The 117,500-nt window shown below is 42.5% G+C and overlaps 3 protein-coding genes across 4 annotated transcripts in view; 1 reads left to right on the top strand and 2 right to left on the bottom strand.

Moving 5' to 3' along the window:
- sigirr (single immunoglobulin and toll-interleukin 1 receptor (TIR) domain) overlaps window positions 1-7,927 on the top strand; it is a 36,405-nt gene extending 28,478 nt beyond the window's left edge. Inside the window, exons 4-9 of the mRNA XM_046343642.1 lie at window positions 100-240; window positions 1,108-1,251; window positions 2,608-2,710; window positions 3,028-3,184; window positions 5,494-5,671; window positions 7,475-7,927. Of these exons, the coding sequence (XP_046199598.1) occupies window positions 100-240; window positions 1,108-1,251; window positions 2,608-2,710; window positions 3,028-3,184; window positions 5,494-5,671; window positions 7,475-7,656 (905 nt within the window). The 3' untranslated portion in view covers window positions 7,657-7,927. The remainder of the gene's footprint in view (window positions 1-99; window positions 241-1,107; window positions 1,252-2,607; window positions 2,711-3,027; window positions 3,185-5,493; window positions 5,672-7,474) is intronic.
- A 4,316-nt stretch (window positions 7,928-12,243) lies between these two features.
- Window positions 12,244-83,897, bottom strand: LOC124031670 (plakophilin-3-like). Of its 2 annotated transcripts, XM_046343213.1 has the most exons (18): window positions 83,758-83,897; window positions 81,661-81,844; window positions 58,815-58,906; window positions 56,613-56,810; window positions 56,130-56,273; window positions 55,169-55,402; window positions 54,593-54,781; window positions 47,426-47,586; window positions 43,886-44,009; window positions 41,356-41,560; window positions 38,983-39,157; window positions 34,553-34,670; window positions 34,178-34,342; window positions 33,381-33,563; window positions 32,693-32,846; window positions 32,126-32,321; window positions 27,650-27,737; window positions 12,244-16,686 (listed from the first exon to the last, which is right to left on the bottom strand). In XM_046343213.1, the coding sequence occupies exons 1-18, from the start codon at window positions 83,764-83,766 to the stop codon at window positions 16,645-16,647; spliced, it is 2,661 nt and encodes an 886-aa protein (XP_046199169.1). In that variant the 5' UTR covers window positions 83,767-83,897; the 3' UTR covers window positions 12,244-16,644. The 2 variants fall into 2 exon arrangements, with proteins under 2 accessions (XP_046199169.1, XP_046199159.1); XM_046343203.1 differs by lacking the exon at window positions 83,758-83,897 and having other exon boundaries at window positions 81,661-82,114.
- Window positions 83,898-99,313: 15,416 nt separating this feature from the next.
- Window positions 99,314-117,500, bottom strand: part of LOC124031984 (CD81 antigen-like) — a 33,484-nt gene continuing 15,297 nt past the window's right edge. Inside the window, exons 3-8 of the mRNA XM_046343888.1 lie at window positions 106,838-106,935; window positions 105,010-105,084; window positions 104,748-104,861; window positions 102,728-102,829; window positions 100,005-100,088; window positions 99,314-99,803 (exon numbers count right to left, since the gene is read on the bottom strand). Coding sequence (XP_046199844.1) covers window positions 99,738-99,803; window positions 100,005-100,088; window positions 102,728-102,829; window positions 104,748-104,861; window positions 105,010-105,084; window positions 106,838-106,935 — 539 coding nt within the window. The 3' untranslated portion in view covers window positions 99,314-99,737. The remainder of the gene's footprint in view (window positions 99,804-100,004; window positions 100,089-102,727; window positions 102,830-104,747; window positions 104,862-105,009; window positions 105,085-106,837; window positions 106,936-117,500) is intronic.

The following is a 117,500-nucleotide window of genomic DNA, read 5'->3' as shown; positions in this document are numbered from 1 at the left end:
GCTAATGGACAACACTTTGGCTTCCACTTCCAATTTATACATACTATATGCTGATTATTAATGACTCATGATTGTTGGTTTCTGTTTGTGGGATCCCAGCCCAGCCCAGCCACACAGCATCAGTGATAGCAGCCATCAGTCTCTTCCTGATCCTGACTACAGCTGCTGTTGTCTACTCCAGGTGTCGTCTCAATATCAAACTCTGGTACAGGAACTCCTATGGAGACTATGAGATCAATGGTGAGGAGTGAGGATTTTTTATTTTTTTATTTTTTAAATCTTTATTTAACTAAGCAAGTCAGTTAAGAACAAATTCTTGTTTACAATGATGGCCTACCCTGGCCAAACCCTAACGACGCTGGGCCAATTGTGCGCCGCCCTATCGGACTCCCAATCACGGCCAGTTGTGATAGAGCCTGGAATCAAACCAGGTTCTGTAGTGACGCCTCTAGTACTGAGACGTAGTGCCTTAAACCGCTGCGCCACTCGGGAGCCCCAGTTTTAACCCACTGCAGTGGTTAAAACGCATTGGATGGGAAGTGTGAGCCCACTTCGTGCTGTAGGTGGTTAGTTGTACAGATGTAGGATCTTAATTTGAGCCAGTTTGCTACAGCAGGAAAAAAAGTCTTGCAGCAACAGCAAATGTGAATTACTATGTGGATTATAATGAATGGACATTTGTTGTAGGAGTTGGAGACATTTTCCATTAGGGCAAATCAATTCTGATATTAAAAACTTTAGAGGCCTTCTTAAACCTCAATTACACTACACTTTTTTACATTTCCTGATTTTCAGGAAAATTCCGGCAACAACAGGAAGATCAAATTAAGATAAGGCGTCTGTAGGTACCTGTAAGCAGGTTGAAGTAGTATCGGGGGTTACTATGTATTGGACATATCAAAGATACTGTATATTGTTATGTACTTGCAATGATTGTCATATGTGGTTGTAAGAAGGGTTTACTCAGGATCGTGACACTGAATTGTGGTTGTTTTAACCTACCTGAATTGAATGCAGAAATGTTTAATCGCTCTGGGATAGTGTCTGCCAAATGACTCCAAGGTAAGTTAAGCTGTGTTATAATGTCTCCACTCTTTATGTCACCAGATGGGAAGCTGTATGATGCCTACTTCTCCTATGTCAACAACGAATACGACAGAAAGTTGGTCAACTTCATCCTCAAACCTCACCTGGTGAACAAATCTGGACATAAGCTACACCTCAGTGATAACAACATCCTACCTGGGGGTGGTAATGATGACACAACATAGCCCTCTGTAACTCCTACAGTCTGTTCGATTCTTACATGAAAAACAACAACTTTTTGGCCATTTGGCAGATGCGCTTAATCCAGAGAAATTTACAGGAGCAATTAGGGTTAAGTGCCTTGTTCAATCCCCAAGCTGCCTTTTCACATAGTCGGCTTGGGGATTCAAACCAGCGATCTTTAGGCTACTGGCCTAATGCTCTTAACCTAATAGGTTACCTGCTGCCCTGTCTTCCCTGAAAGTTATCAGGTTAACTGTATTTTCCTCCTTTTTCTTCTTCCTCTTCTTCTTCTTTCTTCTTCTTCTTCTTCTTCTTCTTCTTCTTCTTCTTCTTCTTCTTCTTCTTCTTCTTCTTCTTCTTCTTCTTCTTCCTCTTCTTCCTCTTCTTCCTCTTCTTCCTCTTCTTCCTCTTCTTCTTCTTCTCTCTTTTCCTCTTCTTCTTCTTCTTCTTCTTCCTCTTCTTCTTCCTCTTTTTCCTCTTCTTCTTTTCCTCTTCTTCTTCCTCTTCCTCTTCTTCTTCCTCTTCTTCTTACTCTCCCCCTTACTGTTCCTCTTCTTATTCCTCTTTTTCCTCTTCTTCTTCCTCTTTTTCCTCTTCTTCCTCTTCCTCTTCTTCTTCCTCTTCCTCATCTTCTTCTTCCTCTTACTCTTCTTCCTCTTCCTCTTCTTCTTCTTCTTCTTCCTCTTCTTCTTCCTCTTTTTCCTCTTCTTCTTCTTCCTCTTCTTCTTCTTCTTCTTCTTACTCTTCTTCCTCTTCCTCTTCTTCCTCTTCTTCTTCTTCCTCTTCTTCTTCTTCTTCTTCTTCCTTCTCTTCTTCTCTTCTTCTTCTTCTTCTTCTCTTCTTCTTCTTCCTCTTCTGTTCCTCTTCCTTCTTCTTCCTCTTCTTCTTCCTCTTCTTCTTACTCTCCCCCTTACTGTTCCTCTTCTTCTTCCTCTTTTTCCTCTTCTTCCTCTTCCTCTTCCTCTTCTTCTTCCTCTTCTTCTTCCTCTTCTTATTTTTCTTCCTCTTCTTCTTTTTCTTCCACTTCTTCTTCCTCTTCTTCTTCCTCTTCCTCTTCTTCTTCCTCTTCCTCTTCTTCTTTTTCTTCTTCTTCCTCTTTTTCCTCTTCTTCTTCCTCTTTTTCTTCTTCTTCCTCTTCTTCTTCCTCTTCTTCTTCTTCCTCTTCTTCTTCCTCTTCTTCTTCTTCCTCTTCTTCTTCTTCTTCTTCTTCTTCTTCTTCTTCTTCTTCTTCTTCTTCTTCTTCTTTCTTCTTCTTCTTCTTCTTCTTCTCTTCTTCTTCTTCCTCTTCTTCTTCCTCTCCCTCTTCTTCTTCCTCTTCCTCTTTTTCTCCTCTGTCAGAGCCGTCTGCTGAGTTCCTGATGAACGTTAGTCACTGTCGGCGCCTCATTGTAGTGATGTCACACGCCTACCTAGAACAGGACTGGTGCTGTAACAACTTTAGGTAGGTATGCAAATAGCTCACCATTACGCCTAAGTAAAAAAATAATATTTGATCTATCTCTTACCTTAGCATGCTAAATGCTAACGCTAGTTGTGTCGCTGTGTGTTCCTCTTTTAGCTCAGCATGCTAACTGCTAATGCTGGTTGTGTCTCTGTGGTCCTCTCTTAGCTTAGCAGGCTAAGCCACTAATGCCACTAATGCTACAATGTCACTATGTGCTTACCCATTTCTGTAAAAAACAGGGACAACTGCAAGTCTGTACAAAACCCTCAGCATAGCATGATCTAGCTGACTGCTAATGTTGTCCACCCTCTCAGACAGGGCCTTCTGCACCTGCTGGAGCTGTCCCAGAGGCCCATCATCATCATCACATTGGAGGGTCAGGTCAAACTCATGAGACCAGATGTGGTCCAGCAAATCAGAGAACACCAACACAAACTCACCTTGCTCACCTGGTCGGGATCACACTCCATGGTGACTCAACCTAGCCTTGAACCTAACCCTTTATTTTCATTTTATTTCACCTTTATTTAACCAGGTTTGCTAGTTGAGAACAAGTTCTCATTTATAACTGAGACCTGGCCAAGATAAAGCAAAGCAGTTCGACACATACAACAACACAGACTTGCATATGGAATAAACAAACATAAAGTCAATAATACAGTAGAAAAAATATATAGTTACAGTGTGTGCAAATGAGGTAAGATGAGGGAGGTAAGGCAATAAAATAGGCCATAGTGGTGAGGTAATTACGATATAGCAATTAAACACTGGAGTGATAGATGTGCAGAAGATGAATGTGCAAGTAGAGATACTGGGGTGCAAAGGAGCTAAATAAATAAATACAGTATGGCGATGAGGTAGTTGGATGGGCTATTTACAGATTGGCTATGTACAGATCACAGTGGTGGGTAGTATATGGGGCTTTGGTGACAAAACGGATGGCACTGTGATAGACTGCATCCAATTTGTTGAGTAGAGTGTTGGAGACTATTTTGTAAATGACATCGCCGAAGTCGAGGATCGGTAGGATGGTCAGTTTTACGAAGGTATGTTTGGCAGCATGAGTTGGAAATGCTTAATGTGAGTCTGGAAGGAGAGTTTACAGTCTAACCAGACACCTAGGTATTTGTTGTTGTCCACATATTCTAGGTCAGAACCGTTCAGAGTAGTGATGCTGGATGGACGGTCAGGTGCGGGCAGCGATCAGTTGAAGAGCATGCATTTAGTTTTACTTGCATTTAAGAGCAGTTGGAGGACACGGAAGGAGAGTTGTATGGCATTGAAGCTCGTCTGGAGGTTAGTTAACACAGTGTCCAAAGAAGTGCCAGATGTGTACAGAATGGTGTCGTCTGCGTAGAGGTGAATCAGAGAATCAGCAGCAGCATCATTGATGTATACAGAGAAGAGAGTCGGCCTGAGAATTGAACCCTGTGGCACCCCCATAGAGACTACCAGAGGTCTGGACAACATCCCCTCCGATTTGACACACTGAACTCTGTCTGAGAAGTAGTTGGTGAACCAGGCGAGGCAGTAATTTGAGAAACCAAGGCTGTTGAGTCTGCCGATAAGAATGTGGTGATTGACACAGTCGAAAGCCTTGGCCAGGTCGATGAATACGGCTGCACAGTATTGTCTCTTATCGATGGCAGTTATGATATCATTTATGACCTTGAGCGTAGCTGAGGTGCACCCATGACCAGCTCGGAAACCAGATTGCATAGTGGAGAAGGTACGACTCTCTCCCTCCAGTCAGGCTACCAGCTCCTCCCCCTCCCTCCAGTCAGGTAGCTCTAGTCCAATGTTAGGTAGCTCTAGTCCAACGTTAGGTAGCTCTGGTCCAACGTTAGGTAGCTCTGGTCCAACGTTAGGTAGCTCTGGTCCAACGTTAGGTAGCTCTGGTCCAACGTTAGGTAGCTCTGGTCCAACGTTAGGTAGCTCTGGTCCAACGTTAGTTAGCTCTGGTCCAACTTTAGGTAGCTCTGGTCCAACGTTAGGTAGCTCTGGTCCAACGTTAGGTAGCTCTGGTCCAACGTTAGGTAGCTCTGGTCCAACGTTAGGTAGCTCTGGTCCAACGTTAGGTAGCTCTGGTCCAACGTTAGGTAGCTCTGGTCCAACGTTAGGTAGCTCTGGTCCAATGTTAGGTAGCTCTGGTCCAACGTTAGGTAGCTCTGGTCCAACGTTAGGTAGCTCTGGTCCAACGTTAGGTAGCTCTGGTCCAACGTTAGGTAGCTCTGGTCCAACGTTAGGTAGCTCTGGTCCAACGTTAGGTAGCTCTGGTCCAATGTTAGGTAGCTCTGGTCCAACGTTAGGTATCTCTAAGCCAACCCTTAAGAAGTTCAAACACATTCAAAGTTCCTCCATAGAACCCGCTCCTCCATAGGTATGATTCTGTGGGTCTAATTCAGATAATGCACGTCATAACAACGAGATGCCCAGCTCTCCTTAACAGCAAAATTTCAGCCGCATGTTGCACCCTACTCTACACTTGTCTGTCCAATGCATGTACATATCTTTCCCGTTCCATAGCAAGCTGTTTTATTCATCGGTGAAGTCATTTAATGTCGAGCTGAACCTCGACATCAGAGGTTTAAAAATTAACAGAAAGGAGGGATATAAACCGTTACTTTTTTGGGGGGTTTGGGGGGTTTGAACCGGTTCAGAACTTTATTTTGCTGGTCAGAACAGTGGAACGGAACAAAATAATGGTTCTGTTCAGAACGAACAGATTGGAAAATAATTCTGGTTAACTAGACTGTGTATACTGTGCCATGTCTCCCCAGCTGCCTTCGTCAGTGTTCTGGAAGGAGTTGGCCCTGGCCATGCCTCATAGGGTTGTGTTCCACAGCGACACGGCAGGGGACCCCCAGACCCTCTTCCAAGACGATAAGGACCCCATGCTCACCCTCAACCCAGACTACCTGGACTGTCGCCCTGACCCTGACCCTGTTGGAGACCTGGGTAAAACCAAGTGAATGGCTGGCAACAGGGTTGGGTACAATTGATGCTGGATTACAATGCAAATTACATTTCAGATTGGGTCAATTTCAATTCAGTCAATTAAAATAGAATTGGCCTTGTAATCCCCAGGACCAATACCGTTTTGGGTTATGTAATGTAATCATATCCACGCACGGCTCATAATAATGTCTGGAACGGAGCGAATGGAATGACATCAAACATATGGAATCCATGTATTCGATACATCAAACATATGGAATCCATGTATTCGATACATCAAACATATGGAATCCATGTATTCGATACATCAAACATATGGAATCCATGTATTCGATACATCAAACATATGGAATCCATGTATTCGATACATCAAACATATGGAATCCATGTATTCGATACATCAAACATATTCGATACATCAAACATATGGAATCCATGTATTCGATACATCAAACATATGGAATTCGATACATCAAACATGTATTCGATACATCAAACATATGGAATCCATGTATTCGATACATCAAACATATGGAATCCATGTATTCGATACATCAAACATATGGAATCCATGTATTCGATACATCAAACATATGGAATCCATGTATTCGATACATCAAACATATGGAATCCATGTATTCGATACATCAAACATATGGAATCAAACATATGGAATCCATGTATTCGATACATCAAACATATGGAATCCATGTATTCGATACATCAAACATATGGAATCCATGTATTCGATACATCAAACATATGGAATCCATGTATTTGAAACCATTCCACTGATTCCGCTCCAGCCATGAGCTCGTCCTCCCCAATTAAGGTGTCACCTGTGCCATGGCCGATGCATTATCTTAATTATTGCTGTTACAGTTATTATTATATATATATATTTTGTTGATGAGGCAAGTCCGTTAAGAATAAATTCTTATTTACAATGACAGCCTACCAGGGAACAGTGGGTTAACTGCCTTGTTCTGGGGGCAGAACTACAGATGTTTACCTTGTCAGCTTGGGGATTCAATGTAGGAACCTTTCGGTTACTGGCCCAACACTTTAACCACTAGGCTACCTGCCGCCCCTCCACTCTAACCACTAGGCTACCTGCCGCCCCTCCACTCTAACCACTAGGCTACCTGCCGCCCCATCCACTCTAACCACTAGGCTACCTGCCGCCCCTCCACTCTAACGACTAGGCTACCTGCCGCCCCTCCACTCTAACCACTAGGCTACCTGCCGCCCCTCCACTCTAACCACTAGGCTACCTGCCGCCCCATCCACTCTAACCACTAGGCTACCTGCCGCCCCTCCACTCTAACGACTAGGCTACCTGCCGCCCCTCCGCTCTAACCACTAGGATACCTGCCGCCCCTCCACTCTAACCACTAGGCAACCTGCCACCCCTCCACTCTAACCACTAGGCTGCCGTGCCGCCCCTCCACTCTAACCATTAGGCAACCTGCCACCCCTCCACTCTAACCACTAGGCAACCTGCCGCCCCTCCACTCTAACCACTAGGCTGCCCTGCCACCCCTCCACTCTAACCACTAGGCAACCTGCCACCCCTCCACTCTAACCACTAGGCTACCTGCCGCCCCTCCACTCTAACCACTAGGCAACCTGCCACCCCGATGCTTTCTCCAAGGTTGAAAATAATGTCAATCAAGAATAATAATCACTCTAAAGCCCCGTAGAACTAAGATTGTTGACCGACAGCATCGATCCACACATGTCTTCAACCAAATGACTGAATCTCCTCATTCACCTTCTGGTTTCTTCCCTCCTTCTCTCCAGGCCTTCCTCTCCCAATCTACAAGGCACTGGCATCCAGAGCCCCTGTGCTGCCTATGTTCCCCTCGGTCCCTGCATCCCTGACTGAGCCCAAAATCTCAGATATAGATGTATCGGACCTGGGATCGCGCAACTACGGAGCTCGCAATGACTTCTACTGCCTGGTTACAGAGGACAACATCTAAGACTGTATAGCTTCTGAAGAAAAAACAGAGAACAAGATCTCCGACTTCTACTCTTCACTCTTCACTTCAATCTGAATGTAAAACAGGTTCTCTCACCAACACTATCTACAACTTCCTGGTGTATGTTTCCATATTCAAGCAAGTGTTACATTTATTTTAAATTTTTTTTTTAAGTGAATAATTTTGATCTTTTGGAATGAGTTTGATTTGATCAGTTTATTGAGTTTATTATTGATTATTTATTATTTTATTTGACACCTTTCACATATACATAGACTGACCAGGTGAATCCAGGTGAAAGCTATGATCCCTTATTGATGTCACTTGTTCAATCCACTTCCAGCAGTGTAGATGAAGGGGAGGAGACATGTAGATGAAGGGGAGGAGACATGTAGATGAAGGGGAGGAGACATGCAGATGAAGGGGAGGAGACGGGTTAAATAAGGATTTTTAAGCCTTGAGAAAATTGATACATGGATTGTGTCTGTGTGTCATTCAGAGGGTGAATGGGTAAGATAAAATATTGATGTGCCTTTGAACAGGAGTTTGGTAGTAGATGCCAGGTGCACTGGTTTGTGTCAAGAACTGTAACGCTGCTGGGTTTTTCACACACAACAATTTCCAGTGTGTATCAAGAATGGCCCATCATCCAAAAGACATCCAGCCAATTTGACACAACTGTGGCAAGCATTGGGATCGACATGGGCCAGCATCCCTGTGGACCACTTTCGACACCTTGTAGAGTCCATGCCCCTACGAAATGAGACTGTTCTAAGGGGGGGGGGAGTGGGGAAGGGGTGCAACTCAATATCAAGGAGATGTTTTGTACACTCAGTGTATAAAATTTGATTCCAATGATCATTTCACTGAAATGTTTTGAATGACCTTGGTAATTACACTACATGTTATTATATGCAATTTGTATAAGATACCTGTTATGTGAAAAATAGAAGAAGTGGTTTGAGTGGTCTACTGCAGTAGTCTGGGATTTTGTTTTTACGTTAAAGTGGAAATGCATTCATTCTAATTTCGTAATGTTTGTTTAGAATTATGTTCAATAGAAATATTTATCGATCAAAGCTACCCTTTCTGTAGTTTAGGGCAGTTTACTAGTCCAGCCCTTCTTCATAGGTAACTCATCTTGGACGAGCCTTGGCTTGTACGAACCAATCTCATGTTTCTTTTTGTGTAGGGGTTGATACAATTTTCCTTAGAGGAAATAAAGTCAGACATTTTAAAGTGGAAATTCCAAACACTACAAGTTTGCATTTTCTTCTTGGTGTACAAGTATATACCTCCTGGACTGGACGCTATTCTATTGCCCAGTGTTACCCCGAATCTGTCTCATAAATGCTGAATGCCAAGCTGAGTCGCACGTGATCTTTGGTATGACTCGGCCGGAAGAATAAACTCCCAGTGTTCCAATCTCAGGGCGGACACCCGAACCACATGGCCACTGATTTGTTCTCTTTATATTGAACTATTTAGTGTTTTCTTCAGATATTACTTTCCCTCACCAGCAGAGGGCAGAGTTGAGTCGACTTGGGGGGGGGGGGACCTTTCTTATCATAACAATAATCTCAGTGGCCCATTCCCTAGGGGTTATTTGTTTATTGGGATCCCCATTAACTCTTCTTGGGGTCCACAAAAAACACAAAATATCACAAGTAACAAAGCACTGATACACTGATGGACAAGGACAGTCACACAAACTTAAAATACAATGATAAACAAACAATACAACTAAAGAATATTGTGCGTTAAAGTGAGTCTGTGTGTGTGTTCATGTGTGTCCCCCTCACAGTCCCCGCCATTACATAAGTTGTGGTCTGATCCACTGTTTACTTCAGTAATTGGAGATGGTAGGGTAGTTCCATAGAATCATGGACTCTGGATAATACTGTGTGTTGCCGTGAATTTGTTTTGTGACTGTGAAGAGACCCCTGGTGGCATGTCTTGTGGGGTATGTACGGGTGTCTGAAGAGACCCCTGGTGGCATGTCTTGTGGGGTATGTACGGGTGTCTGAAGAGACCCCTGGTGGCATGTCTTGTGGGGTATGTACGGGTGTCTGAAGAGACCCCTGGTGGCATGTCTTGTGGGGTATGTACGGGTGTCTGAAGAGACCCCTTGTGGCATGTCTTGTGGGGTATGTACGGGTGTCTGAAGAGACCCCTGGTGGCATGTCTTGTGGGGTATGTACGGGTGTCTGAAGAGTCCCCTGGTGGCATGTCTTGTGGGGTATGTACGGGTGTCTGAAGAGACCCCTGGTGGCATGTCTTGTGGGGTATGTACGGGTGTCTGAAGAGACCCCTGGTGGCATGTCTTGTGGGGTATGTACGGGTGTCTGAAGAGACCCCTGGTGGCATGTCTTGTGGGGTATGTACGGGTGTCTGAAGAGACCCCTGGTGGCATGTCTTGTGGGGTATGTACGGGTGTCTGAAGAGACCCCTGGTGGCATGTCTTGTGGGGTATGTACGGGTGTCTGAAGAGACCCCTGGTGGCATGTCTTGTGGGGTATGTACGGGTGTCTGAAGAGACCCCTGGTGGCATGTCTTGTGGGGTATGTACGGGTGTCTGAAGAGACCCCTGGTGGCATGTCTTGTGGGGTATGTACGGGTGTCTGAAGAGACCCCTGGTGGCATGTCTTGTGGGGTATGTACGGGTGTCTGAAGAGACCCCTGGTGGCATGTCTTGTGGGGTATGTACGGGTGTCTGAAGAGACCCCTGGTGGCATGTCTTGTGGGGTATGTACGGGTGTCTGAGCTGAATGTTATTACAGGCGCTGAGTCACTGGCTTACTAGGGCTCTTTCATACCGTCCCTTGGAGGGGTGCGTCACTTGAGTGGGTTGAGTCACTGATGTGATCTTCCTGTCTGGGTTGGCGCCCCCCCCCTTGGGTTGTTCCGTGGCGGAGTTCTTTGTGGGCTATACTCGGCCTTGTCTCAGGATGGTAAGTTGGTGGTTGAAGATATCCCTCTAGTGGTGTGGGGGCTGTGCTTTGGCAAAGTGGGTGGGGTTATATCCTTCCTGTTTGGCCCTGTCCGGGGGTGTCATCGGATGGGGCCACAGTGTTTCCTGACCCCTCCTGTCTCAGCCTCCAGTATTTATGCTGCAGTAGTTTATGTGTCGGGAGGCTAGGGTCAGTTTGTTATGTCTGGAGTACTTCTCCTGTCCTATCCGGTGTCCTGTGTGAATTTAAGTATGCTCTCTCTAATTTGCTCTTTCTCTCTCTCGGAGGACCTGAGCCCTAGGACCATGCCTCAGGACTACCTGACATGATGACTCCTTGTTGTCCCCAGTCCACCTGGCCGTGCTGCTGCTTCAGTTTCAACTGTTCTGCCTGTGATTATTATTATTTGACCATGCTGGTCATTTATGAACATTTGAACACCGTGGCCATGTTCTGTTATAATCTCCACCCGGCAGCCAGAAGAGGACTGGCCACCCCACATAGCCTGGTTCCTCTTTAGGCTTCTTCCTAGGTTTTGGCCTTTCTAGGGAGTTTTTCCTAGCCACCGTGCTTCTACACCTGCATTGCTTGCTGTTTGGGGTTTTAGGCTGGGTTTCTGTACAGCACTTTGAGATATCAACTGATGTACGAAGGGCTATATAAATAAATTTGATTTGAAATTTGATTTGAATGTTATTTGATTATGCAGACAATATGGAATTTTCATCACAGTAATATTTCTCATGAAAACTAGGCGAAGCAGTTCATCTCTCATCAACCCTCAACCAGACATTCATGTTTTTGATGTTAGTTTTGTATGTGTAATTAAGGGCAACCACACCCTCCTTCCACTCCCTCCCTCCCACTCCCTATCACTGGAAACAATCCACTTGAATGGCCCGACAACTGGTAATTACTAGTGGGATCTTGTCTATCATCCCCGGGCTCCAACTACTCCACCTACTCAGGAAATTACTTAAATAAATGCATTTTCGGGCAGTTAAATGCACCAAAGAAGGGAAGGGAAAGGGGGATACCTAGTCAGTTGCAAAACTGAATGCATTCAACTTAAATATGTCTCTCGTATTTAACCCAAACCCTATGAATCAAAACATTATTTATAAAAAGCTATTTATTAATATATATATATTTTTTAATACTGTAATTTACTTTCTGATAGCTGTACTTTTAGTTTATGGTTGACGCAGCTTGTTGGCAATTCTAACATTTTATTTCTCAACGAGTTCAAAGCACGTATTTATTTGTATATACAGTGGGGCAAAAAAGTAGTTAGTCAGCCACCAATTGTGCAAGTTCTCCCACTTAAAAAGATGAGAGAGGCCTGTAATTTTCATCATAGGTACACTTCAACTATGACAGACCAAATGAGAGAAAAAAAAATCCAGAAAGTCACATTGTAGGATTTTTAATGAATTTATTTGCAAATTATGGTGGAAAATAAGTATTTGGTCACCTACAAACAAGCAAGATTTCTGGCTCTCACAGACCTGTAACTTCTTCTTTAATAAGAGGATCCTCTGTCCTCTACTCGTTACCTGTATTAACGGCACCTGTTTGAACTTGTTATCAGTATAAAAGACACCTGTCCACAACCTCAAACAGTCACACTCCAAACTAACAATTACTTTTGTCTTTATTAGTTATAAAATATGATGTTTATTTGACACACATCCACAGTGAACAGTTAAAAAAGCACGACATAAAAATAAACAAATAGGTTTTCCATATGGTAGATAGAGTTAAGAGTAGTCTCATGGTCCAATTATAGACACAGCAGATCAGATGTCTGCATGAAATATATTTTATCAAAACATTCATGTTATTCTAATACCAATATTCATTAGAACATACTTTACGAAGAGAATAGAGTTAAAATATATAACTTTGCTTTATATTTACCCATTGAATATATATATATATATATATATATATATATATATATATATATATATATATATATATCAATACCAAAAATAGAGTTAAACAAGACCTTTCAGGAGGAAGGTCTTAGTTAAATACAGTGCGGTCCACAATTAGTGACACCCTTGTTAAAGATGAGCAAAAATGACTCTATAAAATCATTGTAAAATGTCAAATGCTGTATTGTATGATTGTCATTGAAACAGAAAGCCCATAAGGTTACCTTTCAGAATAGCTAAAAAGCTAATGAGCATGTCTCAGCTTAGAATGACAGGGGCCAATTCTAAGACTAACACTGTGCAATAGGAGACCCAAAGCCAAGTTCCCAAGTTGCATATGAATTATGTCTTTTATGCAGTTAGTTTTACTCATCTTTATCAAGGATGTCAATAATTTGGGACCCCATTGCACTTGTATGCTCTGTTTACAAAACATGTTATATTTACATTATGCGTAAGAGACAAATCCGATATTGCAGCATTCTCTTAAAGAGAATAACAACGAACGCATGCTCCCCCCCAAAAAAGCCTTAAAAACATAAATATTGGACTATGTTTGTTGACAGAATCCATAAAATACAGGACAACACCCCAGACATTAAAACAAACAGTATGTCATGGCAAGTGATCAACTTAAAACATTGCATTGACACATGAGTTTGATATGACAAATCCGCTTAACTTGTAAAACGAACGTTGTTGAAAACAAGGAAGGATCCATTCATAAATCTATATTCAACATGTAGGCTACTTCATGACGCTCCCGTAAAGCTGAATTATAATACCCAGGACATTCATGGCTACTTCATGACGCTCCTGTAAAGCTGAATTATAATACCCAGGACATTCATGGCTACTTCATGACGCTCCTGTAAAGCTGAATTATAATACCCAGGACATTCATGGCTACTTCATGACGCTCCTGTAAAGCTGAATTATAATACCCAGGACATTCATGGCTACTTCATGACGCTCCTGTAAAGCTGAATTATAATACCCAGGACATTCATGGCTACGTCATGACGCTCCTGTAAAGCTGAATTATAATACCCAGGACATTCATGCAGGTGTCAGAAGTTTTTCCCCCCACACATTCATAAAAACATTCATTCAAGTTCTAATTTATGTCTCATTGTAACTCTCAGTGATTACTCTGGTTTATAACTCATTATAACGCTGTGATATTCTGGTTTATAACTCATTATAATTATCAGTGATGAACTCTGGTTTTGTCTGAGAAATAAACCCCCTAGACAACACAAAAAAAAACAAATACAAAAACACAATGAACAACATCAATAATTAAACCACTTAGTACAAGCACCATCGATGGTGTATGAAAGAGAACAGTTTCATTCCACAGGGCAAGCCGTCCCTTACAGTAGCTGCTATCTGTAGTCAGTCATGGGTGGGGGCTGTAACAGCTGCTTTGGTACCAGGTCAGTGTTAAGCTACGAAATAGTAGCCTGGTCCCAGATCAGTTGTGTGCCGTCTTGTGACAATGACCATAGGAGTTGGCTGTACAGCACAAACAGATCTGGGACCAGGTTAACATAACGGAGCACAGAGGTCTTTGGGGATTGATGCCAAACCATTTCTGGGTGGGGCAGGAGAAACTCTAAGAGTCATGATTAGTTACAGCAGTATGATTTGTTGATTGATGCCAAACCATTTCTGGGTGGGGCAGGAGAAACTGTAAGAGTCATGAATAGTTACAGCAGTATGATTGGTTGCATTAAGAGAGAAAAAAAAGAGTCCCTGAATCCACCATAAAGTCCATACAGCGTTCCACATACAACATTCAGACATACAGCATTTAATACATACGGCGGTAAAACAAGGTGAGGATCCGTTGGCATCATAGAACAACATCAAGGTCGTCCCTATACAGGTTCCATCTTTATTGTCACTTTCTTTAGAGTCCATCTAACTCTGTAGTGTAGTCCATATAACTCTGTAGTGTAGTCCATCTATAACTCTATAGTGTAGTCCATCTAACTCTGTAGTGTAGTCCATCTAACTGTAGTGTAGTCCATCTAACTCTGTAGTGTAGTCCATCTAACTCTGTAGTGTAGTCCATCTAACTGTAGTGTAGTCCATCTAACTCTGTAGTGTAGTCCATATAACTCTGTAGTGTAGTCCATCTATAACTCTATAGTGTAGTCCATCTAACTCTGTAGTGTAGTCCATCTAACTCTGTAGTGTAGTCCATCTAACTCTGTAGTGTAGTCCATCTAACTCTGTAGTGTAGTCCATCTAACTCTGTAGTGTAGTCCATCTAACTCTGTAGTGTAGTCCATCTAACTCTGTAGTGTAGTCCATCTAACTCTGTAGTGTAGTCCATCTAACTCTGTAGTGTAGTCCATCTAACTCTGTAGTGTAGTCCATCTATAACTCTGTAGTGTAGTCCATATAACTCTGTAGTGTAGTCCATCTAACTCTGTAGTGTAGTCCATCTAACTCTGTAGTGTAGTCCATCTAACTCTGTAGTGTAGTCCATCTATAACTCTGTAGTGTAGTCCATCTAACTCTATAGTGTAGTCCATCTAACTCTGTAGTGTAGTCCATCTATAACTCTGTCGTGTAGTCCATCTATAACTCTATAGTGTAGTCCATCTATAACTCTATAGTGTAGTCCATCTAACTCTATAGTGTAGTCCATCTAACTCTATAGTGTAGTCCATCTAACTCTATAGTGTAGTCCATCTAACTCTATAGTGTAGTCCATCTAACTCTGTAGTGTAGTCCATCTAACTCTGTAGTGTAGTCCATCTAACTCTGTAGTGTAGTCCATCTAACTCTGTAGTGTAGTCCATCTAACTCTATAGTGTAGTCCATCTATAACTCTATAGTGCAGTCCATCTAACTATATTGTGTAGTCCATCTAACTCTATAGTGTAGTCCATCTAACTCTATAGTGTAGTCCATCTATAACTCTATAGTGTAGTCCATCTAACTCTATAGTGTAGTCCATCTAACTCTATAGTGTAGTCCATCTATAACTCTATAGTGTAGTCCATCTAACTCTGTAGTGTAGTCCATCTATAACTCTGTAGTGTAGTCCATCTAACTCTATAGTGTAGTCCATCTAACTCTATAGTGTAGTCCATCTAACTCTATAGTGTAGTCCATCTAACTCTGTAGTGTAGTCCATCTAACTCTGTAGTGTAGTCCATCTAACTCTGTAGTGTAGTCCATCTAACTCTGTAGTGTAGTCCATCTAACTCTGTAGTGTAGTCCATCTATAACTCTATAGTGTAGTCCATCTAACTCTATAGTGTAGTCCATCTAACTCTATAGTGTAGTCCATCTATAACTCTATAGTGTAGTCCATCTAACTCTGTAGGGTAGTCCATCTATAACTCTATAGTGCAGTCCATCTAACTCTATTGTGTAGTCCATCTAACTCTATAGTGTAGTCCATCTAACTCTATAGTGTAGTCCATCTATAACTCTATAGTGTAGTCCATCTAACTCTATAGTGTAGTCCATCTAACTCTATAGTGTAGTCCATCTATAACTCTATAGTGTAGTCCATCTAACTCTGTAGTGTAGTCCATCTATAACTCTGTAGTGTAGTCCATCTATAACTCTATAGTGTAGTCCATCTAACTCTATAGTGTAGTCCATCTAACTCTATAGTGTAGTCCATCTAACTCTGTAGTGTAGTCCATCTAACTCTGTAGTGTAGTCCATCTAACTCTGTAGTGTAGTCCATCTATAACTCTATAGTGTAGTCCATCTAACTCTATAGTGTAGTCCATCTAACTCTATAGTGTAGTCCATCTAACTCTGTAGTGTAGTCCATCTAACTCTGTAGTGTAGTCCATCTAACTCTGTAGTGTAGTCCATCTAACTCTATAGTGTAGTCCATCTAACTCTGTAGTGTAGTCCATCTATAACTCTATAGTGTAGTCCATCTAACTCTATAGTGTAGTCCATCTAACTCTATAGTGTAGTCCATCTAACTCTGTAGTGTAGTCCATCTAACTCTGTAGTGTAGTTCATCTAACTCCTTGTTCTCAGTTTGACAGACGGTTCTTGATCACTGAAGTGTTCACGTGTTTCCAGCCACTTGACAGAAAGAGAGTTCCTTTTCAGATGGTCACGTCTGCAAAGTCAGGTCGTGTGAATCCTTTCTGTAAAACACAAACACGAGAGACATTTTGTCAGGACATATATCAAAAGGATGATAAAATAATAATAATAATATATGCCATTTAGCAGACGCTTTTATCCAAAGCGACTTACAGTCATGTGTGCATATATTCTACGTATGGGTGGTCCCGGGGATTGAACCCACTACCCTGGCGTTACAAGCGCCATGCTCTACCAACTGAGCTACAGAAGGACCACATGATCTCAAACTGTTACGCTGTCCACTTGGCATTGTGTTGTAGGTTTGACTGTTCTTTCAAGATACAAGACAAAACTTAGTGCCCGGTAACTAAGACGTAACTGTAATGTTTAAACACCAGGGACAGTAAATATTATACAGCAAGCCCCACTCCCCTCTCCCTGCCTCCTACACACAGGCTGCTGTGGTCAGAGAGAGGTCGAAAAATCCTGGAGGAGATGATCTCCTCATGGCCACAGTATAGAGACAGAGTGAATTTTCATAGAGAAACAAAGGAATTTCTTCCACCTCACAGAACTTGAGGTCCGAACAACGTTTATGTTCCGGAGAAGGTATAAAAAAAGATTGTTGAAGAATCCAGCTACGAACTGTTCCGTTTGGTACCATTTTGTGACACTCATGGGAGACAATACGGCCACATCACCATAACGCTGTTTATATAACAGCATCAGATATGAGGTTTACATCTAATTGTTGTATAAGATGGACGAGTGAAGAGGAAACTGTTTGTAAAAATTGTGTCATGTGATTTTGGACTGTTTAATGAAGTAAACTCCAATTCCCTTTTTTAGTTGAACTAAATCAGAGGACCGCCCATGAGCACAGTTCGGTCCTGATGTCATGAGACAGCATTTTTCTGCAACTCCCGAATAAAACCCCCACTTTAAGAATTTCTCAGGAGACCATGTTTCTCTCAATCCCGAGAGGACAAAGGTTGCAGACCAGCTTACTTCGACAACGAGAGGGCCAAGGTTTGAGACGATTGCTGAATCTTTTAACCACGTGGTTAAACTCTCAGACTATCGATACCAACAGAATAAGAACAAGTCTTTGATATGAATTACTAGTCTGCAGCTAGGAATTCGTTATCATTGAGACGCAAAGAAACGACAACCGCCGAAACATCCATCCTATAACAACATCGCTGAATGTTACTCTGAAGTATCCATTTAAACCAGACAGAGAGAGACGGACAAACTCTCCAACAGAAACAAACTTTTCAACAGAGATCACAACGACACACTGAGCGTAAATATATATATTGATTGCAATTGTTCCCGAATGAGTGAGAGTTCATGTGCAAAGGATTAGCATTTCAATTGTTATAATTATCAACTGTGTGTTGTAGCATCTCAGTCGACCCCCACTTCCCCACCAAGCCGCGATGCCGGTTTATCCCACTAGGGAAACTCTGTTATCATTTCCTTGTAACTGTCTACTGTTTGTTTATGCATTTCTGTGAATTACTTAGTTAGTAAATAAATTATTAAGACAATTGATGCATGCATGACTCATAGTGAAGACTGGGTTCGTGCAGATAACCAACAATTTACGACGTTTGGAATGAGACTAACGTGAGGTAAATAAATAATTCATTAATTAAGAAGGCTAATTGTTCAGATATTAAAATATCAGAAAAGTTGTATTAGGAAAATTATAACTTTGAAATCTGAATATGTTCCATGGTGCCCCGACTTCCTAGTTAATTACATTTGCCTGATTAGTTAATCACGAAATGCTAATTACAGAGAATCTTTGATAAAAACTAAAAGTCTTAATTTAATGATAGTAAAGACACTACAATACACTGGGGAACAGTAAATATTCTATAGCTGCTACCAATCAATGTTTTGAATAGATCATTTTAAGATGAAACTGTTGAAATAGTTCTGCAGGTACTGTAGAGGGAGGTAAATATAGTAGGAGTGTTCGGACTTGTTCATCAGGAAATTCCCTGAGAAGAGGGAGAGACTATTGTAAATACAACCCTTATTTATGCTTATTTATTTTCCCTTGTGTACACTTAACCATTTGTACATCGTTGCAACACTGTATATATACGTAATATGACATTTGTAATGTTTTGAAACTTTTGTATGTCTAATGTTTACTGTTAATTTGTATTGTTTATTTCACTTTTGTATATTATGTACCTCACTTGCTTTGGCAATGTTAACACATTTCCCATGCCAATAAAGCCCATTGAATTGAATTGAATTGAGAGAGAGTGAGCGAGCGATGGAGCATCGAGAGAGAAAGAGACAGAGGGACAGAGAGACAGACACAGAGAGAGAGAGTGCAAGAGACAAGAGACAGAGAGAGACACACAGAGAGAGAAAGAGAGAGCTGCACCCTTTAGGCGAGGCAGACAACCATCTAAACAGCAATCATTCTAGCAAGCCACTCCCTGGGTGTCTTTGTGTGTGAAAATACAGAGTACAGCATATAGGAACAGTTAGGGAAGTATTTTAATTTTAATATGGACCCCCCTGCAATCCTCAAGGCTGGTTAATGGACCCCCCCAATCCTCAAGGTTAGTTAATGGACCCCCCCCCTCCAATCCTCAAGGCTAGTTAATGGACCCCTCCAATCCTCAAGGCTAGTTAATGGACCCCTCCAATCCTCAAGGCTAGTTAATGGACCCCTCCAATCCTCAAGGCTAGTTAATGGACCCCCCACCATCCTCAAGGCTAGATAATTGACCCCCACCCCCAATAATTTCCCAATCTTCAAGGCTGGTTAATGGACCCCCAATCCTCAAGGTTAGTTAATGGACCCCCCTCCAATCTTCAAGGCTGGTTAATGGACCCCTCCAATCCTCAAGGCTAGTTAATGGACCCCCCTCCAATCCTCAAGGTTTGTTAATGGACCCCCCTCCAATCCTTAAGGCTGGTTAATGGACCCCCCCCAATCCTCAAGGCTGGTTAATGGACCCCCAATCCTAAAGGCTGGTTAATGGACCCCCCATCCTCAAGGCTGGTTAATGAACCCCCCATCCTCAAGGCTGGTTAATGAACCTCCCCAATCCTCAAGGCTAGTTAATGGAGCCCCCCATCCCCAAGGCTGGTTAATAGACCCCCAATCCTAAAGGCTGGTTAATGGACCCCCCATCCTCAAGGATGGTTAATGGACCCCCAAATCCTCAAGGCTGGTTAATGGACCCCCAATCCTCAAGACTGGGTAATGAACCCCCAAACCCCAAGGCTGGTTAATGGACCCCACCATCCTCAAGGCTAGTTAATGGACCCCCCCCCAATCCTCAAGGCTAGTTAATGGACCCCCAATCCTCAGGGCTAGTTAATGTACTCCCCAATCCTCAAGGATGGTTAATGGACCCCCAATCCTCAAGGCTGGTTAATGGACCACCCCCACAATTCTCAAGGCTAGTTAATGGACCCCTCCCCGCCCAATTCTCAAGGCTAGTTAATGGACCCCCCCAATCCTAAAGGCTGGTTAATGGACCCCCCATCCTCAAGGCTGGTTAATGGACCCCCCAAATCCTCAAGGCTGGTTAATGGACCCCCCAATCCTCAAGACTGGGTAATGAACCCCCAAACCCCAAGGCTGGTTAATGGACCCCACCATCCTCAAGGCTAGTTAATGGACCCCACCCCAATCCTAGTTAATGGACCCCCAATCCTCAGGGCTAGTTAATGTACTCCCCAATCCTCAAGGATGGTTAATGGACCCCCAATCCTCAAGGCTGGTTAATGGACCACCCCCACAATTCTCAAGGCTAGTTAATGGACCCCCCCGCCCAATTCTCAAGGCTAGTTAATGGACCCCCCCCAATCCTCAAGGATGGTTAATGGACCTACCCCAATCCTCAAGGCTAGTTAATGGACCCCCCAATCCTCAAGAATGGTTAATGGACCCCCCCCAATTCTCAAGGCTGGTTAATGGACCCCTCCCCCATCCTGAAGGCTGGTTAATGGACCCCCCAAATCCTCAAGGCTGGTTAATGGACCCCCAATCATCTTGGCTAGTTAATGTACCCCCAATCCTCGATGCTAGTTAATGCCCCCCCCCAATCCTCAAGGCTAGTTAATGGACCCCCCATCCTCAAGGCTAGTTAATGGACCCCCAATCCCCAAGGCTGGTTAATGGACCCCCCAATCCTCAAGGCTAGTTAATGGACCCCTCCAATCCTCAAGGCTGGTTACTGGACCCCTCCAATCCTCAAGGCTGGTTAATGGACCCCCAATCCTCAAGGCTGGTTAATGGACCCCCCAATCCTCAAGGCTGGTTAATGGACCCCCAATCCTCAAGGCTGGTTAATGGACCCTCCAATCCTCAAGGCTGGTTAATGGACCCCCAATCCTCAAGGCTGGTTAATGGACCCCCCAATCCTCAAGGCTGGTTAATGGACCCCCCAATCCTCAAGGCTGGTTAATGAACCCCCAATCCTCAAGGCTGGCTAATGGACCCCCAATCCTCAAGGCTGGCTAATGGACCCCCAATCCTCAAGGCTGGTTAATGGACCCCCAATCCTCAAGGCTGGTTAATGGACCCCGGCAATCCTCAAGGCTGGCTAATGGACCCCCAATCCTCGATGCTAGTTAAGGGACCCCCCAATCCTCAAGGCTAGTTAATGGAACCCTCCAATCCTCAAGGTTAGTTAATGGACCCCCTGTCCTCAAGGCTGGTTAATGGACCCCCCAATCCTCAAGGCTGGTTAATGGACCCCCCCAATCCTCAAGGCTAGTTAATGGACCCCCCTTTAGACAACTAAAGCTGTCTTGTTTGCTAAATGAACAAATTGAGTAGTCAGAGTATTGGTGCATATAGCCATAGAAGCACAGTGACTGTATACCTCAATCGAGTCATATTCGTGGCTTATTAGGAGGATGTGGCTTTCAGTTAGTTATTTTTGGCAACCCATCCTATGAGAGTGAATGTCATTCTAGGTCAACTGTTCTGTTCTGTTATAGTTAATAAAATCTGACTATATAATAATCTGCTCAGACCAAAACCAAGGAGCATCAAAAGTTGTGCTATAAATTTCCAGACAACACAAAGATTCCTTGATGCCCTTCCAGACTCCCTCTGCCTATCCAAGGACGTCAGAGGACAAAAATCAGTTAACCACCTAACTGAGGAACTCAATTTAACCTTACACAATACCCTAGATGCAGTTGCACCACTAAAACCTAAAAACATTTGTCATAAGAAACGAGCTCCCTGGTATACAGAAAATACCCAAGCTCTGAAGCAAGCTTCCAGAAAATTGGAACGGAAATGGCGCCACACCAAACTGGAAGTCTTCCGACTAGCTTGGAAAGACAGTACCTTGCAGTATCGAAGAGCCCTCACTGCTGCTCGATCATCCTATTTTTCTAACTTAATTGAGGAAAATAAGAACAATCCGAAATGTATTTATGATACTGTCGCAAACCTAACTAAAAAGTAACATTCCCCAAGTGAGGATGGCTTTCACTTCAGCAGTAATACATTCGTGAACTTCTTTGAGGAAAAGATCATGATCATTAGAAAGCAAATTACAGACTCCTCTTTAAATCTGCGTATTCCTTCAAAGCTCAGTTGTCCTGAGTCTGCACAACTCTGACAGGACCTAGGATCAAGAGAGACACTCAAGTGTTTTAGGACTATATCTCTTGACACAATGATGGAAATAATCATGGCCTCTAAACCTTCAAGCTGCATACTGGACCCAATTCCAACTAAACTACTAAAAGAGCTGCTTCCTGTGCTTGGCCCTCCTATGTTGAACATAATAAACGGCTCTCTATTCACCGGATGTGTACCAAACTCACTAAAAGTGGCAGTAATAAAGCCTCTCTTGAAAAAGCCAAACCTTGACCCAGAAAATATAAAAAATTAGCGGCCAATATCGAATCTTCCATTCCTCTCAACATTTTTAGAAAAAGCTGTTGCACAGCAACTCACTGCCTTCCTGAAGAGAAACAATGTACTGAGACTGCACTTGTGAAGGTCGTAAATTACCTTTTAATGGCATCAGACTGAGGCTCTGCATCTGTCCTCATGCTCCTAGACCTTAGTGCTGCTTTTGATACCATTGATCACCACATTCTTTTAGAGATATTGGAAACCCAAATTGGTCTACACGGACAAGTTCTGGCCTGGTTTAGATCTTATCTGTCGGAAAGATATCAGTTTGTCTCTGTGAATGGTTTGTCCTCTGACCAATCCACTGTAAATGTTGGTGTTCCTCAAGGTTCCGTTTTAGGACCACTATTGTTTTCACTATATATTTTACCTCTTGGTGATGTCATTCCAAAACATAATGTTACCTTTCACTGCTATGCAGATGACGCACAGCTGTACATTTCAATGAAACATGGTGAAGCCCCAAAATTGCCCTCGCTAGAAGCCTGTGTTTCAGACATAAGGAAGTGGGTGGCTGCAAACGTTCTACTTTTAAACTCGGACAAAACAGAGATGCTTGTTCTAGGTCCCAATAAACAAAGAGATCTTCTGTTGAATCTGACAATTAATCTTGATGGTTGTACAGTCGTCTCAAATAAAACTGTGAAGGACCTCGGCATTACTCTGGACCCTGATCTCTCTTTTGACGAACATATCAAGACTGTTTAAAGGACAGCCTTTTTCCATCTACGTAACATTGCAAAAATCAGAAACCTTCTGTCCAAAAATGATGCAGAAAAATTAATCCATGCTTTTGTTACTTCTAGGTTAGACTACTGCAATGCTCAACTTTCCGGCTACTCGGATAAAGCACTAAATAAAATTCAGTTAGTGCTAAATATGGCTGCTAGAATCCTGACTAGAACCCCAAAATTTGATCATATTACTCCAGTGCTAGCCTCCCTATACTGGCTTCCTGTTAAGGCAAGGGCTGATTTTAAGGTTTTACTGCTAACCTACAAAGCATTACATAGGCTTGCATCGACCTATCTCTCTGATTCGGTCCTGCCGTACATACCTACACGTACGCTCCGGTCACAAGACGCAGGCCTCCTAATTGTCCCTAGAATTTCTAAGCAAACAGCTGGAGGCAGGGCTTTCTCCTATAGAGCTCAATTTGTATGGAATGGTCTGCCTACCCATGTGAGAGACGCAGACTCGGTCTCAACCTTTAAGTCTTTACTGAAGACTCAGTTCTTCAGTGGGTCATATGATTGAGTGTAGCCTGGCCCAGGAGTGTGAAGGTGAACGGAAAGGCTCTGGAGCAACGAACCGCCCTTGCTGTCTCTGCCTGGCTGGTTCCCCTCTCTCCACTGGGATTCTGTGCCTCTAACCCTATTACAGGGCTGAGTCACTGGCTTACTGGTGCTCTTTCATGCCGTCCCTTGGAGGGGTGCGTCACTTGAGCGGGTTGAGTCACTGACGTGATCTTCCTGTCTGGGTTGGCGCCCCCCCTTGGGTTGTGCCGTGGTGGAGATCTTTGTGGGCTATACTCGGCCTTGTCTCAGGATGGTAAGTTGGTGGTTGAAGATATCCCTCTTGGGTGTGGGGGCTGTGCTTTGGCAAAGTGGGTGGGGTTATATCCTTCCTGTTTGGCCCTGTATCATCGGATGGGGCCACAGTGTCTCCTGACCCCCCCTGTCTCAGCCTCCAGTATTTATGCTGCAGTAGTTTATGTGTTGGGGGGCTAGGGTAAGTTTGTTATATCTGGAGTACTTCTCCTGTCTTATCCGGTGTCCTGTGTGAATTTAAGTATGCTCTCTCTAATTCTCTCTTTATCTCAGAGGACCTGAGCCCTAGGACCATGCCTCAGGACTACCTGGCATGATGACTCCTTGCTGTCCCCAGTCCACCTGGCCGTGCTGCTGCTCCAGTTTCAACTGTTCTGCCTGCGGCTATGGAATCCTGACCTGTTCACTGCACGTGCTACCTGTCCCAGACCTGCTGTTTTCAACTCTCCCGAGACAGGAGGAGTGGTAGAGATACTCTTAATGATCGGCTATGAAAAGCCAACTGACATTTACTCCTGAGGTGCTGACTTGCTGCACCCTTGACAACTACTGTGATTATTACTATTTGACAATGCTGGTCATTTATGAACATTTGAACATCTTAGCCATGTTCTGTTATAATCTCCACCCGGGCACAGCCAGAAGAGGACTGGCCACCCCTCATAGCCTGGTTCCTCTCTAGGTTTCTTCCTAGGTTTTGGCCTTTCTAGGGAGTTTTTCTGAGCCACCATGCTTCTACACCTGCATTGCTTGATGTTTGGGGTTATAGGCTGGGTTTCTGTGCAGCACTTTGAGAAATCAGCTGATGTACGAAGGGCTATATCAATACATTTGATTTTATTTGATTTTGAACATCCTCTCTACCATTCTCCAGTAGTCTATGGTTCTCCTCTCTACCATTCTCCAGTAGTCTATGGTTCTCCTCTCTACCATTCTCCAGTAGTCTATGGTTCTCCTCTCTACCATTCTCCAGTAGTCTATGGTTCTCCTCTCTACCATTCTCCAGTAGTCTATGGTTCTCCTCTCTACCATTCTCCAGTAGTCTATGATCCTCCTCTCTACCATTCTCCAGTAGTCTATGGCTCTCCTCTCTACCATTCTCCAGTAGTCTATGATTCTCCTCTCTACCATTCTCCAGTAGTCTATGGTTCTCCTCTCTACCATTCTCCAGTAGTATATGGTTCTCCTCTCTACCATTCTCCAGTAGTCTATGGCTCTCCTCTCTACCATTCTCCAGTAGTCTATGATTCTCCTCTCTACCATTCTCCAGTAGTCTATGGTTCTCCTCTCTACCATTCTCCAGTAGTATATGGTTCTCCTCTCTACCATTCTCCAGTAGTCTATGGTTCTCCTCTCTACCATTCTCCAGTAGTATATGGTTCTCCTCTCTACCATTCTCCAGTAGTCTATGGTTCTCCTCTCTACCATTCTCCAGTAGTCTATGGTTCTCCTCTCTACCATTCTCCAGTAGTCTATGGTTCTCCTCTCTACCATTCTCCAGTAGTCTATGATCCTCCTCTCTACCATTCTCCAGTAGTCTATGATCCTCCTCTCTACCATTCTCCAGTAGTCTATGGTTCTCCTCTCTACCATTCTCCAGTAGTCTATGGTTCTCCTCTCTACCATTCTCCAGTAGTCTATGGTTCTCCTCTCTACCATTCTCCAGTAGTCTATGATCCTCCTCTCTACCATTCTCCAGTAGTCTATGATCCTCCTCTCTACCATTCTCCAGTAGTCTATGATCCTCCTCTCTACCATTCTCCAGTAGTCTATGATCCTCCTCTCTACCATTCTCCAGTAGTCTATGGTTCTCCTCTCTACCATTCTCCAGTAGTCTAGTTCTCCTCTCTACCATTCTCCAGTGGTTCTCCTCTCTACCATTCTCCAGTAGTCTATGATCCTCCTCTCTACCATTCTCCAGTAGTCTATGGTTCTCCTCTCTACCATTCTCCAGTAGTCTATGATCCTCCTCTCTACCATTCTCCAGTAGTCTATGGTTCTCCTCTCTACCATTCTCCAGTAGTCTATGATCCTCCTCTCTACCATTCTCCAGTAGTCTATGATCCTCCTCTCTACCATTCTCCAGTAGTCTATGATCCTCCTCTCTACCATTCTCCAGTAGTCTATGGTTCTCCTCTCTACCATTCTCCAGTAGTCTATGGTTCTCCTCTCTACCATTCTCCAGTAGTCTATGATCCTCCTCTCTACCATTCTCCAGTAGTCTATGGTTCTCCTCTCTACCATTCTCCAGTAGTCTATGATTCTCCTCTCTACCATTCTCCAGTAGTCTATGGTTCTCCTCTCTACCATTCTCCAGTAGTCTATGGTTCTCCTCTCTACCATTCTCCAGTAGTCTATGGTTCTCCTCTCTACCATTCTCCAGTAGTCTATGGTTCTCCTCTCTACCATTCTCCAGTAGTCTATGATCCTCCTCTCTACCATTCTCCAGTAGTCTATGGTTCTCCTCTCTACCATTCTCCAGTAGTCTATGATCCTCCTCTCTACCATTCTCCAGTAGTCTATGGTTCTCCTCTACCATTCTCCAGTAGTCTATGTTCTCCTCTCTACCATCCTCCTCTCTACCATTCTCCAGTAGTCTATGATCCTCCTCTCTACCATTCTCCAGTAGTCTATGATCCTCCTCTCTACCATTCTCCAGTAGTCTATGGTTCTCCTCTCTACCATTCTCCAGTAGTCTATGATTCTCCTCTCTACCATTCTCCAGTAGTCTATGATTCTCCTCCTCCTCTACCATTCTCCAGTAGTCTATGGTTCTCTCTCTCTACCATTCTCCAGTAGTCTATGATCCTCCTCTCTACCATTCTCCAGTAGTCTATGATCCTCCTCTCTACCATTCTCCAGTAGTCTATGATCTCCTCTCTACCATTCTCCAGTAGTCTATGGTTCTCCTCTCTACCATTCTCCAGTAGTCTATGGTTCTCCTCTCTACCATTCTCCAGTAGTCTATTCTCCAGTAGTCTATTCTCCTCTCTACCATTCTCCAGTAGTCTATGGTTCTCCTCTCTACCATTCTCCAGTAGTCTATGATCCTCCTCTCTACCATTCTCCAGTAGTCTATGATCCTCCTCTCTACCATTCTCCAGTAGTCTATGATCCTCCTCTCTACCATTCTCCAGTAGTCTATGGTTCTCCTCTCTACCATTCTCCAGTAGTCTATGGTTCTCCTCTCTACCATTCTCCAGTAGTCTATGGTTCTCCTCTCTACCATTCTCCAGTAGTCTATGATCCTCCTCTCTACCATTCTCCAGTAGTCTATGATCCTCCTCTCTACCATTCTCCAGTAGTCTATGATCCTCCTCTCTACCATTCTCCAGTAGTCTATGGTTCTCCTCTCTACCATTCTCCAGTAGTCTATGGTCCTCCTCTCTACCATTCTCCAGTAGTCTATGATCCTCCTCTCTACCATTCTCCAGTAGTCTATGATCCTCCTCTCTACCATTCTCCAGTAGTCTATGATCCTCCTCTCTACCATTCTCCAGTAGTCTATGATCCTCCTCTCTACCATTCTCCAGGGGTGGTTCTCACCTGTTTGTAGTCCTTGTGCAGTTTCTTGTATTGGAACATGTTGCTGAGGACTGTGGCCGCTGCTTTGGCTGCTTTCAGCTTCCCAGGGCTACAAGAGAGACAACATAAAGATTTAATCAAAGCTGCCACCGATCAATATACCAGGGACAGTAAATATAATATCCCAGGAACAGTAAATATGATATAGCTGCTACCGATCAATATACCAGGGACAGTAAATATTATATAGCTGCTACCAATCAATATACCAGGGACAGTAAATATTATATAGCTGCTACCAATCAATACACCAGGGACAGTAAATATTATATAGCTGCTACCGATCAATATACCAGGGACAGTAAATATTATATAGCTGCTACCGATCAATATACCAGGGACAGTAAATATAATATCCCAGGAACAGTAAATATGATATAGCTGCTACCGATCAATATACCAGGGACAGTAAATATTATATAGCTGCTACCGATCAATATACCAGGGACAGTAAATATTATATAGCTGCTACCGATCAATATACCAGGGACAGTAAATATAATATCCCAGGAACAGTAAATATGATATAGCTGCTACCAATCAATATACCAGGGACAGTAAATATTATATAGCTGCTACCGATCAATATACCAGGGACAGTAAATATTATATAGCTGCTACCGATCAATATACCAGGAACAGTAAATATGATATAGCTGCTACCAATCAATATACCAGGGACAGTAAATATTATATAGCTGCTACCGATCAATATACCAGGGACAGTAAATATAATATCCCAGGAACAGTAAATATGATATAGCTGCTACCGATCAATATACCAGGGACAGTAAATATTATATAGCTGCTACCGATCAATATACCAGGGACAGTAAATATTATATAGCTGCTACCGATCAATATACCAGGGACAGTAAATATTATATAGCTGCTACCAATCAATATACCAGGGACAGTAAATATAATATAGCTGCTACCGATCAATACACCAGGGACAGTAAATATTATATAGCTGCTACCGATCAATATACCAGGGACAGTAAATATTATATAGCTGCTACCAATCAATATACCAGGGACAGTAAATATTATATAGCTGCTACCAATCAATATACCAGGGACAGTAAATATTATATAGCTGCTACCAATCAATATACCAGGGACAGTAAATATTATATAGCTGCTACCAATCAATATACCAGGGACAGTAAATATTATATAGCTGCTACCGATCAATATACCAGGGACAGTAAATATAATATCCCAGGAACAGTAAATATGATATGCTACCGATCAATATACCAGGGACAGTAAATATTATATAGCTGCTACCGATCAATATACCAGGGACAGTAAATATAATATCCCAGGAACAGGGAAATATGATATGATATAGCTGCTACCGATCAATATACCAGGGACAGTAAATATTATATAGCTGCTACCGATCAATATACCAGGGACAGTAAATATTATATAGCTGCTACCAATCAATATACCAGGGACAGTAAATATAATATCCCAGGAACAGTAAATATGATATAGCTGCTACCAATCAATATACCAGGGACAGTAAATATTATATAGCTGCTACCAATCAATATACCAGGGACAGTAAATATAATATCCCAGGAACAGTAAATATGATATAGCTGCTACCGATCAATATACCAGGGACAGTAAATATTATATAGCTGCTACCAATCAATACACCAGGGACAGTAAATATTATATAGCTGCTACCAATCAATATACCAGGGACAGTAAATATTATATAGCTGCTACCAATCAATATACCAGGGACAGTAAATATTATATAGCTGCTACCAATCAATATACCAGGGACAGTAAATATAATATCCCAGGAACAGTAAATATGATATAGCTGCAGTAAATATCAATATACCAGGGACAGTAAATATAATATACCAGGAACAGTAAATATGATATAGCTGGCCAGTAAATCAATATACCAGGGGACAGTAAATATTATATAGCTGCTACCAATCAATATACCAGGGACAGTAAATATGATATATAGCTGCTACCAATCAATATACCAGGGACAGTAAATATTATATAGCTGCTACCAATCAATATACCAGGGACAGTAAATATTATATAGCTGCTACCAATCAATACACCAGGGACAGTAAATATGATTCCCAGGGCCAGTAAATATGATATACCAGGAACAGTAAATATGATATACCAGGGCCAGTAAATATGATATACCAGGGCCAGTAAATATGATATACCAGGGCCAGTAAATATGATATACCAGGGCAAGTAAATATTATATACCAGGGCCAGTAAATATTATATACCAGGGCCAGTGAATATGATATAGCTGCTAGCAATCAATACACCAGGGACAGTAAATATTATATAGCTGCTACCAATCAATACACCAGGGACAGTAAATATTATATAGCTGCTACCAATCAATATCCCAGGGACAGTAAATATTATATAGCTGCTACCAATCAATACACCAGGGACAGTAAATATTATATAGCTGCTACCAATCAATACACCAGGGACAGTAAATATTATATAGCTGCTACCAATCAATACACCAGGGACAGTAAATATTATATAGCTGCTACCAATCAATACACCAGGGACAGTAAATATTATATAGCTGCTACCAATCAATACACCAGGGACAGTAAATATTATATAGCTGCTACCAATCAATACACCAGGGACAGTAAATATTATATAGCTGCTACCAATCAATACACCAGGGACAGTAAATATAATATAGCTGCTACCAATCAATATACCAGGGACAGTAAATATAATATAGCTGCTACCAATCAATACACCAGGGACAGTAAATATAATATAGCTGCTACCAATCAATACACCAGGGACAGTAAATATGATATACCAGGGACAGTAAATATGATATACCAGGGCCAGTAAATATTATATACCAGGGCCAGTAAATATGATATACCAGGGCCAGTAAATATTATATACCAGGGCCAGTAAATACGATATACCAGGAACAGTAAATATGATATACCAGGAACAGTAAATATGATATACCAGGAACAGTAAATATGATATACCAGGGCCAGTAAACATGATATACCAGGAACAGTAAATATGATATACCAGGGCCAGTAAATATTATATACCAGGGCCAGTAAATATGATATACCAGGAACAGTAAATATGATATACCAGGGCCAGTAAATATGATATACCAGGGCCAGTAAATATGATATACCAGGGCCAGTAAATATTATATACCAGGGCCAGTAAATATGATATACCAGGGCCAGTAAATATGATATACCAGGGCCAGTAAATATGATATACCAGGGCCAGTAAATATACCAGGAACAGATGATATCCCAGGGCCAGTAAATATGATATACCAGAGCCAGTAAATATGATATACCAGGGCCAGTAAATATGATATACCAGGGACAGTAAATATGATATACCAGGAACAGTAAATATGATATACCAGGGCCAGTAAATATGATATACCAGGGCCAGTAAATATGATATACCAGGGCCAGTAAATATGATATACCAGGGCCAGTAAATATGATATACCAGGAACAGTAAATATGATATACCAGGGCCAGTAAATATGATATACCCTGGGCTGATCAAGTAGACATTGTCCTGGTTGGAGAGGTTTAGCATCCTTATCATGGGAGTGAAATTAGGTATGTCTCGATTGTTTCTAACCATTTATTTGTATTGTTATTTAACCTTGTATTTAACCTTCACTTAACCAGGGGGGGAATACTATTTTTGAGGGGGACCTGGCAAGATGTCAACAGGAAGTAGTCAATGTGTACACACTACACAAGACAAAACATTAAACATCACAATGGTCAACAACATTATCCTATATCAGAGATTAAAAAGTATTTTGCAGCTTGTTCCAAGACCAAGGAGCATTATAAGAGAAGGTTATTTTTCTCATTTCAGTCATGGCCTCATAATACTACATCTGTGTGCTTGGGGCAGGGACAGGTAGACAGGGCTGGGTAAATGCTTGGGAAACGTTTTACCAAATTGTCTGAAAGATAGTATATAGTATGCAAATTGTATTCTGTATCCACTCCTCTAGGAAACACTGTTACTATGGGGACCAGTAGTGAAGAAGTGGCCATCTGAATGGTTATCACTCATAATAACTGACCAGCAAAAACTCTAGGCACTAGTATAGCCGAGAGCCTGTATGCATAATAACAAGTCTAACTCCTCGCTGTTGTAGAACGAGACAGGGCTGTCTACTCTCGCCTTTACTATTACCATTCACACTCGAACCCTGGACATTTCCTGGTCAAATCACGTGGTCAGTAAAATCTTTTGTCACAACATTCCTACTCATTTTCCATATACCTGCTGTCATGGGAGTTCTTAATGGCCACCCAGTTTCTATTAAACATCAGGTTAAATACCAGCCGAAACACTGCTACCAATATTCCTCCCATTCCATACCTGCTGTCGTGGGAGTTCTTAATGGCCACTAGTTTCTGCAGCCCGTTGAAGAAGGCGATGTCCCGGGCTGCGATGGAGCTGGAGGTCACCAGGTTGTTCAACGTTCCACAGATGTTGACCACCACGTCGCTCGACGGCTCCTTCTGCTGACCGTCAGCAGGCAGTTCGGTCACCAGGTTGTTCACTACCTTTGTGGCTGGAGAGAGGAACGGTTAATTGGTTGACCTGTAGTTGTGTTGTTGGTCCTTGCTCTAACATTAAATAAATGCCCCCCCCCCCCCCAGCCGGTTTCGCTTATATGTCATTCAAGGACAAATTCTGACTTTGTGTTCCACATGTGCAATGCAAATGTTAATGCAAATCTCACATTGCCATGAAATCAATCACTAATATCCATGAAAGTCTGATTTCTGACGAGATCTGCTGTTCCCGTAATGTCATGTTTAAAAAAGAAACCGTATGCCCCAAACCAATTTCCCATCTGTGACAAAATTACAACTACTTTTGTATTGAAGTGGGTCAAAGGTCAAAGGTACTACTGCGTTACACACGTCTATGGTTACTGACCCATGGCGTTCTTGTCCTTGGCATGGCGTGACAGGTTTCTGAGGAAGCCGGTGAGGGATCTCAGCTCCAGGTCATTATTGGTCCTCAGTTTGTCCAACATCACAGGAAGCATCCTCTCCTGCTCCAGAGCCACATGACTCAGCACCTCTGCCCACTGAGGATGGAGAGAGAGAGTGAGAGATTCATTGAAAGGTATGTCCAAGACAAGAACACTTTAAATGCTGTATTTGGCCTTGTCCATAAACAACCCCTACCCCCAGAGATTTGCTCAAATCTTCAGATCCCCACAAGTGTCTGGGATAGGGCTTGTTTCTGGACAGACTTATCAACCTGATCCATGTCAGTGATCTGACTTGGAGCTGCTCCCTCTCTTGGGAGAGAGAGAGGTCATTCTACACTTTCATAAAAAGGGTTCCAAAAGGCTTATTAGGGTGTCCCCATAGGAGCCCTTTGGTTGCAGGTAGAACCCTATTGGGTTCCACGTAGAATCTTCTGTGGAAAGGGTTCTACATGGAACCCAAAGGTGTTTTACCTGGAACCAAAAGGGTTCTTCAAAGGGGACAGCTTATTTTCTAAGAGCGTTGAGACAGTGTTCCCAACCTACTTAAGTTACTGTACGTTGTAACCCAATCACATCTTGCTCTGGCTGCTGAATTGCCCATCGGCATGGGCAACTCTCAACACTCACCCTCTTGTCTCCTGCGGTGATGTTCTGCAGAGCCCCGGCTGCAGCCTCGCGGGTTGTGGAGTTATTCTCACAGCCCTGCAGCACGCTGTTATACAGCCCCACCACCTGGGGGTGCCACAGCCACTCCAGACCATTGGGTACGCGGGCCACCTCCGTGAACGTAGCCATGTCCTGGTTCTTCCTCTGACAGAAGGGAAAGGAGTCAATGTGATAAAGGAGTTACATTTTCACACAGACAGGGTCATTCTGAATACCATTAAGACAATTAGGGTCATTCTGAAAACCATTAAGACAATTAGGGTCATTCTGAAAACCATTAAGACAATTAGGGTCATTCTGAATACCATTAAGACAATTAGGGTCATTCTGAATACCATTAAGACAATTAGGGTCATTCTGAAAACCATTAAGACAATTAGGGTCATTCTGAATACCATTAAGACAATTAGGGTCATTCTGAATACCATTAAGACAATTAGGGTCATTCTGAAAACCATTAAGACAATTAGGGTCATTCTGAATACCATTAAGACAATTAGGGTCATTCTGAATACCATTAAGACAATTAGGGTCATTCTGAATACCATTAAGACAATTAGGGTCATTCTGAATACCGTTAAGACAATTAGGGTCATTCTGAATACCATTAAGACAATTATGGTCATTCTGAATACCATTAATTAAGACAATTAAGGTTCAACTGCTAAACTGACAGAAGAACAAGAACATTGAAGAACAACGACAACGGAAGAAGGAGGACCAGAAGACTATAAGAGGTTTGACAGTGAGATACATACATCTTTGACTTTCTTGCTCTGAGGGGTAAAGCAACCAATGGCTTCACTCCTGCTTGTTTCCTGGCCTCTGGTTGGTCCTTCCAGACGTAGCTGGGCTGAGGGCGGGATCTCACTGTACAGTTGGTAGGAGAGGTTCCTCAGAACACATAAAGAGTTCTCCACACCCTGGAAACATATAGAAAAATGATTAGGTCCATACTCAAATTAGATCATCTGATGTGTGGTAAGGGGTCTGGTGCAAAATGCCTGCTGTGGCATCACCCAGGTAGGACATTATTGGTTGAGGTAAGTAAAGCGCTTTGAGCATCTGGAAAGGCACTATATATATATCCAATCGATAATGAAATTATTATTCTACAATGTGCTTGGCCTCACCTTTTCCTCCACCTTGTCATCCTGTACCGAGGCCTGGATGTATCCTACCAGGGCATCCACCAGACCGTTGGTCTCGCGCATCTGACGTCTGGTCTTCTCATTCACTGAGCTCAGGTTCCTGGGGACAGCAGGGTGAGAGGTTAGAGGTTCCTGGGGACAGCAGGGTGAGAGGTTAGAGGTTCCTGGGGACAGCAGGGTGAGAGGTTAGAGGTTCCTGGGGACAGCAGGGTGAGAGGTTAGAGGTTCCTGGGGACAGCAGGGTGAGAGGTTAGAGGTTCCTGGGGACAGCAGGGTGAGAGGTTAGAGGTTCCTGGGGACAGCAGGGTGAGAGGTTAGAGGTTCCTGGGGACAGCAGGGTGAGAGGTTAGAGGTTCCTGGGGACAGCAGGGTGAGAGGTTAGAGGTTCCTGGGGACAGCAGGGTGAGAGGTTAGAGGTTCCTGGGGACAGCAGGGTGAGAGGTTAGAGGTTCCTGGGGACAGCAGGGTGAGAGGTTAGAGGTTCCTGGGGACAGCAGGGTGAGAGGTTAGAGGTTCCTGGGGACAGCAGGGTGAGAGATTAGAGGTTCCTGGGTACAGCAGGGTGAGAGGTCAGGGACGGGATAGGCAAACAGAAATCAGAGCTGACATGGAACTCTATAGTGCAGATGAGAACAGTGTCCTTACCCGAAAAATAATGTGAAGAATGAGAAGAATAACAGAAAGTGTACTATACTGTACTATACTGTACTATACTAGTGTACTATACTAGTGTACTATACTGTACTATACTGTACTATACTGTACTATACTAGTGTACTATACTAGTGTACTATACTGTACTATACTAGTGTACTATACTAGTGTACTATACTAGTGTACTATACTGCAGTGAACTATATAGTGTACTATACTGTACTATACTAGTGTACTATACTAGTGTACTATACTAGTGTACTATACTGTACTATACTAGTGTACTATACTAGTGTACTATACTGCAGTGAACTATATAGTGTACTATACTAGTGTACTATACTGCAGTGAACTATATAGTGTACTATACTAGTGTACTATACTACAGTGAACTATATAGTGTACTATACTAGTGTACTATACTAGTGTACTATACTAGTGAACTATATAGTGTACTATACTAGTGTACTATACTGTACTATACTAGTGTACTATACTGCAGTGAACTATACTAGTGTACTATACTAGAGTACTATACTAGTGTACTATACTGCAGTGAACTATACTAGTGTACTATACTGTACTATACTAGTGTACTATACTAGTGTACTATACTAGTGTACTATACTAGTGAACTATATAGTGTACTATACTAGAGTACTATACTAGTGTACTATAATGTACTATACTAGTGTACTATACTGTACTATACTAGTGTACTATACTGTACTATACTAGTGTACTATACTAGTGTACTATACTGTACTATACTAGTGTACTATACTGTACTATACTGTACTATACTAGTGTACTATACTGTACTATACTAGTGTACTATACTAGTGTACTATACTAGTGTACTATATAGTGTACTATACTAGAGTACTATACTAGTGTACTATACTGTACTATACTAGAGTACTATACTAGTGTACTATACTGCAGTGAACTATATAGTGTACTATACTAGAGTACTATACTAGTGTACTATACTGCAGTGAACTATATAGTGTACTATACTAGAGTACTATACTAGTGTACTATAATGTACTATACTAGTGTACTATACTGTACTATACTAGTGTACTATACTGTACTATACTAGTGTACTATACTGTACTATACTAGTGTACTATACTAGTGTACTATACTACTGTACTGTACTATACTAGTGTACTATACTAGTGTACTATACTGTACTATACTAGTGTACTATACTAGTGTACTATACTGTACTATACTAGTGTACTATACTAGTGTACTATACTGTACTATACTAGTGTACTATACTAGTGTACTATACTGTACTATACTAGTGTACTATACTAGTGTACTATACTAGTGTACTATACTGTACTATACTAGTGTACTATACTAGTGTACTATACTAGTGTACTATACTAGTGTACTATAGTAGTGTACTATACTAGTGTACTATATAGTGTACTATACCAGTGTACTATACTAGTGTACTATACTAGTGTACTATACTGCAGTGAACTATATAGTGTACTATACTAGTGTACTATACTGCAGTGAACTATATAGTGTACTATACTAGTGTACTATACTAGTGTACTATACGAGTGTACTATACTGTACTATATAGTGTACTATACTAGTGTACTATACTAGTGTACTATACTGCAGTGAACTATATAGTGTACTATACTAGAGTACTATACTGCAGTGAACTATATAGTGTACTATACTAGTGTACTATACTAGTGTACTATACGAGTGTACTATACTGTACTATATAGTGTACTATACTAGTGTACTATACTAGTGTACTATACTGCAGTGAACTATATAGTGTACTATACTAGAGTACTATACTGCAGTGAACTATGTAGTGTACTATACTGTACTATACCAGTGTACTATAGTGTACTATACTGCAGTGAACTATATAGTGTACTATACTGCAGTGAACTATATAGTGTACTATAGTGTATTATACTGTACTATATTATAGTGTATTACACTGTACTACAGCTTATAATACTGTACTATTGTGTATTATACTGTACTATATAATACTGCACTATCCTATAGTGTACTATAGTGTATTATACTGTACTATCCTATAGTGTACTATAGTGTACTGTAGTGTATTATACTGTACTATCCTATAGTGTACTATAGTGTACTATAGTGTATTATACTGTACTATCCTATAGTGTACTATAGTGTACTGTAGTGTATTATACTGTACTATAGTGTATTATACTGTACTATCCTATAGTGTACTATAGTGTATTGTACTGTACTATCCTATAGTGTACTATAGTGTACTATACTGTACTATCCTATAGTGTACTATAGTGTATTATACTGTACTATCCTATAGTGTACTATAGTGTATTGTACTGTACTATCCTATAGTGTACTATAGTGTATTATACTGTACTATCCTATAGTGTACTATAGTGTATTATACTGTACTATCCTATAGTGTACTATAGTGTATTATACTGTACTATCCTATAGTGTACTATAGTGTATTATACTGTATTATCCTATAGTGTACTATCCTATAGTGTACTATAGTGTATTATACTGTACTATCCTATAGTGTACTATAGTGTACTATACCGTACTATCCTATAGTGTTCTATAGTGTACTATAGTGTATTATACTGTACTATCCTATAGTGTACTATACTGTACTATCCTATAGAATACTATAGTGTATTATACTGTACTATCCTATAGTGTACTATAGTGTATTGTACTGTACTATCCTATAGTGTACTATAGTGTATTATACTGTACTATCCTATAGTGTACTATAGTGTACTGTACTATCCTATAGTGTACTATAGTGTATTATACTGTACTATCCTATAGTGTACTATAGTGTATTATACTGTACTATCCTATAGTGTACTATAGTGTATTATACTGTACTATCCTATAGTGTACGATAGTGTACTATACCGTACTATCCTATAGTGTACTATAGTGTATTATACTGTACTATCCTATAGTGTACTATAGTGTACTGTACTATCCTATAGTGTACTATACTGTACTATCCTATAGTGTACTATAGTGTATTATACTGTACTATCCTATAGTGTATTATACTGTACTATCCTATAGTGTACTATAGTGTATTATACTGTACTATCCTATAGTGTACTATAGTGTATTGTACTGTACTATCCTATAGTGTACTATAGTGTATTATACTGTACTATCCTATAGTGTACTATAGTGTATTGTACTGTACTATCCTATAGTGTACTATAGTGTATTATACTGTACTATCCTATAGTGTACTATAGTGTATTATACTGTACTATCCTATAGTGTACTATAGTGTATTATACTGTACTATCCTATAGTGTACTATAGTGTATTATACTGTATTATCCTATAGTGTACTATCCTACAGTGTACTATAGTGTATTATACTGTACTATCCTATAGTGTACTATAGTGTACTATACCGTACTATCCTATAGTGTACTATAGTGTACTATAGCGTATTATACTGTACTATCCTATAGTGTACTATAGTGTACTGTACTATCCTATAGTGTACTATACTGTACTATCCTATAGTGTACTATAGTGTATTATACTGTACTATCCTATAGTGTATTATACTGTACTATCCTATAGTGTACTATAGTGTATTATACTGTACTATCCTATAGTGTACTATAGTGTATTGTACTGTACTATCCTATAGTGTACTATAGTGTATTATACTGTACTATCCTATAGTGTACTACACTGTACTGTACCTGAGACATCCGGTGGTGTTGTAGAAGATGTCGACCTCAGAGGGGCTCTGCTGGATGACCTTAGAGTCTCCACTTCCTGAGAGCGGGATCAGGATCGTCTCTGTGAGCTCAGCTAGCGTCTCCTTGGCCAGTTTCTCCTTCAGGTTGTCTTTGGATGACAGGTTCCACAGAATACCTGACGGAAAACCCAGAGAGAGACACGCACGCTCAGTAAAGTGGGCCGCAGGGTGATTCACAAACACATCGTAGAAAGCATGATTCTCAGCGGGCAAATTGCATCTTCATAACATACCTTTTCTCGTTGTAAACTCGTCAACTGGTATCTTTTTATTTTATTTTAAATCAGGTAAATACATCTTTTGGTGACAATATCAACTAGCAAACACGTGTAGTGTGTTACCACTATGACCAGTCTCGTAGGACCTAACCAAGCTGTCATTACAGCTCTCGACAGCCTGTCTTTCTCTCTCTTTCTCCTCTACAGCAGTTCCCCATCGCTGTGCACAAACAACCTGACCGTGTAGAGGGCCAGACAGTGATTGTGTTCTAACAGCGTGACTAGAGGGAGTGAAAGGACTGTGAGTCATACTGGGTGTGGTAGAGAGAATACTACATGTGGAGACAACTCCGTCCTATACACTATGTACTCCTCACACACACCAAAACAGACACCACCTTTTCATGGATGTGTCTTATTCAGGTCCCATAAAGGGTAACGGGTCCTCAGCTCTCCACTCCCTCACCACCACCCCGCAACCCCGCAACCTTATTGGGGTTGACGAACTCACTTAACCCCCTTAATCTGTTGTAGAAAGCTAGGCGTTGAGGAGTTTCCTTTGAGTCCAATAGAAAGTTTCAGCTCAACCCTCAGCCTGCTACCAGTCTAGACAGGAGGATGGAAAGGTTAAGATAGAGAGGCAGGGACGTTAACTAGAGCAGAGAAAAGCCCTCAGATCTCAGAAATTCAACATGGCCGCCAGTCCACCTATCACAGAATGTCAGATGTGAATGCCAGTTCTACTCATTCTATTTCCATGGAGTCAACTATAAGTCAACTCTATTTTTTAAATATATTTTTTTATTTTAACCAGGCAAGTCAGTTAAGAACAAATTCTTATTTTCAATGACAGCCTAGGAAAGTGGGTTAACTGCCTGTTCAGGGGCAGAACGACAGATTTGTACCTTGTCAGCTCGGGGGTTTGAACTTGCAACCTTCCGGCTACTAGTCCAACGCTCTAACCACTAGGCAACCCTGCCGCCCCATGGTGTGAGTGACAGACAGGGTTCTCATACCTGTTATATCACCTAGTTATTTCACCTAGTTATTTCACCTAAAGTTATTTCACCCAGTTATTTCACCTAGTTATTTCACCTAGTTATTTCACCTAGTTATTTCACCTAGTTATTTCACCTAAAGTTATTTCACCCAGTTATTTCACCTAGTTATTTCACCTAGTTATTTCACCTAGTTATTTCACCTAGTTATTTCACCTAAAGTTATTTCACCTAGTTATTTCACCTAGTTATTTCACCTAAAGTTATTTCACCTAGTTATTTCACCTAGTTATTTCACCTAAAGTTATTTCACCTAGTTATTTCACCTAAAGTTATTTCACCTAGTTATTTCACCTAGTTATTTCACCTAAAGTTCATTCACTAGGTTCTTTTATTTTTTGTGACCCCTTTTTCTCCACAATTTTGTGGTATCCAGTTGGTAGTTACAGTCTTGTCTCATCGTTGCAACTCCCGTACGGAATCGGGAAAGGCGAAGGTCGAGAGCCGTGCGTCCTCCGAAACACAACCCAGCCATGCCACACTGCTTCTTGACACAATGCCCACTTAACCCAGAAGCACCAATGTGTCGGAGGAAACGCCATACACCTGGCGACCGAGTCAGCGTGCACTGAGCCCGGCCTGCTACAGGAGTCGCTAGCGGGCGATGGGACAAGAACATCCCTGCCGGACAAACCCTCCCCTAACCCGGACGACGCTGGGCCAAACCCTCCCCTAACCCGGACGACGCTGGACCAATTGTGCGCCGCCCCATGTGTATCCCGGGCGCGGGCGGCTGCGATAGAGCCTGGACTCGAAACTTGCACTGCGAAGCAGTGCCTTAGACCACGGTGCCACTCGGGAGGCCGAACACATTCTCTTTTCCAACAACGGCCTGTCAGCGTATCTTACCTGGCTACCGTAGAGATGAATGCACTAACTGGAAGTTTCTTTGGATACGATACTATATGACTCTGTTGTCCATATGTTACAGGCAAACAATGGACATGTGTCTTCCACTCCGTCCTAAACCCCCCCCCCACCACCAGACAGCATAAATCACACAGTCTGCTAAATGACAAACATTTAAAATGTCCCGACCTGTGATGTTCTTGCGTAGCTCGTCGTCATTCTCCTTCAGAGCATTTATGAGCTGTGGAATTCCTCCCTCCTCGATGAGAGACATCTTGTTGTCCATGTTCTCATAGATGACGTTCCTCATAGCCCCTGTGGCGTAGCGAGCCACCTCCTGGTTATCACTGTTGAACAGCCTCACCAGCTCCGGGATGGCCTTATATTGCCGCACCTAGTGATGGAAGAGAGAGAGGGACAACTCTGTAAGGTTCAGACTCAAACATATGGTACTAATTCACTCCCTACCGCTTCTCCTTGTCCCCAACCAGTCAATGTTTTTGCAGGTCTGAAGAGGTAAAGAGCAAAGGGAAGAGGTATAGAATTCATTGGGACTGGCTGGAGCTCCTTAGTGAACCCTGCTACCCCTCCAACAAGAGGATACATAAAGAACTATCTGCAATGCTGCTAGTTAACAGAACAAGTTCCTACAACAGGAGTAGTCAACCTTGTTCCTGGGGCACTGCGGGATTGTGTTCCAATCAGGCACCACACCTGACCAACTGAGCTAATTGATCAGTTCAGTGATTACCTAAATTCCACACACCTGGTCTTCCGGCGGCACTCCAGGACCAGGGTTGCCTACCCCCGTCCTACACGATACCTGTCTGTGACAAACTACTACATACCTGCTTGGAACAAAATTGTGTCTGTCTGTCTGTCTGTCAGTCACATCAACAAGACCACATTCTTTTATAATGACTAAGATCACATGAACGCCTGCTGAACTGTGACATAAATCAAAGTTTAGACTTTCATAATGAGCTGCTACGACAAGATTGCCAGTTGATACACAATAGTTCTTATGCAACTAACAACTTCACCACTATTAAAGTATGTAAGTCGCTTTGGATAAAAGCGTCTGCTAAATGGCATATATATATATATATATATATATATATATATATATATATATATATATATATATATATATATATATATATATATATATATATATATATATATATTCTGCTAAGCAATACTGTACCACACAAACTGGGGATGCATCCTATTCCCCATGGGTCCCAAATGGACAATCTATTCCCCATGGGTCCCAAATGGACAATCTATTCCCCATGGGTCCCAAATGGACAACCTATTCCCCATGGGTCCAAAATGGACAATCTATTCCCCATGGGTCCCAAATGGACAACCTATTCCCCATGGGTCCCAAATGGACAATCTATTCCCCATGGGTCCCAAATGGACAACCTATTCCCCATGGGTCCCAAATGGACAACCTATTCCCCATGGGTCCCAAATGGACAACCTATTCCCCATGGGTCCCAAATGGACAACCTATTCCCCATGGGTCCCAAATGGACAACCTATTCCCCATGGGTCCCAAATGGACAACCTATTTCCCCATGGGTCCCAAATGGACAACCTATTCCCCATGGGTCCCAAATGGACAACCTATTCCCCATGGGTCCCAAATGGACAACCTATTCCCCATGGGTCCCAAATGGACAACCTATTCCCCATATGTCCCAAATGGACAACCTATTCCCCATAGGTCCCAAATGGACAACCTATTCCCCATGGGTCCCAAGTGGACAACCTATTCCCCATGGGTCCCAAATGGACAACCTATTCCCCATGGGTCCCAAATGGACAACCTATTCCCCATGGGTCCCAAATGGACAACCTATTCCCCATGGGTCCCAAATGGACAACCCATTCCCCATAGGTCCCAAATGGACAACCTATTCCCCATGGGTCCCAAATGGACAACCTATTCCCCATGGGTCCCAAATGGACAACCTATTCCCCATGGGTCCCTAATGGACAACCTATTCCCCATGGGTCCCAAATGGACAACCTATTCCCCATAGGTCCCAAATGGACAACCTAGTCCCCATAGGTCCCAAATGGACAACCTATTCCCCATGGGTCCCAAATGGACAACCTATTCCCCATGGGTCCCTAATGGACAACCTATTCTCCATGGGTCCCAAATGGACAACCTATTCCCCATGGGTCCCAAATGGACAACCTATTCCCCATGGGTCCCAAATGGACAACCTATTCCCCATGGGTCCCAAATGGACAACCTATTCCCCATGGGTCCCAAATGGACAACCTATTCCCCATGGGTCCCAAATGGACAACCTATTCCCCATGGGTCCCAAATGGACAACATATTCCCCATGGGTCCCAAATGGACAACCTATTCCCCATAGGTCCCAAATGGACAACCTATTCCCCATAGGTCCCAAATGGACAACCTATTCCCCATGGGTCCCAAATGGACAACCTATTCCCCATGGGTCCCAAATGGACAACCTATTCCCCATGGGTCCCAAATGGACAACTTATTCCCCATGGTCCTTGGTCTAAAGTAGTGTACTATATAGGGAATAGGGTTCTATAGGGCTCTGGTCTAAAGTAGTGCACTATATAGGGAATAGGGTTCTATAGGGCTCTGGTCTAAAGTAGTGCACTATATAGGGAATAGGGTTCCATTTGAGAACCAGACAAAAAGGAACTCCCTTATTACCTGGTTCTTGGAATCGCTGTTTTTGTAGCATTCGTGTTGAATATAAGCTGCTCCCAGAACCTGCATGTCAGCATCGTCCTCTTTCAGGTACCTCACCGCTGTGTCCATGTCCAAGTTATTAATCCTGTCCAATCACAAAGAGAGAAATCAATCATTATGGCCCCCCGGGGGATTCAATCTGATCACGATGGTGAACAACGCAGCTTTTAAAGGCAATGTCACCGCGTTCATTTAAGGTAAACACTGCAGATGTCGGCTCGTTTAAAAATGGCATGTAAATTGTCAAGCCCACTATAACGTGTATCCACCGTGGATCAGAATGAATGAAAGCCACCTGCAAGCCAGGCCTAATCTGCCCACATCAGTGCCTGACCTCACTAATGCTCTTGTGGCTGAATGGAATCAAGTCCCCGCAGCAATGTTCCAACATCTAGTGGAAAAACTTCCCAGAAGAGAGGAGGCTGTTATAGCAGCAATGTTACAACATCTAATGGAAAGCCTTCCCAGAAGAGAGGAGGCTGTTATAGCAGCAATGTTACAACATCTAGTGGAAAGCCTTCCCAGAAGAGAGGAGGCTGTTATAGCAGCAATGTTCCAACATCTAGTGGAAAGCCTTCCCAGAAGAGTGGAGGCTGTTATAGCAGCAATGTTCCAACATCTAGTGGAAAGCCTTCCCAGAAGAGAGGAGGCTGTTATAGCAGCAATGTTCCAACATCTAGTGGAGAGCCTTCCCAGAAGAGTGGAGGCTGTTATAGCAGCAAAGGGGGGACCAACTCCTTATTAACGACCATGATTTTTGAATGAGATGTTTGACGAGCAGGTGTCCACATACTTTTGGTCATGTAGTTAATCAAGACAAGCCTAGTCCTGGAATGAAAATCATAGGCTACTCAATTGAGAATCACCTTTGAATATTTTTTTTGTCCTGTGTCTGGGAAACTGGCCCTCTGTGTATGACAGGGTTGAAGTCAATTACATTCAAAGGAAGTACACTGAAATGAGGCAAACTGAGGTAAAACTCAACCCTGGTATCTGATTAGGCAAACTGAGGTAAAACTCAACCCTGGTATCTGATTAGGCAAACTGAGGTAAAACTCAACCCTGGTATCTGATTAGGCAAACTGAGGTAAAACTCAACCCTGGTATCTGATTAGGCAAACTGAGGTAAAACTCAACCCTGGTATCTGATTAGGCAAACTGAGGTAAAACTCAACCCTGGTATCTGATTAGGCAAACTGAGGTAAAACTCAACCCTGGTATCTGATTAGGCAAACTGAGGTAAAACTCAACCCTGGTATCTGATTAGGCAAACTGAGGTAAAACTCAATCCTGGTATCTGATTAGGCAAACTGAGGTAAAACTCAACCCTGGTATCTGATTAGGCAAACTGAGGTAAAACTCAACCCTGGTATCTGATTAGGTAAACTGAGGTAATACTTGACCAGCTAGGCCAACATGATTCACAGATTTCACTGCCATGGTATAATTATGTGCCTGTGTGAATGGTAACTCATCTTAAGGTAGCACACTGTGTTTTTTTTTCTCCATCTGCTGCGCTAACTGCTAGGCGCCAGCTGTTTGTGTGTGACATGTGAAGCCTAAAACTGCTGTGGTGGTACCACACCCAAACCAGTCCTGCCACTTAAGGGAGCAACGCGGGAGTCGTCACAGAATCCGTAACTGTTACACACATAGAAACACTTACACACGCAGAAACACTTACACACATAGAAACACTTACACACATAGAAACACTTACACACGTAGAAACACTTACACACGTAGAAACACTTACACACGTAGAAACACTTACACACGCAGAAACACTTACACACGTAGAAACACTTACACACAGAAACACTTACACGTAGAAACATAGAAACACTTACACACATAGAAACACTTACACACGAAACACTTACACAGAAACACTTACACACATAGAAACACTTACACACATAGAAACACTTACACACGTAGAAACACTTACACACGCAGAAACACTTACACACATAGAAACACCTACACACATAGAAACACTTACACACATAGAAACACTTACACACGTAGAAACACTTACACACGCAGAAACACTTACACACATAGAAACACTTACACACGTAGAAACACTTACACACGTAGAAACACTTACACACGCAGAAACACTTACACACGTAGAAACACTTACACACATAGAAACACTTACACACATAGAAACACTTACACACGTAGAAACACTTACACACGCAGAAACACACACAGAAACACTTACACACATAGAAACACCTACACACATAGAAACACTTACACACGTAGAAACACTTACACACGTAGAAACACTTACACACATAGAAACACTTACACACATAGAAACACTTACACACATAGAAACACTTACACACATAGAAACACTTACACACATAGAAACACTTACACACGTAGAAACACTTACACACGTAGAAACACTTACACACTCTTCACATACACTGCTGCTACTGTTAATGATTATCCTGATTGGTCACTTTTAACTGACTTTTAACTCTGCGTTGTTGGTTAAGGGCTCGTAAGTAAGCATTTCACAGTAAAGTCTACACCTATTGTATTAGGCATGTGACCAATAACATGCGACCAATAACATTTGACCAATAACATGTGACCAATAACATGTGACCAATAACATGCGACCAATAACATTTGACTAATAACATGTGACCAATAACTTGTGACCAATAACATGTGACCAATAACATGTGATTTATATTATTACAGTACATGTAATATACATGCACCCAGGGGTATTGCAGCTTGACCCTCATGTACTGCACCCAGGGGCATTGCAACTTGACCCTCATGTACTGCACCCAGGGGCAATGCACTGCAGCTTGACCCTCATGTTCTGCACCCAGGGGTATTGCAGCTTGACCCTCATGTACTGCACCCAGGGGCAATGCACTGCAGCTTGACCCTCATGTACTGCACTCAGGGGCAATGCACTGCAGCTTGACCCTCATGTACTGCACCCAGGGGCAATGCACTGCAGCTTGACCCTCATGTTCTGCACCCAGGGGTATTGCAGCTTGACCCTCATGTTCTGCACCCAGGGGTATTGCAGCTTGACCCTCATGTACTGCACCCAGGGGCAATGCACTGCAGCTTGACCCTCATGTTCTGCACCCAGGGGTATTGCAGCTTGACCCTCATGTACTGCACTCAGGGGCAATGCACTGCAGCTTGACCCTCATGTACTGCACCCAGGGGCAATGCACTGCAGCTTGACCCTCATGTACTGCACTCAGGGGCAATGCACTGCAGCTTGACCCTCATGTACTGCACCCAGGGGCAATGCACTGCAGCTTGACCCTCATGTACTGCACCCAGGGGCAATGCAGCTTGACCCTCATGTTCTCGTCTTAACTGTGTATGAAATTTATGTTGTTCACTACACATGGACAATAAAGTTGTATTCTATTCTATTCTATTGTCATTGTGTATCCAGTCCTTACTCTTGAGGTTTCCCCCATGCTGCCTGTCATGTCTTACCCACTGAGGTTTCCTATGCTGCCAGTCATGTCCATCTGTCCGTCGTAGATGTCCATACCCTTCCCGACACTGTGAATGCTCTTGACAGACATGGTCCTGGGAAGAGAGGCCTGTCTCTGTTGCTGCATCATCATCAGATTCCCCTGAGACTCCGACGACACCTACAAATAATACATCATAATAAAAATACAAAAATTAGAATATGAATAACAATTATAGATTTTAAGTTGTATAGCGCTAAGGCATTTAAAAAATATATATAATAGCTAATATGACAGATAAACAAGGCAGGTAAAATAGTGATAGTGTAGCAGTTGCTAAGAATACTTCCCAGATTAGACCTGTGAAAATACGGGGGCTCACCTCTCAGTGTTGTTATATAGTATATATATACACACACACACACACACACACACACACACACACACACACACACACACACACACACACACACACACACACACACACACACACACACACACACACACACACACACACACACACACACACACACATAGTATTATAGTGTGTTGTATTGTCCTACTGTATTATAGTGTGTTGTATTGTCCTACTGTATTATAGTGTGTTGTATTGTCCTACTGTATTATAGTGTGTTGTATTGTCCTACTGTATTATAGTGTGTTGTATTGTTCTACTGTATTATAGTGTGTTGTATTGTCCTACTGTATTATAGTGTGTTGTATTGTCCTACTGTATTATAGTGTGTTGTATTGTCCTACTGTATTATAGTGTGTTGTATTGTTCTACTGTATTATAGTGTGTTGTATTGTTCTACTGTATTATAGTGTGTTGTATTGGACTATTGTATTATAGTGTGTTGTATTGGACTACTGTATTATAGTGTGTTGTATTTTATACTGTATTATAGTGTGTTGTTGTTACGGATACAGTTATCCTGTGTGTGTGTGTGTATCCTGTGTGTGTTTCTTTTCTCTCCTTCTCCCCTCACAGGTGAAAATCATCACTCCCCAATCAGTCAACAATCAATCATCAATCAGAAGACACACCTCCTCCTATTTCCTGACCTATCACAGTTCCTTCCCCATGGTTTAAAAACCCCATCATTTGTTTGTTCTAAAGCTCAGCTCAATCTATAGCTCAATCTCTAGCTCAATCTCTCTGTAAATGCCATGTCTATAGGTCTCTGTGTTTCACTCTCGCTTTGTGTCTTAACCTCTCTTTTGTTTAAGCACCTCCATAGCACTTTGTCATTACCTGTGAGTATTGTTTTTGGTTATGGTGTTTGTTTGTTGCTGGTGGGAAAAGGGGGAAACCAAGACCAGTCGCCCATGGGCATACACTACCCGTAGGTGAACTTTGTTAAATACACTAGTTAGAACTGGGCGGACCACCCACTGTATTTTTGGTGTTTTTGTATATTTATTGTTTCTTTCCTTGGGTCCAGCTCAGCCCCTTTTCCTGCTCCCCCCATTACCGTGTGTTTATAAATAAACCTAGAGTTTGACGGTAGATTTCTGTTGTCGTGGTTATTTCGTGCACACTTTTACTTTGTCACAATAATAATCTGCATGAGTTATGTTACGGGTCTCATTACCATCCCCCCTAGACTGTCGGGCCAAAAGGGATTCGTAACATAAGTGGAGCCTCGTCCGGGATCTGTCATAACTGACACCCATGCCGCTCATGTAGATTGTTGTAGTGGTATAGTTCAGTGTTGAGCGTCATAGCTGAAGTAGCATTAGTGTTTGCTATTTTCTTTGGCACTTGTGAAGTAGTGTAAAATGACTACTTTTGATTTGAAATCCTTTTTGGATAACCCTTCGTGGGAGGTTTTTGACAAATGTCGTAGAGTTGATTTAATGACCTTGGCTGAACATTATTCAGTATAGATTCCGCAGAGTTTAGTTAAGGCGGAGGTTCATCGACTACAGCTCGGCATTCAACACCATAGTACCCTCCAAGCTCGTCATCAAGCTCGAGACCCTGGGTCTCGACCCCGCCTTGTGCAACTGGGTACTGGACTTCCTGACGGGCCGCCCCCAGGTGGTGAGGGTAGGCAACAACATCTCCTCCCCGCTGATCCTCAACACGGGGGCCCCACAAGGGTGCATTCTGAGCCCTCTCCTGTACTCCCTGTTCACCCACGACTGCGTGGCGACGCACGCCTCCAACTCAATCATCAAGTTTGCGGACGACACAACAGTGGTAGGCTTGATTACCAACAACGACGAGACGGCCTACAGGGAGGAGGTGAGGGCCCTCAGAGTGTGGTGTCAGGAAAATAACCTCACACTCAACGTCAACAACACTAAGGAGATGATTGTGGACTTCAGGAAACAGCAGAGGGAACACCCCCCTATCCACATCGATGGAACAGTAGTGGAGAGGGTAGCTAGTTTTAAGTTCCTCGGCATACACATCACAGACAAACTGAATTGGTCCACTCACACTGACAGCGTCGTGAAGAAGGCGCAGCAGCGCCTATTCAACCACAGGAGGCTGAAGAAATTCGGCTTGTCACCAAAAGCACTCACAAACTTCTACAGATGCACAATCGAGAGCATCCTGGCGGGCTGTATCACCGCCTGGTACGGCAACTGCTCCGCCCTCAACCGTAAGGCTCTCCAGAGGGTAGTGAGGACTGCACAATGCATTACCGGGGGCAAACTACCTGCCCTCCAGGACACCTACACCACCCGTTGTTACAGGAAGGCCATAAAGATCATCAAGGACATCAACCACCCGAACCACTGCCTGTTCACCCCGCTATCATCCAGAAGGCGAGGTCAGTACAGGTGCATCAAAGCTGGGACCGAGAGACTGAAAAACAGCTTCTATCTCAAGGCCATCAGACTGTTAAACAGCCACCACTAACATTGAGTGGCTGCTGCCAACACACTGTCATTGACACTGACCCAACTCCAGCCATTTTAATAATGGGAAATGATGTAAATATATCACTAGCCACTTTAAACAATGCTACCTTATATAATGTTACTTACCCTACATTATTCATAATATATGCCATTTAGCAGACGCTTTTATCCAAAGCGACTTACAGTCATGTGTGCATACAATCTACGTATGGGTGGTCCTGGGGATCGAACCCACTACCCTGGCGTTACAAGCGCCATGCTCTACCAACTGAGCTACAGAAGGACCATTCATCTCATATGCATATGTATATACTGTACTCTACATCATCGACTGCATCCTTATGTAACACATGTATCACTAGCCACTTTAACTATGCCACTTTGTTTACTTTGTCTACACACTCATCTCATATGTATATACTGTACTCGATACCATCTACTGTATGCTGCTCTGTACCATCACTCATTCATATATCCTTATGTACATGTTCCTTATCCCCTTACACTGTGTATAAGACAGTAGTTTTGGAATTGTTAGTTAGATTACTTGTTGGTTATCACTGCATTGTCGGAACTAGAAGCACAAGCATTTCGCTACACTCGCATTTAACATCTGCTAACCATGTGTATGTGACAAATAAAATTAAAAGATTTGATTTGATTTGTATTGTTGGAAGAGCAGGTGCTTGTGTTACCGCTGCCTGAGCCTACTACCCCTGTAGCGGATGTTGCTGCTCCTGTAAGCCCATTGGTGTCTGATAATGAGGGAGAGGCTAAAACCCCAGCCACATTGTCCCGTTTTGATCCACTCTCCCCACTGTCAAATGGTGATGCCAGGAGGGATGTCCGTTTAGCACAGTTCCAACTGGAGGTGGAAGAGAGAGCCCAAATTAGGCGAGAGACTCTCCAGTTGGAGATGTGTAAAATAGAGGCAGAAAAAGAACGAGAACGGCATTTGGAGATGTGTAAAATTGAGGCAGACAGAGAACAAAGGCAGTTGGAGTTCAAAATGCGCCAGATGGAACTGGAGGCAGAGACAGCGAGGCTAGACTCCGGTCCTACTGTGCCTGTTTGTGAGCCGTCCTCACCTACTGTGTCCTCAAACACGTTTGACATTAGTAGGCAGATTGCCTTAGTACCTTTGTTCAGAGAGTCAGAGGTTGACTCCTATTTTTGTGTATTTGAGCGTATAGCCGTAGCATTGAAATGGCCTGAAGAGGTATGGTGCCTATTACTTCAGTGTAAATTAACTGGTCAAGCCCAAGAGGTTTTGTCAGCGTTACCTCTGGAGGACAGTTTGAATTATGAAGTGGTCAAAGCTACTGTTCTTCGTGCCTATGAGCTTGTGCCTGAGGCATACTGACAGAGATTTAGGTCTCATAGAAAGTCTTCTAGTAAGACTTATGTGGAATTTGCTAGAGACAAGGGAAATCTGTTTGATAAATGGCATGCTGCTAGTAAGGTAACTGATTTCAACTCTCTCCGGGAGTTAATCTTGTTGGAAGAGTTTAAAAATTGCTTACCCGAACGCATTGTAGTTTACCTAAACGAACAGAAAGTATCCTCCCTGGCAGAAGCGTCTGTGTTGGCAGACGAGTTTGTGTTGACGCACAAGAGTGTGTTTTCGGCTCAAACCGAGAGTAGAGCCACTGAGTTTCCTACCTTTAGCCCTAGTCGGCCAGCAGTAGTATATCAAGCACGCCAGAAGAATGAGCGTCCCTGTTTCTATTGTCATAAAGTAGGACATATGATTAATGATTGCTTCCTGCTTAAACGCAAACAAGGGATGCCTCTTCGTGCCAAGCCACCAACAGGTGTTGCTCTAATTCGTACGGTTGTGAGGTCTGCAACAAAACAGGTGCCTCAGGGTAACTGTAGTTTGAAAGACCCAGTCCCCGACCGCCGTTATGAACCATTCATTTTCGAGGGGTTTGTGTCCCTAACGAATGACGAAGCGTCTCAACGACCGGTTAAAATCCTTAGAGATACTGGTGCGGCGCAGTCGTTTATATTGTCTGATGTGTTGCCCTTATCTGACGATACATACTGTGGTTCCAGTGTGTTAGTGCAGGGTATTGAAATGGGTTTTGTCCCAGTGCCATTGCACTTTGTGAAAGTACACTCTGAGTTAATCAGTGGAATATTCAGAGTGGGGGTACGTCCTATGTTGCCAGTGAAAGGTGTGACCTTTATAATGGGTAACGATATTGCCGGAGGAAAGGTAGTACCCGTATTGGAAGTATTGGATAAAAGTGACCACTCTCTCTCGAATGAGCTGGCACAGAGTTATCCACATGTGTTCCCCGCTTGTGCTGTCACTCGTGCTCAGGCACGACAAGAGGGTGACGTGATAGATTTGTCGAACACTGTACTGTTCAAAGAGGTTGATCAAGAAGATGGATTGTGTGATACCTCTGAGAAGCTGATCACCTCTGACAAACAGCCCAGGAAAGAATCAAAGAACGTTGAACTTATTGCTGATGCAATACAGTTACCAGTCACTCGTGAGCAGCTGATTGCTAACCAAAAGGTTGACAACAAGCTTGCTAAATGTTTTTCTAGTGTTGTCTCATTGGAAGATGTGAAGAAGAAGAACGTGGCTTACTTCATTGATGGTAATCTCCTCATGCGTAAATGGAAATCCCATGTTGACGCGGATGGAGATTGGAATGCTGTTTACCAAATAGTGATTCCTACAGCCTTTCGACAAAATGTGTTATCCCTTGCTCATGATCACCAGTGGTCTGGTCATTTAGGAATCACAAAAACTTATGATCGGATCCTTCGACATTTCTTTTGGCCGGGTTTAAAACAAGATGTGGCTCAGTTCTGTCGGACATGCCACACCTGTCAGATAACAGGAAAACCAAATCAGGTTATTCCTCCCGCTCCTCTTTGTCCCATACCTGTCGGACCGTTACCGAAGACAAAATCGGGTAACCAGTTTTTGTTCTGATAATGTGTTGGCAGATGCTTTGTCTCGTGTGTGAAAATGATTTCTGTATGTTTTGCAAGGTTGTTGCTTTGTTGTGAGTATTCATTGAAATACTGTAGTCGCAACCCCTAGGGCTGCTCTTTTAAGGGTGGGAGTGTTACGGATACAGTTATCCTGTGTGTGTGTGTGTATCCTGTGTGTGTTTCTTTTCTCTCCTTCTCCCCTCACAGGTGAAAATCATCACTCCCCAATCAGTCAACAATCAATCATCAATCAGAAGACACACCTCCTCCTATTTCCTGACCTATCACAGTTCCTTCCCCATGGTTTAAAAACCCCATCATCTGTTTGTTCTAAAGCTCAGCTCAATCTCTAGCTCAATCTCTAGCTCAATCTCTAGCTCAATCTCTAGCTCAATCTCTCTGTAAATGCCTGTAGGTCTCTGTGTTTCACTCTCGCTTTGTGTCTTAACCTCTCTTTTGTTTAAGCACCTCCATAGCACTTTGTCATCACCTGTGAGTATTGTTTTTGGTTATGGTGTTTGTTTGTTGCTGGTGGGAAAAGGGGGAAACCAAGACCAGTCGCCTATGGGCATACACTACCCGTAGGTGAACTTTGTTAAATACACTAGTTAGAACTGGGCGGACCACCCACTGTATTTTTGGTTAGTTAGTTAGTTGTTGTTAAAGTAGGCTAGTCTAGCTTAGGGGTGTGTTTTTGTATATTTATTGTTTCTTTCCTTGGGTCCAGCTCAGCCCCTTTTCCTGCTCCCCCCATTACCGTGTGTTTATAAATAAACCTAGAGTTTGACGGTAGATTTCTGTTGTCATGGTTATTTCGTGCACACTTTTACTTTGTCACAATAATAATCTGCATGAGTTATGTTACGGGTCTCATTACCATCCCCCCTAGACTGTCGGGTCCAAGGGATTCGTAACAGTTGTATTGTTCTATTGTATTATAGTGTGTTGTATTGTCCTACTGTATTATAGTGTGTTGTATTGTCCTACTGTATTATAGTGTGTTGTATTGTCCTACTGTATTATAGTGTGTTGTATTGTCCTACTGTATTATAGTGTGTTGTATTGTCCTACTGTATTATAGTGTGTTGTATTGTTCTATTGTATTATAGTGTGTTGTATTGTTCTACTGTATTATAGTGTGTTGTATTGTTCTACTGTATTATAGTGTGTTGTATTGTCCTACTGTATTATAGTGTGTTGTATTGTTCTACTGTATTATAGTGTGTTGTATGTTCTACTGTATTATAGTGTGTTGTATTGTTCTACTGTATTATAGTGGGTTCTGTATGTTGACCTCACAAAATACATTTACGTGCAAATTAAATTAATTGTAACATATCGTTACCCTCACCTGGCCTATCACGAACCCACCTCCTCCATCCCCCCCACCGACGCAGCTGTTCCCCCCGGGGGGGAAGGTAGACGCCCCGGAAGTGGATCCCATGGACATCCTGTTGTTCCTGTTGTTGATCCTGTTGATGGTGCGAAACGCTGGTCCTTTAAAGGAATGCTGCTGGACTGACATCATCTCCTCTCCCCCCTACCGGATGTTACAAACATACGTATTAAAAATTTTAAAAAATGTGTTGGAAATACAATCTTAGAAATACAATCGTTATAAAAAAATAAATGTTTTTACCGTGAAGAAGGTGTACTGTGACACGTTAAAAATGCCTTTGCTTTGGACAAAGAACCAAGTTCTATTTTAGCGCCTAGCTACGCAGACGCTCGTGGATGAAATGATTGAATAACATTTTATTTTGCAAAGTGAGCGGTGTGGTCAGCATGTAAAGCTAGTTAGGAGAGTGCATTGTTTGTTCCTAAATACATTTCAATTGTATAAGAAACAGGTTATCAAGTCAATTCACATGCCATGCAAACGGAATGTGTTAATCTTGTGTCAAATGTCCGGTAGGGCTCCACCAACCATCATCTCCCCTCCGCTCTGGGCTAGTGTCCCGCTGAGTGAGCGCCTCATGGGTACCATGGACCCCTGTCCTCCTATTCCTCCTCCTCCTGCCTGTCTCATTTGAGTCCCTGAGCTGTAGGCTCCTCCGCTAACAGTGCTGTAGACAGACTGCTGGCGGCTGAATGTGGCATCGCGGTCTGAGAACAGGCCATCGTTGACGTCTGCAGCCACCCAGGCTGCCACCGGAGACGGCTGAGAACAAGAATCAGAAACAGAATCAGGAAGTGTTGTTGCCAAGCGACGAACTGGAACAGGAACAAAGGAATTTATCTTGGTGTGGATATAACAGTTCATCATCAACATCCACATCAATCCAGATCCCCATCAATCCAGATCCCCATCAAACCAGATCCCCATCAATCCACATCCCCATCAATCCAGATCCCCATCAATCAGATCCCCATCAATCCCCATCAATCCAGATCCCCATCAATCCAGATCCCCATCAATCCACATCCCCATCAATCAAGATCCCCATCAACCCAGATCCCCATCAATCCACATCCCCATCAATCCAGATCCCCATCAATCCAGATCATTATGAATCCAGATCATTATCAATCCAGATCCCCATCAGTCCAGATCATTATCAATCCACATCATCATCAATCCACATCATCATCAATCCACATCATCATCAATCCACATCATCATCATCAATCAATCATCATCAATCATCATCCATCCACATCATCATCAATCCACATCATCATCATCAATCCACATCATCATCAATCCACATCATCATCCATCCACATCATCATCCATCCACATCATCATCCATCCACATCATCAATCCACATCATCATCCATCCACATCATCATCAATCCAGGTAGAAAGACAACAATACAGATACATAGAACAACACTTCACGTTCACACAATAAACACACAAAACATAATATATAAATGACTATACCTGTGCAGGCAGGTTCTGGAGCCTCATGGAACGCAGAGAGGCCTCTGGGTCTGGCCCAGGGCCACGGCTCATCGTCCGGATCACAGTGGACATCTGTTGGCCCCTCATGTTGCCCCCTCCTCCTCCCCGGTAGACCCCTCCTCCCTGTAGAACAAAACATAAATAAACCAGAACCATTAATGTAATTATTACTGTATACTAAATACTGTAACTATAGTGAAGTAATTATAATTCATAATTCAAATATATTTCTTATGTGGTATAGATTCAGTACACATAGATGTATACAGTACACAGAATAGAATAAATAATTAAAGTACAATAAATGATTAAAATACAATAAACCATTAAATTACATTAAATAATAAAAATACAGTAAATCATTCAAATACAGTAAATAATTCAAATACAACAAAACATTAAAATACAGTAAATCAAATACAATAAATCATTAAAATAAAGTGAATCTGTAAAAAATGTTACCTGGTAGCCCCCTCCTCCTAGGGAACCCCCTCCTGTGCGCATGTCATCAAGGTACTTGTACCCTCCACCTCCTCCTCCACCTCCTCCTCTTCCACCTCCACCTCTTCCTCCACCTCCCATGGTGACCCTCTGACCACCTCCCAGGTCCATCGCCGAGTGGGAGGAGAAACCGCCTAAGTAGTGAGACATATTGGGAGCCTGGGGGACAGAGGAGGAGGAATAGGAGGGGCGAAAGAGGAGGGGAGGAAGGAGGAGGAATGAGGAGGAGGAGGAGAAGATGAAGAATAAAGAAGAAGACGTTTAACCAACCCCCCGAGACACAACCCCCCGAGACACCCCCCCCCTCTAGAAAGCTTTGGGGCACAATGGAACAAAGGCTCGTTGAAACATTAGTAGATTCTGTAAATGCAATAGGTCACTGTCATAAAAGGGAGTGGTTGACGCAAATGAAAGTCTGTGCACCTACATTGTGCAACGCTAATTGTAAAGTTATGGGAAATTGTTGGGGTTTCGATTTGTATTTGATTTATTAATGGAGTTCTTTATGTTGCTGTTATATTACCCTGTCATCTGAATGATGTACTTAAATAATCTACTGGATATTTGCTGAATCTATTACAAAAAAACACAATATACGTCCAAAAAATATTACATTCATTAAATCAATGAATGTATCAATGAAAGTTCATTCAACAATGCAGTTGTGTAATGGTGTCATAGTGTCATAGTGACTGAGATGAACTGGAGGGTGGAAACATTATGACTGTGAGATGTGGAGGAATCTGATGACTGTGGGATGTGGAGGAATACTGTGAGATGTGGAGGAATCTGGAGGGTGGAAACATTGTGACTGTGGGATGAGGTTGGAAACATTATGACTGTGAGATGTGGAGGAATCTGGAGGGTGGAAACATTGTGACTGTGACTGTGGGATGTGGAGGAATCTGGAGGGTGGAAACATTGTGACTGTGGGATGTGGAGGAATCTGGAGGGTGGAAACGTTATGACTGTGAGATGTGGAGGAATCTGGAGGGTGGAAACATTGTGACTGTGGGATGTGGAGGTTATGACTGTGAGATGTGGAGGAATCTGGAGGGTGGAAACATTGTGACTGTGGGATGTGGAGGAATCTGGAGGGTGGAAACTGTGGGATGTGGAGGAATCTGTGAAACTGTGGGATGTGGAGGAATCTGGAGGAATCTGGGGTGGAAACATTGTGACTGTGGGATGTGGAGGAATCTGGAGGGTGGAAACTGTGAGATGTGGAGGAATTGTGACTGTGGGATGTGGAGGAATCTGGAGGGTGGAAACATTGTGACTGTGGGATTGGAGGAATCTGGAGGGTGGACTTTACATCCTGGAGAGATTGGTGCAGAGCTTCTGGGAAAATACCACACTTCCAGAGAAGACCTAACTCACTGGCTCTCTGGCACACTGCCCTGTGAAACCATCCCACAGTGTATTTACAGGAAGCTACAGAGGGCATACACAGAGTATACTGTCCACACGTTCATGGAAACAGATAGTGTCTATAATGTCTCTATCTCTTTATTTGGCGATGACGAACCGCTTAGGTCTTCATGGGCCTTTTGCTTGAACACATTATCTGACATCCAGAAACCACTGGATGTGTAATGGATGCAATATTTTCCTAAGAGTAAGAATATGTTCTGGTAGTACGGTAATTGTTTGTAATATCTAGTGCCTAAGACTACCACTCGCCACGACAGGTCTGGGGCCTGTCATAACAGGTGTGGAGGCTGTGTAGACAGGACTACCACTCACCACGACAGGTCTGGAGCCTGTGTAGACAGGACTACCACTCACGACGACAGGTCTGGAGCCTGTCATAACAGGTGTGGAGGCTGTGTAGACAGGACTACCACTCACCACGACAGGTCTGGAGCCTGTCATAACAGGTGTGGAGCCTGTCATAACAGGTGTGGAGGCTGTGTAGACAGGACTACCACTCACCATGACAGGTCTGGAGCCTGTGTAAACAGGACTACCACTCACCACGACAGGTCTGGAGCCTGTGTAAACAGGTGTGTCTATGTAGATAGGACTACCACTCACCATGACAGGTCTGGAGCCTGTGTAAACAGGTGTGGAGGCTGTGTAGACAGGACTACCACTCACCACGACAGGTCTGGAGCCTGTGTAAACAGGTGTGGAGGCTGTGTAGACAGGACTACCACTCACCATGACAGGTCTGGAGCCTGTGTAGACGTAGGACTTGGAGCTGAACCCTGGGTTGAAGGTCTGGTACTTCATTGTTGAAGATCCGCCGTGTTCTAGAAAACAAAAGAGAGGGAAAATCTGACGGTCATTAAACAGCACACCAAAGCCTGATCCAATTTAAACACATCACTAAGGAGGGACCTGAATCAGCACACCAAAGCCTGATCCAATTTAAACACAACACTAAGGAGGGACCTGAATCAGCACACCAAAGCCTGATCCAATTTAAACACAACACTAAGGAGGGACCTGAATCAGCACACCAAAGCCTGATCCAATTTAAACAAAACACTAAGGAGGGACATGAATCAGCACACCAAAGCCTGATCCAATTTAAAGACATCACTAAGGAGGGACCTGAATCAGCACACCAAAGCCTGATCCAATTTAAAGACATCACTAAGGGGGGACCTGAATCAGCACACCAAAGCCTGATCCAATTTAAAGACAACACTAAGGAGGGACCTGAATCAGCACACTAAAGCCTGATCCAATTTAAATACAACACTAAGGAGGGACCTGAATCAGCACACCAACGCCTGATCCAATTTAAACACAACACTAAGGAGGGACCTGTCATTTAAAAATATGTATATTTTTAATTTAACCAGGCAAGTCGGTTAATGACAAATTCTTATTTCCGACAGCCTACTTCAGCCAAACCCCGACGACGCTGGGCCAAATGTACGTGACCCTATGGGACTCCCAATCACATCCGGGTTTTGATACAACCTGGATTCGAACCGGGTACAATAGTGACACCTCTTGCAATGAGAAGCATTGCCTTAGACCTCCGCGCCACTCGGAAGCCCAACAAAACAACGAGGCCTTGTGTTTTTTTGTTTTTTTTACCGCAACCAACACACCCATAACAAACATTGAAATGACATTGACATAACTAGTATAATGATATGGGATATGACATCGTAAAACTTGTTGGGACATTTTATTATGACTGGATACAAGGTCCAGTGTGGTTATAACTGTAGGTCTGTTTACATAGGCAGGTGTTGTTGACAGCTACATAGACTGTTAAACAGCCACCACTAACATTGAGTGGCTGCTGCCAACACACTGACACTGACTCAACTCCAGCCACCTTAATAATAATGGGAATGGATGGGAATTGATGTAAAATATATCACTGGCCACTTTAAACAATGCTACCTAATATAATGTTTACATACCCTACATTATTCATCTCATATGTATATACTGTACTCTATATCATCTTCTGCATCTTTATGTAATACATGTATCACAAGCCACTTTAACTATGCCACTTTGTTTACATACTCATCTCATATGTATATACTGCACTCAATACCATCTACTGTATCTTGCCTATGCTGCTCTGTACCATCACTCATTCATATATCCTTATGTACATATTCTTTATCCCTTTACACTTGTAGTAGTAGTTTTGGAATTGTTAGTTAGATTACTTGTTGGTTATTACTGCATTGTCGGAACTAGAAGCACAAGCATTTCGCTACACTCGCATTAACATCTGCTAACCATGTGTATGTGACCAATAACATCTGCTAACCATGTGTATGTGACCAATAACATCTGCTAACCATGAGTATGTGACCAATAACATCTGCTAACCATGTGTATGTGACCAATAACATCTGCTAACCATGTGTATGTGACCAATAACATCTACTAACCATGGGTATGTGACCAATAACATCTGCTAACCATGTATATGTGACCAATAACATTTGATTTGATTTAGTAGGAGAGTACAGGTGTTAGACAGCTGAGGGGGAATTCCCACCCGAGATAAGCCATTGTAAATGGAACATAATTCCTTCTTTTGTTTTTTTAAATGCACTTTTCTCTCCACGCATATTCTGGTCGGGAACTTAAAGCACGATAGCATCATGCTATTCAACCTGCTATTCTTTTTTTTGGGGGGGTGGAGATCAAATAAATGAAGGTGTGGTCGGAGGTGTCTACAGAAATAACACCACTGTCCACGCACCGTCATTTTCAACTTGATAAGAGATAGGTAAATGAGCATTCCGTTTCGATACATTTAAATGAGTTTTATTTGATCTATTTTTATTTGATTTTTTATTTTATCTTTATTTAACTAGGCAAGTCAGTTAAGAACAAATTCTTATTTTCAATGAAGGCCTGGGAACAGTGGGTTAACTGCCTGTTCAGGGGCAGAACGACAGATTTGTACATTGTCAGCTCGGGGATTTGAACTTGCAACCTTGAGGTTACTAGGCCAACGCTCTAACCACTAGGCTACCCTGCCGACCTTATAATTGCTGGAGATAAATGTGAACCAAGTCATATGGCAGCAAACTGAAGTATATCAACATATACATACATTTTCCACGGTGATGGCCTTATAACTTGCTGAGATGATATTTGGAGACCCAAGCTGTAGGCTTCTGTAGCCATTCACAAATCACAGTATTAACCTACCAGGTTGATTCATGGTTTCTAGAATGTTTTAATTATATGCTCAGACTTTTCACTATAATATTTCTAATTTGTATCATGCAAAACATTAGCCACTAATCGTTAGCCACCGTCAGTTATACCCATAGACGTTTATAACTGTCTCTTTAGTGTTAGTTTCCTCACATTTATAACTTTAGTGTTAGTTTCCTCACATTTATAACTTTAGTGTTAGTTTCCTCACATTTATAACTTTAGTGTTAGTTTCCTCACATTTATAACTTTAGTGTTAGTTTCCTCACATTTATAACTTTAGTGTTAGTTTCCTCACATTTATAACTTTAGTGTTAGTTTCCTCACATTTATAACTTTAGTGTTAGTTTCCTCACATTTATAACTTTAGTGTTAGTTTCCTCACATTTATAACTTTAGTGTTAGTTTCCTCACATTTATAACTGTCTCTTTAGTGTTAGTTTCCTCACATTTATAACTGTCACTAGTTAGTTTCCTCACAATTTGCATCGTTCCATTACATTGTTAGTTTACCTTTCTTTCCTGTTTGAGATTCGTGTGGTTGTTCCTGAGGATCGCTTGCTATAGTAGATCATATTAGGCTAACCTATTACAATAATCTGGGACATGAACACTCTTCGGGGGGACAAAAGGTGGAAAACAGCATCCTCTATGGTTTGTCCCCATAGAGGAATCATTGTTTTGTGCTGCAGTACCATGAGGTTCTAGGTAGAAGCCTGTGCCTTCCAAAGAACTCATTTGGAGTGTTTTTTCTTCTTCTATGTTAACCATTATGGAACGCAGCCCACATGTTGGAACGCAGCCCACATGTTGGAACGCAGCCCACATGTTGGAACGCAGCCCACATGTTGGAACGCAGCCCACATGTTGGAACGCAGCCCACATGTGGGAACGCAGCCCACATGTGGGAACGCAGCCCACATGTTGGAACGCAGCCCACATGTTGGAACGCAGCCCACATGTTGGAACGCAGCCCACATGTTGGAACGCAGCCCACATGTTGGAACGCAGCCCACATGTGGGAACGCAGCCCACATGTGGGAACGCAGCCCACATGTTGGAACGCAGCCCACATGTTGGAACGCAGCCCACATGTTGGAACGCAGCCCACATGTGGGAACGCAGCCCACATGTGGGAACGCAGCCCACATGTTGGAACGCAGCCCACATGTTGGAACGCAGCCCACATGTTGGAACGCAGCCCACATGTGGGAACGCAGCCCACATGTGGGAACGCAGCCCACATGTGGGAACGCAGCCCACATGTGGGAACGCAGCCCACATGTGGGAACGCAGCCCACATGTGGGAACGCAGCCCACATGTAGCAGTTTGAACCTTGAGCTCACGGTTCAACGATGACCCGGATCGTTGTCATCACAGTTCCACGATTAGTGAGAATTATCAGGGTAGATTCATAGGACTACTGGTCAACCCTTCATGGATTGAACAATTGAATATTGAAGAATAAAACCACTGTATTTTGTTTTTGACAGGCACTCGGTCGACTAGACGACACATATTATTATTCATAAATACTTTCCTAACACCTATAATAATATAGAAGATCAGAGTATTTTTCAATCTAACACTTGGTGCTGAAAAGGATACCCGTATGCCTGTATTTACTCGGCATTCTTTCATTGTTCCGTAATATTCTGAACCGTTCTCTCCATATATTTTAGTGAGTCTGTCAAGAAAATGTAAGGAACACTGTGTTTAAAAGGATGGCTTTAGATACATATACTGAAAACCCTATTGAATGAAAACTTCCCATGAGAAAATGTGCTGGTCAGCAAGTGGGAGGGTTTTCAGTAGTTGAATTACATGTGTTCGGCATGTGAAGGGAACCACGCCTGCAAAGCCCATCCCGCACCTGCATACGCTAAGTCTAAGTCGTAATCAGGCCCCTGCATACGCTAAGTCTAAGTCGTAATCAGGCCCCTGCATACGCTAAGTCTATGTCGTAATCAGGCACCTGCATACGCTAAATCTAAGCCGTAATCAGGCCCCTGCATACGCTAAGTCTAAGTCGTAATCAGGCACCTGCATACGCTAAGTCTAAGTCTAAGTCGTAATCAGGCACCTGCATACGCTAAGTCTAAGACGTAATCAGGCCCCTGCATACGCTAAGTCTAAGTCTAAGTCTAAGTCTAAGTCGGAATCAGGCCAAGAGAGAGCAGCAGTAAGAGGAAAGGTATCTCTTGTCATAATTACACCTAATAATGTAAACTAATTAACTGGACCTTCTGCATGAATGATACAATACCGACAATTCAAGTTCCTGTTTACTCACTCACGCACGCAGGCACGCACGCACGCACGCACACACACACACATACAAGCACACACACACAAACACACTACCCATTACACCAACATGTGATCATCTATATTCTGACCTGGTTGTCAATGGTTACCTGACAGTCAGGAGGACAACAATACTGATCCAGTACCTGCGTCACACCAGCCTGACCTGGGTGCAAATAGCATTTGATTTCTTTCAAATACTTTGAGCATGTGAGCAAGCCTGTAGAGCCGCAGGGGCGGGATTAGCATCGGGGCTATTCGATTGGATGTACTACTTCAGACAAGTTGAATTAGAGCACAGTTAAAGGATTTAAAAGAAAACAACCCAGCGTCCTCAGGAGAGAGAGACAGCGGCTTAATAACTGCTGCTGTGTAAGTGAAGCCCTGAGAGAGAGACAGAGACAGAGAGACACAGAGACAGAGACAGAGACAGAGAGACACAGAGACAGAGACAGAGAGACACAGAGACAGAGAGAGAGAGACACGGAGACAGAGAGACACAGAGACAGAGAGACTCAGAGAGACAGAGACAGAGACAGAGAGACAGAGAGACACAGGGATAGAAAGACACAGAGACAGAGACACAGAGACAGAGACAGAGAGACTCAGAGACAGAGAGACACAGGGACAGAAAGACACAGGGACAGAAAGACACAGAGACAGAGACACAGAGACAGAGAGACAGAGAGACACAGAGACACAGGGACAGAAAGACACAGAGACAGAGAGACAGAGAGACTCAGAGACAGAGAGACACAGGGACAGAAAGACACAGAGACAGACAGAGAGACAGAGAGACACAGAGACAGAGACACAGAGACAGAGACAGAGAGACTCAGAGACAGAGAGACACAGGGACAGAAAGACACAGAGACAGAGACACAGAGACAGAGACTGAGAGACTCAGAGACAGAGAGACACAGGGACAGAAATACACAGAGACAGAGACAGAGAGACTCAGAGACAGAGAGACACAGGGACAGAAAGACACAGAGACAGAGACACAGAGACAGAAACAGAGAGACACAGGGACAGAAAGACACAGAGACAGAGAGACACAGAGACAGAGAGACACAGAGACAGAGACAGTGACAGAGAGACAGAGACACAGAGACAGAGAGACTCAGAGACAGAGAGACACAGAGACACAGAGACAGAGAGACAGAGACAGAGACAGAGAGACACAGGGACAGAAAGACACAGAGACAGAGACACAGAGACAGAGACAGAGAGACTCAGAGACAGAGAGACACAGGGACAGAAAGACACAGGGACAGAAAGACACAGAGACAGAGACACAGACACAGAGAGACTCAGAGACAGAGAGACACAGGGACAGAAAGACACAGAGACAGAGACACAGAGACAGAGACAGAGCGACTCCGAGACAGAGAGACACAGGGACAGAAAGACACAGAGACAGAGACACAGAGACAGAGACACAGAGACAGAGAGACAGAGAGACACAGAGACACAGGGACAGAAAGACACAGAGACAGAGAGACAGAGAGACTCAGAGACAGAGAGACACAGGGACAGAAAGACACAGAGACAGAGACAGAGACAGAGACAGAGAGACAGAGAGACACAGAGACAGAGAGACACAGGGACAGAAAGACACAGAGACAGAGACAGAGAGACTCAGAGACAGAGAGACACAGAGACAGAGACAGAGACACAGGGACAGAAAGACACAGAGACAGAGAGACACAGGGACAGAAAGACACAGAGACAGAGGCACAGAGACAGAAAGACACAGAGACAGAGAGACACAGGGACAGAAAGACACAGAGACAGAGACACAGAGACAGAGAGACACAGGGACAGAAAGACACAGAGACAGAGACCTAGAGACAGCGCCTTAGTAACTGACAGAGAGCAGTGACCTTATGGTGTCTTATTTATAGTGAAACTGACACAGGTTTGTGTTTGAACTACAAATATCTAAAACTACACTATGTTTATCAAAATAAATATAATTTAATGTCCAATACATATTAACAAAAATATAGTTATTATTGTTTTAAAACATACATATTGTTGTTGTTGTTGTTCTATAACATACATATTGTTGTTGTTGTTGTTCTATAACATACATATTGTTGTTGTTGTTGTTCTATAACAGACATATTGTTGTTGTTGTTGTTCTATAACAGACATATTGTTGTTGTTGTTGTTGTTCTATAACAGACATATTGTTGTTGTTGTTGTTGTTCTATAACATACATATTGTTAATGTTGTTGTTCTATAACATACATATTGTTGTTGTTGTTGTTGTTCTATAACATACATATTGTTGTTGTTGTTGTTCTATAACATACATATTGTTGTTGTTCTATAACATACATATTGTTAATGTTGTTGTTCTATAACAGACATATTGTTGTTGTTCTATAACATACATATTGTTGTTGTTCTATAACATACATATTGTTGTTGTCATTGTTCTAAAACATATTTGTACAGAAGCTACTGTAAATGGAGACATAAACAAAGTGCATCCTGTCCCAGAGGAATATGTTACTGAGGAATATGTTACTGAGGAATATGTTACTGAGGAATATGTTACTGAGGAATATGTTACAGAGGAATATGTTACAGAGGAATATGTTACTGAGGAATATGTTACAGAGGAATATGTTACTGAGGAATATGTTACTGAGGAATATGTTACTGAGGAATATGTTACTGAGGAATATGTTACTGAGGAATATGTTACTGAGGAATATGTTACTGAGGAATATGTTACTGAGGAATATGTTACTGAGGAATATGTTACTGGAATATGTTACTGAGGAATATGTTACTGAGGAATATGTTACTGAGGAATATGTTACTGAGGAATATGTTACTGAGGAATATGTTACTGAGGAATATGTTACTGAGGAATATGTTACTGAGGAATATGTTACTGAGGAATATGTTACTGAGGAATATGTTACTGAGGAATATGTTACTGAGGAATATGTTACTGAGGAATATGTTACTGAGGAATATGTTACTGAGGAATATATATGTTACTGAGGAATATGTTACTGAGGAATATGTTACTGAGGAATATGTTACTGAGGAATATGTTACAGAGGAATATACAGAGGAATATGTTACTGAGGAATATGTTACTGAGGAATATGTTACTGAGGAATATGTTACAGAGGAATATGTTACAGAGGAATATGTTACTGAGGAATATGTTACTGAGGAATATGTTACTGAGGAATATGTTACTGAGGAATATGTTACTGAGGAATATGTTACTGAGGAATATGTTACTGAGGAATATGTTACTGAGGAATATGTTTGAGAGGAATATGTTACTGAGGAATATGTTACTGAGGAATATGTTACTGAGGAATATGTTACTGAGGAATATGTTACTGAGGAATATGTTACTGAGGAATATGTTACTGAGGAATATGTTACTGAGGAATATGTTACTGAGGAATATGTTACTGAGGAATATGTTACTGAGGAATATGTTACTGAGGAATATGTTACTGAGGAATATGTTACTGAGGAATATGTTACTGAGGAATATGTCTACTGAGGAATATGTTACTGAGGAATATGTTACTGAGGAATATGTTACTGAGGAATATGTTACTGAGGAATATGTTACTGAGGAATATGTTACTGAGGAATATGTTACTGAGGAATATGTTACTGAGGAATATGTTACTGAGGAATATGTTACTGAGGAATATGTTACTGAGGAATATGTTACTGAGGAATATGTTACTGAGGAATATGTTACTGAGGAATATGTCTACTGAGGAATATGTTACTGAGGAATATGTTACTGAGGAATATGTTACTGAGGAATATGTTACTGAGGAATATGTTACTGAGGAATATGTTACTGAGGAATATGTTACTGAGGAATATGTTACTGAGGAATATGTTACTGAGGAATATGTTACTGAGGAATATGTTACTGAGGAATATGTTACTGAGGAATATGTTACTGAGGAATATGTTACTGAGGAATATGTTACTGAGGAATATGTTACTGAGGAATATGTTACTGAGGAATATGTTACTGAGGAATATGTTACTGAGGAATATGTTACTGAGGAATATGTTACTGAGGAATATGTTACTGAGGAATATGTTACTGAGGAATATGTTACTGAGGAATATGTTACTGAGGAATATGTTACTGAGGAATATGTTACTGAGGAATAGGAATATGTTACTGAGGAATATGTTACTGAGGAATATGTTACTGAGGAATATGTTACTGAGGAATATGTTACTGAGGAATATGTTACTGAGGAATATGTTACTGAGGAATATGTCTACTGAGGAATATGTTACTGAGGAATATGTTACTGAGGAATATGTTACTGAGGAATATGTTACTGAGGAATATGTTACTGAGGAATATGTTTGAGAGGAATATGTTACTGAGGAATATGTTACTGAGGAATATGTCTGTGAGGAATATGTTACTGAGGAATATGTTACTGAGGAATATGTTACTGAGGAATATGTTACTGAGGAATATGTTACTGAGGAATATGTTACTGAGGAATATGTTACTGAGGAATATGTTACTGAGGAATATGTTACTGAGGAATATGTTACTGAGGAATATGTTACTGAGGAATATGTTACTGAGGAATATGTTACTGAGGAATATGTTACTGAGGAATATGTTACTGAGGAATATGTTACTGAGGAATATGTTACTGAGGAATATGTTACTGAGGAATATGTTACTGAGGAATATGTTACTGAGGAATATGTTACTGAGGAATATGTTACTGAGGAATATGTTACTGAGGAATATGTTACTGAGGAGGAATATGTTACTGAGGAATATGTTACTGAGGAATATGTTACTGAGGAATATGTTACTGAGGAATATGTTACTGAGGAATATGTTTGAGAGGAATATGTTACTGAGGAATATGAATTACTGAGGAATATGTTACTGAGGAATATGTTACTGAGGAATATGTTACTGAGGAATATGTTACTGAGGAATATGTTACTGAGGAATATGTTACTGAGGAGGAATATGTTACTGAGGAATATGTTACTGAGGAATATGTTACTGAGGAATATGTTACTGAGGAATATGTTACTGAGGAATATGTTACTGAGGAATATGTTACTGAGGAATATGTTTTACTGAGGAATATGTTACTGAGGAATATGTTACTGAGGAATATGTATGTTACTGAGGAATATGTTACTGAGGAATATGTTACTGAGGAATATGTTACTGAGGAATATGTTACTGAGGAATATGTTACTGAGGAATATGTTACTGAGGAATATGTTACTGAGGAATATGTTACTGAGGAATATGTTACTGAGGAATATGTTACTGAGGAATATGTTACTGAGGAATATGTTACTGAGGAATATGTTACTGAGGAATATGTTACTGAGGAATATGTTACTGAGGAATATGTTACTGAGGAATATGTTACTGAGGAATATGTTAGGAATATGTTACTGAGGAATATGTTACTGAGGAATATGTTACTGAGGAATATGTTACTGAGGAATATGTTACTGAGGAATATGTTACTGAGGAATATGTTACTGAGGAATATGTTACTGAGGAATATGTTACTGAGGAATATGTTACTGAGGAATATGTTACTGAGGAATATGTTACTGAGGAATATGTTACTGAGGAATATGTTACTGAGGAATATGTTACTGAGGAATATGTTACTGAGGAATATGTTACTGAGGAATATGTTACTGAGGAATATGTTACTGAGGAATATGTTACTGAGGAATATGTTACTGAGGAATAATATGTTACTGAGGAATATGTTACTGAGGAATATGAATTACTGAGGAATATGTTACTGAGGAATATGTTACTGAGGAATATGTTACTGAGGAATATGTTACTGAGGAATATGTTACTGAGGAATATGTATGTTACTGAGGAATATGTTACTGAGGAATATGTTACTGAGGAATATGTTACTGAGGAATATGTTACTGAGGAATATGTTACTGAGGAATATGTTACTGAGGAATATGTTACTGAGGAATATGTTACTGAGGAATATGTTACTGAGGAATATGTTACTGAGGAATATGTTACTGAGGAATATGTTATGAGGAATATGTTACTGAGGAATATGTTACTGAGGAATATGTTACTGAGGAATATGTTACTGAGGAATATGTTACTGAGGAATATGTTACTGAGGAATATGTTACTGAGGAATATGTTACTGAGGAATATGTTACTGAGGAATATGTAAATGAGGAATATGTTACTGAGGAATATGTTACTGAGGAATATGTTACTGAGGAATATGTTACAGAGGAATATGTTACTGAGGAATATGTTACTGAGGAATATGTTACTGAGGAATATGTTTACTGAGGAATATGTTACTGAGGAATATGTTACTGAGGAATATGTTACTGAGGAATATGTTACTGAGGAATATGTTACTGAGGAATATGTTACTGAGGAATATGTTACTGAGGAATATGTTACTGAGGAATATGTTACTGAGGAATATGTTACTGAGGAATATGTTACTGAGGAATATGTTACTGAGGAATATGTTACTGAGAGGAATATGTTACTGAGGAATATGTTACTGAGGAATATGTTACTGGAATATGTTACTGAGGAATATGTTACTGAGGAATATGTTACTGAGGAATATGTTACTGAGGAATATGTCTGTGAGGAATATGTTACTGAGGAATATGTTACTGAGGAATAGAGGAATATGTTACTGAGGAATATGTTACTAAGGAATATGTTACTGAGGAATATGTTACTGAGGAATATGTTACTGAGGAATATGTTTGAGAGGAATATGTTACTGAGGAATATGTTACTGAGGAATATGTCTGCGAGGAATATGTTACTGAGGAATATGTTACTGAGGAATATGTTACTGAGGAATATGTCTCTGAGGAATATGTTACTGAGGAATATGTTACTGAGGAATATGTTACTGAGGAATATGTTACTGAGGAATATGTTACTGAGGAATATGTTACTGAGGAATATGTTACTGAGGAATATGTTACTGAGGAATATGTTACTGAGGAATATGTTACTGAGGAATATGTTACTGAGGAATATGTTACTAAGGAATATGTTACTGAGGAATATGTTACTGAGGAATATGTTACTGAGGAATATGTTTGAGGAATATGTTACTGAGGAATATGTTACTGAGGAATATGTTACTGAGGAATATGTTACTGAGGAATATGTTACTGAGGAATATGTTACTGAGGAATATGTCTACTGAGGAATATGTTACTGAGGAATATGTTACTGAGGAATATGTTACTGAGGAATATGTTACTGAGGAATATGTTACTGAGGAATATGTTACTGAGGAATATGTTACTGAGGAATATGTTTGAGAGGAATATGTTACTGAGGAATATGTTACTGAGGAATATGTCTGCGAGGAATATGTTACTGAGGAATATGTTACTGAGGAATATGTTACTGAGGAATATGTCTGTGAGGAATATGTTACTGAGGAATATGTTACTGAGGAATATGTTACTGAGGAATATGTTACTGAGGAATATGTTACTGAAGGAATATGTTACTGAGGAATATGTTACTGAGGAATATGTTACTGAGGAATATGTTACTGAGGAATATGTTACTGAGGAATATGTTACTGAGGAATATGTTACTGAGGAATATGTTACTGAGGAATATGTTACTGAGGAATATGTTACTGAGGAATATGTTACTGAGGAATATGTTACTGAGGAATATGTTACTGAGGAATATGTTACTGAGGAATATGTTACTGAGGAATATGTTACTGAGGAATATGTTACTGAGGAATATGTTACTGAGGAATATGTTACTGAGGAATATGTTACTGAGGAATATGTTACTGAGGAATATGTTACTGAGGAATATGTTACTGAGGAATATGTTACTGAGGAATATGTTACTGAGGAATATGTTACTGAGGAATATGTTACTGAGGAATATGTTACTGAGGAATATGTTACTGAGGAATATGTTACTGAGGAATATGTTACTGAGGAATATGTTACTGAGGAATATGTTTGAGAGGAATATGTTACTGAGGAATATGTTACTGAGGAATATGTCTGCGAGGAATATGTTACTGAGGAATATGTTACTGAGGAATATGTTACTGAGGAATATGTCTGTGAGGAATATGTTACTGAGGAATATGTTACTGAGGAATATGTTACTGAGGAATATGTTACTGAGGAATATGTTACTGAGGAATATGTTACTGAGGAATATGTTACTGAGGAATATGTTTGAGAGGAATATGTTACTGAGGAATATGTTACTGAGGAATATGTCTGCGAGGAATATGTTACTGAGGAATATGTTACTGAGGAATATGTTACTGAGGAATATGTCTGTGAGGAATATGTTACTGAGGAATATGTTACTGAGGAATATGTTACTGAGGAATATGTTACTGAGGAATATGTTACTGAGGAATATGTTACTGAGGAATATGTTACTGAGGAATATGTTACTGAGGAATATGTTACTGAGGAATATGTTACTGAGGAATATGTTACTGAGGAATATGTTACTGAGGAATATGTTACTGAGGAATATGTTACTGAGGAATATGTTACTGAGGAATATGTTACTGAGGAATATGTTACTGAGGAATATGTTACTGAGGAATATGTTACTGAGGAATATGTTACTGAGGAATATGTTACTGAGGAATATGTTACTGAGGAATATGTTACTGAGGAATATGTTACTGAGGAATATGTTACTGAGGAATATGTTACTGAGGAATATGTTACTGAGGAATATGTTACTGAGGAATATGTTACTGAGGAATATGTTACTGAGGAATATGTTACTGAGGAATATGTTACTGAGGAATATGTTACTGAGGAATATGTTACTGAGGAATATGTTACTGAGGAATATGTTACTGAGGAATATGTTACTGAGGAATATGTTACTGAGGAATATGTTACTGAGGAATATGTTACTGAGGAATATGTTACTGAGGAATATGTTACTGAGGAATATGTTACTGAGGAATATGTTACTGAGGAATATGTTACTGAGGAATATGTTACTGAGGAATATGTTACTGAGGAATATGTTACTGAGGAATATGTTACTGAGGAATATGTCTGTGAGGAATATGTTACTGAGGAATATGTTACTGAGGAATATGTTACTGAGGAATATGTTACTGAGGAATATGTTACTGAGGAATATGTTACTGAGGAATATGTTACTGAGGAATATGTTACTGAGGAATATGTTTGAGAGGAATATGTTACTGAGGAATATGTTACTGAGGAATATGTCTGCGAGGAATATGTTACTGAGGAATATGTTACTGAGGAATATGTCTGCGAGGAATATGTTACTGAGGAATATGTTACTGAGGAATATGTTACTGAGGAATATGTCTACTGAGGAATATGTTACTGAGGAATATGTTACTGAGGAATATGTTACTGAGGAATATGTTACTGAGGAATATGTTACTGAGGAATATGTTACTGAGGAATATGTTACTGAGGAATATGTTACTGAGGAATATGTTACTGAGGAATATGTTACTGAGGAATATGTTACTGAGGAATATGTTACTGAGGAATATGTTACTGAGGAATATGTTACTGAGGAATATGTTACTGAGGAATATGTTACTGAGGAATATGTTACTGAGGAATATGTTACTGAGGAATATGTTACTAAGGAATATGTTACTGAGGAATATGTTACTGAGGAATATGTTACTGAGGAATATGTTACTGAGGAATATGTTACTGAGGAATATGTTACTGAGGAATATGTTACTGAGGAATATGTTACTGAGGAATATGTCTACTGAGGAATATATGTTACTGAGGAATATGTTACTGAGGAATATGTTACTGAGGAATATGTTACTGAGGAATATGTTACTGAGGAATATGTTACTGAGGAATATGTTACTGAGGAATATGTTACTGAGGAATATGTTACTGAGGAATATGTTACTGAGGAATATGTTACTGAGGAATATGTTACTGAGGAATATGTTACTGAGGAATATGTTACTGAGGAATATGTTACTGAGGAATATGTTACTGAGGAATATGTCTGTGAGGAATATGTTACTGAGGAATATGTTACTGAGGAATATGTCTGTGAGGAATATGTTACTGAGGAATATGTTACTGAGGAATATGTTACTGAGGAATATGTTACTGAGGAATATGTTACTGAGGAATATGTTACTGAGGAATATGTTACTGAGGAATATGTTACTGAGGAATATGTTTATGAGGAATATGTTACTGAGGAATATGTTACTGAGGAATATGTTACTGAGGAATATGTTACTGAGGAATATGTTACTGAGGAATATGTCTGTGAGGAATATGTTACTGAGGAATATTTTATTGAGGAATATGTTACTGAGGAATATTTTATTGAGGAATATGTTACTGAGGAATATGTTACTGAGGAATATGTTACTGAGGAATATGTTACTGAGGAATATGTTACTGAGGAATATGTTACTGAGGAATATGTTACTGAGGAATATGTTACTGAGGAATATGTTTGTCAGGAATATGTTACTGAGGAATATGTTACTGAGGAATATGTTACTGAGGAATATGTTTACTGAGGAATATGTTACTGAGGAATATGTTACTGAGGAATATGTTACTGGGGAATATGTTACTGAGGAATATGTTACTGAGGAATATGTTACTGAGGAATATGTTACTGAGGAATATGTTACTGAGGAATATGTTACTGAGGAATATGTCTGTGAGGAATATGTTACTGAGGAATATGTTACTGAGGAATATGTTACTGAGGAATATGTTACTGAGGAATATGTTACTGAGGAATATGTTTGAGGAATATGTTACTGAGGAATATGTTACTGAGGAATATGTTACTGAGGAATATGTTACTGAGGAATATGTTACTGAGGAATATGTTACTGAGGAATATGTTACTGAGGAATATGTTACTGAGGAATATGTTACTGAGGAATATGTTTACTGAGGAATATGTTACAGAGGAATATGTTACTGAGGAATATGTTACTGAGGAATATGTTTGTGAGCACCAGTGTGTGCAGAGAGAGGAGACAATTTGGTTACATTTAAATGTTTCACATGCTGTGACATGACCTGCTTAAATTATAGGCGAGCTATGAGCATAGACTGGTCCAGACAGATCCTTCATTTACCAGAAATGATCTCACAGAAATGACTGTTGGCCCCTGTCATATCCTAACACAAAGGAAATGGGACTGTTCCCCCTGACCTACTCTCTCTCTCTCTCAAGCCTCAAAGGAACTGATCCCCTGTGTTGAAGTACAGGGTGAGACCTATAGCCTAGTAGGTTAATTCCCAACAGGCTCCGAAACAGGCCACACAGGGACATCAAGACTGTGGTGCAGATTTGCATCACAGATGTAATATTTTATACTGAATGGATGCAATACTTGTATCACTGCTAATATCCAGTAGAACGTGTGTGTGTGTGTGTGTGTGTGTGTGTGTGTGTGTGTGTGTGTGTGTGTGTGTGTGTGTGTGTGTGTGTGTGTGTGTGTGTGTGTGTGTGTGTGTGTGTGTGTGTGTGTGTGTGTGTGTGTGTGTGTGTGTGTGTGTGTGTGTGTGTGTGTGTGTGTGTGTGTGTGTGTGTGTGTGTGTGTGTGTGTGAGTGACTCCAGGCAGGTAGGCAGAAGGTAGAGGTGTGTGAGCTTCATGCTTAGCTGAGTCAGAGCCTCAGGCAACAAACCGGTTGGTGAAGGATAAGGTAAGAAAAAAAAAGAGAGGGAAAGAGTGAGAGGTGAGAAATGTAGAAAGAAAAGAGAGACACACCCCATGTCTGAGGCCCTGCCCTGCTGACAACACCACAACACCCCATGGCTGAGGCCCTGCTGACAACACCACAACACCCCATGTCTGAGGCCCTGCTGACACACCCCCATGCCCTGCCCTGCTGACAACACCACAACACCCCATGGCTGCCCTGCCCTGACAACACCACAACACCCCATGGCTGAGGCCCTGCTGACAACACCACAACACCACATGGCTGAGGCCCTGCTGACAATACCACAACACCCCATGGTCCAGGCCCTGCTGACAACACCACAACACCCCATGGTCCAGGCCCATGGCATGGCTGAGGCCCTGCTGACAACACCACAACACCCCATGGCTGAGGCCCTGCTGACAACACCACAACACCCCATGGCTGAGGCCCTGCTGACAACACCACAACACCCCATGGCTGAGGCCCTACTGACAACACCACAACACCCCATGGCTGAGGCCCTGCCCTGCTGACAACACCACAACACCCCATGGCTGAGGCCCTGCTGACAACACCACAACACCACATGGCTGAGGCCCTGCTGACAATACCACAACACCCCATGGTCCAGGCCCTGCTGACAACACCACAACACCCCATGGCTGAGGCCCTGCTGACAACACCACAACACCCCATGTCTGAGGCCCTGCTGACAACACCACAACACCCCATGGTCCAGGCCCTGCTGACAACACCACAACACCCCATGGTCCAGGCCCTACTGACAACACCACAACACCCCATGGCTGAGGCCCTGCTGACAACACCACAACACCCCATGCCGTGCCCTGCTGACAACACCACAACACCCCATGCCGTGCCCTGCTGACAACACCACAACACCCCATGGCTGAGGCCCTGCTGACAACACCACAACACCCCATGGCTGAGGCCCTACGGACAACACCACAACACCCCATGGCTGAGGCCCTGCCCTGCTGACAACACCACAACACCCCATGGCTGAGGCCCTGCTGACAACACCACAACACCACATGGCTGAGGCCCTGCTGACAACACCACAACACCCCATGGCTGAGGCCCTACTGACAACACCACAACCCCCCATGGCTGAGGCCCTGCCCTGCTGACAACACCACAACACCCCATGTCTGAGACCCTGCTGACAACACCACAACACCCCATGTCTGAGGCCCTGCTGACAACACCACAACACCCCATGTCTGAGGCCCTGCTGACAACACCACAACACCCCATGTCTGAGGCCCTGCTGACAACACCACAACACCCCATGGCTGAGGCCCTGCTGACAACACCACAACACCCCATGGCTGAGGCCCTGCTGACAACACCACAACACCCCATGGCTGAGGCCCTGCTGACAACACCACAACACCCCATGGCTGAGGCCCTGCTGACAACACCACAACACCCCATGGCTGAGGCTCTGCTGACAACACCCCATGGCTGAGGCTCTGCTGACAACACCCCATGGCCCAAGCCCTGCCCTGCTGACAACACCACAATGGCTGAGACAAAACCCACTCAGTTTGCACAGCATCCCAGACAGAAGAAGTCATGTTGACTGTCGCTCTCTTCCTCCGGTAGGTGTGTCTCTGCCTGCCCCGGGATATACCGGACCAGTTTCACTGTGTGAGTAGAGAGGTATGATGCACCAAGCTGGTCATACCCTAAATTACAGCATGGTAATAGTCAGAGAACAGTTACCGGACCAGTTTCACTGTGTGAGTAGAGGGGTATGATGCACCAAGCTGGTCATACCCTAAATTACAGCATGGTAATAGTCAGGGAACAGTTGCCTGTATATTTCCCATGAAGTGAGAGGTTTAGATCAGTGAGTCAACAATCTGTTTTATTTGGGGGGGGGGGTTATGAGAAAAAGAACGCTATGCAACATATCCTGTTTCTGCTCTCATTCTGCAGACGACACAGGTACCGGACACTAAACCTTCGTCATGTCTTCAGCACGGTCGACTAGACGACACAGGTACCGGACACTAAGCCTTCGTCATGTCTTCAGCACGGTCGACTAGACGACACAGGTACCGGACACTAAACATTAGTCAGGTACCGGACACAAAACATTAGTCATGTCTTCAGCACGGTCGACTAGACGACACAGGTACCGGACACAAAACATTAGTCATGTCTTCAGCACGGTCGACTAGACGACACAGGTACCGGACACTAAACATTAGTCAGGTACTGGACACTAAACCTTAGTCATGTCTTCAGCACGGTCGACTAGACGACACAGGTACCGGACACTAAACCTTAGTCATGTCTTCAGCACGGTCGACTAGACGACACAGGTACCGGACACTAAACCTTCGTCATGTCTTCAGCACGGTCGACTAGACGACACAGGTACCGGACACTAAACCTTCGTCATGTCTTCAGCACGGTCGACTAGACGACACAGGTACCGGACACTAAACCTTAGTCATGTCTTCAGCACGGTCGACTAGACGACACAGGTACCGGACACTAAACCTTCGTCATGTCTTCAGCACGGTCGACTAGACGACACAGGTACCGGACACTAAACCTTCGTCATGTCTTCAGCACGGTCGACTAGACGACACAGGTACCGGACACTAAACCTTAGTCATGTCTTCAGCACGGTCGACTAGACGACACAGGTACCGGACACTAAACCTTAGTCATGTCTTCAGCACGGTCGACTAGACGACACAGGTACCGGACACTAAACCTTAGTCATGTCTTCAGCACGGTCGACTAGACGACACAGGTACCGAACACTAAACCTTAGTCATGTCTTCAGCACGGTCGACTAGACGACACAGGTACCGGACACTAAGCCTTCGTCATGTCTTCAGCACGGTCGACTAGACGACACAGGTACCGGACACTAAGCCTTCGTCATGTCTTCAGCACGGTCGACTAGACGACACAGGTACCGGACACTAAGCCTTCGTCATGTCTTCAGCACGGTCGACTCAGCTAATACAGTCATGTGAACAAGTCAACCGATAGGAAGTGTCAGAATAGAGAAACATAGTTACACCCAGCATGCTATGTGTAGACAGACAGACAGACAGACAGACAGACAGACAGACAGACAGACAGACAGACAGACAGACAGACAGACAGACAGACAGACAGACAGACAGACAGACAGACAGACAGACAGACAGACAGACAGACAGACAGACAGACAGACAGACAGACAGACAGACAGACAGACAGACAGACAGACAGACAGACAGACAGACAGACAGACAGACAGACAGACAGACAGACAGACAGACAGACAGTGATATGTAATTACACTGATAAGACTAGGTATCCAAGTATCACACAAACCTGTTCTCGCTACCTCTCATTAACTACGTATCCATTAAACCCTCTTCTCTCTAAAGCTGATTAATACTCAGACAGACCTGGGAACGCAATCTCACTGAACCAAGTCTGACTGAACAAAGTCTGACTGAACCAAGTCTGAGTGAACCAAGTCTGACTGAACCAAGTCTGAGTGAACCAAGTCTGACTGAACCAAGTCTGAGTGAACCAAGTCTGACTGAACCAAGTCTCGCTGAAACAAGTCTCACTGAACCAAGTCTGACTGAACCAAGTCTGACTGAACCAAGTATGACTGAACAAAGTATGACTGAACCATGTCTGACTGAACCATGTCCGACTGAGCCAAGTCTGATTGAACCAAGTCTGACTGAACAAAGTCTGACTGAACCAAGCCTGACTGAACCAAGTCTGACTGAACCAAGTCTGACTGAACCAAGTCTGACTGAACCAATTCTGACTGAAGCGCTTTGCTTTCACCCTAGTCCTCGTTGTGTCGAGATAGCTGTGAGGTCATAGGAGGACTAAGAACAGACTTAGCCTGAGTAACACCTGTAAGCCAATCATCTGGATCTCAGTCTTACTGAAAAGCCTTAGACCAGGCCTTGCTTCACTGAATATCTTCCTTTCACCCTAGTCCTTGGCAAGGACTTCTCTCTCTCCCTCCCTCTTCTCTCTCTTTCTCTTTCTTTCTCCCTCTCTCTCTCCCTCTCTCTCTCACTCTCCCTTTCTCTCTCTCTCCCTCTTTCTGTCTCTGTCTCTCTGTCTCTCTCTCCCTCTCTCTCCCTTTCTCTCTCTCTCCCTCTTGTCTGTCTGTCTGTCTGTCTGTCTGTCTGTCTGTCTGTCTGTCTGTCTGTCTGTCTGTCTGTCTGTCTGTCTGTCTGTCTGTCTGTCTGTCTGTCTGTCTGTCTGTCTGTCTGTCTGTCTGTCTGTCTGTCTGTCTGTCTGTCTGTCTGTCTGTCTGTCTGTCTGTCTGTCTGTCTGTCTGTCTCTCTCTCTCTCTCTCTCTCTCTCTCTCTCTCTCTCTCTCTCTCTCTCTCTCTCTCTCTCTCTCTCTCTCTCTCTCTCTCTCTCTCTCTCTCTCTCTCTCTCTCTCTCTCTCTCTCTCTCTCTCTCCCTCTCTCTCTCTCTCCCCTCTCTCCTCCCTCTCTCTCTCTCTCTCTCTCTCTCTCTCTCTCTCTCTCTCTCTCTCTCTCTCTCTCTCTCTCTCTCTCTCTCTCTCTCTCTCTCTCTCTCTCTCTCTGTCTCTCTCTCTCTCTCTCCCTCTCTCTTGTACCTGGCAGTGAGTTAATTTTATGAAAGCATGTTTGGGCTTGTCAGTTCAATAACTATATTCATACAATCTAAAAGCAAGAGGATGCAGCAGTTCATTGTTTTGGTTCATTCTCACAGTCCTGTCGAATAGTGTGTGTGTGTGTGTGTGTGTGTGCGTGTGTGTGTGTGCGTGTGTGTGTGAATGAATCATTTCCCTCCAACATTTCCAGCATGGAGAGGAAAACAAGGTGACAGGTATGGAAAGTCAAACACAGATACTCTGAGGTACAATAGGCTTTTCAGTATATTTATCTTAAGCCATCCCCAGTGTTTTGATTTTGTCAACAGACTCAAATACATTGACTAGAATATAACGAGGAAACGGGTTCAGAACATTAGTGATCAGAGAAACAAAGTAATTTAAATATATGCATATTCGTCTCTGTTTCAGCACCAATTGGTAGATTAAAAAAATAAAATACTCTGATCTTGTAGATTATTTAGGGATAGGAAAGTATTTATGAACCATTAAAAACAGGTTTGGACAGCCTTGTACACAACTAAAATATATTGGTGAATAAATAAATATTCATCCTGAAAGTTGCCATAGTCAAGTTCAATAGCGACCAATAGTTCTATGAAGACCCTGTATTTTTACCAATCACGGAGCTGTTAGCCCACTGACAACGGTTCAGTCATGGTGAACTGCACACCAGGATCCGGGTTTAAACTGCTAGGTTGGGGTCGTGAGTTCCCATCGTGATTCTAATAGGCTACATGTCCACAAGTGATTGCGTAAAGTTCGCCTATTATGACACACTATTGCTGGCAACTCTCAGGAACACTGTGGGCCTTATTGACATTGGCTCCAGATATGTAACGTGATACAAGTTAAAAGGACATGAACTTTAAATTCTGCATTAACGGCACACTGCATTTCATAAACGTCACCGTGGGAAAGTTGATATGTCGATATGCTTCAGTTTAATGCCATATGACTCTTCTTTCACATTTTATCTCCAGTAAATCTAAAACAATTGTAATTTATATTTACAATCCTCTTATGCAAATGAATGACTCATTAACCTAGCTCTTATCAAGTTGTAAATCACAGTGGATAGAAAATGGTGTTATTTACTAAATAAAAATTAATAAAAACGAAATGAAGTATATGATTTTTTTCCACTTAGAACTGGTAGGTACGCAAGACCTTATTCATGGTTTTCCTCCCTCGAGGTGATGTAATTATTAGGGGAATTAAATCAAGGACGGAATATGGTTTATCTATATGTAGACACACCTCCTACCCAATCCTAGACACACACCTGCGCCACACCTTCATCTCCACCACAAACGAATAGTGAATAGGTGAATAGCATGCTATATTTCATGCATACATTCCATGGCACGAATAAGGTATTAGAAAAAAAGTACATAAAACGTGAAATAACGTTCCATTTATGCGCGTTTAACGGGTCTGGATCGGAACCCTATTGGCATATAGTAGAGATACACTAAATATACTAGATACACTCTATATACACTTCGGCTAAACACATTTCATTGTCAAGTCAATAGTTTGCTTATGTATCAAATCAGTAGCCTGCTGTACATTTGAGTGTCATGTCACCATAGGCGACGAGTTCGGTCCTACCTGAGGAGGTATAGTGTGAGGCTGAGCCGTTCTGTCTCGGAAGTGTGGATGATTTCTCTGCGAGCCGCATAGCAACCTGCTGCTGGACCCGTTTTCCCCGGGTCATCTCATCCGACAGGGTGGCCCCATTCCCTCCGAGCTGCATCTCGGACGGGACCGCGTAAGTGCTGACCGCGGTTTTGGGCTGCAAAGCGGACAAAAATACATGGTCTTGAGCCACGATACTCATTTCGAAAATCGGTTGTGACCGTTGGATGTACAATCTAGTTGCCAGTCCCAGGAAAATTGAATATAAAAGTTACAAGTATTCTAACCGAGAGCTCTGTGTGTTTGTCTATTTCTCGTTTCAACTAATTCTGTTCCGGAAAATAATTAATTTTTGAATCAGTTTAATCGATATTGGTTGTTGAGTTTCTCACTCAGGTAGGTGTGAGATACTTTTCGAAAGACTGCTTTCTCGGAAATGAACGGTATCTGATTGAAATAACAATGGGGTGGAGTCTGAGAGAGAGAGAGAGAGAGAGAGAGAGAACAGGCTACCTGACAGGGAAATCATCTCTCTCACTCTACCGTAGGTCGTGTGTATTTCGTAAGGTGGACGGTTCAATAGAATTAATGACAGAATATAAAATAATGATAATGACATAGATATAAATAATATTCGAAATAATATTACTAATATTAACGTTGATACGGCTATTAACAATAACAAGAATAGATAGCATTATTAATGATCACAACAACAACAATAATAATAATAGGTTATTCATGTGTAAAAACACTTCTTTTTTTCTCTACAATTCCATAAACTTTTTAAATAAATACATATTTTCTGACAAAGATCAAAAGCCCCTTTAAATAAAGTTTGATTTGATTAGAGCCAATCACACAACAAGGTGCAGTATGAATACAACTCTGACTGACACAAGGTGTGGTGCAGTATGAATAAAGCTCTGACTGACACAAGGTGTGGTGCAGTATGAATAAAGCTCTGACTGACACAAGGTGTGGTGAGACTGGCGTGTGTATCTCTGATCAGTGTATCTCCATGCTGTAGTTGTGTTGGTAGCACCTTTAACACATTACCAGCTGACACATTGGTTTTATCACTACTCACAATTCATTGTTAGGTACAATATCGTCTCATCTCAAATGTGTTCCAGAGGATCATCATTCACTAAGGATAAGAGGTGGTCAAGGTCCCTATCCCTAAAAATCAGATTCAATGCCGTTTGTCTATAGCAGTGGTTCCCTACTCCAGTCCTCCAGGACCCCCAACAGTGGTTCCCTACTCCAGTCCTCCAGGACCCCCAACAGTGGTTCCCTACTCCAGTCCTCCAGGACCCCCAACAGTGGTTCCCTACTCCAGTCCTCCAGGACCCCCAACAGTGGTTCCCTACTCCAGTCCTCCAGGACCTCCAACAGTGGTTCCCTACTCCAGTCCTCCAGGACCCCCAACAGTGGTTCCCTACTCCAGTCCTCCAGGACCCCCAACACAGGTTCCCTACTCCAGTCCTCCAGGACCCCCAACAGTGGTTCCCTACTCCAGTCCTCCAGGACCCCCAACAGTGGTTCCCTACTCCAGTCCTCCAGGACCCCAACACAGGTTCCCTACTCCAGTCCTCCAGGACCCCCAACACAGGTTCCCTACTCCAGTCCTCCAGGACCCCCAACAGTGGTCCCCTACTCCAGTCCTCCAAGACCCCCAACAGCCTAACTCCGGTCCTCCAGGACCCCCAGCAGGGGTTAGGCTGTAGGGAACCACTGCTGTAGAGCAGGTCTAGGGAGTAGGATGTAACCTAGTTTAACAGACCTCTCTCCCAAATGCCCTGACCTAACAACTCTACACTTACCCCTTGTATCCCTAATAACGAACTTAATCTCGCCATGGTTGCCATCGGCTACCTACTACAGTAGCGTCCAATCATTGTGTTAATTAGCAGTAATACAAACAGCCTGACAATGCTTCTGACATTCTTATTAGAAGTTCAAATATTGTATCTGTAAATTAATTCACAGTTAAAAACCTAATTATCAAACAGTTGTTCCCCCTAAATAGCAGCTAATAGCCAATAGCAGTCAAATCCCTATACTCACCATTACCATTACGTCTCAGTGGAGTGATCAGGACAGGTACGTCTCAGGTAAGGTTCTCTTGTAGTGTAGTGATGTAGTGTGATCTGATGGAATGAAACTGTAGAAACGTGTTGATATATTTATAGAGGACTTCTCGTAGTCACCGCCCTCACAACTAGCTTGGCTTTGGTTTGGATGAAAGAGTTCACTGCTCAGTAGCCTGTCTCAACCGTATGTACCAGAGGGACACCATTGTGTGGAGAGAGAGAGAGAGAGAGAGAGAGAGAGAGAGAGAGAGAGAGAGAGAGAGAGAGAGAGAGAGAGAGAGAGAGAGAGAGAGAGAGAGAGAGAGAGAAAGTGAGAGAGAGAAAGTGAGTGAGAGAGAAAGAGAGAGAGAGAAAGTGAGAGAGAGAGAGTGTGTGAGAGAGAAAGTGAGAGAGAGATAGAGAGAAAGTGAGAGAGAGAGAGAGAGACAGTTAAAGAGAGAGAGAGAAAGTGAGAGAGAGAGAAAGTGAGAGAGAGTGTGTGTGTGTGTGTGTGTGTGTGTGTGTGTGTGTGTGTGTGTGTGTGTGTGTGTGTGTGTGTGTGTGTGTGTGTGTGTGTGTGTGTGTGTGTGTGTGTGTGTGTGTGTGTGTGTGTGTGTGTGTGTGTGTGTGTGTGTGTGTGTGTGTGTGTGTGTGTGTGTGTGTGTGTGTGTGTGTGTGTGTGTGTGTGTGTGTCTCTCTGTTTGTGTGAGATAAAGAGAGAGATGACTCAAAGAAGAGGGTAATGTCATTGAGACAGAAAGACTGGTTAGTAGATCTGATATCACACATCATGTTTTATCTTATGTTCTACACTCCACATATGAGAACCCTTTTAAATACGCCTTTTTGGTTCCAGGTAGAACACTTTTTGGTTCCAGGTAGAACACTTTTTGGTTCTAGGTAGAACACTTTTTGGTTCCAGGTAGAACACTTTTTGTTTCCAGGTAGAACACTTTTTGGTTCCAGGTAGAACACTTTTTGGTTCCAGGTAGAGCACTTTTGGGTTCCAGGTAGAACACTTTTTGGTTCCAGGTAGAACACTTTTTGGTTCCAGGTAGAACACTTTTTGGTTCCAGGCAGAACACTTTTGGGTTCCAGTTAGAACACTTTTGGGTTCCATGTAAAACAGAGTGTTCTACCAGGAACCCCCCCGAAAAGGTTATCCTACAGCCGAAGAACCCTACCATATCCTCACACTACCACACAATAGACTGAAAGCGTAGACAGTTTACTACCACACCATCTTTCTCGTACAACCTATGGCTGACGCAGGCCTCAGAACAGGGTGTGTTGACTCGTACAACCTATGGCTGACTCAGGCCTCAGAACAGGGTGTGTCGTGGGCAGGGACAGGGAGTGAGATCACTGCTCCTGTGCAGGTGTGTTGCAGGTGTCAGTGCTCAGTCTGGTGTCGGTACGTAAAGGGCAGAGGGTGGGAGAGGAAACAGGAGGGTGAGGGAGGTAGGGCAGAGAAGGGCATGGGACTGGAAATTAAATGAATGAATGACATTTTTTTGTTGTGTGTGTGTGTGTGTCAAACCTCCATCTGGCAACCTATCCCTTATGAGATTAATTGACACATAAACAAACATTACAATAACTCACTGTGGTAATTAAATTGTAATTCTTCTCTTCTGGTGTTCTCTGTATTGCGCATAAATAGTGGAAAAATGTCTGTATACACACACTGTATATACAAATACGCACCGTATACACACACTGTATATACACACAAACACACACACACACACACACACACACACACACACACACACACACACACACACACACACACACACACACACACACACACACACACACACACACACACACACACACACACACACACACACACACACACACACACACACACACACACACACACATAAATAACATTTATAGATAAATAAATACAGAAGAATAAAGAAAACAAAAGAATGAAAAGTCACTTGAATCCAGTCTGGCACAGAGAGAGGATTCATATGGTAGACAAGCCTATACACACTCTACATACACCATCTATATACACCATTTATATACACACTCTACATACACACACACACACACACACACACACACACACACACACACACACACACACACACACACACACACACACACACACACACACACACACACACACACACACACACACACACACACACACACACACACACACACACACACACACATAAATAACATTTATAGATAAATAAATACAGAAGAATAAAGAAAACAAAAGAATGAAAAGTCACTTGAATCCAGTCTGGCACAGAGAGAGGATTCATATGGTAGACAAGCCTATACACACTCTACATACACCATCTATATACACCATTTATATACACACTCTACATACACCATCTATATACACCATTTATATAAACACTCTACATACACCATCTATATAAACCATCTATATACACCATTTATATACACACTCTACATACACCATCTATATACACCATTTATATACACACTCTACATACACCATCTATATAAACCATCTATATACACACTCTATATACACACTCTATATAGACCATCTATATACACCATCTATATACACCATTTATATAAACACTCTACATACACCATCTATATAAACCATCTATATACACACTCTACATACACCACCTATATACACCGTCTATATACACCATTTATATAAACACTCTACATACACCATCTATATAAACCATCTATATACACCATTTATATACACACTCTACATACACCATCTATATACACCATTTATATACACACTCTACATACACCATCTATATAAACCATCTATATACACCACCTATATACACCATCTATATACACCATTTATATAAACACTCTACATACACCATCTATATACACACTCTACATACACCACCTATATACACCATCTATATACACCATCTATATACACCATTTATATAAACACTCTACATACACCATCTATATAAACCATCTATATACACACTCTACATACACCACCTATATACACCATCTATATACACCATTTATATAAACACTCTACATACACCATCTATATAAACCATCTATATACACCATTTATATACACACTCTACATACACCATCTATATACACCATTTATATACACACTCTACATACACCATCTATATAAACCATCTATATACACCACCTATATACACCATCTATATACACCATTTATATACACACTCTACATACACCATCTATATACACACTCTACATACACCACCTATATACACCATCTATATACACCATTTATATAAACACTCTACATACACCATCTATATAAACCATCTATATACACCATTTATATACACACTCTACATACACCATCTATATACACCATTTATATACACACTCTACATACACCATCTATATAAACCATCTATATACACACTCTATATACACACTCTATATAGACCATCTATATACACCATCTATATACACCATCTATATACACCATCTATATACACAATCTATATACACCATCTACATACACCATCTATATACACACTCTATATACACCATCTATATACACCATCTATATACACCATCTACATACACCATCTATATACACACTCTATATACACCATCTATATACACAATCTATATACACCATCTACATACACCATCTATATACACACTCTATATCACCATCTATATACACCATCTATATACACACTCTATATACACCATCTATATACACCATCTATATACACCACCTATATACACCATCTATATACACACTCTATATGCACCATCTACATACACCATCTATATACACCATCTATATACACCATCTATATACACCATCTACATACACACTCTATATACACCAGTAGATAACTGGGGCGGCAGGGTAGCCTAGTGGTTAGAGCGTTGGACTAGTAACCGAAAGGTTGCAAGTTTAAACCCCCGAGCTGACAAGGTACAAATCTGTCGTTCTGCCCCTGAACAGGCAGTTAACCCACTGTTCCTAGGCCGTCATTGAAAATAAGATTTTGTTCTTAACTGACTTGCCTAGTAAAATAAAGGTAAAATAAAATAAATAGAAAACACCGGTAGACAAGCCTATACACCATCTACAGTATATACACACTCTACATACACCATCCACATACACCATCTACACACTCTACATACACCATCTACAGTATATACACACTCTACATACACCATCTACAGTATATACACACTCTATATACACCATCTACAGTATATACACACTCTATATACACCATCTATACACACCATCTATATACACCATCTATATACACACTCTACATACACCATCTACAGTATATACACTCTATATACACCATCTATACACACCATCTATATACACCATCTATATACACCATCTATATACACACTCTATATACACCATCTATATACACACTCTATATACACCATCTATATACACCATCTACATACACCATCTACAGTATATACACTCTATATACGCCATCTATACACACCATATATATACACCATCTATATACACCACCTATATACACCACTTATATACACCATCTATATACACACTCTATATACACCATCTATATACACCATCTATATACACACTCTATATACACCATCTATATACACCACCTATATACACCATCTATATACACCATCTATATACACCATCTATATACACCACCTATATACACACTCTACACACACCATCTATATACACCATCTATATACACCATCTATATACACACTATACATACACCGTCTATATACACACTCTATATACACCATCTATATACACCACCTATATACACCACCTATATACACCATCTATATACACACTCTACATACACCATCTATATACACCATCTATATACACCATCTATATACACACTCTATATAAACCATCTATATACACCATCTATACACACCATCTATATACACACTCTATATACACTGTCTCCTCATGACTACATAATACCAGGGTATATCTGGTCTGTCTCCTCATGACTACATAATACCAGGGTATATCTGGTCTGTCTCCTCATGACTACATAATACCAGGGTATATCTGGTGGTCTGTCTCCTCATGACTACATAATACCAGGGTATATGGGCTTTATGGTGGGTTTTCTGGAATAAGCGCAAGCGTATATCATGGTAGAAAGGGCAATAGAGGATACAATGAGATTAATTCTCTATTTCTTCAAGGTCACAATAGTTACATAGTCTTTCCTCTTCCAGTTCACCACAAAACCGACCTGTTTCAATACCCACAGGCAATATCCCTGATCTTACCTGTGCACATTGTCACGCCTTGGTCATTGTATTTTGTGTTTTTGGTATATGTTTGGGTAAGCCAGGGTGTGACATGGGTTTATATGTTGTGTTTCGTATTGGGGTTTGTAGTAATTGGGATTGTGTATGATTAGGGGTGTGTCTAGTTAGGCTTGGCTGCCTGGGGCGATTCTCAATCAGAGTCAGGTGCTTGTCGTTGTCTCTGATTGAGAACCGTATTTAGACAGCCTGACTTTCGCGTTGTAATTTGTGGGTGTTTGTTCCTGTCTCTGTGTTGTAGTCACCAGATAGAAAGGCTGTAATAGGTTTCACGTTTCGTTTGTTGTTTTCGTTTATTCAGTTATTTCATGTACCACGATACTTTCATTAAAAGTCATGAGTAACCTACACGCTGCATTTCGGTCTGACTCTCTTCATTCAACAGACGAACAATGTTACAGAAACACCCACCACTCACAGACCGAGCAGCGTGTGAACTGGCAGGATCTAAAGGAGGACGTTATGGACAGCAGAAGCATGGAGTATACTACGTGGGAAGAAATCGACAGGTGGGCGGCCGACCCAGAGAGAGTGCAGGCGCCCGCCTGGGATTCTCTACAGCAATGCGAAGAGGGCTATAGAGGTATGGAGTCGAAAAGGAGAGCACGGCTATACAGAGCGAAAACGGAAAGTAACGGGGGAAAGCGCAGAGAGAGAGTGGCTGAGTCAGGAGTCAGACCTGAGCCTACTCTCCCTGTTAATCGTGAAGAGCAGTTGCAGTGGGAGAGACTGCACCATTTGGAGATTTGGACATGGGAGGAGGAATTAGACGGAAAAGAACCCTGGGCGCAGCCGGGAGAATATCGCCGTCCCAAGGAGGAAATATAAGCAGCTAAAGCGGAGAGGCGCAAGTATGAGGAGGCAGCACGGCGACGCGGTTGGAAACCGGAAAGTCACCCCAAAAAATGTATTGGGGGGGGGGAACTTAGGGAGAGTATGGCTGAGTCAGGAGATAGACCTGAGCCAACTCTCCTTGTTCATCGTGAGGAGCCAAGGAGGAGACCAGAACTAGAGCCAGTGTTAGAGGTGAGCGAAGCAGAGACTGTGAAGGAGTTAATGGGGAAAGTGGAGTGGAGAGTAATGAGGGAGTTGCTAGCTTGGTGCTATAGATATAATATTCATCCGACGGATCGTGTCGGGGATTTGATAGCACCTGAGTTAGCGCTCTATACTCAACCTGAGGTGCGTGTTAGTCAGCTGGTGAAGTTGGTGCCAGCCTCACGCACCAGGCCTCCTGTGCACATCCCTAGTCTTGCACGTCCTGTGCCTACACTGCCCTCAAGATCTCCAGTACGCCTTCACGGTCTAGCCCATCCTGTGCCACCTCCACACACCAGTCCTCCGGTAGCAGCTCCCCGCACCAGGCTTCCTGTGCGTGTCCTCGATCCAGTACCACCAGTTCCAGCACCACGCACCAGGCCTCCAGTGCGCCTTTTCTCCTCTCCTGCGCTGCCGGAGTCTCCCGCCTGTTTAGCGCAGCCAGAGCCTTTCTCCTCTCCTGCGCTGCCGGAGTCTCGCCTGTTTAGCGCAGCCAGAGCCTTTCTCCACTCCTGCGCTGCCGGAGTCTCCTGTCTGTCCAGCGCCGCCAGTGCTCCCAGTCTGCCCAGTGCTCCCAGTCTGCCCAGCTCCGCCAGTGCTCCCAGTCTGCCCAGCGCGGCCAGTGCTCCCAGTCTGCCCAGCGCGGCCAGTGCTCCCAGTCTGCCCAGCTCCGCCAGTGCTCCCAGTCTGCCCAGCTCCGCCAGTGCTCGCGGCCAGTGCTCCCAGACTGCCCAGCGCGGCCAGTGCTCCCAGTCGGCCCAGCTCCGCCAGTGCTCCCAGTCTGCCCAGTGCTCCCAGTCTGCCCAGCGCCGCCAGTGCTCCCAGTCTGCCCAGTGCTCCCAGTCTGCCCAGCGCCACCAGTCGGCCCAGCGTCGCCAGTCTGCCAGGATCCGCCAGAAGTGCCAGTCTGCCAAGATCCGCCAGAAGTACCAGTCTGCCAAGATCTTCTAGATCGGCCAGACAACCTGAATCATCCAGTTCCACCAGCCAGCCAGGATTTACCGGAGCCTACTACCTGCCTGAGCTTCCTCTCAGTACTGGGCTTCCTCTCAGTACTGGGCTTCCTCTCAGTACTGGGCTTCCCCTCTGTACCGGGCTTCCCCTCAGTACCAGGCTGCTTCTGTCCCGAGCTGCCCCTCAGTCCCAGGCTGCCCCTCTGTCCCAGGCTGCCCCTCTGTCCTGAGTTGCCCTTCTGTCCCGAGCTGCCCCTCTGTCCTGAGATGCCCTTCTGTCCCGAGCTGCCCCTCTGTCCTGAGCTGCCCCTTTGTCCCGAGCTGCCCCTCTGTCCTGATCTGCCCCTCTGTCCCGAGCTGCCCCTCTGTCCCGAGATGCCCCTCTGTCCTGAGCTGCTCCTCAGTTATGTGGGGATCTGGGTGAGGACTATTAGGCCATGGTCGGCAGAGAAGGTGGATTATCCCAGGACGCGTAGGGGAGGAACTAGGACATTTATGGAGTGGGGGCCACGTCCCGAGCCAGAACCGCCACCATGGACAGACGCCCACCCGGACCCTCCCTATGCTCTTGAGGTGCGTCCGGGAGTCCGCACCTTAGGGGGGGGAGTTCTGTCACGCCCGTGGTCATTGTATTTTGTGTTTTTGGTATATGTTTGGGTAAGCCAGGGTGTGACATGGGTTTATATGTTGTGTTTCGTATTGGGGTTTGTAGTAATTGGGATTGTGTATGATTAGGGGTGTGTCTAGTTAGGCTTGGCTGCCTGGGGCGATTCTCAATCAGAGTCAGGTGCTTGTCGTTGTCTCTGATTGAGAACCGTATTTAGACAGCCTGACTTTCGCGTTGTAATTTGTGGGTGTTTGTTCCTGTCTCTGTGTTGTAGTCACCAGATAGGCTGTAATAGGTTTCACGTTTCGTTTGTTGTTTTCGTTTATTCAGTTATTTCATGTACCACGATACTTTCATTAAAAGTCATGAGTAACCTACACGCTGCATTTCGGTCTGACTCTCTTCATTCAGCAGACGAACGACGTTACACACATAGCATCATAGCGTAGCATCTCTTGCTTTTAGGTAGGTTATACATAATTATATCTCCCGCACATCAATTCACCCTGAATCAAACAAAAGGTTCTCAATTTGGGTTTATGATTAATCTCCTCCACCCATTTTTTTCCCTTCATATTGCATCAAGAGTTTCTGGGAGTTTCTGTGTCTGGTGCCTTTGCCCAACTACTGAAACATTTTACTTCTACAGTCCAATTGGAATGCTATCCATATGGAATGTATAAGAGTAACAGTGATTCAGCAGCCAACCACTTTTTTTGAACGATGACCTGTGATTGAGCAAGTTGTATTTTTTGTTTCCACGTTACATCGTAATAAAGACAATGATGCAAGTCAGAGCGAGGATGAAAAAAATAATCTATGGTTTGTCAGCAGTCATGGTTGTAATCGCTGTCATAGGTGGAAGAAGGTGAAGAGGACCAAGGTGCAGCGTGGTACGTGTTCATGGTAGATTTAATAAAGAATCTGAACACTAGAACAAAAACCAACAAAGCGGAATAAACGAAACAGTTCTGTCTGGTGCAGACACACTGTTACGAATCCCTTTTGGCCCGACAGTCTAGGGGGGATGGTAATGAGACCCGTAACATAACTCATGCAAATTATTATTGTGACAAAGTAAAAGTGTGCACGAAATAACCACGACAACAGAAATCTACCGTCAAACTCTAGGTTTATTTATAAACACACGGTAATGGGGGGAGCAGGAAAAGGGGCTGAGCTGGACCCAAGGAAAGAAACAATAAATATACAAAAACACACCCCTAAGCTAGACTAGCCTACTTTAACAACAGCTAACTAACTAACCAAAAATACAGTGGGTGGTCCGCCCAGTTCTAACTAGTGTATTTAACAAAGTTCACCTACGGGTAGTGTATGCCCATGGGCGACTTGTCTTGGTTTCCCCCTTTTCCCACCAGCAACAAACAAACACCATAACCAAAAACAATACTCACAGGTAATGACAAAGTGCTATGGAGGTGCTTAAACAAAAGAGAGGTTAAGACACAAAGCGAGAGTGAAACATAGATACCTACAGACATGGCATTTACAGAGAGATTGAGCTGAGCTGAGCTGAGCTGAGCTGAGCTGAGCTTTCGAACAAACAAATGATGGGTTTTTTAAACCATGGGGAAGGAACTGTGATAGGTCAGGAAATAGGAGGTGTGTCTTCTGATTGATGATTGATTGGGGAGTGATGATTTTCACCTGTGAGGGGAGAAGGAGAGAAAAGAAACACACACACACACACACACACACACACACACACACACACACACACACACACACACACACACACACACACACACACACACACACACACACACACACACACACACACACACACACACACACACACACACACACACACACACACACACACACACACACACACACACACACACACACAGGATAACTGTATCCATAACACACACAAACACAGAAAACAACTACCCACAAACACAGGTGGAAACAGGCTACCTAAGTATGGTTCTCAATCAGAGACAACGATTGCCAGCTGCCTCTGATTGGGAACCATACCAGGCCAAACACATAGAAATACAAAACCTAGACTACAAAACACAGAATGCCCACCCCAAGCCACGCCCTGACCAAACTAAAACAGAGACATAAAAAAGGTGACAATGGCAGAGCAAGATGAGGTGCTGTTTACACCACTTTTCCTTACAGCCTCATGTTGTGTTTGAAGCAGAGACACTAAAGACCCACCCAGGAACTAAGGTCAGGACGTGTTACATAACTGTAACCACTGAAGTGCTTTTCAGGAAACACGTGCAATATAAAAACAAGAGTCAGACATGGTCTAGTATAATGACATGACGTAGTCCAACATCTTTTAGGATCAGCTTGGTTTTGCTTTTGGTAAATCTGGTTGGTTTTGCTTTTGGTAAATCTGGTTGGTTTTGCTTTTGGTAAATCTGGTTGGTTTTGATTTTGGTAAACATGGTTGGTTTTGATTTTGGTAAACTTGATTTGTTTTGCTGGGTAAATTTGTTTGGTTTTGCTTGGTATATTTGGTTGGAATTTCTTTGGTAAACTTGGTTGGCTTTGCTTGGTAAACTTTGTGGGTAAATGTGGTTGGTTTTGCTGGGTAAATGTGGTTGGTTTTGCTGGTTAAATTTGGTTGGACTTCAAGAGAATTGGGGCTGTAAACCCCCCCCCCCCCAGATAGCTGACTGATGAGTAAAAGTTGGCTGGGAATAGTTGACACAGAGAGGGTGTGTTGTGTGATCTTGTGGACTAAACCAGTTGAGCAGGGAGGTTCTTGTTTTGGCTGTTGTACCTAATGGGCGTTAGTTCACATTGATTTGGGATTGTCAGTGCTTTTGTGTTCTCTGAAGTAAATGGTGCTTATTGTGTTAAAGTTTGAGAGATAAATCCAGTAAGATCAAGTATGAATGGGTAAAAAAAAAACATGATTTCCAGTATGGTGACAATAAAGTAGGTGAACATGATCCATTTGGCATTCCATATCTTTACAAAAACATATTCGGACTCTAAAGTCAAGAAATAACTGAAACGTTATGTTGGCACCTGTATGTTATTGTAACGCTCAACGTTGCATGAAGAAGGAGTGGACCAAAGCGCAACATTTCGGAAGCAGTGTATGTGCAACGTTTTAGACTGATCCAATGAACCATTATAGTGAAAGCTTTTAATCCACAGGGGCCGACAAATTGGATGCTGCCTGGTATGGTTTCACGATGATGAGGATGATGCGGCTGATAGTGTTATGTCTGCTATTGCCCTGACTGTTGATCTGGCTATGTCTAAACTACAATCCGATTTTATAGCTATGCAGGAATGTCTTGCCGATTTAAAACTTGGTCTTAATACAGGCAAAATATATTACATGTTGTTTTTAAGCTCTCGTAAGAATGTTTTAGATGAGCTATTTGTTCAGTCATTAGATGGTTCCCCAATGGAACGTGTGTCATGCCTTGGTCTTAGTATTTTGTGTTTTCTTGATTTATTTGGACAGGCCAGGGTGTGACATGGGTTATTGTGGTGTGTTTTTTATCTTGGGGTTTTGTGGGGTGACTAATTAGTCTATGGCTGCCTGAGGCGGTTCTCAATCAGAGTCAGGTGATTTATCGTTGTCTCTGATTGGGAGCCATATTTAGGCAGCCATATTCTGTGAGTGTTTTCGTGGGTGATTGTTCCTGTCTCTGTGTAGTTGTGTTTGTACCAGATGGGGCTGTTTGGTGGGTGATTGTTCCTGTCTCTGTGTAGTTGTGTTTGCACCAGATGGGGCTGTTTGGTGGGTGATTGTTCCTGTCTCTGTGTAGTTGTGTTTGCACCAGATGGGGATGTTTGGTGGGTGATTGTTCCTGTCTCTGTGTAGTTGTGTTTGTACCAGATGGGGCTGTTTCGGTTTTTCACTTTTCATATTTTTGTAGTTTCCGCTTGTATAGTTTTTTCCTTCATTAAAATTATATCATGAATCATCATCACGCTGCATTTTGGTCCGATCCTTGTTCTACCTCTTCGTCAGAGGAGGAGATAGAAGAACAACGTGTTCCTGCATATAAATACTGAGGCATTTGGATTGATGTTTATAAAACCTATAGATGAGCTGTAAAGTTTTATTTTTCTACAGAAACAGATGGTGTCTTTCTCTGAGCAGTAGGAAGCAGATTATTCGGTCAACCTTTTGATCCGTTGTTGATGGTGATAGTGATGTTATTTATCAAAGTGCAGCTGCTAAAACTCTTAAATCATTGGATTCCATCTCCCATTGTGCCCTTCGTTTTGTTACAGGTGACTTCTCTAAAGATCCTTAGATCTCTACATTACTCCCTTTTTGTTTACAAGGCCCTATTTCATAAACTTCTGTATTTTCTAACTTTGCTGTTGAAGGATAGACACCCGAGTTGCCTAACCGGTTCACAGGATTGGTTAACTCTTGAGGTTCCTTGGGTCTTCAAAGAACTAGATAAATCTGCTTTTGGTTTTAATGCACCGTCTTCCTGGAACAAAATTCGAAATACATTTAATCTTGATGTTCTAGTGCCGTTCAGGAAATGTAAAGTATTGATCGGGGACATATTTTTGGAGGAATGTAACAGTTTTTCTGGGGGATTTGTTATGTTTTATTTGTGCTTATGTAAATGTGATATTTCTGTTTTTATTTTATTTATAATAAAATTGCTAAAATAAAAACACTAATTTTTGCTTTGTCATTTTGGGGTATTGTGTGATTATATTTTTAAAAATCTATTTTAGAATGAGGCTGTAACATCAAAAAATGTGTAAAAAGTCAAGGGGTCTGAATACTTTCCGAATGCACTGTAGTATACACAGTACCAGTCAAAAGTTTGGACACCTATTCATTCAAGGATTTTTCTCAATTTTTACTATTTTCTACATTGTAGAATAATAGTGAAGACATCAAAACTATGAAATAATACATAATACAAACTACCTCATACGTCCAGTCAAATGTATGAATTACCTTCAGCAGATACCATCGTGTTGCGAAGAGTCTCCCCTTTCCACAGAGGGGTCATGCAATTCTCTGATCCAAAACAAATGTCTTTAAATTCTTAAAACTAAAATCTTATTCAATCTCTTCAGAGTCTGGATGAACGTAAAATATCAAGACTTGAACAAATAAAGAAAAGTTGGTCGCCATGTTATATATATCAAGGGTTGATTGAATTTCTACCTGATAGCTCAGAACTTATTAGGAAACAATGGGAAACAGAGCTCAAAGAAGACAGTGAGAATTATTAGTTACAGATATGTACAAATGTTCACATTTTCTTCTACAACCTTAGACATAAGTTATTGCAATTCAAGATAATTTACTACACTACTGCCAGAATTCATGTAATGCACCCAGAGAAGCAGTATCTCTTCTAGAATAACATGAGTACCGACACACAGTGCTTGACTTGGATTAGAATAGTTTTGGGTGCCAGTACTATCTATTGTTATGTGCAGGAGCTTCACAATACTTTTGAATGTTCATTCTATAAGAGGAACAGGAACTCAAGCAGTAGAACATTTAAGTTGCTGGTGATCAGCTCCGGTGAGCTCCTGTCCAAGTCAAGCACTGCCGGCACCTCTTATAGAATAATATGAGTACCTTCACCTCTTATAGAATAATATGAGTACCTTCACCTCTTATAGAATAAGAGTACCTTCACCTCTTATAGAATAAGAGTACCTTCACCTCTTATAGAATAAGAGTACCTTCACCTCTTATAGAATAAGAGTACCTTCACCTCTTATAGAATAATATGAGTACCTTCACCTCTTATAGAATAATATGAGTACCTTCACCTGTTATAGAATAATATGAGTACCTTCACCTGTTATAGAATAATATGAGTACCTTCACCTGTTATAGAATAATATGAGTACCTTCACCTCTTATAGAATAATATGAGTACCTTCACCTGTTATAGAATAATATGAGTACCTTCACCTCTTATAGAATAATATGAGTACCTTCACCTCTTATAGAATAATATGAGTACCCTCACCTCTTATAGAATAATATGAGTACCCTCACCTGTTATAGAATAATATGAGTACCTTCACCTCTTATAGAATAATATGAGTACCTTCACCTCTTACAGAATAATATGAGTACCGGCACCTCTTATAGAATAACAACGTTTTCTTCAGTGTGTGTGCACCTTTTTTATTCCACTTCAAGCGTTGCCTAACCACTAATGAAATCCGGGTTGCGTCCCAAGTAGCCCCCTATTCTCTATATAGTGCGCTACTTTTCACTAGAGCCCTATGAACCCTGGGAAAAGTAGTGCACCTCTGTTCATTAGGACCCTATGAACCCTGGGAAAATAGTGCACTATAAAGGGAATAAGGTACCATTTTGGCCACATTTTCAATGAATATGATTATACAACCATAAAAAAGAGCACTGAACTCTGCGACCTTGGAGAAGTCCTTCAGGAAAAGATACAAAGTGACTCAAAAAAATAAATCAATTAGTAAAAGATTTAGCATTAGAGAGATGCTGAATGTCCGCTGGTCAAAGCCTGGTATTTAATCAACGGTCATCAAAAGACTCAAACTGTTACATTAGAAGTTTTGTTTAAACATAATTAACAAAAATACAGTAGTAAAATCTAGTCTCTATTCAAAAATACTGATAAAAATGTACATATAAAATGTACATATAAAAATGTACATGATCCTGCAATATAATAAGAATGAACAAGAACTACAACACAAAACGTAACTACAACACAAAACAGGAACTACAACACAAGACAGGAACTACAACACAAAACAAGAACTACAACACAAAACGGGAACTACAACGCAAAACGGGAACTACAACACAAAACATAACTACAACGCAAAACGGGAACTACAACACAAAACATAACTACAACACAAAACATAACTACAACACAAAACGGGAACTACAACACAAAACGGGAACTACAACACAAAACGGGAACTACAACACAAAACGGGAACTACAACACAAAACGGGAACTACAACACAAAACGGGAACTACAACACAAAAAAGGAACTACAATACAAAAAAGGAACTACAACACAAAACAGGAACTACAACACAAAACAGAACTACAACACAAAACGGGAACTACAACACAAAACGGGAACTACAACACAAAACAGGAACTACAACACAAAACAGGAACTACAACACAAAATGTAACTACAACACAAAACGGGAACTACAACACAAAACAGGAACTACAACACAAAACAGGAACTACAACACAAAAAATGGGAACTACAACACAACGGGAACTACAAACGGGAACTACAACACACAACACTAAACACAGGAACTACAACACAAAACAGGAACTAAACACAAAACAGGAACTACAACACAAAACAGGAACTACAACACAAAATGTAACTACAACACAAAACGGGAACTACAACACAAAACGGGAACTACAACACAAAACGGGAACTACAACACAAAACGGGAACTACAACACAAAACAGGAACTACAACACAAAACAGGAACTACAACACAAAACAGGAACTACAACACAAAATGTAACTACAACACAAAACGGGAACTACAACACAAAACGGGAACTACAACACAAAACGGGAACTACAACACAAAACGGGAACTACAACACAAAACAGGAACTACAACACAAAATGTAACTACAACACAAAATGGGAACTACAACACAAAACATAACTACAACACAAAACATAACTACAACACAAAACATAACTACAACACAAAACATAACAGGAACTACAACACAAAACATAACAGGAACTACAACACAAAAAAAGGAAGTACAACACAAAACATAACAGGAAGTACAACACAAAACATAACAGGAAGTACAACACAAAACAGGAACTACAACACAAAACATAACAGGAACTACAACACAAAACAGGAACTACATCACAAAACAGGAAGTACAACACAAAACATAACAGGAACTAAACAAAACATAACATAACTTTTGCATCCCCTTTGTTGGCTTTGATCTGTAGAGGACTTTCTCCTGCAATATGGTTCTGTGGTTCTATGATTCCATGGTTCCGTCGTTCTATGGTTCTGTGGTTAAATTACGGTTCTGTGGTTCTAGTACACTGGGGTGGCGTTGCGGATCGCACAGCAGAGAACCATGGTGAATATCATCTCAAAGATCTACAGAGGAAGAAGAAGAGGAAGGTCTTTATCAAGACTTCAACATCTGTCCTCACTCAGTCAGGACAGCAGAGGTCAGGAGAACCTTTCTGTCTGTGCAGATAATAACTGTCACAGGGCTCCAGAGTTACTGTAGCGCAGTGGATTATAGAATATAACTGAAAAGTAATCCAGGAGCGTCTCCATGGTAACACCGCTCACCATGATGACAGCGACCACCAGGGCAGCTAGACCAATCAGGCAGAGCTTCTCGGAGAAGAGGTCCTTCAGCTTCAGATGACAGCTCTAGTGGGATGGGAACACAGGGAGGGGATAAGGACCAACACTTAAACACTTGTTTTCCTCCTGTCATATTTATGTGCTGTGTAAAGCATTCATTCAAACAGAACATAGAGATTTACAATAAAAATTATTATGATCCCCCTTCCAGGAGAGAATGCAGTTTTTTTGGGGTCGCCAAATTTTATGCAAATCCAAATATTCCAAAAACATCAATTTGAACTAAAGGGGAAAGGGAAGGTAAAGGGAAGGTAAAGGGGAAAGGGAAGGTAAAGGGGAAAGGGAAGGTAAAGGGGAAAGGGAGGGTAAAGGGGAGGTAAAGGGGAGGTAAAGGGAAGGTAAAGGGGAAAGGGGAAAGGGAAGGTAAAGAGGGAAGGGAAGGTAAAGGGAAGGAAAAGGGGAAAGGTAAGGTAAAGGGAAGGTAAAGGGGAAAGGGGAGGTAAAGAGGGGGAAAGGTAAAGGGGAAAGGGAAGGTAAAGGGAAGGTAAAGGGGAAAGGGAAGGTAAAGAGGGAAGGGAAGGTAAAGAGGGAAGGGAAGGTAAAGGGAAGGAAAAGGGGAAAGGGAAGGTAAAGAGGGAAGGGCAGGTAAAGGGAAGGTAAAGGGGAAAGAGAAGGTAAAGGGGAAAGGGAAGGTAAAGGGGAAAGGGAAGGTAAAGGGGAAAGGGGAGGTAAAGGGAAGGTAAAGGGGAAAGGGAAGGGAAAGGGAAGGTAAAGGGGAAAGGGAAGGTAAAGGGGAAAGGGAAGGTGAAGGGAAAGGGAAGGTAAAGGGGAAAGGGAAGGTAAAGAAGGAAGAGAAGGTAAAGGGTAAAGGGAAGGTAAAGGGGAAAGGGAAGGTAAAGGGGAAAGGGAAGGTAAAGGGGAAAGAGAAGGTAAAGGGGAAAGGGAAGGTAAAGGGGAAAGAGAAGGTAAAGGGGAAAGGGAAGGTAAAGAGGGAAGGGAAGGTAAAGGGAAGGTAAAGGGGAAAGAGAAGGTAAAGGGGAAAGGGAAGGTAAAGGGGAAAGGGAAGGTAAAGGGGAAAGGGAAGGTAAAGGGGAAAGGGGAGGTAAAGGGAAGGTAAAGGGAAGGTAAAGGAGAAAGGGAAAGTGTAAAGGGAAGGTAAAGGGGAAAGGGAAGGTAAAGGGAAGATAAAGGGGAAAGGGAAGGTAAAGGGGAAAGGGAAGGTAAAGGGGAAAGGGAAGGTAAAGGTAAGGTAAAGGGAAAAGGGAAGGTAAAGGGGAAAGGGAAGGTAAAGGGAAGGTAAAGGGAAAAGGGAAGGTAAAGGGGAAAGGGGGGGTAAAGAGGAAAGGGAAAGTGTCAAGGGAAGGTAAAGGGGAAAGGGAAGGTAAAGGGAAGGTAAAGGGGAAAGGGAAGGTAAAGGGGAAAGGGAAGGTAAAGGGGAAAGGGAAGGTAAAGGTAAGGTAAAGGGAAAAGGGAAGGTAAAGGGGAAAGGGAAGGTAAAGGGAAGGTAAAGGGAAAAGGGAAGGTAAAGGGGAAAGGGAAGGTAAAGGGGAAAGGGAAGGTAAAGGTAAGGTAAAGGGAAAAGGGAAGGTAAAGGGGAAAGGGAAGGTAAAGGGAAGGTAAAGGGAAAAGGGAAGGTAAAGGGGAAAGGGAAGGTAAAGGGAAGGTAAAGGGGAAAGGGAAGGTAAAGGGAAGGTAAACGGGAAAGGGAAGGGAAATGGAAGGTAAAGGGGAAAGGGAAGGGAAAGGGGAAAGGGAAGGTAAAGGGGAAAGGGAAGGTAAAGGGGAAAGGGAAGGTAAAGGGAAGGTAAAGGGAAAAGGGAAGGTAAAGGGGAAAGGGAAGGTAAAGGGAAGGTAAAGGGGAAAGGGAAGGTAAAGGGAAGGTAAACGGGAAAGGGAAGGGAAATGGAAGGTAAAGGGGAAAGGGAAGGGAAAGGGGAAAGGGAAGGTAAAGGGGAAAGGGAAGGTAAAGGGGAAAGGGAAGGTAAAGGGAAGGTAAAGGGGAAAGGGAAGGGAAATGGAAGGTAAAGGGGAAAGGGAAGGTAAAGGGGAAAGGGAAGGGAAAGGGGAAAGGGAAGGTAAAGGGGAAAGGGAAGGTAAAGGGAAGGTAAAGGGGAAAGGGAAGGGAAAGGGGAAAGGGAAGGGAAAGGGGAAAGGGAAGGTAAAGGGGAAAGGGAAGGTAAAGGGAAGGTAAAGGGGAAAGGGAAGGGAAAGGGGAAAGGGAAGGTAAAGGGGAAAGGAGAGATAAGGGAAGGTAAAGGGGAAAGGGAAGGGAAAGGGTAGGTAAAGGGGAAAGGGGAGGTAAAGGGAAGGTAAAGGGGAAAGGGGAGGTAAAGGGTAGGTAAAGGGGAAAGGGGAGGTAAAGGGGAAAGTGAAGGGAAAGGGGAAAGGGAAGGGAAAGGGGGGGTAAAGGGAAGGTAAAGGGAAGGGAAAGGGAAAGGGAAGGTAAAGGGGAGGTAAAGGGAAGGTAAAGGGGAAAGTGAAGGTAAAGGGGAGGTAAAGGGGAGGTAAAGGGAAGGTAAAGGGAAGGTAAAGGGAAGGTAAAGCGGAGGTAAAGGGAAGGTAAAGGGGAAAGTGAAGGTAAAGGGGAATACCTCGTCAGTTGCACAAATGAATACATTCAACCTAAATGTGTCTTCCGTATTGAACCCAAACCCTCTGAATCATTGGACATTGACCTGGGCAACAACTCGATGCGTGAACTGTACCTGAGGTTTCAACAAGGCATCGTCCTGGGTCTTCTTGGGACACAGAGCTCCGGCTACTTGTTTGAATAAGGGGGAGTCGTCTCCTTTACCACAGCAGTCCAGCTGAGGACACATGTAGAGACAACCGGTCAGCCATCGATCGATCGATCGATCGATTGATTGATTGATTTTTCTCTCCCCCAGCCCTCCCTCAGTTCTACAGAACCGTCACAGTACAACGATCGCATTGAGGAGAATACATTTTATAAAAGGTATTGTTTCAAAAATTTGACCACGGTTATCATGAAATAACTCTGAACGAAGATGTGCATCTTTTTCCCTCAGCAATAACAGATACATTTTCAACATTGGGCTGCGTTTACACCAGCAGCCCAATTCCTTCCTGTCATACAGGACCTCTATACCAGGCGGTGTCAGAGGAAGGCCCTAACAATTGTCAGAGACTCCAGCCACCCTAGTCATAGACTGTTTCTCTTTCTAAGATTCCTGAACATGTAATCAAATGGCTACCCAGACTATTTGCATTACCCCCCCCCCTTTACGCTCCTGCTACAGTACTCTCTGTTATTATCTACGCACAGTCACTTTAATAACTCTACCTACATGTACAGTACATATTACCTCAATTGCCTCGACTCACCGATGACCCCCACATTGACTCTGTACCGGTACCCCCTGTATATAGCCTCCACATTGACTCTGTACCGGTACCCCCTGTATATAGCCTCCACATTGACTCTGTAGCGGTACCCCCTGTATATAGCCTCCACATTGACTCTGTACCGGTATCCCCTGTATATAGCCTCCACATTGACTCTGTACCAGTACCCCCTGTATATAGCCTCCACATTGACTCTGTACCGGTACCCCCTGTATATAGCCTCCACATTGACTCTGTACCGGTACCCCCTGTATATAGCCTCCACATTGACTCTGTACCGGTACCCCCTGTATATAGCCTCCACATTGACTCTGTACCGGTACCCCCTATATATAGCCTCCACATTGACTCTGTACCGGTACCCCCTGTATATAGCCTCCACATTGACTCTGTACCGGTACCCCCTATATATAGCCTCCACATTGACTCTGTACCGGTACCCCCTATATATAGCCTCCACATTGACTCTGTACCGGTACCCCCTGTATATAGCCTCCACATTGACTCTGTACCGGTACCCCCTGTATATAGCCTCCACATTGACTCTGTACCGGTACCCCCTGTATATAGCCTCCACATTGACTCTGTACCGGTACCCCCTGTATATAGCCTCCACATTGACTCTGTACCGGTACCCCCTGTATATAGCCTCCACATTGACTCTGTACCGGTACCCCCTGTATATAGCCTCCACATTGACTCTGTACCGGTACCCCCTGTATATAGCCTCCACATTGACTCTGTACCGGTACCCCCTATATATAGCCTCCACATTGACTCTGTACCGGTACCCCCTGTATATAGCCTCCACATTGACTTTGTACCGGTACCCCCTATATATAGCCTCCACATTGACTCTGTACTGGTACCCCTGTATTTAGCCTCGCTATTGTTATTTACTGCTGCTCTTTAATTATTTGTTACTTTTATTTATTTTCTTTTTTTTAGGTAATTTTGTTAAAACTGCATTGTTGGTTAAGGGCTTGTAAGTAAGCATTTCACTGTAAGGTCTACAGCTGTTGTATTCGGCGCATGTGACAAATACAATTTGATTTGACTTGATTTTATATTTTTTTAAATTCACAAATTGATTTATTTTAACCAATCACATCAGACAGATCCTTTCAGATGAGCTCTTTTTTTTTCCAGAGCTGATCTGATTGGTCAAAAGACCCAATGAATAAATAAAAGATCAGAATTGGGCCGACTTTCATTTGTGATCTTCAGGATCGACAGGAATAGCTAGTGTTTTATATCATCACATTACTACATTATCGCTTCAACACTGTTCATTTCTAACCACTTTAACAGATTGAAATGATGATGAAATCAGCCAGAGGTCAGAGGTCAGAGACCTACCGTCTCGTGGAACACCTCCAGGACTTTGATAGCAGCCGTTTTGCTGGAAGAGTCTACAATGTCCACTGACTTGATGTACGCCGCGTCATAGAAGTTTATCATCTCCTTGGAGATCTGGAACAAACGGAGATAGCAGAGTTTGGTAGAGTCCATGTGTGTGTTTGTGCGTGTGCGTGTGCGTGCATGCGCGTGCGCGCGTGCGCGTGCGCGCGTGCGCGTGTGTGTGTGTGCGTGTGTGTGTGTGTGTGTGTGTGTGTCTTACTGTGTCACGGTTACTAAATCCCCAGATCCCAGCAGCCACCTCACAGGCGAAGAGGCACACCAACAGGAAGAAGAACTGAAAGAGAAAGACAAAAGAGAGATTAATTTGTCAAGCTTTTTTAAAATGGGTAATCTCAGGGCTTTACTTTACTGAAGGCCAAAACTTGATCATCCACAAAAAATGATTGGTCCCAGAGAGAGAGAGAGTACAGGCTCAGTGAGCACAGCCTTGCCATTGAGAAGGGTAGACACAGGAAAACCTGGCTCCCTGTAGAGGAAAGGCTGTGTAACCACTGCACAACAGCAGAACCTGAGACGGAGCTGCAATTTCATTCTCATTTGATTTATTTTTTTCTATTGTAAATATCCAAAATAAGCTTTGGCAATATGTGCATTGTTACGTCATCCCAATAAAGTGAATTGAATTGAATTGAGAGAGAGAGCTGTAGGGCTGTGCTACTGAGAGAGAGAGAGCTGTAGGGCTGTGCTACTGAGAGAGAGAACTGTAGGGCTGTGCTACTGAGAGAGAGAGCTGTAGGGCTGTGCTACTGAGAGAGAGAGCTGTAGGGCTGTGCTACTGAGAGAGAGAGAGCTTTAGGGCTGTGCTACTGAGAGAGAGAGAGCTGTAGGGCTGTGCTACTGAGAGAGAGAGAGAGAGAGCTGTAGGGCTGTGCTACTGAGAGAGAGAGAGCTGTAGGGCTGTGCTACTGAGAGAGAGAGCTGTAGGGCTGTGCTACTGAGAGAGAGAGCTGTAGGGCTGTGCTACTGAGAGAGAGAGCTGTAGGGCTGTGCTACTGAGAGAGAGAGAGAGCTGTAGGGCTGTGCTACTGAGAGAGAGAGCGAGCTGTAGGGCTGTGCTACTGAGAGAGAGAGCTGTAGTGCTGTGTTACTGAGAGAGAGAGCTGTAGGGCTGTGTTACTGAGAGAGAGAGAGCTGTAGGGCTGTGCTACTGAGAGAGAGAGAGCTGTAGTGCTGTGTTACTGAGAGAGAGAGCTGTAGGGCTGTGTTACTGAGAGAGAGAGAGCTGTAGGGCTGTGCTACTGAGAGAGAGAGAGCTGTAGGGCTGTGCTACTGAGAGAGAGAGAGCTGTAGGGCTGTGCTACTGAGAGAGAGAGCTGTAGGGCTGTGCTACTAAGAGAGAGAGAGCTGTAGGGCTGTGCTACTGAGAGAGAGAGAGCTGTAGGGCTGTGCTACTGAGAGAGAGAGAGCTGTAGGGCTGTGCTACTGAGAGAGAGAGCTGCAGGGCTGTGCTACTGAGAGAGAGAGCTGTAGGGCTGTGCTACTGAGAGAGAGAGAGCTGTAGGGCTGTGATACTGAGAGAGAGAGAGCTGCAGGGCTGTGCTACTGAGAGAGAGAGAGCTGTAGGGCTGTGCTACTGAGAGAGAGAGAGCTGTAGGGCTGTGCTACTGAGAGAGAGAGAGCTGTAGGGCTGTGCTACTGAGAGAGAGAGAGCTGTAGGGCTGTGCTACTGAGAGAGAGAGAGAGCTGCAGGGCTGTGCTACTGAGAGAGAGAGCTGTAGGGCTGTGCAACTGAGAGAGAGAGCTGCAGGGCTGTGCTACTCTCCCATGTTTAGAGGTCTGTTAATATTGCTGTCCATCCAGGGACACTGCACTGTGGTTGACCCTGTGCATCTCTCCGTGTATGTATATCTGGATATGTTAATTAATGCAGAAAAAAACACATTTATTTTCTAACCAATAGATAATAAAATATATATTCTATTCCTGAGAGAGAGCGCCGTTGGGCCGAGCTACACTCCAATGTTGAGAGGCGTGCCCTGAAAGACAAGCGGCGTTGTCCTGCTGCCCTCTAGTGGTCACTCACTCACCGTTCCAAGGAGGCACTGAGATTCCTGGATGGCACCATAGCAACCAAGGAACCCTACAATCATCATCACAGCTCCCACAGCAATCAGGATGTACACGCCTAGAGAAAAAGACACAACTCCATTGGTCCCACAGGGAAAAAAAATTCACTACTTAGTTCGACACATACATTGATTGACTGTATGTTTGTTTTACTCCGTATGTAACTCTGTGTTGTTGTATGTGTCGCACTGCTTTGCTTTATCTTGGCCAGGTCGCAGTTGTAAATGAGAACTTGTTCTCAACTACCCTACCTGGTTAAATAAAGGTGAAATTAAATAAATAAATAAAGCATACAACAACACAGTTACACATGAAATAAACAAAACATAGTCAATAATACAGTATAAAAATAAGTCTATATACAATGTGAGCAAAAGAGGTGAGATAAGGGAGGTAAAGGCAAAGTAAATACAATAGAGCAAGTAAAACACTGGAATGGTAGATTTGCAGTGGAAGAATGTGCAAAGTAGAGATAGAAATAATGGGGTGCAAAGGAGCAAAATAAATAAATACAGTAGGGGAAGAGGTAGTTGTTTGGGCTTAATTATAGATGGGCTATGTACAGGTGCTGATATCTGTGAGCTGCTCTGATAGCTGGTGCGTAAAACTAGTGAGGGAGATATGAGTCTCCAGCTTCAATAATTTTTGCAGTTCGTTCCAGTCATTGGCAGCAGAGAAGGAGAGGCGGCCAAAGGAAGAATTGGCTTTGGGTGTGACCAGTGAGATTCACCTGCTGGAGAGCGTGCTACGAGTGGGTGCTGCTATGGTGACCAGTGAGCTGAGATAAGGCGGGGCTTTACCTAGCAGAGACTTGTAGATAACCTGTAGCCAGTGCAGCAGTAAGGTCCAATTGCAGTCAGAAGTTTACATACACTTAGGATGGAGTCATTAAAACTCTTTTTTCAACCACTCCACAAATTTCTTGTTAACAAACCATAGTTTTGGCAAGTCGGTTAATTTTTCCAACAATTGTTTACAGATTATTTCACTTATAATTCACTGTAACACAATTCCAGTGGGTCAGAAGTTTACATACACTAAGTTGACTGTGCCTTTAAACAGCTTGGAATCTTCCAGAAAATGATGTCAGGGCTTCTGATAGGCTAATTGACATCATTTGAGTCAATAGGAAGTGTACCTGTGGATGTATTTCAGTGGCTCTTTGCTTGACATCATGGGAAAATCAAGAGAAATCAGCCAAGACCTCAGAAAAAACATTGTAGACCTCCACAAGTCTGGTTCATCCTTGGGAGCAATTTCCAAATGCCTGAAGGTACCATCTGTACAAACAATAGTACGCAAGTATAAACACCATGGGACCACACAGCCATCATACCGCTCAGGAAGGAGACGCATTCTGTCTCCTAGAGATGAACGTACTTTGGTCCTAAAAGTGCAAATCAATCCCAGAACAACAGCAAAGGACCTTGTGAAGATGCTGGAGGAAACAGGTACAAAAGTATCTACATCCACAGTAAAACGAGTCCTATATCGACATAACCTGAAAGGCCGCTCAGAAAGGAAGAAGCCACTGCTCCAAAACCGCCATAAAAAAGCCAGACTACGTTTTGCAACTGCACATGGGGACAAAGATTGTACTTTTTGGAGAAATGTCCTCTGGTCTGATGAAACAAAAATAGAACTCTTTGGCCATAATGACTATCATTACATTTGGAGGAAAAAGGAGGAGGCTTGCTAGCCGAGGAACACCCTCCCAACCGTGAAGCACAGGGGTGGCAGCATCATGTTGTGGGGGTGCTTTGCTGCAGGAGGGACTTGGTGCATTTCACAAAATAGATGGCATCATGAGTCAGGAAAATTATGTGGATATATTGAAGCAACGTCTCAAGACATCAGTCAGGAAGTTAAAGCTTGGTCGCAAATGGGTCTTCCAAATGGACAATGACCCCAAGCATACTTCCAAAGTTGTGGCAAAATGGCTTAAGGACAACAAAGTCAAGGTATTGAAGTGGCCATCACAAAGCCCTGACCTCAATCCTGTAGAAAATTTGTGGGCAGAACTGAAAAAGCGTGTGCGAGCAAGGAGGCCTACAAACCTGACTCAGTTACACCAACTCTGTCAGGAGGAATGGGCCAAAATTCACCCAACTTATTGTGGGAAGCTTGTGGAAGGTTACCCAAAACATTTGACCCAAGTTTAAACTATTTAAAGGCAATGCTACCAAATACTAATTGAGTGTATGTAAACTTCTGACCCACTGGGAATATTATGAAAGAAATAAAAGCTGAAATAAACCACTCTCTACTATTATTCTGACATTTCACATTCTTAAAATAAAGTGGTGATCCTAGCTGACGTAAAACAGGGAATTTTTACGAGTATTAAATGTCAGGAATAGTGAAAAACAGAGTTTAAATGTATTGGGCTAAGGTGTATGTAAACTTCCGACTTCAACTGTATATACACACATATATAAACATATATAAACTCCGAAACCTCAGGACCCTGTCTTTCAAAGATAATTTGTCAAATCCAAATAACATCACAGATCTTCATTGGGTTTAAACACTGTTCATTGAACCATAAACAATGAATGAACATGCACCTGTGGAACGGTCGCTAAGACACTAACAGTTTAATATAAATAATATAATAATATATGCCATTTAGCAGACGCTTTTATCCAAAGCAACTTACAGTCATGTGTGCATACATTCTACGTATGGGTGGTCCCGGGAATCGAACCCACTACCCTGGCGTTACAAGCGCCATGCTCTACCAACTGAGCTACAGAAGGACCAGTTTACAGACGGTAGGCAATTAAGGTCACAGTTCTGAAAACATAGGACACTAAAGAGGCCTTTCTACTGACTCTGAAAAACACCAAAAGAAAGATGCCCAGGTTCCCTGCTCATCTGTGTGAACGTGCTTTAGGCATGCTGCAAGGAGGCATGAGGACTGCAGATGTGGCCAGGGCAATAAATTGCAATGACCGTACAGTGATACGCCTAAGACAGCGCTACAGGGAGAAAGGTCGGACAGCTGATCGTCCTCACAGTGGCAGACCACATGTAACAACACCTGCACAGGATCGGTACATCCGAACACCACACCTGCGAGACAGGTACAGGATGGGAACAACAACTGCCCGAGTTACACCAGGAACGCGCAATCTCTACATCAGTTCTCAATCTGTCCGCAATAGCAGAGAGTCTGGACTGAGGGCTCGTAGGCCTGTTGTAAGGCAGGTCCTTACCAGACATCACTGGCAACAGCGTCACCTATGGGCACAAACCCACCATTGCTGGCCTAGACAGGACTGGCAAAAAGTTATCTTCACTGACGAGTCACGGTTTTGTCTCACCAGGGGTGATGGTCGGATTCGCGTTTATAGTGGAAGTAATTACACTATAAAGGAGTTACACCGAGGCCTGTATTCTGGAGCGGGATCGATTTGGAGGTGGAGGGTCCGTCATGGTCTGGGGCGGTGTGTCACAGCATCATCGGACAGAGCTGGTTGTCATTGCAGGTAATCTCAATGCTGTGCATTACAGGGAAGAGATCCTCCGCCCTCATGTGGTATCCTTCCTGCAGGCTCATCTTGACATGACCCTCCAGCATGACAATGCCACCAGCCATACTGCTTGTTCTGTGCGTGATTTCCTGCAAGACAGGAATGTCAGTGTTCTGCCATGGCCAGTGAAGAGCCTGGATCTCAATCCCATTGAGCACATCTGGGACCTGTTGGATCGGAGGGGAAGGACTAGGGCAATTCCCCCAGAAATGTCCGGGACCTTGCAGGTGCCTTGGTGGAAGAGTGGGGTAACATCTCACAGCAAGAACTAGGAAATCTGGTGCAGCCCATGAGGAGGAGATGCACTGCAGTACAAAATGCAGCTGGTGGCCACACCAGATACTGACGGTTACCTTTGACTTTAACCCCCACTTTGTTCAGGGACACATTATTCCATTTCTGTTAGTCACATGTCTGTGGAACTTTTTCAGTTTATGTCTCAGTTGTTGAATCTTGTTATTTTCATACAAATATTTACACATGTTAAGTTTGCTGAAAATAAACACAGTTGACAGTGAGACTACGTTTCTTTTTTTGTTGAGTTTATAAACTACACAGTGCCAAAGTATTCAGACTCCTTGACTTTTTCCACATTTTGTTACATTACAGTCTAATTCTAAAATGGATTAAATCGTTTTTTCCCCTCATCAATCTACACACAATAACACATAATGACATCACAATAACCCATAATGACGAAGCAATAACCCATAATGACGAAGCAAAAACTGGTTTAGAAATGTTTGCTACTTCATAAAATAAAAATCGAATATACCCATTTACATAAGTATACAGACACTTTACTCAGTACTTTGTTGAAGCTCCTTTTGGCAGCGATTACAGCCTTGATTCTTCTTGGCACACCTTTATTTGGGGCTTGGCACACCTGTATTTGGGGAGTTTCTCACATTCTTCTCTGCAGATCCTCTGTCAAGCTCTGTCAGGTTGGATGGGGAGCGTTGCTGCAGTTATTTTCAGGTCACTCCAGAGATGTTCGATCTGGTTCAAGTCCGGGCCCTGGCTGGGCCACTCAAGGACATTCAGAGACTTGTCCTGAAGCCACTCATGCGTTGTCTTGGCTGTGTGCTTAGGGTCGTTGTCCTGTTGGAAGGTGAACCTTTGCCCCAGTCTGAGGTCCTGAGCGCTCTGGGGTAGGTTTTTATCAAGGATCTTTCTGTACTTTGCTCCGCTCATCTTTCCCTCGATCCTGACTAGTCTCCCAGTCCCTGCCGCTGGTTCTCCCATCTCCACAAAGGAACTCTAGAGCTCTGTCAGAGTGTCCATCAGGTTCTCCCTGATCAAGGCTCTTCTCCCCTGATTGCTCAGTTTGGAGGGGCGGCCAGCTCTGGGAAAAGTCTTGGTGGTTCCAAACTTCTCCATGTAACAGTGATGCCACTGTGTTCTTGGGGAACTTCAATGCTGCAGACATATTTTGGGAGCCTTTGTTCCTCGACACAATCCTGTCTCGGAGCTCTACGGACAATTCCTTCTACCTCATGGCTTGGTTTCTGCTTTGACATGCACTGTCAACTGTGGGACCTTAATAAATAGACAGGTGTGTGCCTTTCCAAATCATCTCCAATCAATTGAATTTGCAACAGGTGGACTCCAATCAAGCGTAACAAAATGGGGAAAAAGTGAAGGGGTCTGAAAACCTGAAGGCACTGTATATGTGTGATGTGATGCATAGATATTATGAACAGTGTGTAGATAGAATATGTAGTATATATGTAGAATACATGGATGTAATAGTATGGTTGCCTTGACTAGAATACAGTACTTACATATAAAGTGGATAAAACAGTATGTAAACATTATTAAAGTGACCATGTTCCATTATTAAAGTGACCAGTGATTCCATTATTAAAGAGACCAGTGTTCCATTATTAAAGTGACCAGTGTTCCATTATTAAAGTGACCAGTGTTCCATTATTAAAGTGACCAGTGTTCCATTATTAAAGTGACCAGTGTTCCATTATTAAAGTGACCAGTGTTCCATTATTAAAGGGACCAGTGTTCCATTATTAAAGTGACCAGTGTTCCATTATTAAAGGGACCAGTGATTCCATTATTAAAGTGACTAGTGTTCCATTATTAAAGTGACCAGTGTTCCATTATTAAAGTGTCCAGTGTTCCATTATTAAAGTGACCAGTTTTCCATTATTAAAGTGACCAGTGTTCCATTATTAAAGGGACCAATGATTCCATGTCTATAGGGCAGCAGCCTCTAAGGTTCAGTGCTGAGTATCCAGATGGTAGCTGGTTAGTGACAGTGACTAAAGTCTGGGAAATTCCCTTTAATAGGGGCTTTGTCTGCAGTCCAGCGTGCTGCTCTGTAAGCACATTGGAATGCATCTTGGTTTATGTGGGAAACACCAGCAGGTGGCAGTATGATAAGTCAGTATGATAACCCCATACAGAAACAAACTATTGAAATGGAATTCTTTGTCTTTTTCCAGGTGGCTTCCCTATCCAGCGATATGACATGTGAGATGATGAGGGCATCCCGTAACATCCTGTTACTGGGACAGGATGACTTACCAGATCCATCCGGACTGAGAGGGAGGAGGGAGAGCACACGCATGCACGCACACACACACACACACATTACACACACACAAACATTACACACACACAAATATTACACACACACACACACATTACAAACACGCACACATTACACACATTACACACATACAAACATTACACACACACAAACATTACACACACACACACACACATTACAAACACACACACATTACACACATTACACACATTACACACATCACACACACACACACACACACACACACACACACACACACACACACACACACACACACACACACACACACACACACACACACACACACACACACACACACACACACACACACATAAACACACACACTGACAGCGACGTAGACCGAGCCAGGAAATTCCCCCCTCTCCTCTCCACACAAACGAAAATATACCACTTCTCCTTCCCGAGAAAACTGAAAGTCCTTCCCAGGCATCTTGGTATTCCCGTTCAAACCGGAAATGTTTAAATCCTATAATAGCCTAATTACGGAAAAAATGGTCCTCTATAGTTCAGTTAGTAAAATATGGTTCTCTGTAGTTCAGTTAGTAAAACATGGTCCTCTGTAGTTCAGTTGGTAGAACATGGTCCTCTGTAGACAGTAGAACCTGGTCCTCTGTAGTTCAGTTAGTAGAACATGGTTCTCTGTAGTTCAGTTAGTAAAACATGGTCCTCTGTAGTTCAGTTGGTAGAACATGGTCCTCTGTAGACAGTAGAACCTGGTCCTCTGTAGTTCAGTTAGTAGAACATGGTTCTCTGTAGTTCAGTTGGTAAAACATGGTCCTCTGTAGTTCAGTTAGCAGAACATGGTTCTCTGTAGTTCAGTTATTAGAACATGGTCCTCTGTAGTTCAGTTGGTAAAACATGGTCCTCTGTAGTTCAGTTAGCAGAACATGGTTCTCTGTAGTTCAGTTATTAGAACATGGTCCTCTGTAGTTCAGTTAGCAGAACATGGTCCTCTGTAGTTCAGTTAGTAGAACATGGTCCTCTGTAGTTCAGTTAGTAGAACATGGTCCTCTGTAGTTCAGTTAGTAGAACATGGTCCTCTTTAGTTCAGTTAGTAGAACATGGTCCTCTGTATTTTAGTTAGTAGAACATGGTCCTCTGTAGTTCAGTTAGTAGAACATGTTTCTCTGTTTCTCAGTTAGTAGAACATGGTCCTCTGTAGTACAGTTAGTAGAACATTGTCCTCTGTAGACAGTAGAACCTGGTCCTCTGTAGTTCAGTTAGTACAACATGGTCCTCTGTAGTTCAGTTAGTAGAATATGGTTCTCTGTAGTTCAGTTCGTAGAACATGGTCCTCTGTAGTTCAGTTAGTAGAACATTGTCCTCTGTAGACAGTAGAACCTGGTCCTCTGTAGTTCAGTTAGTACAACATGGTCCTCTGTAGTTCAGTTAGTAGAATATGGTTCTCTGTAGTTCAGTTAGTAGAACATGGTCCTTTGTAGTTCAGTTCATAGAACATGGTCCTCTGTAGTTCAGTTAGTAGAACATGGTCCTCTGTAGTTCAGTTAGTAGAACATGGTCCTCTGTAGTTCAGTTAGTACAACATGGTCCTCTGTAGTTCAGTTAGTAGAATATGGTTCTCTGTAGTTCAGTTCGTAGAACATGATCCTTTGTAGTTCAGTTAGTAGAACATGGTCCTATGTAGTTCAGTTAGTGGTCCTAGGTAACTAACTCACACCAGTCAGAGTGTAGCAGGGTAACTAACTCACACCAGTCAGAGTGTAGCAGGGTAACTAACTCACACCAGTCAGAGTGTAGCAGGGTAACTAACTCACACCAGTCAGACTGTAGCAGGGTAACTAACTCACACCAGTCAGAGTGTAGCAGGGTAACTAACTCACACCAGTCAGAGTGTATCAGGGTAACTAACTCACACCAGTCAGAGTGTAGCAGGGTAACTAACTCACACCAGTCAGAGTGTAGCAGGGTAACTAACTCACACCAGTCAGAATGTAGCAGGGTAACTAACTCACACCAGTCAGAGTGTAGCAGGGTAACTAACTCACAGCAGTCAGAGTGTAGCAGGGTAACTAACTCACACCAGTCAGAGTGTAGCAGGGTAACTAACTCACACCAGTCAGAATGTAGCAGGGTAACCTAACTCTAACTCACCAGTCAGAGTGTAGCAGGGTAACTAACTCACAGCAGTCAGAGTGTAGCAGGGTAACTAACTCACAGCAGTCAGAGTGTAGCAGGGTAACTAACTCACAGCAGTCAGAGTGTAGCAGGGTAACTAACTCACAGCAGTCAGAGTGTAGCAGGGTAACTAACTCACAGCAGTCAGAGTGTAGCAGGGTAACTAACTCACACCAGTCAGAATGTAGCAGGGTAACTAACTCACACCAGTCAGAGTGTAGCAGGGTAAATAACTCACTGCAGTCAGAGTTGTCTTCCATGGCTCTATATGCAGTGTTTTAACGATGGGAAAATAGTTAAAGTACAAAATTTAAAATAAATAAACATAAATATGGGTTGTATTTACAATGGTGTTTGTTATTCACTGGTTGCCCTTTTCTTGTGGCAACAGGTCGCAAATCTTGCTGCTGTGATGGCACACTGTGGTATTTCACCCAGTAGATATGGGAGTTTATCAAAATTGGATTTGTTTTCAAATTCTTTGTGGATCTGTGTAATCTGAGGGAAATATGTCTCTCTGATATGGTCATACATTGGTCAGGAGGTTAGTAAGTGCAGTTCAGTTTCCACATCATTTTGTGGGCAGTGTGCACATAGCCTGTCTTCTCTTGAGAGCCAGGTCTGCCTGTACATAGTCAAAGCTTTCCTTAATTTTGCATCAGTCACAGTGGTCAGGTATTCTGAAGTTTAGGCCGAGGAATGTAAAGTTTATTGTGTGCTCTATGACTACGGTGTCTAGATGGAATTTGTATTTGTGGTCCTGGCGAGGTGCTGCAGACTCTTCTAGGCTTAAGATGCATCCATGTCTCACCCCACGGCCCTGTGGAAGGAAATGTGTGTTTTTTGCCAATTTTAACCGCACACTTGTTGTTTGGGTACATGGATTTTATAATGTCGTATGTTTTTCCCCCAACACCACTTTCCATCAGTTTGTATAGCAGACCCTCATGACAAATTGAGTCACAAGCGTTTTTAAAGTCAACAAAGCATGAGAAGACTTTGCCTTTGTTTTGGTTTGTTTGTTTGTCAATTAGGGTGTGTAGGTTGAATACGTGGTCTGTCGTATGGAAAATTGGTAAAGATCCAATTTGACGTTTGCTATGTACATTGTTTTCACTGAGGAAAGTTAATGATAATGTAGAGGATTTTCCGAAGGTTGTTGTTCAAGCATATCCCACGGTCGTTATGGGGGTCAGATTGGTCTCCGCTTTTGTGGATTGGAGCTATTAGTTCTTGGTTCCAAATATCGAGGAAGATGCCAGAGCTGAGGATGATGTTAAAGAGTTCAAGTATAGCCAATTGTGATTTGTGGTCTGAATATTTTATCATTTAATTGAGGATACCATCAACACAACAGGCCTTTTTGGGTTGGAGGGTTTATATTTTGTCCTGTAGTTCATTCAATGTAAATGGAGAATCCAGTGGGCTCTTGTAGTCTTCAATAGTTGATTCTAAGATTTGTATTTGATCATGTACAGTGGGGCAAAAAAGTATTTAGTCAGCCACCAATTGTGCAAGTTCTCCCACTTAAAAAGATGAGAGAGGCCTGTAATTTTCATCATATCATACATCATGGTGTGACTTCAACTATGATAGACAAAATTAGAAAAAATATCCAGAAAATCACATTGTAGGATTTTTATGAATTTATTTGCAAATTATGGTGGAAAATAAATATGCTATGTACAGACTCTGCAAGTGACAGAGCTGCAGGAGTTGTGACCCATTTTTGTGGGTTGTTTTGTCATAGTTGTGTCTAAATGGCATAATTGGGAGGGAATGCTGTCACCTCCAGGTAGGTGTTTGTCACCCTGTGTGCTGAGGGTGTCAGGTTCTTGTCCAGTTCTGGCAATTAGGTTGCCACAGACTAGTACATGTCCCTGGGCCTGGACATGGTTGATCTCCACCTCTAGGATGGAGAAGCTGTCATCGTTAAAGTATGGGGATTATATTGTGGTCCGCCGGGCTCTAGAGTGGCTTCTCTCTCTCTCTCTCTCTCTCTCTCTCTCTCTCTCTCTCTCTTTCTCTCTCCAGCTCCTTCCCTCCATCTTTCCCTCTCTCTCTCTCTCTCTCTCTCTCTCTCCTCCTCTCTCTCTCTCTCTCTCTCTCTCTCTCTCTCTCTCTCTCTCTCTTCTCTCTCTCTCTCTCTCTCTCTCTCTCTCTCTCTCTCTCTCTCTCTCTCACACACACACACACACACACACACACACACACACACACACACACACACACACACACACACACACACACACACACACACACACAGAGAGAGAGAGAGAATCTGCTGAGAGGGAGAAGGTGTTGTGTAAACGATCAATACAGATGACTATAAAAGCTATTTCTATACCAGTAACAACATGTTTG

The sequence above is a fragment of the Oncorhynchus gorbuscha genome, linkage group LG01 (genome assembly GCF_021184085.1).
Source record: "Oncorhynchus gorbuscha isolate QuinsamMale2020 ecotype Even-year linkage group LG01, OgorEven_v1.0, whole genome shotgun sequence".
NCBI lineage: Eukaryota > Metazoa > Chordata > Actinopteri > Salmoniformes > Salmonidae > Oncorhynchus > Oncorhynchus gorbuscha.
The sequence above is the reverse complement of the archived record's forward strand: the minus strand, read 5'-3'. Positions and strand labels throughout refer to the sequence as shown.

Bases quoted from the DNA above. Each gene is read 5' to 3' on its own strand.
- LOC124031670 (XM_046343203.1), bottom strand. From the start codon at position 81,889: ATGAGTATCGTGGCTCAAGACCATGTATTTTTGTCCGCTTTGCAGCCC. The intron at 33,564-34,177 runs GTATGTATCTCA...CCCTTCTGTCAG, and splicing joins AGAGCAAGAAAGTCAAAGAT to AGGAAGAACCAGGACATGGC. The intron at 16,687-27,649 runs GTGAGAACCACC...TGTGTTTTACAG, and splicing joins TGCACAAGGACTACAAACAG to AAAGGATTCACACGACCTGA.